This window comes from Eptesicus fuscus, chromosome 1, assembly GCF_027574615.1.
Source record: "Eptesicus fuscus isolate TK198812 chromosome 1, DD_ASM_mEF_20220401, whole genome shotgun sequence".
Classification (NCBI taxonomy): Eukaryota; Metazoa; Chordata; class Mammalia; order Chiroptera; family Vespertilionidae; genus Eptesicus; species Eptesicus fuscus.
Window position 1 is genome coordinate 123253093 of NC_072473.1, and position 141750 is coordinate 123394842.

A 141750-nucleotide genomic window follows, 5' to 3' on the forward strand; every position below is an offset into this window, starting at 1 on the left:
CAGTGCCAGCACAGGCATTAGCACCCTGGAGCCTGCCTCTCCTCATTCAGCTTGAATGCTTCACAGAGCTGAGCTGAAGGGAATTGAAGGGAAAGCAGAAGCTGCCTTGGGGGTTCACCAGAGGAATCCTCCACTGTGGTAGGCCACTGGCATGAGAACCCAGCAATGAGAAAACTGTAATGACTAGGGGCTGAAGGAATTCTCCAGGACCCAAGTTCATTGTCTGGGAATAGTCAAGCCCTACCCAGCATACTTCTGGGACCAAACTCTAGCAACCCCTCAGCCTAACCTTCCTCCTCCAATGTTTGAACTCAGTTAGGGCATATAGGCCAGCACCTTCATTGTTCAGATAAGGGGGCCAAGATTCAGGGAGAGATGAGATTATTTCAAGAAGAAAAGTCCAGCCCAGAGGTGTGGCTCAGTGGTTGAGCCAGGAGGTCACAGTTTTATTCTCAGGGCACATGCCTGGGTTGTGGGCTTGATCCTCAGTAGGGGGTATGCAGGAGGCAGCTGATGGATGATTCTCTCACATTATTGATGTTTTTATCCCTCTCCCTCCCTCTCTCTGAAATTAATAAAAACATATTTTTTTTTAAAAAAAGAAGGAAAGCCCATTCATGAAAGAAGAGCTATTACAATGACAATTCCCTCCTAGAGTCTTCTGTCCAGCTCCTTCTAGAAGCCTTTGGCCCTCTCAGTCAATCCCAGGTTTCTATGCTGAGGAAAGGAGTGAGGGAGGGAAACTCATAGGAATGAAGCACTGTTAGCCACCGGAGATCAGACGGGCAGTGTTATGGGTTTCATTGTGTCCCCCAAAAAGATACTTGTGAATGTGACCCAATTTGGAAATGGGGTCTTTGTAGATGTAATCAAGTTAAGATGAGGTAATTCAGGTGGGCCCTAATGCTATATGACGGTGCCCTATGAGAAGATAAAACAGAGACACGGGCACAGGAGAAAGCCATGGGGAGACAGAGGCACAGATTGGAGTGATGTGGCCATGAGCCAAGGGATGCCTGGGGCCATCAGAAGCTGGAAAAGGCAGGAAGGATCCTCCTTTAGAGGGTTCTGAAGGAGTGGTCCTGCTGACACCTTGATTTCAGACTCCTGGCCTCCAGAACTGGGAGAGGAGAAATGTCTGTTGTTTTAAGTCCCCCCCCCCCTCCCCGCCCCAGTGTATGGCACTTTATTGTCGCAACCCCAAGACAATCTGCAGACTCTTTCCCAAGCGTCTCCTAGTAGGCTCACAGCAAGTCAGAGGCAGAGGCCTGGCCAACTTCCCATTACAATGTCAGTGCCCCTGTGCTGCCTCTCCTGGCCAGCTGCTTCCATCCAGTCATGAATAAACAGAGTTCCTCATCTTCAAAGTACTTTGGACATACTAATTAACTCTTGGTTAATTGGATGAAATAACTTGAAGCTCTAGTGACATCATCTCCATTCTGTGCCCAGATTTAGCCACAAGTGAAGTCTGATGACTGCTGGGCTATGAGCCTCGTCTTGTGGTAACATGTTGTGCCTTTCACAACTGTTCCACAAATCACTGGTCAGGGAGGCCCCCCAGCCCCCCTCAGCTCCACAGGCTTCAGAATGGCCAGCTGTAGGGGACTCTTAACCAACCAATCACACACAATCAAAGTGGTTTCTGTGATTAAGTGTGTGTGTGTGTATGTGTGTTTGTGTGTGTGTACTACATACCTCTGCACTGTCCCACATTGCTGAAATGGTCTTACTGGCAGCTCTAAACAAAAGCCTACAAAAACTCAGATGTACCTTCAAATCTTCCATAGAATGACCCTCAGGCTCTGTGACCCTCAGGACCTACCTACCTCTTACCTTCCACAAGAAGAATTTATCTGCCCTTTATGTTCAGGACCCCAGAGGGTGAGCAAGACTTGAACTGGCAAGTAGCTGCTTAAAAGGCCTAGAGGCAGAAGGCTGTCCCAAGTCAGAGTGGGGAGGGATTCAGACCAAAGCTTGCAGGTCATGGCAGGGAGGGGCAGGGCTGGGGCTCTCCTGACTGCACCGGGCTTCCCAGTAGATAGAAATGCACAGGCTGTGGTGCACAGACTCAGGGGACCAAGGTTGGAGTTCTGCCTTTGACTCTGCCATGAGTGAACCTGGATGATAGCAGCAGCCCTGTCCCAGGTCTCCCTGATTCCTTTCAGACTCCCCTTCATCCTCTATCCAACAGCCAGGGGCTCTGAGCACCAGGAAGGTCTGCTCTTGCCCTCATCTGTGTGTCCCAACAGGTGGGCTGGAACATCATCTGTGGTGCAAAGGCCATCATTGTCCAATAACAAAGGGAGGAAGGCTGTCCCTCCATAATGCTCTTCCAATCTTTCAGATTATGAAAAACAAAACTCCGAATTTGGTGCTCTTGTGTGTGTTTGTAGTTGTAGCTCATTCTCCCTGCTGTGGAGTATTATAATACATGAAGACACCACAACTTTCTTGTTCTGTCTGACAGGCACTGTGGCTACTCTGGGCTATTATAAATAGTGCTGCTATGGCTATTGTTGTGCATGCCTTTGTTGAACATATATATGCAATTGTGTTGAGTGTGTGTACCTGTATGAGTTTGCTAGGGCTGCCGTGACAAACTACTACGGTTTGGATGGCTTAAACAATAAAAATGTATTGTCTCCCAGTTCAACTTTCACCCACCTTCGCAGGTTCACTTGTGGCAGATGTCTCCCAAACACCATTGCTTATCAGATGCATACTATAAAAGAGCTACATTTACAATGTTTAAGAAAATGAATGAGATTTCAAAAAAAAATGTCGACAGGGAACAGGACTGAAATCATATAGAGTATACCCTCTAACAAAAAAATAAAATAAGCTACAAATTGGTAACAAAAAGATAGCTGGAAAATACTGACATGTTTGGAAATTAAGCAGCATGCTTCTAAATAGCTACAGGTCAAAAATCATAATGGAAAATTAAAAATACTTTTAGTATTTTAATAAGGAAAATACTTCATATCAAAACTTGTGGGATATAGTCAAGATCATGCTTAGAGGGAAATTTTAGCCATAAATGTGTGTGGTTGAAAAAGAGAAAAGGTTAAAATTAATGAGCTAAGTATCCATCTCAAGAAATTAGAAGAAGAGGAGCAATTAACCCAAAGAAAAAATGAATTAATGAAGGTAAGGACAGAAATTAATGAAAAAGAAAAAATACAACAGAGAGGATTGACAAAACCAAAATTTATTCTTTAACAAGAACTCTTTAAAAATTAAATCAGCAATTAAAAGTCCCCCCACCCCCCGAACCTCATGATGGTCAATTTTACATGCCAACTTGACTAGGCTATAGTCCCCAGTTACTCCATCAAACACTCTTCTAGGTATTGCTGAGAAAGTATTTTATAGATGTAATTAAAGCCCATAATCAATTGAGTTTAAGGGAGATTATTCTGGATAAGCCTGGAATAGGGTGGCCCTGATTCAGTTCATTGAAAGAACTTCAGAGCAGAGCTGAGGCTTTCTTGATGAAGAAATTCCTCCTGTGGATGGAAGCTTCGGCTCCTGCCAAAGGGTTCCACAGCCAGTGCTACAGATTTCGGGCTTCCTGGCCAATCTCCACCATCATGTAGCCAATTCCTGGCAATAAATCTCTATATATCTCCTACTGATTCTGTTCCTCTGGTTGAACTCTGACTGATACACCTCCCCCCAAAACAAAATTTCCAGGCCCAGATGGTTTCAGTGGTGAATTCCACCAACCATTCAAGGAAAAGATTCCAGTCTTACAAAAAGAATACTCTGTAGAAACTAGAAAAAGAAGGAAGGTTCCCTAATAGGAACAGAACGGAAAAGGAAAATGACAGACCAATCCCACTGATGAGCATAAATGCAGAAAGCAACAAAGAAAAACAAGCAAACAAAAATATTATCCAAGTGACCATAGGCAAAGGATCTTATATCAGAACTGAGGGTATCGGTGCAGGAGTGCAATTGCAAACCAGGTCTTGGAGGGCCAATGGCCTTAAGTAAATGGTGAAATTCAATTTGAGAATAGTAGCACACAAATAGTCAAATTTTCTAATGAAATGCTTTTTTTATTTAAAAATTTTTTTATTGTTGAAAGTATTACATGTACCCTTCCCCCGCCCCCCATTGACCTCTTCTAACCCGTCCCCGTCCACCAGACCTTCACCACCCCATTGTCTGTGTCCACAGGTTATGCCTATATGCATACAAATTCTTTGGTTGATCTCTTCCCATTCACCCACCCTCCATGAAATGCATTTTAAATCAGTGTGCACAACATTCAATTACCTTCGTATCCTTGGTGCCTTTGATGCCTTTATGCCACAGGATCCAAGGCTGAGAATCTGAGTTGAGGAAGGTTCTTGGCCTCACAACTGCTTGGGCTCTACCCCTGCATTACTTCCCTGAAAATCCCCACCTCACTCGAAAGCCACAGTCCTCAATCTTTGCCACATACCTGAGTCTTCAGGGACTTTTGCTAAAGATGTGAATCGTTAGACCTCATTTCTAAGCTGAGAATTAGGAGTTCTGCGGGAGGAGCCTGGGCATGTGTATGTTTCAAAAGTTATCCCAACGTCTCGTGCTTTCTAGGGCTTTCAGAGCCAGGCAGCTGTGTCTCCTAGGCAAGCTAGTTACTTTCTTAAAAGGCTCTGGCTGCCTTGGCCTGCTATCCCAGCTCAGCCACTCCTCAGCTGTGTCGCCTTGGGCAAATGACCTCATGGTTCTGAACTCCAGTGTCCTCATCTTGACCATAATAGCATTCTGGCCTATAGGAGAGGAAAAGGTCACTGTTTTTCTGGCTTCCAGGAAGGGTCCAAAATGTGCTGAAGACCTGTGCGGAACAAGGGTGGATTCCCTTGGGCAGCCTGGGGTCCACGGGGTCAGCTCTGCCTTGCTCATTCCCAGAAATAGCAACGCTTCTGCTAGAGGGCTCAGTTGGAGCTGAGCCACCATCTCCCCCTGCCTCTTCACCGAAGACAGACCGACATGGACCATTTCCTGGAGGGGCTGGTGAGGTGTAGTCCTCATTCTCTTTGTAAGCAGTCAGATATTCAAGGTCAGGCTCCCCAAATGCAACTCCTCCCCTGATCTGTTTAGAAATATCCTGTTAAAAGCCAATCATATGCTTCTTTTTCAAATGTGGTATCTTGCACAGATATTTAAACTCTGGCATAAGCAGTAGGTTGCACCAGCCTCTCTTATAGTTAAAGCCTGCAGGATTCCAATAATTTAATTTTGACCAAAGGAAGAAAGCCTCCTTACAAAGTGGCAGAAAAAAGGGGGGATCCATGCACCCTAGAGGATTTTCTCAGGGCACCCACTAACTGAAGCACTTAGCATTGTGCCTGGCACATAATAATCCTGCAATAAATATTAGCCTCACTATTAGTATGGCTAGCACGACTCCCACAGATTCCCCCTGATTCCTGATTCTGCATGTAACCTGATAATTGAGCAGTCTGAGCTCAGTGAGGTAATAGACATGGAAGTTAGGAGTCCAGGCTCTGAAGCACAACCAGGCTCATATCTACCACTTGCTAGCTGTGTGACTGTGGGCTTCAGTCTCCTCATCTGTAAAATGGGAATAATCACAGTATTTATCTCATAGGGATGCTTTGAGGCCTGTATTGCCACCTTGGGTACATCCTGGTGGAAGGTATCTGGCCGCAACTGTTGCTGGCTGTCATTAGACTGTAAGAACATTTAATGCCTGAAGTTCTCAGCCAGGAATTCGAAAAGTACCTGGCTCTTAGTGGGAACAAATTGTTTTCGAATGGCTCCTGGTACTATTTGGGGAGCAAGCAGGTCATCCCCAGTGGATATCCCATTTCCCCTCTGCTCCCTGCTCAGGCTGGATTAGTAGGTTTCTGCTCCTTGCAACTGGATGAGTCTTTACAAATGTAACTGTTATTGCCTGATCTCTGATCCCTCCTTTGTAGGCTCTTTCCTCATGAAGCTGGGCAGGGCTCCTCCTTGGCCCTCCTTATTCTTCTATAGACACAGAACCCTTCCCATATGGCCTAAGTGAGGCCATGCCCTCTGTGGCCTTCAGGAGCCACCAAAAGCTGCCTCTGCCCTGGCACATTTGGCCTCTGCCCTGGACAGTCCTTCTGAGCCCCAGCCCCATAATATTCTGGTACTTTGGTTGTCACACGGACCCCTCAGTCTCATTATCTTTTTTTAAAATATATTTTTATTGATTTCAGAGAAGATGGGAGAGGGAGAGAGAGATAGAAACATCAATAATGAGAGAGAATCATTGATCGACTGTCTTCCACCCACCCGCACACTGCCCACAACCAGGGCATGTACCCTGACCAGGAATGGAACTGTGATCTCCTGGCTCATAAGGCGATGCTCAACCACTGAGCCACACTGGCCTGGAGAGTCTCATTATCTTCTAAACCATTTTTATTACCTGCCCCTCAAATTAGATTCCTACTCTATGCCCTTCCTCAGTTACTTCCCAAGGCTTCTCTAATTCATGCATAAAACCTTTGTGCAGGTAACTAAAGCAAACAGGCTCTCTCTCTCTCTCTCTCTCTCTCTCTCTCTCTCTCTCTCTCTCTCTCTCTCTCCCATTCCCATTCCTTGTTCTAATGCACACCAAGCATTTGTCCTTCGCTCTGTGGATGGGGCAAACATTTTAACCCCTTCAGACCAAAGGAGGAGAGGACCAGTGGGGACCTCCCTTGCCGAAGCTGGGAGTGGAGGCCAGGGAAAAGGGAGATGAAAGTATATCCCAGCCACATAGGAACATTTTTGTTGGTGCAAAAAACCTACATCAAAGTGGCCACAAGATGAGCTAATAGAAGATGGACAAATGTGACTCCACATTTACTTAGCTTGATGTGGAGTCTTGACTTCATAGGGAGGGGCCCCACCCATGCCATTTTGCTGACCTCTTCCTCTCCTTCCCAAGCTCATGGAGCAAGAGGCCCCCCATTAAGGTTGGTTTATGGCATTTGATATTCTTATCTCTATTTTAAAGCACATGCTGACCCTCTGTCCCCCTCCCTGCCTTTTCCCCTGGGGAAATATAATAAAGGAATAAAGACGTTTGTCTTGAAAAAAAGCTGTGAATCCAACTTTTACAGATAGGGATAAGCTACAAAAAGCCTTGACCTGATGGTGGCATTTCACTGACAGCAGATTTCCTCCTTCTTTCCTTCTCTCCCTCCTTTTTGTAGTCATTAACCTGTGATCCAAAGGAGCACTCAGCCACTCCAGAACAACATGATTTCACCTTCCACCTCTACCTCCTCCTTCCTTTAGACCTGAAGCTCAAGGAAGCATGGAAGTCCCCTCTAAATGGGTACAGGCTCTGCCATATCCAGGCTCCCCTCCCACCTACTCTTCCCAGGACCATCTCTTTCAATTTCCCCCCAATGTCCTTCTCCCCTCTCCCAACTGGTTCCCACCCCATGCCAGTGGCTCCTCTTCCCTCTGACAATAGTTCTTCCCTCAGGACTCAGTGACTTGTTAAGCCTTTTGGGCATTTTTTCTCCCCTACCAGACAGAACCACCTGGGACCTGGGCTTGGCACAAGCAGGCACTTGGGACATATACATGGTCTACCTGAAATCTGCCTCCAAGTGTCATTTTCCTCTGTCCTATATCACAAGGAGAGAGTAGAGTCAGGGATTCAGGGGACCCCTTCTGGGGTGACTGCATAGAATTTTATATAATTTTAATCATTTTGACTTTTAAAATGTAAATTTCAAAAGCACAATTTAACTTGTTTTTAAAGCACACCACATTACCTGCTTTTTACTTTGCCAGTTGGACTTGCACTGAGTGGCCATATTATCATGCTCTCTGAACGCATAATAATCTGGCCACTCAGTGTATGTCTTTATTGGTCATTCAAGTAGGGCAAAGGAAATATCCTTTTAAAACTCAAGCAAACTGGGTGTTTGTCTTGTATCCTGTCAGAGGAAAAAAATGGAAAAGAAAAATAAATAAAACACCACATACTTACTGGGCTCCTAATTGTGAATACATATTATTACACAAATGTTAAGAGTGGTCAAATGCAGTAATTGTGTGAGGACAGCTAAAGGCTGGCTGTCCTGCTATCCACGGTGTGATGGTGTGATTAGGGGGGCGGGGGTCGAGTCCCACCACTGGGTTTAAGTTTTTGTTTTGTGCAGCTGTTTTATTAACGAGAAAGAATATATTCAAGAGATTGTCACCTCCAAGTTACTCCTTGGGGAGGGACCCACTTGTCCACAGAGACTGCCTTGGCCTAGAATCCAGCAGTGTGAGGTGAGCCCTGTGTGCCACCTGCTTGATGGACATGCTGGGCCACTGCAGATTGGACAGTGATGCCAGGGGACACCCAGGTGTCATCCTCTACCTTGAGTTTTGAAAAGTGAGCATTTACAAAATGTCATCTCCATTTTCTTTCTATACTGGAGAGGAACCCATTCCATTGCTCCAGCATTTACTGAGTGCTTAGTGTGCGCCTGGAGGGGAGGAATGGGAGTCGGTTTCTGCCTTCTAGAGGTCACAGGCTGTGGGGGAGACAGAGAAAAACCATGATGTGTTCTGTGAAGGGAGTACATATGTTGACATGGCAGTCGCTGATAGCTCAGAGGGGCTACAGAAAGGAGAAAGCTCACCTTTGAGAAAGGTGTCCTTTGAGAAAAGACAGCTGTAGACAGTTCCATGTGCATCCAATCCCTGCTGTGTGAAGTCTCTGTTTTAGGTCAAATTAATTCTTTCTCAATTAGGGATGACCCCAGATTCTGCCATACAAGTTTGTTGTAGAAGAGTTCACGTTCACCATCTCTACGTTTTCTGATTTTGCAGAGTTATTTCTTCTTAGCACTGACCTTTACAGACTTAAAAGTGCTTTGTTAGAGACACCGGTTCATTATTGGAGTTTTCTGCCTCTGACAGTCAGTCAGCTCCTTGGCTGTGTTAATGCCTTCTCTCTGGGCCCCCTGGGGGCCTGGCCTCTCCTTCCAGCACAGAGAGTAGGGGAACCCACAGCTGCAGGCTTTGTGGGGGTAACATATTACTCTTGGCTCAATGCATCACCCAGAAGCAGGAGGAGCTCCCTCCTGGGCAGCCCAACTACTGGCCCTGGCTCCGCAGCTCCAGAGCTCCTCAGCCAGAGGAGGTCTGGCACGATTTGAGTGGGCTGCTTGTGAAGTCGGCAGGGGCCTCAGCATGGCTTGGTGGGCTGGGCTGGGCCAGTAGCAGCAGGGGCTGGCAGGGGTTGACAGGGCTGGCTTGGGTGTTAAGAATAGCTCTCTTTTCTTTTTTGTTTTCATTAGTGTTTTTTTTTATTACGAAAGTAATACTGTCATAAAAATTCAAAGAGTGGAGAATGGAATAAAGAGAAAACTCAAAGCACAAGTACCTTCCCACTCAGCCCACACAAACCCACTGCCTAGCGGCAGCTGCTCAAACCAATGTCATATGAAACCTTCCAGATACTTTCTAGCATATACAAACACAAATATAAGGGTGTACTTTTTGAAAATCACTTTCTTAAGAAAAAGAGATAAGTATATTTAAAAAAACCAAACACTTATTTTTTGAAAAAGTAAAAGTAACTCCCAATCCATCTCCTAAAGGTAACAAGTGTTAACGTTATTAAAGGTGTTTCTCAATGCCTTCGGACAATTTTAAAGAAATGAAGTAATGCTATACATGCTGTCATGTATCTTATGTAAACTGCTTTCCCCACTTGTTTAAGAACGTATTATAGGCATTTCCCAGGTCCCTAACTAGAGACCTAAAATCATCACTTGATCAGCTGCATATGAACCTGTGATAAATTTTGAACACGCCTATGGATAAAAATGTAGACTAAATGTTAGCATTTAAAAAAATATTTTTATTGATTTTTAGAGAGAAGGGAAGGGGGAGAGGGAGAGAGAGAGAGAAATATTGATATGAGAGTGAAACATTGATTGGCTGCCTCCTGCATGCCCCCTACCAGGGACCAGGGATCGAGCCTGCAACCCAAGCGTGTGCCTTGACTAGGAATGGAACCAGCAACCCTTTGGTGCACAAAATGACGCCCAACCAACTGACGCCCGACTAGGGCATTACCAGTTTTTAATATCATAAAAAATATTGCAATGAGCATACTAGTACTTGTATTTCTCACTTACCCCATGCAGTTGCCACCTGAGCATAAATTCCAATAATACAACTCAAAACTGCAATGAACTAACACTTTGCATCCACTACATTGGCAACAATAACACATCTGACAACAACAAGTGTTGGCAAGGATGTGGAGCACTGGGCATTCTCAGACATTGCTGACAGGAAAGAAAATCAATGCTCTGTTATCAGTTTGAACATGCATGTATCCTATGACCTGGCCTTTCTACTCCTGGGTATCATATACCCCTAGAGCAGTGGATCTCCAAGTGTGATTTTCCAATGAGTAGTGTCAGCATCAGCTGGGATCTAGTTAGAAATGCAAATGATTCCTAAACAAATCAGAAACTCTGGGAATGAGGGCTAGCACTATAACAAGCTCTCAAAAGGGATTCTGATGCCCATCAAAGTTTGACAACCATTTAACTAGAGAATTTCTTGCCCATGTAATCAGGAGATGTGCACAGAATGTTTAGAACAGTGTTGTTAACAGCAAAACCACTAGAAATTCACCAAGTAGTGGAGTTGGGGAAAAGTAGGGAGATTTCTGGATCTTTTGGGAAGGTGAGGCTGGAGGATTTCCTGACAGATAGGATGTGAGGAGTGAAAGAAAGTGAAGAGTCAAGGATCACACCAAGGTTTTGGGCCCCAGCCACATAGAAGGATATGTGGCTATCAATTTTGGTGGGGACAGCTGCAGGAAGAATGGATTTGGAAGGGCTGGTAAGGAGTTTGGTTTGGAACACCAAGTACAATACCTAATAGGTATACAAGTGGAGATATCGAATAGACTTTGGGATATAGGAATCTGAATTCAGGGGAAAGGCTGACTTGGAATTGTTAAGTTTAGGAGTCACCAGCCTTCAGATGGTATTTAAAGACAGGCGAAGAGGCCAAAGAAGACTTAAATGGGGCTAGTGGGATAGGAGGGAAAGTATAAGAGTAAGGAGTCCTGGAAGCCAAAGGAAAAGTGTTTCCAGAAGGAGTATTTCTTATGTCAAATGCTGTTCACATGTCTAGTAAAATGAGAACTTAAAACTGATCATTGGATTGAACAAGTTGAGGGCACTGGTGTCATTGGCAAGAGCCATTTCTGTGATATTCTGGAAGAGATAGAAAGAAGAGAAATCAGAAACAAGGAGTATAGATAATTATCTTCAGGATTGTTACTGAGAAGGGGAAAGGGAAATAAATAAATGGAAGGGAAGGTGGGATCAAGAAAAAGCTTTTGCTTTTTTTTGTTATATAAATTAACCCATTTATTATAGGCTCGCAACGTTTCAAACTGTGGAGCTTCTACTGGTCTTTCAATTCCTTCAGTCTTCTGCTGGCTGACTTTACTGTGATGGCAGAAGGGGTGTTGTAGATCCAGGCACCACCAACAACTGTTTTCATGCAGGAACCACAGTGCCAGATCCCCACGGCTCACCTCTTCATCTTGGTTTTGCCACAGAAAGAGCAAGTGTACTTGGCGTGCTGGCTGATTTCAAATTTCTTTTTTTTCTTTAACTTTATTTTATTTTTTAAAGTATTACATATAGTAGTACATATATCTCCTTTTTTTCCCCATTGACCTTCCCCCAGCCTCCCCTACCCCCTGTCACATGCCCTCATCCCACTCCCCCCTCCCCAGTGTCTTGTGTACATTGGTTCAATTTTCTTCACCATTTTCCCAAGGGAGGCGCCATAACGGTCCGTATTTACCGACGTTTCTGACCTTCATGGTGCATTTAGCAATGTCACCGGGAACTAGATCGGACACTGAGAGCAAGGTTTTTTTTTTTTTTTTTTTTTTTTTTTTTTATGGTGAGAAGAATTATAGAATGATCCAGCCAAGAGGAAATTATTGATGACTCGGAAGAAAGGGAGAAATGTTAGCCAGATGTCCCTGAATAGGTGGCAAGAGATGTGATCAAGGGCACAAGCAGAGAAATTTTCCTTTCATCTCAAGCCAGGACAGGTCATCCTGAGTATCAAGACTGAATATAGAAGGCATAGATAATGGTGCTGGCTGGTGGGTAGATGTTTATATGCATCACATTTTATATACTATACATGTATACCATTTATATATCAGATAATAAAAGTAATTTTTAAATGGAAGTATTGCTGGGTCAAAGGAAGTCCTCTTTGTTCATTTTGTTACATATTTTGCCAGCCCAGAAAGGTCACAGCAATTAATACTCCCACCCCTATGGCCCCTGGGACATGAGAGTAAACCATTTTTCCACATCCCACGCAACCCAGGTTTTGCAGATCTATTTTAACTTTTGCATATCTGATGAAGGGGTGGGAATAGTTGCATTTCCTTCATATATTAATGGACTTCAGCAAGTCTTCATTTGTGAATTGTCTGTTCCCTGTTTTGCCATCCCATTTTCCTATTGCTTGCTTTGAAAAGAGCCCTTTTTTATTTTAGGAAGATTAAGCCTTTGGCTGTCATATGTGGTACAAATAATTCTGCCTCATTTGTCATTTGTCTAACGACAGTTATGGTGGGTTTTGCCATACAGAAGTTTTTAATTTCTCTCTCTTTTCTTTTATGGTTTCTGGTTTTCATGACATACTTAGAAAGGCTGTCCCCACCCCAAGATTCCTTCTAGGACTTTCATGGTTTTGTTTTATTTTTTTACATTAAATTTCTAAGCCATCTGGAGTTTATTTCTGTGTGGAGTATGAGGTAGGAAATCCAGTCTCCCCATCCCCCCCCCCCCCAGTCAGTGCAACATCATCTATTGAATGATATACTTCTAATCCACTGATTTGAAATGTTACCTTGATTATACACTGCATTTGAAAGTAAATTTTATTCTTTCTTCTATTCATTTTGTAAATATCCCTTGTGTGTCCACTCAGTACCATACCAGGCACTTGGGGGAGCAGGCAAGCACAAGATGTGTTTCCTACATGCAGGGGGAAGGGAGGAGAGAGACAGGAGACAGTGACTGCCCGGTAATCAATGCTTGGCATAAGTGCAGCCCAGGAAGAGACACTTAACTGGGTCTTGTGCTTAGGGATGATTTCCTGCTAGATGCATGAGTATAGTAGGGGTTAACCAAGGCAAGAGGACTTCAGTCAACAGTAAGGTTTGGAGACAGACAACAAGGCTTATGTGGGAATCAGCAAGAAGTACAGTATGGTTTCATTGTGCTGGGAGCTTGGAGCTTGAGAGTTTGGAGAAGAGACAAAATCCACAGCAGGCACCATCCCTATACAGGGAGAGGGAAAGATGAGTCTCAGATGGCACCCCAGTTTCCAGCTTGGACAGCTGGGCTAATAGAGTCACCTTATTGCCCAGACAGTGAACACACAAGGGGAGATCATTCTGGCTGATTCATGGAAAATAGATGCAGCAGAGCAAGAGTGGAAAGCTGGGAGACCAGGGAGGAGCTGACAGAGGATACTGGCTTGAACTAGGATGGTGGTGGCAGTGGAAGTAGGGAGAAGTAGTAGGGTATATTTTGGAAGTAGAGCTGCAATCAGGACTTGCTGATTAATTGGATGTGAGAAATGAGGGAAAGAAAGAAAAAGAGAAGGTAGGGATCAGAAAATAGAAGGCCTGTACTAGACATTCTAGAGGTGATGACAGGATGCAGGCTCTATCTATAGGAAGAAGTGGCTGCGGTGTAGTTGACTAGGTCTTCAGAGAAGTCAAGGTCGAAGAACTGGGAGTCCTGAGGGTGAATGGGTGTTCCACAGGCATGGATACTGAAGTCACACATTCACTACTCCACCTCATTGCTATCCTGCCCCCATCCCTCCCAATCACTTCCTCACATTCAGTGAAGTATGGAGGGAAAGGAAGAATGAGCCAGGTGTGAAGATTTGCCTGAATGTTGGATGTGTTAGTTGGTTAGCCTGAGCATCAAGGAAGATGAGGTTTTCATCCAAGGGAAGATTAGTCTATCCAAGGTAGGTGGGATATGGGGAAAGGAAGACTTTCCCCGGGGGAGGCTGTAGGGGTACCTTGCTTAGTGGAGGGTATCCAACTTCAATTAAGGAAGAAGTGAAGCAGCTAGAGTGCCTCTGTCCTCCAGAACTTTCTGTGATGATGGAAATGTTCTCTATCTGAGCTGTGCCACATGGGGGTAATTGAACACTTAAAACTGGACTATTGTGACTGAGCCACTGAATTTTCCATTTTATTTAATTGTAATTAATTTAAATTTAAATAGTCACATGTGGCCAGTGGCAACTATAATGGCAAGTAGAGTTCTAGAGATATGTGCTGGTTAGGGAGCTGTGGTCCTCAAGGTGACAACAGAGCAGGTGGGGGAGAAGGGGAAAGGGAGGAGAGCACAATGCCAGAGATCATAGAGCTATTTGGTTGAGTTCATAGTCCCCAAATACAGGTTACTGGGGCCAAGAGGGATGGAGAGGGGCCAGGTGATGAGAGCCAGTCCTTCCCTCTATGCTGAGATTTGAATTTCCACCAAGGCTGGGGGACTTTGGCCAGCAGCCCCTTGTCCTGCTCAGATGGACAAGGAGGCAGCCTCCAAACACTTCTCCCCTCTACTCTCTCAAAGGCTGGAGGAAATCAAGGCAGCTGAGCACCCAGGGAGGGAGGTTTCCAGAAAAGACTAACAGAGAAGCTTACATCCTAAGAGGTAAATCACAGTAACCTGGCTCTCCTGTGTGAAGGGGTTTCAGGGATCCACTGCATTTCCCCTTCCCAGGTGGGCATTTTCCCAAGTGCAAGGGCAATGCTTAACCATAAGGAACAAATCAGCAACTCTTGGAGTTGGACAGACCCTCGGGTTTCTGTGGCCTCGGCTTCCCCAGCCAGCGGTTTTGCCAAGCTAGGCTTAGCAGGGCCCCTAAGTGAAAACTCCCTCCCTCTCCAGACAGATCTAACTGTTCAGAAGTCCATTTTCCCATGCAGACTGCATCCCCCTGCCAGGTCTTCCAACCCAGGGTCCCAGTCAGTTCTGGGGGCACTACACAAAACCCAATACTGACTCAGGCTTCCTGTTTCTTCAACAGGTGGTGGCTTCCACACCTTTTCTCTTCTGGACCTGGGCTCACAATACCTAGTGGGCATCAGAGGGTCCTGGAGCCCAGGCTGCTTCTGAGACAGGCTGCCCCCCTCCCCCGGGGGTGGAGCTTGGGCCAGACTCAGGGGGCCAGCTGATTCCCCAGCCTGCCAACAGACTAGACCCTCAGCATGGCCCCTTGGTGGGAGTGGCTGAGCTCCAGGGATGAGGGGGCGCTGGGCAGGGAGCCTACTGTCTCCTCCTCATGACTTCCCTTCCTCCTTATCCCAGGAGCCTCCGTGCCGGCCAACTGTACTAAAACTCCGGAAAACCATGGCGGGGAGGTTTTCCAATTAGAACATTCTTTTTCCGATCTGTGGATGATTCTTAAAGCAGCAAAAAGCCATTCTTCAGGGCATGTGGGGATTATCTGCCAGCGGGGCCTTGGCTCGGCTTGCGCATTCGTCCTCTAGAGGCCTGGACTGGGGCTGTTTCACAGCCAAAGACAAAAAGCAGTCTGCATTCTGGGGCATCAGGTCACACAGGCCAAGACTGATGGTGGAGCAGTTCCTGGGCTTATTCAAAGTAGTAGATTCAAAAGGCAGCGGGAAATTCAGGCTGCAGGGGTAAGAAATGTCCCAGTGGCCAGGGAGGCCTGTTTGCATGACCTCCTTGCTCCTAGTGGAACCACTGTCCACAGAGCATGGATTCATCTCCTTGGAGCTGAACTGGTCTGCCTTCTGCACCAGACTGGGAGTTATTCCAAGCCAAGACTGGGGGTGGTAGTGCGTTGGAGGAAGGAGGCTCAAAGGGGGCATTTGGTGACTGAGAGTATGTATGAGTTCCAGGGAGGGGGACCAGTCCCTTAGCCAGAAGTGCAGGCTGGTGGTGGGGCAGGGGGGCTCCAAATGCAAGACCAGGCAGGCAGGGTCTCACTCAATGTGCTGGCCCTGTAGGTTCAGGTCTCTAGGGGCCATTGTGGGTGCAGCCACACTTGGGGACCCTTGCCCCCCGGGGGATCCACCCTACTTGGAGCCTGTGGAGTCGCCCAGCAAGTGGAAACTGGTTGAAGAGCTTAGAAGGATGAGACGGCAGGGCGGGCCCTGGAAGGGAGGGAAGGAGGGGATTAGGGTGCAAACAGGAACCCAGCCCTTCCCACACATGAACCTGAGCACCCAGACTGGGTGGGGGCTCCATTCAGAACTATTGGAGCCCTGGTTTTAGTCCCAGCTATGCCTCAGGCTGGCTATGTGACCCCAGCTTGATGACATCCCTCTCTGGACTTATGTTTCTCAACTTACACAGTGGCAGAGTTTGGGTTAATTGTTCATCTCCAGTGCCTTCTGGTATGGGGAGACTGCCTGGGTTGGCGTTGAGGCCTGACAGCTTTCACTGCCCCATCCATCATCCCCCTCCTTAGCCTGGAAACTCTTCAGCTAGACTGGCATGCCTGAGTTTCATTCCCAGGCCTGGAGATCAGAGGGGCCTTCCTGGATCTTGTGAGCACTGCTGGCAAGTTCTTTCTAAATAGCCACCTATCCCTGTACTCATCTTCTTGCTTCAATCTGGCTTTCCAGAGAATCTATTTCCATTGTCTGCTCGTGGGCTATGGCCTCACTTGGCATAGGGGACCTCTCCACTCCTGCCTCAACTTTCCAGACCTCTTCCCTACCCAGGCAGTCAAGCGTAGCCCCACCCTTAAGCCCACCCTACTTAGAGGCAGCACCTAAGGGCCTTGGTGTCAGTGGGGAGACTGCCTGAGCTGCGGGCTTCAGGAGGATTCTGTCAGAGCCTGGCCAGCCTTAAAGCTGGAGATAGGGGCCAAGACACAAGAGAAGCTGAGAGTAGACAAGAATGGGGCCAAGTTCGAGCCAGGCAAGCACAGCTATAGCCCAGACTTGGGGCAGCCATCAACCACCAGGGTCTTGGCCCTCAAATTCTAGGCCAAGGAGAATTTATGAAGGAGCAAATGTTGCGACTGAGAATGGTTAGGAGGTCACCACCAACTGAACATCTTGTGAAGGGGCCTGGTGGTATGAGAGCAGTTGGTGTGTCTGGATTCAGGTGCCTGAGGGCAAGGAGTCAAAGAGGAAGCTGATAAAGTTGGCAGGGACCCTGAAGCTTGGATGAGGTGGCTAGGGGTGGCTCTGGCAGGGGTGGGGGCATTCTACTGGGGCAGTGAACAAGTGGGCAGGGCAGGGCAGGGTAGGGCAGGGCAGTGACTGTTCAAGTCAAACCCGTTTGCAAGTGAGATCAGCTGCAGGGCCTGGCAGACTAGCAGGGAGGGAGGAGTTGAGGAAAGGCTGGTCCCTTTGGCTGACACTATCGTGGTGGATCTGGCCTGGGCAGGGCTGAATCACCTGGGACATGGGAAGAGCTTGAGGCCCTGGGGAAACCCATCTGATGCCCTCCCCTCACTGACTGGCCATTGGTGGCTTGGGACACCACTCTTGATTGTGCTCTCTAGCTGGCCCACCCAGACTTAGGGCTCTAGAGCGAACTTGCCCATTCCCAGTGGTGGCATTGGGAAGGAAGGCCACCCTCTTCCTCACCCCTACATCAAATCCATCACTGTGTCCTTTACATTCTATCTCTTTAAGATATAGTCTCTTGAAGGGGAAGGGGGCCCAGAGAGGGGATGTGACACACTCTAGGTCTCATGTTTAGGAGCTAGGATGCCAAGCCAGATACATCCACAGCCACCAGCAGCTCAATGCGGGAGTGGGGCAGGAAGGCTATAGATGTTGGCCACCAAACTGGAAGCATAAAAATGGTTGTTGGCAAGAGACAGAGATGAACTGAAGTGACTTTACACTGAGTGGCCAGATTATTATGATCTCTGAATGCATAATAATCTGGTCACTCAGTGTATCCTATCTAATTAAAGGGTAATATGCAAATTGACCATCACTCCAACACACAAGATGGCCGTCCCCCTGTGGTCAAAGATGGCTGCCCCCATGTGGACACAAGATGGCCACCACAAGATAGCCTTCAGGGGAGGGCAGTTGGGGGTGATCAAGCAAGCAGGGGAAGGCAGTTAGGGGATACCCAGGCCTGCAGGGAAGGGCAGTTGCGGGGGACCAGGCCTGCAGGGGAGGGCAGTTAGGGGAGACCAGGCCTGCAGGGGAGGGCAGTTGGGGGGGAGACCAGGCCTGCAGGGGAGGGCAGTTGGAGGGGACCAGGCCTGCAGGGGAGGGCAGTTGGAGGGGACCAGGCCAGCAGGGGAGGGCAGTTAGGGGCAATTGGGTCGGCAGGGGAGCAGTTAGGCATCAATCAGGCTGGCAGGGGAGTGGTTAGGGGGTGATCAGGCTGGCAGGCAGAAGAAGTTAGGGGCAATCAGGCAGGCAGGCAGGCGAGTGGTTGGGAGCCAGCAGTCCTGGATTGTGAGAGGGATGTCTGACTGCCCATTTAGGCCCGATCCCGGTGGACAGTCGGACATTCATTAACCTTTTGCACTCGGATGTCGAGTGTGACTCGACACGGTTAGCATTAGAATAAAGGAATCGAGAAAAAAGCAAGCGAGTGCAAAGGGTTAAGGGGTCCCAGATTGGAGAGGGGGCAGGCTGAGCTGAGGGACACACCCCTCAGTGCACGATATTCGTGCAAGAATAGGCCTTCCTTCCCCTGGTTTTGCTCCCGGCTGCCCAGGAGCCGGCAAGTCCCCGCTCCTGGCCAGAGCACCGCTCCTGTAGCTCCCTCCACCCTCTCCCTCCCCCTCATAGTAGGCATCCCGCCTGGCTGGGCCGCTCAGCGCCTGCATATGCAAATTAACCTGCCATCTTTGTTGAGTTAATTTGCATACACACTCCTGATTGGCTGTGGGCATAGCAGAGGTACGGTCAATTACATGTTTGTCTATTATTAGGATATACATATATATATTAGAGGCCCTGTGCATGAATTTGTGCATGGGAGGGGGTCCATCCAGCCTGGCCAGGGCGAGGAGACATGGGCGGTTGGCCGGCCTGCCTGCTGGTCGAACTCCTGGTCGAGGGGACAATTTGCATATTAGCCTTTTATTATATAGCATATACACTGAGTGGCCAGATTATTATGTGTTCAGAGATCATAATAATCTGGCCACTCAGTGTATATACAATCCCCCCACCTTTACACCCCACACAGATTCACGCAGACACAGGGTCACCTCCTCCAGGAAGAGAAAAATGAAGGCAGCTTCCAGAATCTCAACATCGCTCGGTCTTCTGCAAATCCTCTCTGAGACCCTGTGCTGGTCTCCATACCCCAGTGATGACTCAGACAGGGCCCTGCCCGCCCAGAGTTCACCATCTAGAACAAGAAAGGATGGTGGCCACTATGCTAAATGGATACTATCAGAGGAAACTAGGGGAGCACACAGAAGGAAGTGATCAACTTGACTGAGTGGCCTGTGCAGTCAGGGAAGGATTATGGACACTGGAAATAAGTTTTGTGGGATGACTGAGTTCACTAGTCAGACAAGTGGACAAAAGACATAAAGGGAGTCTGAGTGCCAGGAGCAAATGCCCCAAGGAGATGGGACTTGTGATGCATTACAAAGGTAGAAGGAGGCCAGCGTGGCTGGAATGTAATGAATCCAGGGGGAGATTGGCTGTGCCTGCAGAGAGGTTGGTGCAGCAGACACCTTGGGCCCCTGCAAGAGTTTGGCTTTTATCTTGAGAGTGATGGGAAGCCATCAAACAGTTGCAAATGTGGAGCAACGTGTAACTGTTACAGAGATTTCTGTATGGAGACTGCATAGGAAGGAAGGTTAGATCAGAGGCAGAGAGACCAGTGAGGATGGTGGCAGTGGGCGTGGAGAGAAATGCATGGATTGGAGGGCCATCTGGGATATAGACTTGTTAGGGCTGGATGAAGAACCTGTTGGTCCATCCTTTTGATTCTGTCATTCTGATAGGGCATCTCTTGACCAACTCTACTGTCTCTTAGACTGACTTAACTATCCCTTGCCTGGAAAACCTCCCCCACCTCCCTACAGGTAGGGTTAGCGGCTTCTTTTGATGCTCCCTCCATCCTGCCCCCCCCCCAACCACACCCCACGCCCAGTGCCTTGCACATTGCAAGTACTCAGTAAGCTTGATTGAATGATACACATGCTCAAAAAGCACGAATGGATGACACTGATCAAACTGCACTAGCCCTCGGTGTTTTTATGTGTCTCCCTGCCCAGCCTGTGCCATGGCCCTGCTTGCTGACGGGGTGCTCCCTGCTGCTGTGCCTTGGGAGCTCCAAGTCCCCCCAGGATGGCCTTCCAGGATAACTTCCCCAGTGTGGCCTCACTTTCTTCTCCTTCTTCCCAGCCTCTGGGACTTCCTGCATGATCTCAACCGCCAGCCACTGTTCCCCCCCAACCCCCCCTTGCCCCTCTCCCCGCCCCTGTCTGGGATCTCCATCTGTAAAATGGATCTAGGAACAGTAGTTCTCGACAGAATTAACCCGCAGCATCTGTGGAAGTCATTGGCCTCGAGCGGGGGCCAGATCACATCAGGAGCGGGTAGGGGCGCAACTAGGCAGCCGGGGCCCTTCACGTGGCGGAGGCCTCCCAGTCCGGGGCCGCGAGCCTGGAGGAATTTGCCTGGAAGTTTTCCACAGGGGCAAAGCCTTCTGGAGCTCGCCCTGGGCTCGGTGCGGGGAGCCCCGGCCTTGATTTCTCCTGCAGCCCCGCAGGGCGGGTCCGGGAAGGGGCGGGCGGGCCAGGACACTGGCAGGAGAATGTGCGGAATGTGCCAGGCCCATCTACCTACCCCAGGAGAGGGCAGAGGAAGGGGGCCGGCCGAGGGGAGGGGCGAGGGGCGAGGCTCCGGGCGCCGGAGAAAACCTGTTTGTTCTCCTGCGGGCGGAGCCCAGTCCGTGTCTCCTCGCCGCCCTGCGCGCTCCCCGCCGCGCCCCGCGCCCCGCGCTCGCCGCCTGGCCTGGCCAAGGGAGCCCGCGCCCCGCCTCCGCCAGACCCTCCGCCCGCCACGCGAGCTGGGCACCTGTGCCAGGTAGGGCTGTCGAGTCGCCGTCGGGGCAGCCCGACAGAGAGGAAGCAGGGGGCACCGGGCCCCTGCTCAGTCTGGTGACAGCAAGGCTGGTGACAGGGACAACTCCGGGCTTCAGTTTCCCTATCCATAATCTTCACGAGCTCGAAGCATCCCCCCTGGGCTTCCGCTGGGGAGGCAGTGCACCTGGTTTTCTGCTTTTCACTGTGAGCAAAGACTGAGAGAGGCAAAGAAGGCTGGCTTGATTCCTCTGCCCTCTCGCTCTTTCTGTAAGAGGGTTTGATTGTTGGTGAGTGGCCTGGGGCCAGGGAGCTCTGAGAATTAATTGCAGGCCTAAGAATCAGGGAGTCTCAGATTGACTAGTTCACCCTGTGTCCATTTTATAGATGAGAAAACTGAGACCCAGAGTAGGAGGCTCGCAGGTTGCTTGTGAGCCCCCAGTAGATTCCTGGAGGGCCATGGGGAAGGTAGCTGCTCAGACAGAAGGCGCCGAATCAAGTGTCACTGGGTGTTATCAACGGGATCTGCAGCCAGCGTGACTCTGTGGCTGGATTGTTTTGATGGGGGCAGGGGGAGCCAAGAGTCTGTCCTCTTTGGAAGGACAGAGTGAAATCTCAACTCAAAAAAGAGACTGAAAGCTCAGCTTCTCCCTCTGTCCATCTTCCCTGCTACTTCCAAGCTGGGGGCATCTGGGCCGCTCCATCAGTCTAAGGGGGTGACTCGCCAGATGACCTGCCACCCAGGGCTGCTGGGGGCTCAGATTCAGTCAGAGGTGGGTGTGCCTGAGCTCTGGGACATCCAAAGTTCAGTAGAAACTGTCTGTGTTCTCACTCAGCCATTTACACTCAGCCTTGACACTGTGGAAGGTTGTGCAGCTGCATCTCAGGACCACAGTCTGTGAACCCCAAGAAAGAGCCCTCACACCCCACCCAGCAGTGGTCGAGGCCTCTGGCACCCAGACCCATTCTTGCCTTGGTTTCATGGTTCTTTGGACTTATAATTTTGATATTTGGCTGGGGACAGGGAGCAGGGTCCCATAGGCTGATAGGCCTGGAGAGTGGGGAGGGGCTCTGGGTTCCCACTTCCTCCTCACCAGCTCACATAAAGCTGTGGAGGAAGGCTGGGGAGGGAGGGTCCTACCTCCCTGGGACCTCCACTGCCTCATCTGAAAAATCAGGGACAGCTCAGAGGCCTAGCTTGCCACTTAGAAGCAAGTGGCCAGGACAGATGCACAGACCTTGGGCCAGCTTACCAGCTGTTAGTGCATGTGCTGTTTGCCTCATCACCTCTGGGCCACTCCAGTGTGGAAAGAAGCAGATGATACCTCTTTCTGAGGTGAGGTGTTACCTGCTCTACCCACTCCTTTCATCAATTCCCAGCCCCAGCCCTTACGCCTTCCTGGTATGGCCTTCAGAAGCCCTGGCCTGGCTGGGGGTTCCATACTCAGCTGCAGTGAGCTTATGGAAGACACCCAGCCCAGGGTCAGGCACACAGCCGCTGCTCCAGATCTATTCATTTCAACCCTCGGGACACTCACAAGTCAGCTACAGAGATGGCCAATGACCACATTGGATGCTGCGGCTCTGAGTGGCATAAGCACAAGGGGCCGTGGGTTCCAGGAGCAAGGGAGCAACTCTGACTGTGAGGATCAGGGAAGGCTTCCTAGAGAAGGAGGGCTTGGAAGTAGGAGAAGGAGCTCAGCAGCTACCAGGTCAAGGTCCTCACATCCTTTGGGGCTGCTTGAGTCTGACCTCCTCCTTGTGACCAAAAGAACAAACCCAGTTTTTTCTTAAGCTTCTGTATGTTCCACCCAGTTCTTTCTAAGTTCCTGTATGTTCCACCCAGTTCTTTCTAAGTTCCTGTATGTTCCACCCAGAGCTGAGCAGAGGGAACCTGGGAAGAAATTGTGAATGATAGTCCAGTTTGGGAGACAGAGAGGCCACTCAGTAAGGAGCTACCAGCTGCACTGTGTACCTCAGTTCCTCCTTAACTTGAGGGCAGTGACCCCAGGGGCAGGGAAAAGACTCTGGATCTTCAGCGGTGAGCCTGGGACCTGGCCACCCTAAGCATTGTCACCCCATCCCTGAACTGTCCTCAGTCGCATGCCGAGGGAAGTCCCCAATCTGGCTCAGTGCTGGGAGCCCTCCTCCCTTCTCCACTCAGCCTCCATGGGTGACTTATCTCTTAGGTCTGGAACTTGCTTCAAGCCACAGCCCACAGGGTGCCAGCTCATGTGAAATACCAGCTTGCTTTCTGAGCTGAGCCCTGAGGCTGCCCGCATTGCCAGGCCTTCGTGGCATGGGACAGGACCGTGGCCCAGGAAGAGGAGAGCTGCAGCTCACGTGGCGCCCTGGGCCTTTGGGTTCTTGTGGTTGGGATCCATCAGGGACTCTGAATGCATTTCCACTGTGCCTGCTGATGCCAGGACAAGGGCAGCGCACCCAGGGAGCCCACACGCCGGAGAGCGATGTTCAAGAGAGGTTGGCATCATTGCTTCCAAGGGTCAGAGAGCTGGCAGAAGGCTCCTGAAGTGCAACAGGGAAGTGAATGGTGGGACAGGGCGGCACCTTTACAGCCTCCGGGGTAAGAGAGTGGCTGGGAGGTCAGGCTGGGTTCAAACCCCAGCTCAGCCACCATCTAGTTGTGCAAACCTGAGCACATCACACAGCCTTTGGAGGCCTGGATTTTGTCACCTGTACAGAAGGGAGGCTGAAGCCAGGAGCACCTGCTACATAGCGGCAAGCAGCTGGCACCCGGCACAGAGGCAGTGCTGTCAGGAATGTCCTTTGAGACAGGACCACAGTGTGGTCCTCTAGGAGCTGTGGTGGCCAGGGGTGAGGTTGGGGCAGGTTGGGAGGAATGTAGTCTCCCCACCTAAGGAAAAACGGTTGTTTAAAAATCACTGCTAGTCTGTGCCGGTGATGCACGTGGTATCAAACTCCCAGTTAAATGATTTGCCACAGAAAACTTCATTCTTAGGTAATTTCTGGATGCCTATTAAAATCGGATTCACTTTCTTTTTAAATTTTCATTGTTTTTATTTTTAACTGTTTGTCTTGGATCAATTCAAAACTCACAGCAAAGTTGTGGGAGTGGTACAAAGAACTCCCTTGGAGCCTTATCTGGATTCCCCACGGTTAACATTCCTGGTGGTTTTCTTCAGGAAGGGAAAAATTGACATGGAGGCACTTGTGTGACACTAACCATCCACTGAGGAATGGCTATGGATGGGTCAAGAGGTGGGCAGAGCTAGTGTCAGTCATTTTTCCAAAGGGAAACTGAGGCACAGAGAGAAACTCAATCAAGACTCATTTGAGGATTAAGAATAGAGCCAGGTTATCGTATCTCACATACACACGCGGATGTATTTGGCCAGTGTCTTCTGATCCCTTGCCCGTGTTAGGCACTGAGGCACAGGGAAGACTGAGAACTGAGAAGACCAGGGATAAGGGAAGCGGGAGGGGCAGGCCTGGGTGGAGAAGGGACTGGAAAATGAAAGGACAGGAGGCTCTGTGGGTGTCATTCTCAAACTCTGATGTGGGGAGACAGGAATCTGCAGCCTAAGCACGTGTCCCAGAGGGACCCAGGGCCACTTGCAGAAACATTGTCTATGCTTTTCCCATGGGGAGTGTGCTTGCTTCCCATTTCAAGAGGGAGTGGAGAACTGGGGTCGCTGGTGGCGACCGATGAGGTGGCTGTGGAGCTCTGTGGCCACACCCTGGGTCAGAGAGGTCATCTGGCCACTGGGATCAGTGGTGGGCAGTCCCCACGCTGCTGCGGGTTGTGCAAGGTGGTCCCTGGCCTTGGCCCCATCTGTGGCCACACCTCAGGCACGCATCCAGCCCCTTTGGTCTGGTACCTGTGATCGTTGGCTCAGAACGCCACTTTCTGATGACTAGGTCAGTTTCCCAGAGAGCGTGATGTGGCCAACGGTTGCTATGGAGAGAGGCTCAAGAATTCCAATCACAAGAACGGGTGTCCCTGGTGAACATTTTCAGTGCCTGGGTTAGACTGAAAATAAAAACAAAAACAAAAACAAAAACCCAAAAACTAGGACTTGCCTCACTACTTCTGCCCAAGGAACTCCTACTCACTCTTTCATTCTTTTGGGGGCACCCGAGCCCAGGGCACCTCCTTGAGTAATGCAGCACTCTGGCAGTGCCCTCACCAGGCTTCTCTAAGCTGCCTATCTGTCTGACCAGCACCCAACCAGCACTGACTTTCCATAAATGCTTTTTGAATAAATGAATAGGTGGCCTTCGGCAAATGTTTTCTCCTCTCTGGGTCTCCATGTTTTTATCCAAAAAATGAGGACAGTGATAAGAGGTGAGAGTGGAGCTCAGGGGACTCGGGGACTTGGGTGGAGGGAAAGGTGAGAAAGGAGGGCACCGGGAGGGAGCTGGGTAGGAGAGAGCTGCCAGGAGGAGGAGGAGGAGGAGGAAGAGGCCCGCCCAAGGTCAGCTGAAGTGGGAGATGCTGTGGGTGGGGAGAGGGGGCTGGCACTGCTTTTTCTCTTGAGCCTCATTTGTGATCACCTGTAACTAGGACAAAAGGAATTAGCTTTTGCCCATGGCAGTCAGGTGTAAATGTGGGGGGACTTCCCTGTCACTGGGCCTGCCCTGGCAAAGGCCGAATGGGTGGTAGCAGTGACGGTACAGGGACATTCCTGGAGAGGGGGAGTTGGTTGGGGTGAGGGTGGGCTCCATGACAATTGAGTCCCTTTGAACTCCCTTGGCTGTCTGTGTGCAGATGGGGATTGCATCTCTGTCCCACTGGGCCAGGCTTAAAACTGCCTTGGTTCCCAGGCTGCAGAGACAACTGGGGTGTTGGGGGTGGAGGACATAGCCAGACCAGACCCCATAGGTGCGCTCCCAGGGTTCCTCAGTGCCCCATCTCATGGTACACCAGGGGAGGAGGAGGCTGTAGGAACAATGAGAATAGCTCATATAGGTTGCTGTGCCAAGGGGTTCTGTTTGGGGTGAGGGCTCCTGGGTCCTGCTGTGTCCAGCACATTGACCCTGCCCAGTCCTGGGTATCCACAGAGATATCTCAGATGGCTCTTCCCTTTACTGGCCCAGGCAGACAAGACACGTCTGAAATGGCCCAGTCACCCCCAGCAGTCACTTGTGTTCAGCCTGCCCAGAGCTAGAAAATGGGTACAGGAGAGCCAGAAGGAATCCCAGCTCCTCAAGGGTGACAGTGGCCAGGTGGCCATGGCTCCCTTTGTCCCCTCAGGGCTCAAGCTCCCCACTGCTTTGGGAGGGAGCTAATCCACCTCAGACATCTGCCTCCAAGCGGCCCTCCAGCGCTGACGCCGAGAAGTCTAGATTCTGGGATACTGGGGGTGGGATGGGAGGAGGTAAAATTCCAGACTTTCATGCAGAAGTCATTTACCTGTAAAGCACATTTACAAATACTCCCCCCATGCGTTCTTTTTCCATATTACATTTTCCCCTCTGCAACCCAAGTCTCCTCCTGCTCTTTTTTCCATGTGGTGCATCTCCTTCCTGCCGCCCCATTGGTTAGCCTCCAGGCAGGAACCCCCGGGACTGGAGCATCAGGGGCAGGTCAAGGTTCTTTGCTCAGCCCCTCACACTGGCCCCTGGGAGCTGAGTGCTGAGCAGCAGACTGCGGGTCTTGCAGACCCAGCTGCTCAGTCATCACTCTGGCAGGCCTCTGAAGGACCCCTTCCACCCCACTACTGCAGAGACCCTCTGGATCCCAGGAATCCCTGGAGCAGCAGCAGCGCCCACTCCAACCTTTTCCGGAGGAAAGCAACCTGCTGCCGCCTGTCCTCTTGTCAGCTGCTGAGACCAGGAATTGGGGTACCCTCATTCACGAGACCTTCATAAAATGAGACATTTGGTCATTCCAACCCTGTTGGCCTGGGGAATCGGGTCAGCTGCCTGAGTGCTGGCTTAGGTCTGCCTGGGTCAAAACTGAAACAGTTTGCCAAGTGCCCGCCTTGAGAAAGGACTGAGGGAAAGGGAGCAAGGGCACCTGAGGAGGGGGTGGAGGCCACTCTCCCTGACTTTTAGCATTCCCAGCCCCTTCACACTCCATGCCATGTCCTGCCTGAGGCCTCGGCACTGTTCATCTTTGTATTCAGGTGTTTCTCAGCCTGGCTTGTGGTAATTCCTGCCGCAGCCTTCATGGGACCCTTGCCCCTCAGCCTGGGCTCTCCCTATGATGCTGGACCTTTGACATCCAGGGGATGTTCCAGAGGGAAGACAAGACAGGGATGGAGGCTCTGAAAGACAGCACTGAATATCATCCTGTGTCACTGGTGAGGAGCAGAGGGCTGCACTGAAGCCCATGCCTTCCCACCAGGACCAGGTGCCAGGGTCAGGGAGCACTTTGAGAAAAGGGCTTCATCTTCAGCCAGAGAGGGTAAGTGAAATTTCCAGTGACTCGTTCTGACAGAACCAGGACTTGGACTCCTTTCTAGTGCTCTTTCCTTTGCACCTGAGTTGGACGACAGTCTGGATGTGTGGCTTTGCAACCTTGACCAAGTTCTTCCACATCTCTGATGGCACCAGTGTGCCCCTCCTATGAAATAGCAGTTGATGGACCCAGCTGGTTAGTCTCTGAGGCCTTCTGAACAAGAAGTGTCCCCACCACCGACTCAGCTTGTGTTACTGCTGCCCCCTTCAGGCTTGGCAGCTGCCAGGCCGGCTACAGAGGGGAGCTAAGGAAGGCCAGTCTGAGAGAAGACACCTGCGCCCCTTGGTTGGCAGGTAGGGCTCTCTAGTAGGTGGGCTTTGACTACCTCAGTGTCATCCTTTCCTTGGTAACACAGACCACCCCAATCCTGAGACAGCTCATTTCCCTGAAAGAACTTAAGAAGGGCCTCCCAGGGGCACTTATGCACAAGGGAGGACCCTGACCTTGAAGCTCAAATGCATTTCATTGAAACACACCCAAAGAGGACCTGAGTGTCTATTCTGGAAGGTAGCTCTAAGGCATGGGACTTTTCTTTGAGTCCTTTCCCCAATGCTGGGGCCACTGGAGGCTCTTTGTTCAAAGGGAACATTTACAGTGCAAATGGGCAGGCGTCTCCCCCATGCTGAGAATCCCCCATCACCAGGGCAGGTCCCAGCAAGTCAGACTGTCACACAGGTGAGGAGGGGCACAGCCTTGGAGGGTGGCTTTGGCAGATTGGAGCCTTTGGATTGTAGAGACCAACTCAGGCTCTCAGAGGAGACCCAGAGGGGAACAGGTGTGACAGCTGGGGTCCCCCTTGCAGGCTTTGGTTTTCCATTATTTAATCATTGACACTCTTATGCAATGGTAGGGAGCCAAGGCCCCATGAGAGAAAGGAGTCTCTTTCCACTAGGCCACCTGTCTACTCTGAGACCCCTGGTAGCGACCAGCTGAACAATCAGAACTGGCTGGTCCACTCATCTTAGGAACAAGTTGCTGGGCAACAAGGACTTGTCATCACTTTACCTTTCCCCTCATGACCCAGATGGAAGCACTTAGGTTTCTGTTGAGGTGGCAGAGGAGGCCTTATTCTGGGGCTCTGCCTCTGTGAGAGCTCCATACCCCAAAGCCCCATGAAACTGCTCATTAAAACGTGGTCTGGGGTTGGTCCAGCAACCAGCCCCTGCACTGGGCGGCCCAAGGCCTTGATGGCTTCATCCAGATGTCATTTGCCACATTCATGTTTGGTCACCGGGCTTGGCTGCATGGGCTGTGTTCTGAGCTGCATACTCTCACCCTGTCCCACTGGGGCCCCACATGCTGTGCCCATACCTAAGAGGTCCACCCAGAGCTGAGCAGCTGGCTTTGGTTCAAAGAGACAGAACTGTGTGGATCCCTGCCAGTCAGGAAAGGGGTCCCTTGGAAAGCTGATACATGTGGGCATATGCAGTTGGGCTTCCGCTCAGCCCCCTGGGTGCAGAGTGTCACAGCTCACCTCTGGGGAAGCCCTGCCCCTTGCTCTTCTGCCTAGGATGTGCCCACTCATGCTCCCTCATGGTAGCCAGCACCCAGCACACACACATTCAGACAAGCCCCAACACCCATGCCCCCTGGGTGTGTCTCCTTCATGTGCAACGATATTCCATGCTCCTGGGAGGCAAACTAAAGGTGTTTTGCTCCTCTTCCCTCCCAGTTTAGCTAGGTCTCTGCCTGACATCCAATAGCCCCTATTACCCTGCCACCCAGGGTGAGAGAAGGGAGGTCGCTCAGCCTGCTATCTCCTTTCACACCCTTGCCATAAAGATCCCAGGCCAGGGGTCCAGGGGCTCAGGGGGACCAGGATGCCTGTATTGGCAGTTCCAGCTACCTTGCCACGTCCTCGGTGTGCATCCAGTTGTCTGGAAGAAGCCAGCCCTTTCCATCTGTGCAGGGGAAGCAGAGAGGACATTTTAATCCTGGAATGGGCTAGCATGAGGGGGCCAGAGAGAGCCACCATGTCGATGGTCCTCGACATCCACATCTATGCCCCCGGCTGCTGCAGTCTCTCCCGGAGGTGGGCTCTGCACCTCTATACCTCCCTCTCTCCTATGGATCTTTTTTCCTTCCAGGCTAGTGGGAAATGCAGATGTAGTGTGACCAAGAATGGGACTGGGCTGTGTCCCTGAGCCAGGGGGCTGTGGGACTTGAAGGCTTCTCTGGGAAATGCCTCCTGGGCTGAAGCTCAAAACCATTTGGCAAGGGCAAAGACACAGAAGCCTGCTTGGAAAAGGTGTGCACAATTTGGGGAGTCAAGAAGGGAGGCTATTCTAGAAAACATTCTCCAGGTTAGTCTTGCAGAGCACGTCCTTGTGGGCTGCGGGGTGCCCCCTCCTCCTGCTGTTTCTCTCTCCATCTTTGTCTCCTCACGCATCAGCCAAGCATTTGCGTCACTGTTTGCGACTCCCCCCGCTCTGTCTCCTGGGCTCCCACCCTCCTGCTAATCTGCCAGCATTAGCTGCTGCATCAGCTCTGACTCCACTGACAACACCGAGCTCACTGTGGCTCCTTGGACCCCCTCATTGGCTCCTCGCTTCTGTCTGTCCAATCAGAGCTGGAGGCCCCTTTTCTGGGAGGTTGCTGGGCAGCCTTGACAGACTGCTCAGCAGGGAAGAAGGTGCAGGAGGAGCAAGCCTATTGGCCTTCTGAGGCCATCTGCATCAGAGAGGACCTGTCCCCATCTCCCCCTGCCTGCCTCAAGAGACATCTGCAGGCTAATCAGAGAGGGATAAAAAGGGGATAAAGGTCCAGGAAGGTGGGCTAAGGGCACCCACCTGGTGTCTAAGGTGGCCTGGTTTGCTCTGGAGTGTTTGGACTTCGTTCTGAACTGGGAGAGGCTGTAAGGTCTTGCTCAGAGTTGGCACAGAAAGAGGTACTGCCTAGTGGGGCTGTGTCTAGTGAGGCTCCAGATATGCACCGTGAGGGAGAGCTGGGGTAGAAGGTGGAAGATGAGCCATCCACCCCTTTGATGGCCCAGGACAGGCCCCTAAGCAGGGCGATATGGCAAGTCCTAAGGAACCAGAAGACTTCTCATCAAGGTATAGACAGGGTGCATGGAGTGGCTGTCCTGACCAGTGATATGCTCACATAGGCCATTTGGGAGATGAGGATATCCACCAGCATCAAAACATCCAAATTCTCAGAAGTGGCACATGCTCTGGCTTGGGGGTGCCTTGAAAGAGACCTAGACAACAGGTCCACAAGCTTGGTAGCTCAGCACCACTTTACAGATGAGAAGACCAAGGCTTAGTGAGTGGGACGGCATCATAGCCAAGTGAGCCCTCTTAGAGATGAGGAGCAGAGATGTCTTTGCTCTCAGGTCAGGTGACCCTTCTGAATGGCAGGGTTCATGGGCCAAGGGAAGTGTAAGACTGGAAGGCCCAAGGCAAGCAGGAGGTCTCCGGTTCTGCTTTCAAAGGTGGCTGGGAATGTAACAATCCAGCGATCCAGCGTTCATTCATCTTGCTTCGCTCTCCACCTTCTCATTGGGGTGAGTGGGGAGGTTCAGGGGCTCCAGTCAGAGCAGCTTATCTCTTCTGTGTCTTCTTGAACTTGGCTGGTATCTTGCATGTCAGGCGCACAGTGGAAGTAGAGCCCACAGGGGAGTGGGCTGCCCTCCATGGAGGGGATTCTGGAGCCCAGTGCATGGAATTGGTAGTGGCTGGACCAGGATGAGCAGTTAGATGGATACTGTGTGTGTGACTGGCCCAAGTCCAAGAGTTTCCTCCCTCCAGCAGGTGCAAATCAGCTGCCGAGGCCATGTGTTCGGCTTTGGGAGAAGTGCACAGATGTCAGTTGAGGGGGTGCCTGGGCCACCTGCACCCTGACATTTTGCTCCAAGGAGCACTCCCAACCATGAAGCATGGGAGCAAGGCTATTGCATGGCTGCAGCTAATTCCAGCTGCACCCCCCACCTTCTGGAAGTGTTGAAAGTGTGGCCAGGGACCAGTTGCCCAATCACTCCAGCTCCTTTGCTCATGGTAAAGCGTGGATGACAGTAAACTTACTGCTGTCTAGTTGCAGACCTGCTGCTGGGCATATCTGTCCTGACCCCTGGACTGGGTGCCTGTCTTATTAGCATGCTTGCAACCCACATCACAGGACCCCATGGAAAGGCAGGGCCAAGGGTCCCATCCTGGTACTCAAGTCTTCTTGCACCATCACTGCCAACATCCAGGCTTTGAGCATTCCCTCTTCCATGGTCTCCTTTCCCTGGGAACAGTGCCAGACATCCTGGGTGTGGGGGTGAGGGAAAGGGGGTGGCTTGAGGAGGGTGGGAGGGGAGAGGCCTGAGGATGGGGAGTTGTGTTCAGCACCTGCAAAATGCAGTCGTTCTGTCCTCCTTTGCCCCTTGCCTTTGTGAGGGAAGCTGGCCTCCTGTTTCCTGGGGTATTTCTGCATTGTGCTGCTGGGGCAGCTTCTGCTGTGACCTCCTAACTGAGGACTGAGATCAGACTCTAAGTGCACCATCTGCTCTCCTCCCACCCTGATCTGGTGGGCAAATAGGATGGAGGCTCCTGGAAGAGGCCATGTGTACCAGAGGCAAGACACTGCACAGTGCAGCACAGCACAGCACAGCACAGCACAGCACAGGGGGTTCCCCTCCCTAAACCCACCCCTGGGATGTCCACCTGACAGGAGGGAGAGAATTCCCGAGGCCACTGTAGCTGTATCCATACACTCTCCTCACCATCTAGACCCCACCTTTGTACTGCTCCCCTGGTATCAGTTTTGAGACCCATCATTTGTTTAAACCACTTTTGTTTAGTCTTTATCACATAGGCAATACACATTCATGATAAGAAAATTAGCAATACAGAGGAGCAAAAAATAGAAATTAAAATAATCTTTAATTCCACCATCTAAAAAATTATTCTTAGAAGATTTTGGTACATTAACTGATTGTTATACATTTTAGTGTATAGCATTTAAGAATGTTCCCTTTGCTTTTTTTTTTTTTTTACATAAATGGGATCATACTATCGATACTGTTTTAGAAGTTATTTTTCATTTAATTGTACATTATAAACATGTTTTTATTGATAAATATATGAGATCCTAATCAAATGTATACACAAGTTAGTAATATTTTAATTGAGATATGACATAATGTTATAGTAGCCTGCTGCATTTGTACACTCTCCTCACATCTCATCTTTTTAGTAGCTTTTGAGACCCATTCTTTGCTATCCAAGCAGCCCCAACTCCCATTTCATTTGCTTAAACCACTGTTTTAGTTCTTATCATGCAAGCAATACACATTTGTGATAGAAAAATTAGAACTACAGAAGAGCCAAATATTTTGGTATATATCCTTTCAGGTGTTTTTTCCCATGTGCATTTTTATGTAAATACTAGAGGCCTGATGCACGAAATTTATGCAGAGGGGTGGTCCCTCAGCCTGGCCTGCACCCTCTCACAATTCAGAACCCCACGGGGGTTGTCCGACTGCCTGTTTAGGCCCAAATGGACATCCCTCTCACAATCCAGGATCCCTCCCTCCTAACCATCCACCTGCTTGCTCCTTACTGCTTGGTTCGCAGCTCCTTAGTGCTGCCGTGGAGGCAGGAGAGGCCCCCATCACCACTGCTGTGCTCGTCAGCCATGAGCCCGGCTTCTGGCTGAGCAGCGCTCCAGCTGTGGGAGTGCACTGACCACCAGGGGCAGTTCCTGCATTGAGCATCTTCCCCCTGGTGGTCAATGCATGTCATAGCAACTGGTCGTAATGGTCACTGAGCTTCTATTATATAGACTAGGGGCCCAGTGAACAAATTTGTGCACCTTGAAAGGAACTGTGGTCTGCGAGGTTACAGTGGGCACAGGGGTGGGTCTTGGCCCATCCTCCATGCCTCCACCCAGCCCCTCCTGCTGTGGCCCCCTGGTTCCTTCTCTGCCGGCAGCCCCACTCTCACTGCCACCACTCCCACATGCTGATGGCCCCAGCCCCACTCATACCCGCTGACGGCACAGAGCCATTGGGGCTAGCGCCAGCAGCAGGTGCAAGCAGTGGCTCCGGCTCCAGCAGCAGGTGTGAGCGGGGTCGTCACCGCCAGCAGGTGCGAGAGGCGGCTCTGGTGCCAGCAGCGGGTGCGAATGGGCCCTCACTGGCAGCGGGTGTGAGAGGCAGCTGTCGTCCCAGATCGCCCCTCAGGAGCAGGGGGAGGTGGGGAAACCTGGAGGGGCTCTGGTGCCAGCAGCGGGTGTGAGTGGGGCTGGAGCTGGCAGGAGCAAAGAATTTTCAGTAACCACCAGAGGCTCACCCTGATGACAGCGACCGGCACCCCACCTTGGTCTGGTGCCCCCACTCACCTGCCCCACCATCCCACTGTGACCGATGCCCACAATGTTTTGCACACGCCCCCTGGTGGTCAGCACATGTCATAGCAACTGGTTGTTCGGTTGTTCCAGTTGGTCCGCTGTTCGGTCTATTTGCATATTAGCCTTTTATTATATAGGATATTTTTAAGTCAATAGCACCATCCTACACATCTTGTTTTAAAAGCTGCCTTTCACATAATGATATATGAAAACCATACACATGAAGGCTTAAGTATCATATATGCCAATATCATTTGTAATGGCTTCATAGTGTGTGCTTGAATGATGGATCATTATATATTTTTAAATGACGTGGGAATTTAGATTATTGCCAAATGTTCACCATCACACTAAATGCTGGGATGACACCCTCTTGTATACTTGGTTCACTTATGCAGTTGTCTCCTTAGGAGATATGGCAGTGAGGGGAACTGCTGGATCAACAGGCTTGCCCTTTCTAAGGTTTTCAAAACATATGGAGATTTGTACTCCAAAAAGATGCCCCTATTGATCTGCCCACCCACAGTGTGTGAGAGCTGCCCAGGAAACAACCTCCTGAGTGGTCAGCTCCCCATTCTCCAAAGCTGCTCCTGTCTGCAGAGGATTTTCCCAGCTGCCTCGTAATTGGGTTGCTGCTCTGCTTTGCTCTCTAAGAGGGGAGGGGCTGGTGGGTCTGAATGGAGACCTTTGCCTGGGAGTCCCCAATGGCCCCTCTGCTTCTGTCATTCTGTATGTGTGTGAGTCCCTCCTGATTTGGGACGTGTTTTATTTGGTTCTAATTAGTCAGAAAATTTCTAGACAATGTGGCCAACAGGTTTATCAGGAGAAGATTGATGAGTTTCTGAAGGAACCTAAAGACTGAGTAGTAGGAGTTCCAGAGCTGAGGCCCATAGGGAGTGAGGGACTCGCTCAAGGTCTCACAGTCAGTCAGCAGCATCAGGAGACCAAGGAACCAAGATCTCAGGAGGCGATTCTGTGTGCCCTGCCCAGTCGGGTCACTTCATGGGTTGCTGGGATGAGACAGTTGGGTGTGTGAGAATCACCTATGGTATGTGTTCTGCTCAGTAGAACTGTGACGTGGCTGCCTTGGTGCAGGGGCTGGGCACGCAGGGTGCCCATGCATGATGATGAGGTGCTGTTCCTGGCACACAGCAGGCTCAGGCCTCCTGGGCTGCTCATTTGGTGCAGTTTATGGGAAAGCCAGCTCTTGCTGACATGGCAAATTTGGTTTGTTCTTGGCCCCCTGCCCTGCCCATTTTAGTGTACCCCTGACCTCCATGGAAACATGTCCAGGCCTTGCCAGCTGGCAGCAGGGCCCAGCTGCTCAAGCCTGGCCTTGGAGGGGCCCAGAGGGTGGCAGACCCCTTAGAGGAAGACTGCCCTGCCCCAGGACTGTGTAGACAGGGCCAGGGCTCCTGCTTCTCATCATGCCCATTTGTCTGAGCTTCCAATTCCTCTCTTGAGACCCAAGAGGCCAGCTGTGACAGGTCAGGGGCTTGATCCATGACGTGGGCTTTCCATCTCCCTGCAGCACCAGGCCTCCCATTTCCCTGCAGCACCAGGCCAGTCCCAACCTGGAGAACTGGTTTCCTCACTCCAGGCCCTCAGGCGACAAACAGCCTTCATGGGCAGTGAAGGCCTCAGAGGCCACCACAGCCCTTCACTGGCCACAGGAGGGCAACACCTGGCTGAGGTGCAGAGAGGAGACAAGGAGTGAGAGCAGGGTTAGAAGATGAGAGAGGAAGAGAAAGCAGAGCATAGGACATCGCCTGCTTCCCAGACACAGCAGCAAGCCCTTACTAGATCTCCACCCTTGCCTGGTCACCAAGGGCCACAAGTAGTTGGCAGTGGGGCCCTGGACTTTCCTCACTGGAGATAGAGCCAACTCCTGAACCACACAGGGCTGCACCCCCCAGGCCATGTTTGTGCTGATTGAGGACCACCCACAGTCCCCTCTCCCAGGGAGGGCAGGTTGAGAATTACTGCTCCTGTTCAACACCCTTTGATCTTGGCTGTGCCAGGGGGTGCCAGCCGCTTGCAAGACATTAATGCATTCTGTCCTCGCAGCAATCAGGAAGGGTAGACTCTTAAAATTTTTATAATATTTTAAAATATATATATTTTTTATTGATTTCAGAGAGGAAGGGAGAGGGAAAGAGAGATGGAAACATCAATGATGATAGAGAATCATTGATTGGCTGCCTTCGGCATGACCCCCACTGGGGATGGAGCCCACAACCCGGGCATGTGCCCTGATCAGGAATCAAACTGTGACCTCCTGGTTCATAGGTTCACAACTACTGAGCCACACTGGCTGGGCAAGGGTAGACTTTTAAAACTCTCATTTTACAAATAAGAACACTGAGGCAGCCCCAAGAAGTTAGTTGACCTGCCCAAGGTCTCTCAGACAGCTAGTAAGTACTGAGAGATGGTCCAACTTCAAAACTACTGCTGACCACAGCCCCCGCCCTTCCCCCAGTCTCTCCTTCTGAGTCTATGGGTGTCGGCCTCCAGAGAGCCTGCCCTCTGTGTGGCACTGTGAAGGTTCCCTCGCTGCCACTCTCTCCCCCACACATTCTGGGGCCTGGATTCTGGCCATTAGAGCTCTAGGAGGGCTTGCACTGTTCCCTCATCAGCCATCTCTCAGACAGATCCTGGTAGTCTGTGCCTTGTTCCCCAGGTGAATGACCTTGGGAAGATATGTGGCTGTTCCACCTGGTGTTGGCAGATCCAGGAAGTGTTCGCTCTTGGGGACTGTGGATGCTCCTCAACGTACCTGTCACCCAGGACTCCACGAGTTTTTGCTTCCCAATGCCCAAAAGACAGGCTGGGTGGTCTTGGTGTGCCAGGAGGCACATGGTGACCTGCAAGCCATTATAAATGCATGAAGTGACAGCCATGTGCTTGCCTTTGCCCCAGGAGCCCTGTTGAATCAACTGAGAAGTGACTGGTAGAGCAGACACCATGAGCATCTCAGCTCTCGGAAGCAGCACCAAAGGTGAGGTCCAGGTTCCCTCTTGTTGCAGTCCCGGGCACAGTATGTGGCTGCTTTTTCCCAGGCTGGCCCTGCCAGGGCCATGAGCGCTGCCTGGGTAGCAGAGTGAGAGAGACATGTTGGGAGGGCTGAAAAGGAAGCCCAGGGTCCTGGGGCTGGGCTCCCCTTCTGAAGCTGTGTAACCTTGCCCCTGCCAGGGAAGCCTCTCTCAGCAGGCGAGGAGGAACGCAGTAACGTCCTCAGGCAGATGAAGGTGCGGACCACTCTGAAGGGGGACAAGAGCTGGATCACCAAGCAGGATGAATCAGAGGGCCACACCCTGTAAGTCCAGGAGGTCATGAGGGCAAACAGCAATGGGTGGGGCTGGGGTTGTGATCCACGAGTCTTGTCCCGACCTGGAGATGCTGAGGGGCTTCCCCCATTCAGAGCTCAGCCAGGCAATGTGGCCATAGGTCAGCCGGGGAGGTTGGATCAGGGGAAAGCAATGCAGCTGAGGGAAAGACTCAATCAGAGTCACAGGGCAGGAAAGCCCTGGGTGCTGGGGTGTACATGTGTGAGTGCCTGTGGAATGTGGAGGCAATCCAGGGAAGGAGAAGGTGAAATGGGAATGGTGGGCTAAGTTCTTGGGGTGCATGTACTGCACCTCCCTCAGCTGCCTTGGGGCCCAGTAGGCAGTCTCTAGTAGGGAGTCCATAGGGTGGATGACCGTTCAGGGCCTGGGAGCCACTCTTTTGGGAACTCTCTTTCCCCAGGGAGCTGCCCTCTGGTCGGAGTCGTGCCACATCCTTTTCATCACCTGGGGAGGTCCCGAAGGCCAGGTAAGAAATGGTACCCAGATGGCTGGTGGGTGGGACCCATGCTGCAGTCCTCAGGAGACAGGGATGGAGCCTGAGCTGAGAAGGGACATTAGGGTCTGCAGCCTGACATTTGAAACCCACAAGAAGCATGAGTTTTCCCGCTCTGCTCTCCCTTGGGAAAGGGAAAGAAGGAGTCACTGGGTCCAGTTTCCGGGCCTTGCTATATGGTCTTTGGGCCAGCTGCCTCCCCTTCTGGGCCTCCATGGTTCCACCTGCCAACTGTGATCAAAACTTTGTCATTAAGAACCCCCTGCTGGGAGTAAGACAATGTCTGGGAGGTGTTTTAAGTTGCACATGACTCCCTCCCTAGGTAGCCCTGATTGCTGAGTGCACCTGGTAATTGGCACGCCAGGGGAGACTCACACATTTGCAACAACTGTCTCCCACGTTCAGGATGACACATTTTGACAGTTGTCCAAAGGGAATAATCCCCTCTCTATTTCAAAGACTTTTGCAAAGAGGTATCCAGGGAGGCTCTGAAGCGTGGGAACATCTGCCCAGATCTACAGGAACTGCTCCTGACAAGTAAGGGGGTACGGAGCCAAAATTCAGGCTTGATCCTTGCTCTAAACAGTTGGCAATTGGCCGTGAATACATTGCCAGGTCCTTTCTCAGGTGGTGGTAGAGACAGGCAGCAGCTGGAAGGAAGGGGTCCAAATTCACTGCTAGCCCCAGAGGCTGCCTTTGGTAACTGTGGCCTTGTCCATCATCTCTCAATGACTGAGTGCCTGCTACCCACCGGGTCCTATGCTGAGCACAGAGGAGACAGCCCTCTCCTCAGGGAACTGACATCCTAGCAGGAACCACAGGTACAACCCAAGTAGAGAGATGAACATACAATGGTGAGGTTGGCAAGGACCTGCGGACAGTTCAAAGATAGTCTACTCATTGGTGAAGCTTGTTTACTTTGGGGGTACAGTTCTCATCATGGGCTTTAGTTTGGGGGTGCATTTGGAAAGCACGTCCTGGGGTACTGTGACTCAGGGCCCAGAGCAAGGGAGCCCAGAAGTCTACATAAACCTGGGCTCTCATTCTTTCTCAGGGGGGTCCAGGGCCAGCAATGGGCCATGGCCTAGCCTCCCCAGCACACAGGTATTTCAGCCATAAATGCTCATTGTGGCTAGAAGGGGTGCAAGTGACCTTTCTTTCTCTGGTGCCTCCCTAAGTGATCCTGGATCTTGGTCACCTCCAGGAGGCTGTCCTCAGTCAAGTACAGTGTCTGTTGAGATGGAGAGCACTTGGGCTTTGTGCTGCCCTGCCTGCCTGCTTGCACGAAGTCCCCTTAGACCCAACCCTGCTGCTCAGTCCCAAGCTCCTCTGTTCATGGACAGAGTCCTTATCTCCTGTCCTCACTGTTAGCCTTTGGCTCCCACCTCCAACCCCCTGAGATCTGAGTGCCCTCGGTTTCTCCCAATTAGAAAGTGCTCAGCACATGGAGCTTAATGCTTTCCAGCCACTGACTTAGCCTTCACCTTGCCCTCAGGTCCCCAAATTCCATAAAGATGTGTGTTGTGGGTGTCCCAGGGGCTGGAGGAGGGCAAGCTCCAGAGGAGGGCAAGGGACAATCAACTGGCCTTGGCTGACTCATGCCTAGGCTCTGCCCCTTAGGCCCTCATGAACTTTCCTAGAAAAGGCAGGGTGGTGGGGGAGATGTGGAGTGGAGAATAGATCAGGAGCCATGGCTTCTGCCTGCCATGTCCTCAGCCCCACCCTCTGGCCACAGAGCGTACAGCCTGAGCTGGGTGAGCTTCGAAAACAGCGGGTGGTTGCCCGGACGACATGGCTCAGTGGTTGAGCATCGACCTATGAACCAGGAGGTCATGGTTCAATACCCAGTCAGGGCACATGCCCGGGTTGCAGGCTCGATCCCCAGTGGGGGGTGTGAAGGAGGCAGCCAATCAATGATTCTCTCTCATCATTGATGTTTCTATTTCTCTCTCCCTCTCCGTTCCTCTCTGAAATCAATAAAAATATATTTTTTAAAAGAAAGAAAGAAAACAGAGGGTGGGAGGGCTGTCAGCAATCCCAGAAAAGCTCTCACTCAGGAGATAGATGGGGTCTGGTAAGCCAGGGAGAAGCCAGAATTTTAAGGGAACACCTCTGCAGCAAATGCCCAGCCAGGGACACCTACCTTCCTAGGCACTTACTGTGAGTCAGAACTATGCTGGGCTAGGCCTGGAACAATCAGCCACAGGTACTTTTCTTGGGGAGCATGAGAGATACTGGCAGAGCAGAGCAGGGACCAGGCTAGAGGTGCATAGTGGCTGGCTTTCTTGGGAAGCTCCTGGCCACCCCTGCTCCTGTTGTTCTGACTGCACTGGGATACTTACCAGCCAATCCAACTTGCTGTCCTTGGGGACAGGAAAAATTAGGGCCTTCCAGCAGGGCATCAATTCACTTCATGCCTTCTTTTTCCTTGGCAGGTCTTCAAGCACAAGGGCTTCCACTGGCTATATCATCCGGTAGGTGATGGCAGGACCCTGCCCACCTCCCCACACCCGCCTGCACTGCCCCCTGGCTTCTCCCTGGATGCTTAATGGGCTTCTTCTTCTGGGCTCTCTTTTAGGGGCGTGTTCACCAAGCCCATCGACAGCTCGTCCCAGCCCCAGCAGCACTTTCCTAAGGCCAACGGAGCTCCAAAAAGGTGTGTCCATGGGGTGCTGGCCAGCCTGCCAGTGAGGAGTTGTGAGGGCCTTGGCCAGGCTCATGGCAGAGAGAGTACTCTGCCTGTCACTGAGGGGGTGAGAGGTAGCAGCTCTGTCCTTGTGTAGGGTAAGGCCTTGGAGAGCAACACAGGAGTGACCAGAGGAGATGGGTTGGGGGGTGATGCAGTTGCACCTGAGACTGGAAGCCCCCAGGTGGGTGCATGGCCCGTTTGGGCCCTCTGGTCTCTGAGAATCCCTGGGCCACTAATGGTGACCTTGACCTTGAGCCAGTCCTGATTTTCAGGGAGCTTTGACCAAAGTGAGCTGTGTGTTTTCAGCCACCTTCCCAGCAGGCTGAGATGGCACCTTGCTGTCAGGCTGAACTCAGATTCCATCAGAAAGGCAGGGTCAAGGGAATTGGGTTGCTCTTGGCAGGAGGGATTCCCTGCTCAGGGTGCTGCAAAGGTTCTAGGTAAATGGCAGGACTTGGAGCATAGAAGAAAGGCCACCAGCATTCTCTCATCCACCTCCCATGTGCCTGCTAGGCTGTGTGGGCAAATCTGGAGGCAAGAGGGGCCTGGGGTGGGCACATGAAAACTCCTTGCTTCTGCAGCATGGCCAGTCTGGTGAGAGCAGCTCCCTCTGGGTCTCTCCGCCCCTCCTCCTCTGGCTACAAGATGACCACTGAGGACTACAAGAAGCTGTGAGTATACAATCGCAGACCCAGCTCAGTTCCCTCCTCCAAGGGATAGGCCCAAGGGATGAGCCCAAATACCGGCCCTCTGAGGGCAGCGGGCTGCTTGCCTCTGAGCACACAGTCTAAGAGTGCTAGTCCTGCTGGCCTGACTTCCCTGCCAGTTGATGCTATGACCTGGAGCCCACCAGAGGGTGACAAGTCCCAGAAAGTTGGATGTCTGTGCACACTGCACTTCTGATTTGAGGCAAATCAGGATGTGTAGGAAGTTTGTAGAAGGGGGCGGTGGGTCTGGGGAAAGGGTAACATGGCCCTAGGACTGCTTCTGGCTGACTGTGTTTCCTGGACATGCCTCTGTACTCTGGGCTGGGCTTTCAGCCCAGGCTGGGCCAGGCCGGGCCAGGCTGGGCTAGGGCCTGATTATCCTAAGCATGCTTCTGGCCATGGCAATCTATCAGTTATGGGCATTTTGTGCTTAAATCTGAGCTGCTTTTGAATATAAATCTTTGGGGTTCCCTCTAGGGTTCCACTTATGGCTCATACCGAAGGCCCTCTCCTGTGTGCCCAGGGATGGGGGCTCTGGACTGAATTGTAGGCTGTGCCCATGGTTCCCAACCCCGCCCACCCCCACCCCCAGTCTTTATATTGTTTGTTCCTTGTCATCATAGTCCAGTGACATGGAGCAGCTAGGGCAGTGGTCGGCAAGCTCATTAGTCAACAGAGCCAAATATCAACAGTACAATGATTGAAATTTCTTTGGAGAGCCAAATTTTTTAAACTTAAACATCTTCTAACGCCACTTCTTCAAAATAGACTCGCCCAGGCCGTGGTATTCTGTGGAAGAGCCACACTCAAGGGGCCAAAGAGCCACATGTGGTTCGCGAGCCGCAGTTTGCCGACCACGGAGCTAGGGTATCTTTCTGGAGAAGGGGTGAGGCTTGAACTGGGTCTTAGAGGACAGTTAGGGTTGGAACAGGGAGAGGAGGGCTGGCTCTCAAGGAGGAAGAGTGGCATGAGCAAAATCCCAGAGGCAGTTGTTGGAAGCCAGGAAGCCAAGCTGCTGAGAGTGGCAGCCTATGACAGGGTGCAGGGGTGGAGGAAGGAGGAGCCATAACTGCTAGCATCCTCAACCCCTCCCACTCCCCATCCCCCAGGGCACCCTACAACATCAGGCGCAGCTCAACCTCGGGGGCAGATGAAGAGGAGGATGTGCCCTTCTCTTCTGATGAGCAGAAGCGGAGGTAACAGTACCCGCTGGGCATCCCATGGGCAGGGCTGGGCCCAAGTCTGCACAGTCTGGTGAAATAGGAATTGTGCCAGTTGGGGTGATGAAATGCACAACACTTAGGACACCGTTGCTGGCCTGTGGGCTGAAGGTGGCTGCTAGCAACAGGTGTCATCCCTTGAGTCCCAGAATCATCCAAGTAGCTGGGCCAGCTCAGGGGAACCTCTTATGAACATTTTATGAGGCAGCACCTAGGTTACAAGTGATGGGGGAAAGCCTCATCTGCGGACAGAGGGTGGAAAGGGATGTGCTTCAGGACTTTATATCAGTTTGTTTAAAAAGGGTTCTGAGCAAATTAGACCAAAGTAGGCAGCAAAGGGACCTTCAGAAGAGCCCTCTATGTATGTGCTGTGTGTGTAGAGTCAGGATAGGGCCTGCATGCCTGGGGCACAGGGCCAGGCTCCAGAGGTTCAATGTCCCTCATCCCAAAGTGAGGCTGGGTGCTTGGGCAGTTGCTAGGACCCAAGGAAATAAAGCTCCCCAGGTTCAGTCTACCTCCCTCCCAATCCCAATGTGTTCTGTCCCCTCTGTGGCTCAGGAAAAAGAGCAAAGCCCCTTCTGAGGGCCTGGCAGCTGGGCAATCATAAGGGCAAGTTCACAGTGGCAGGGGTCCCTAGCCTGGAAGGTATTTGGGGAAGAGCCAGGCCACCTGGCATCGACTGTCCACTCTGCCACCAGCTAAATGTGTGATCTTGGGCAAGCCAGTGCAACTCCCCATACCTCAGTTTCCTCATCCGTAAATCATGGGTGATACTAGCACCCAACTTCCTGGGGTGTAAGGAATGATCCAATGTGGATTGGTAGCATCCATTGCTTGATAAACAAGGGTTTCCCTTCCCTTGGTCTTTACTTTCCACTGAGTGGTCCTCAGAGCAGGTGCTAAGCTGGCTTTGATCCCTTGCCTTGCTGTGGTGGTCCAAGCCATCCTGAGTACCTGTCTACCAGATGCCCCCTTGCCACTGCAGGTCAGAAGCTGCAAGTAGTGTGGTGAGGAAGACAGCTCCCCGGGAGCGCTCCTACGTCCTGTCAGCGGCCAAGAAGAGTACAGGGTGAGTTGCACAGTAAGAGACACAACTCAGCCACCATCAAGCTCCATGCTTTAGAACAGTTTCTGTCCCTTCAGGGCTTTGCTATTCCTCTGCCTAGTGAAGGGTGGGATGAGTGGGCCCTCTTAGCTGGACCTTCTGAGATTCTCAGATGTACTTTCTGGAAAACTGAGGGATCTGGCTGCTTCCATCAGGACAGACAAGGTGCTAGGAATGGGAGAGAAGCCCAGGACACTCTGGGGCAGAGTGGTCATGATGTCACCTGTCTACTCCAGGATTCTTCCCAACACATAACCTTTCTATCTCCTTTCCAGAAGCCCTGTTCAAGAATTGCAGGCCCCATTCATTGCGAAGAGGTAAGTGTAAGCAAGGGAAGCCTTAGAGGTCTGTCGCTGGCCATGGAGGAGGCTTCCTTTTAGCAACAGTGTAGTGTGGGGAGAGGGTCATTGGATACAGCGAGGCCACTGTCCCTGAGCAGGGGTTGTTGTAACGGGCTGGTGGCTTCTGTCTGGAGGCCAGGTGAGCACCTGAATGGCTGTGGTGGCACATATGGCCCTGGCATCCAGTTCTGTGTGGCTGGACACTCCCATTTGCCAGTAGCTAATAGGGCTGGGCCTCTGACCCATAGTATTTCAAGGGCCTCTGGGGTTTTGAAGCATAAGTAGCTATGGGAGTACATAGGATTTGTTCGCTGGTCCTCCAATCTGACCAGGGACAGGCTGGACAATGCCCACACAGGAGCCATCACAGGGAAGGAGTCCAGAGGCTTGTTATTGGGAATCCCTACCTGGTTGGTCAGGCCTTTGGAAGTGACCATAACATTGGAGATAGGCCCTAAAGGGTGAAAACGGTTTAACAAGGAATGATCAGGATACTCCAGCTGAGTGAGGGAGGGGTGTCACCATTAGGTGAAAAGGACATCTTCTGAGAGAGGAGAATATTTGGGGAGGCCAAGGAAGAAACTTCTGGAAAGTTGAATTTTAGGGATATTCTATTGGGTAGACACGGAAGACCTTCATAATAAGCTGAGGAATAAAAAAATAAAAACAAAGAGAAGCCAGCACACCAAGTGTTCCAGGTAGAAGTCCAGAGGTGGAAACATTTTGCTATGTTGGAAGACCAGAAAGGCTGATGGGAATGCAGCCAGCCAAGGGTGATGTGCTCTTGATGGCTGTATTAGGTTCCTGGGGCTGCTGTAACAAAGTACCACAAGCTGTGTGGCATAAACACCAGAAATGTTTTGTTTCCTAGTTCTGGAGGCTAGAAGCTCAAGATGAAGTTGTTAGCAAGGTTGGTTCCTTCTGGAGGCTCTGAGGGAGAAACTGTCCCAGGCCTCTTTGCTTCTGAAGCTAAAGCAACACTTGGTGCATCCTTGGTTTGTGGATGCATCACTCCAGTCTCTGCTGTGTCTGTATGCAAATTCACCTCTTCTAATAAGGACACCAACTATTGGGTTTAGGGAGCACTCTACTCCAGCATGACCTAATCTAACCATGATTACATCTGCAAAGAGCCTATTTCCAAATGATGTCACATTCACAGGTTCCAGGCAGACGAATTTTGGAGGGACACTGTTCCACATAGTATGCTGTTCTTATCCCAAGGTGGAGTCGCTGAGCCCCCAGCTTGAGCCACCTTATGGCCATTGACTCCACTGAAAGAAAGCATGTCCTTCAGGTGCAGCTGAGCAGGTGGTGCATCTGTTTCTCTTCTTGCCCAAAGGGTGGAGGTGGTGGAGGAGGACGGGCCTTCTGAGAAGAGGCAGGACCCACGTGCTCTGACAAGATCTCCTCCTGGCTCCAGCAGGTAATCAATCACTCACCCATCTCTGCCTGGGGCTGGTGGCTGCCAGGCCTGCCTGCCACTCAGTCACTGTGGAACCTCTGCCAGGTCACCTCCATGCCGAGCTTCAGAGTCAGTGTCCTCACGTGCCCAGTGACAGGATGGGGCACGGAAATCAGTGAGAGCCTATCTGGCTAGATGTCCTAGGGCTGAAAGAGGCAAAACAGCCTGGCCTCCAGGAAGAGAGCACTGAACTCTTGTCTGTTTAGTGGTTATCTGTGTCACGGGGTTGGAGCGGGTCCGCCACCGGGGCGCCAACCCTGCCATTCTCAGGTTTGTTCCCGGCTCTCCTAAAAGTTGGCCAAGTTCAACCTGCCAACCCTGTCCTCCCGCTCCTGCTGGGGAAGGAGGCTCCACAGTCCCCAGCACCGCTCACAGATGCCTTTTTTGCCAGTGCGGATGGAGGCCGAGCCAAAGTGTCTCGGGCAATTTGGATTGAGCGCATGCCAAGTCTGCCAAGCCCTGCCGGGAGCCTGGAGCCCAGGTGGGTGTTGTGAGCTGGCTCTGGCCTGTAAGCTGGTCAGATGGGAGGATCTGGCAGTGGGGTGACAAGGCAGGAGCAGGCCGAGCATTGGTGATCTCACTCTAGGCAGGGCCCTGATTTGCCCTGATTTCTGAGCCCTGAGTGTCCAAGCAGATAATGGTTCTCTCTTGTCTGCGGATGAAGAGCATTCAATACCTCCTTGTACTTTGTGCTAAATCCTGCGAAGTCCTGTTGAGAGCGCCCTATTGTTGCTGCTGTTTAAAGCATCTGCCTGGATTGGCAGCTCTGCCCAAATCCAGGTCTGCTAAAAGCTGTGCCTCTGTGGCACCCCTGGAAGACCCTGAGGCCAGAGGGGCAGAGCACCTATCCCTACAGGTCATTTTTGGGGACTCCAGGGACTGTTCCAGCTCTCATAATGCCACTTCAAGCCCCACTCCCCTCCCCAACTCAAGCCCCTCAACCATTTGTTTGTGTCCACAATCCTCAGGGTCATCTCCTCAGTGCCAGGAGAAAGACAGATCACCTGCCACAGCACTGGTGGTGGAGAGCAATGCTGCAGACCTTCTCTGCTGGGCTGGGGCTGGAAGGGGAGGGGAGGAGGTGGCCACAGGGGCTTCTCTGCCAGAAAGCCTCTTCTCTTCATTCAGTCCCTCTTTTGATCTTCCCTGTTTGTCTGAACTTTTGTCCATAGGAACTTTTGAACAAGTGGAAATATTTGGGAATTCTTCAAAAAGTAGCAATCAATAATGGAACTTGGTGACTGATAGGATATGGGAGCTGTCTTAGGTTGCTAGAGCTGCTATAACCAAGTACCACAAACTGGGCAAATCAAATAACTATATTGTCTCCCAATTCTGGAGGTGGGGAGTCTGAGATCCAGGTGTTGACAGGGTTGGATCCTTCTGAGGGCTTTCTCCTTGGCTTTTATTTTTATTTATCTTTATTTATATTTTTGTTATTTCTCACCCAAGGGTATTTTCCCATTGATTTTTAGAGAGAGAGGGAGGGACAGACGGACGGAGGGAAAGAGAGAGAGCGAGAGCGAGAGCGAGAGAGAGAGAGAGAGAGAGAGAGAGAGAGAGAGAGATTGACGTGAGAGAAACACATCCATTGGTTGCCTCCCACATGCACCCTGACCAGGGTCTGGGATCAAGCCTGCAACTGAACTATGTGCCTTTGACCAGAATCAAAACTGGGACCCTTTGGTCTGTGGGCTGGCCAACACTCTATCCACTGAGCCAAACCAGCTAGGGCTGTCTTCTCACTGTATCCTCACATAGTCATCCCTCTGTGCATGTCTGTGTCCTGATCTCCTCTTATTATAAGGACACCAGACAGGTTGGATTACAGCCCACCTCAATGACCTTATTTTACCTTAATCACCTCTTAAAAGATCTTATCTCCAAATACAGGCACATTCTGAGGTCCTGGGGATTAGGACTTCAACATACAAATTTAAAAGGGCACACAATTCAGCCCAAAGCAGTGCATAGCTCTGATTTTCCTTATTTCTATCTTTTTAAAAAAAGCAATGAATGGTTTTATATGCTTTTAAAAACAGAATAGAGGAGGAGAATTCAGTTGTACTATATTATAGATTTGAAAGATATTTTGACATCTATTCCAGAAAATTCCTTTAGATGTCTAATATCCATTATCTGGCTGTCATAGCAAGGTAGCTGCCATAACAAACTACCCCAGGTTGTGGCTCAAACAACAGAAGTGTATTGTCTCCCAGTTCTGGAGGTGGGCTATCTCAGATAAAACTTGCCTGTAAAGCCCCAGGATACAGAACTAGAACCAGATTATGGAATGTTCCAGACACCAGAGGTATCTCAAGACAAGTCACCCTCCTCCTGGAAGGATGACTGGTCAGGCAGGCATGATGGTTCTCATGGTGCTGCTTTCCTCAGATTCTGCCATCATCAAATATCTAGTCCCTACCAGGCAGCATCCAGGTGAGCTGCTGGCCAGTCCTAGGCAGCCTTCCTCTCTGACCTGACCCAGTCAGGCCCTGAACTGGCCCAGGCAGCCATCATCAGTCTCTCAAGCCCAGCTCCTATCTGCCTGGCTATTCCCTTCAAGAATCCTAGCCCTGTCTGGCCGGTGTGGCTCAGTGGTTGAGCATTGACCCATGAACCAAGAGGTCACTGATTCAATTCCCATTCAGGGCTTGTGCCCGGGTTGCAGCCTCAATCCCCAGTAGGGGATGTGCAGAAGGCAGCCGATCAATGATTCTCTCTCATCATTGATGTTTCTCTCTCTCTCTTCCTCTCCCTTCCTCTCTCTGAAATCAATAAAAAAACACACACATATTTTAAAAAAAGAATGAAAACGAAAAGAATCCCAAGTCCCATGGGGAACAGTGACTCACCATACCCTGGGTCCTGCAGCACCTCAGAAGAAGCTGGTGTATGGCAGAGTGGGGTAGAAGAATATCACAGCCTTATTCCCAGGCATGGTCCTCTTGAGGCCGCCCCCTTCACAAGCCTAACCCTGTTCTGTCCCCTTTGGCTGAAGTCTGAAGGTCAGCTCCTCATCTCATGCATCAGGCCAACCAGGAGGAGTGCCCCTATCTTAGGTGTCAAACCCTTTCCTGTCTTCAAGGAGGTCTGAAAGTTTGGGATGGGAATTGCCACACAAAGATGCCCACAGGCTGTGTCCTCAGGGCTCTCCAGCTGTCTCTTTCCTTCCATTGGAATTCCAATCTTGCTCCAGACCCCAGACCTGCCTGGATGTCCCAAAGGCCCCTCAGCTCCAGTGTCTACATCCACCTCCCCAACACACACGCTGCTCACACATTGAAGGGGCCCTCCCTCCATGCACCCCGGGCCTAGTTTCTTGAGTTAATCTAGTTTTTCTTGCTGTCGGATAATTCCTGCCCACATTATAAACTGAGCTCATTTGGATACCTTCTCCCAGAGACACTGACTGGCCTGAGGGCTGCCAGGCCTGGCTGCTGCCCTGTTATAGCACACTGTTCAAGCTTCCTTGGCATTATGCCTCACCTAACCAGGGCAGAGCCTGCAGTCTGTGCCCCAGCATGCTGCCTGGTAGAGTAGCTGGGAAGCAGTGAGTAAGAGCACAGCCTCCAGTATAAGGCAAAACCCTGGCATTGCCCCTTCCTAGCTGTGTGACCTTGAGTGACTTTACCTCTCTGTGCCTCAGCTTCTTCATGTGTAAAATAGGAAGCTGTGAAAGCTACCCCCCCAATGCTGTCCCAAGTACTAAATAGGATAAAGCTTGTAAAGTCCTTTGTGTAGTGCCTGGGTGCTGGTATTGTCAGACGCTCCCACTAGAGACTTGCTAATTTGCAAGGCCCTTCTTCAAATAACGAAAGATGCTAATATCGCCACCTACTGGCCCCTGAGGAAAATGCGGCTGTGGGCTCTGGAGAAGGAGGTACAGGTATCTCAGGGTTTTCCAAAGTTTGCCTTCTGCCACTTTGCTTTGCAAAAGAGCCAAAAGACCTACATTAGTATCTGTTTCGCTAACCAAAAGAAATCTGAAGAGGATTTTTGCTTTTATGAAGAAAAAAAAAGGCAAAAAGAAAAAATAGCATTCAGCTCATTGCCTCTTCCCTTTACACCATTTCAGCTTCTGAAAGGTTTTACAGGAACACTGTATTTTCTTTCTTTTTTTTTTAAGTATATTTTATTGATTTTTCACAGAGAGGAAGGGAGAGGGATAGAGAGCTAGAAACATCGATGAGAGAGAAACATCGACCAGCTGCCTCCTGCACACCCCCCACCGGGGATGTGCCCGCAACCAATGTACATGCCCCTGACCGGAATCGAACCTGGGACCTTTCAGTCCGCAGGCCGACGCTCTATCCACTGAGCCAAACCAGTTTCAGCAAGAACACTATATTTTCGATAGCTGGCGAAACCTGTACTCCCTCCTCCCTCCCCTGCCCTTCTCCATCTTTTAGCTGATGAGTTGCACACTCTTTGGCACAGGCCACTGTCAGTCGTGTTCCCATGGGCAGCTGGGGCTGCACTGGGTGAGTGTTCCTGACCTTCAGCAGCTCTTAGCCTAACTGAGAACTTCAGATTGGACTAGAGCCATCTGTGGTTGAGTGTCTGAGGAGGTGGCGGGGCTTGTCTAGTGCTGCAGGCGAGGAGAGGTTGGAAGGCTCTTGTATGAATTTGCTCCAGCTGCCATGACAAGGTGTTAGAAAGTGAGTGGATTGAACAACAGAGATTTATCCTCACAATTCGAGAGACTTGAAATACCAATACAAGATGTGGGCAGGTCTGTATGCTCCCTCCAGAGGTGCTGGGGGAGAATTGTTCTAGAATATTCTCTTAGGGTGTTGTCAGCAATCCTTGGTGCTTCCTAGCATGCAGGTGCATCACCCCAATCTCTGCCTCTGCCTTTACGTGGCTATCTTTCCTGTGTGTTCTTGTGTCTAAATGTCCCCTTTTTATAAAGACACCAGTCATATTGAGTTAGGACCCACCATATGGGAGCATGAATTTATCTTAACTAATTACATCTGCAATGACCCATTTCCAAACTGGGTCACAGATACCAAGGGTTAGGACTTCAATACATCTCTTGGGGGCATGCAATGCAACCCATAACAGCCCCTCTAGAAGGGCTCCCATTTGACCTAGGTCTTTAAAAAGCAATTGCTCAGGGGGATGACGAAGGAAAAAGGTGTTGAGGGAGAGATGCCAGCTTGGGCAGGCTCAGGCAACACTTTCTTTCTATTCCCTCTCTGGCATAACAAGAAATACCAGTGAGAAAGTATTTTTTACTTGCCTGTGACATTCCCAAGTGGAACGTGTCCCTGCTCCCTGGCACCATGTGCCTTAGATGGGGCAAAGTAGGGCAGCGGTCAGGGTCTTTATGCTGTCATCATCATTGTCATGGGAGGAGACAGGCAGAGATCAGAGCTGTCTTCTCCTGGGCCCCTCCTGGTTTTCATGCGGGGAGAGGCCCTGTCCTTGGCAGCCCTGCCATTTCACTCTGGTCATCTCCATTGTCCCCAGGAAGGACAGAGATGAACAACCCACTGACCCTGAGCTGGCCCTCCATGAACTCTCAGTCTAGGTTGGAGCCAGATGTCAGGGTCAACACCCAGGGTCACCCTCTTTCCTGACTCCTCCGATCCCTCATCCTCCTGGAGACCCTGGAGTGGCCTCTCTAAAGTGGCAGTCTGATCATGTCAAACCTCTCACTCCCCTCATTTCCTTTGCTGCACCATATGTGACCTCAGAATTTAAGGTATTTGCCAGCTTCCACCTCCCTCTTCCACATCTCCCTCCTGCTGGACTGGGGGCTTCATCAGGGCAGGCATGGGGCTCACCCCCATCTGTACCCCAGTGTCCAGGGGCAACCAAAGGAAGGAATGGATGTGAATAGGTGTGATTCGGGGTGAAGGGTACCCCCACAAAGGCAGGGAGTTCTAGGTTCTCTCCAGCCCTGGCCATCACTATGGCCTGAGGCTGCTGGGTGTCAGGCCCTGCAATGGGCCCCCCAAAATACATTGGACTTGAAGGGATGTGTGCCTTTGGTTGCCCCTGGCTCTGAGCACAGGAACCCTCAAAGGGAACCAGTGAGCACTGAGAATGTTAGATCCTCTGTGGATTCACAGGCCTGGTCACTTCCCTTCATCTCTCAGTCTCCACTATCCCTCCCCAACTGGCTCTCACTTTAAATTTGGTTTGTAGGTTTCCTGGGCATCTTATTAATCATCAGTCCACATTAGCTCATGAACTCAGAATTCCTACTGGCCTCACAAACAGCCTCTTTGGACACTCTAGTCAGGCCATAGGCCGGATTCATTGTGGCAGCTACAGATGGGGTGTTGAGACTGGGTGCTTCTATTTCCACCCAAATGGCCCCTCTCTGTGCCTGAAGGGGGTTGGACTTGAGGGTAGAAGACTGGTGAAGGGGTCCTTCACTTCCCTTCCTCTGGGGCCTGGATATCAGTGGACCAAGCTCAGTTGCAGCACCAAGAAGATTCAAGGCAAAACAGGAGCCAAGGGGTGGGGGTTGACAATGGGTCTGGGTGTCCAACTGCACTAGCCAGGAGGCTGCCGAGGGAGAATGCCCTTGGATGCCCAGAACAGATGGGGAGACTTTTCTTACCAGCAACTCTATGGCTCTCTCCTTTGGCTACAGTGCAAGAGGTGAGGAAATTGTCCGTCTGCAGATCATGACACCCGGGGCAGGACTCCGCCTGGTGGCCCCAGACCTGGAAGGAATGAGGTACGGGGACCCTGCTGTTGTCCGGGCTCCTTCCACACCATTTTAGAGATGGGGCCAGAAGAACCAGCAGGCAAATGATGAGGCCTGGAGTCTGGTTGGTGGGAGACATGGTCGACCTGGGTTCTCTGCCCCCATCTCATTCTTTTACTCCACAACTATTGAGGAGCAAGTACTTTGTCTGTGGGAGGCCAGGCTCCACTCTGGGGACCCAGCAGAGTCCCAGCAGAAGCCCTGGACGAAGGTGCTGACTGTTTGCCTGGTGGGGGAAGCAGATGTAGACATGAACCAGCTGTGGTGTCTCTGCCCTGCTGAGCCCTGAACACGAGACAGGCCAGGTGTGCTTGGTGGGGACACGGGGTCTGCGAAGTGCCATGAGATCACTGGAGCAGTTGAACTGCCTGTGTGAGTGGAGCCACCGGGAATCGGGTGGAGTTCCTGGCTCAGCTTTGACAGCCCATGATGCCACCATGTCCAGTGCTGGGGAGGACAAGGAACAGGGGCCACAACCAGAAGAGAGCATAGCAGGCCCAGCCCCTGCCCTGGGGGAGTGGGCAAATGGACAGTTAACAGGCAGGCAGGATTTCAGGGGTTGGGGGCTGGGCAAGAGGAGATCTGATCAGGCCTCTTTTCAGCTCTCTCTCTCTCTCTCTCTCTCTCTCTCTCTCTCTCTCTCTCTCTCCCTCCTCTTATTCATTTAGCTATTTACCCAACTAGTGATTATTGAGCCCATGCTGAACATCTGACCCAATGCCAGGGCCTGAGAGGCAGCCATGATGCTTAAGAGAGGGACCCTGCCTTATAAAGCCTGGAGTTTGGGGAGGGAAGCCAGAGTGTGTGCCCAAGATAATCCCTGAGGCACTGTGAGCTCTGGGCAGGGGCATCTCACCAGCATGGGTATGGGGGTGGTTAGAAAAGGCTTCCAGGAGGAAGTGACATCAAAGATGAGTCCTGATGAATCTCTAGGTCCCTTTACTCTCCTCCTTAACTCCTCCTCTACAGCTCTGCCCCAGTCAGTAACTGAGTCCTGTCCATTCTATTTTTTAAAAATATGTATTTGTATTGATTTCAGAGAGGAAGAGTTAGGGAGACAGGGATAGAAACATCACTGATGAGAGAGAGTCATTAATTGGCTGCCTCCTGCACACCCCCCACCAGGGATCAAGCCCACAACCCAGGCATATACCATGACTAGGAATGAAACCATGACCTCCTGGTTCATAGGTGGACGCTCAACCACTGAGCCATGCCAGCGGAGCCTGTACATTCTATTTTAGAGATATTCCTGTCCTTACTGCCCTCCCCTGGGTGCAGGACACCATCACTCACCCAGCTATCTGTAACCGTCTTTTAGGGCCTTGTTTTCAGATCCTCCTCCACATCTCTAACTAAGCAACATTCCTAAAGGCAGTAATAGTCATGCCAGCCCATTGGGGAAAACTGTACAATGGGTTCCCCATTTAGGCTCTGCAGCCTGAATTCGATACCTTGCCTGGCCTTCCCTTCACCCTCTTCCCAAGCTCCCCTCATAGTCTCCCTCCCTGGGCCATCCACTTCAGTCTCCCAGGCCTCCATGTGTCCCCCCACTATTCCTCTTTGCAGACTGTAGGCTCTGACTGGGATGCCCTTTCTCCTCTGCATTCTTCAGTCCCATCTTAGATGCCCTCCCTGCTCGGGGAACCTCACTCCTAGAATTTCTTTCTGAGGCAGTGTCTAAGAGGGGCTTTCCCCACTGAGCTCTCACAGTGCTGTGTTCATACCTCCACCAGAGAATCATCCACAGAGTTGTCCTCTCATGGATCAGTTTGCCCAAGAGCCCTGAGTACCTGGAGGGCAGCAACTTCATTTTCTTTGAGCCCCAGCACAGGGCATGGTCCAGGACAGGAATGCATACCTGTTTGTTACTGGAATGATGGAGAATCACCCACTGTGACAATGTCTTTAATAAGGCAACTCTGGAAGCTACTTCATTGGTTTTTCGAAGGTGACCAGTCTCTGAGAAACAGGAGCAAAGTGACCCCTAGAAATGCAGGAGGGAGCCAGGCTGCCTCCAAAGAATCCATAAGGCCTCTGACACCTGGTCTGGGAGTGGCCAAGCTACAACAGCCCATTAAGAGCTCCTCTCCCACTTTCCAGCAGGAGAATCAAGTTAGAAAAAGGAAAGCTAGAATTCTCCAAGCCCTGCCTTGCCCCAAGTAGGTACAGTCACTATGTCCACTTTACAGGTCAGGAAACAGATCCTGAAGGGTCACCACACAGTGAAGGACACCCACCCAGGCTACCTGACTCCCAGCCTGCACCTTTTGATCCACAACTCACTACATTAGTGAGAACCAAGGGGAAGGGTGATATAAATGCTTAGTATTTTTTTGAGTGAGATTATTTGTAGGCATCCAAATGCATATTACTAGGAGGAATTTGAGGGTTTGTGGCTGAGGTTCTGGAGAGAAGTTAGGGCTCAAGATATTTCCATATTATATGCAGACAGATGAGAGTTAATATAATGGGGCTCAATGTTGATGTCTACATGGGTTACAATATCAAAGGAATCCAGGAGAGAGGGGCTGGCAAGATGAGCACAGACCATAGTGTGGAGGAGGCAGCTGCCTGGTCATCCCTCCTGAGGGCAGCAGCTGGGGGACAGTAGTCAGATCTGGCCGGGTTCAGTGTTAGCTTCTGGAGGTCCAGTGGGGGTATGGGTTAGGAGCACAGAGGACAGGTGGGAACAAGCAAAGAGAGGCAGAGGAGGTGGCCAAGGAGGTGAACAGTGGAAACACCAATGTTTAAGGGTCCAAAAAGAAAAAGGAAAAGGAGACTTGGAAGGTGTGGCAAAAGAGATAGAATGTCACAGAATCATGATGGATGGACAGAGGAGAGAAAGTGAAAATGTCCCACTGGGTCAGTAGTCCTGAATGGAGTATCTCTATTGGGTGTGACACCATGGGGCTCCCTGATGACCTCAGAGAGAACAGAAGGAGGTTGAATTAGAAGGTTAGGATTAGTCTTACACCACAGATGATTATAATCTAGGACTCTGAAGTCATACTGCTTGGGTTCAATTCCTGGCTCTTCCCCTTATTACCTGTGGAACTTGGGACAATTCACCCAGGCTCTCTGTGCCTCATTTTTCTCATTTGGAAAGTGGACATGGATAATAACAGTGCCTCTCTCCTGGGGTAAATGTGGAGAGTTAATGCATGCAAAGTCATGGTCTAGCCCTCAATCAAAAGTAGTTATTAGTAACTAGAGGCCCGGTGCGTGAAATTCGTGCACTTGGGGGGGGTCCCCTCAGCCTGGCTTGTGCCCTCTCACAGTCCGGGAGCCCTGGGGAGATGTCCCACTGATGGCTTAGTGGGCCTAAGCTGTCAGCCAGACATCCTTAGCATTGCCAGTGACGTGGGAGAGGCTCCCACCACTGCCCCTATGCTCGCCAACCATGAGCCTGGCTTCTGGCTGAGTGGCGCTCCCCCTGTGGGAACACACTGACCACCAGGGGGCAGCGCCTGTGTTGAGTGTCTGCCCCCTGGTGGTCAGCACGCATCATAGTGACTGGTCATTCCACCATTCGGTCATTTGCATATTAGCCTTTTATTATGTAGGATACGCTGTAGATGAGGCCCCCTAGAACCATAAGAAATGCAAAAAATTCACTGTTAACTCATTCTCGAATTGCCCCCACTTAAAATCAAATTGTCCCCCCCCCCCCGCCGTGGGGCATGTGCTGCACCTTGGGAACCAGTGGGCTTGACACTTTTCCTCTCTGAGCTTCATTTCTGAATACATACGCATATACCATGGTAATTGTAATCTCTTCTCCGCCTACCTCACTGGGTTTTCATGAGGAGGTTCTGAGCTAATAAACCTAGAAATGTTTCATCATGTAAGTGATGTCTAAATGGGAAGGGATTATTATTTTTAAGCTCATGAGTACCTTCACAGGTAGCAGGTGCTGATCAGGGGAGGAGGGCATGACTGTTTCCTGGGACTGTAGCTATGGAAGCTTTGCAGAGGGTTCCGCAGGCCTCAGAGGGGTGGGCTCTGGCCAGCAGACCTATAGCGGTGGTCGTCCCTGGAGGCACTAGTGGGGGGTGGGGTGTTAGGGGGGCCCTAGGGGGGCAGCAAGGCTGAAAGGGGAGTAACTGTCAAACCTTCCCACTTGGTGCCACTCTTTAAATTGTACTTGGCTGTTTCGAAGCTGTACCTGCTCAGGGTGGGGCTCCAATCTCCTGGAGTGGGGTGGGGGCTGGGCCAGGGTGGAGCCAGGTGGGCTAGGAGGGTGAGCCCCCAGCAAAGTTCAGCACACTTCCTCTGCGGAGACAGCACTGCTGCTGTTGGGAGGAAGGGTCTGACCCTGGGGGGCCGCTCAGGCCTGCCTCCACCTGGGTCTGGAGTTGTAGGGAGGAGAGGAGTGCCTGGCCCCAGTAGAGGGGGCCCGGCAGTGATGGGCTGTGGGCCCCAGGTGCCTCTGGGGTGCTGATGGGTGGTCGCCAGCTTGCTATTATTGTGGGCGCCTCTGGTGGGGGTGGTGGGGGAAGAGATCAGGAGTCGGAGGTGTGGGCTGCAGCTACCCCCAAGGCTGGGTCTTCTCCCCATCCAGTCAGGCTCCCCATCCCCTGGGAGTACAATTGGCTGGGGTAGGGTGTTCATCCATCCCCCCGGGGGTGCGGGGGCTGGGATAGGGTGTCCGTGCAGGGGGATTGGAAGAGCTCCCTGTGGCCGCTTCCTCTTCCTTCTTTGCAGTCCAGGCTCCTGTCAGTCAATCTCCTCAGACTCCCAGGAACTTGGCTCCGACTGCCCACCCCCTGCTGCATGTGCAACCTCCTGCTGGTCTGTCATTATGCAAATTGGTCATTACTGGGACACCGTAATGGACAATTAGCATATTACCTCTTTATATGTATAGATGAGATTTTGAGAATTGGCCAATCCTACAATATCAGGTTTTAAGCTCCTTGGAGACAGCTGGCATTTGGAGATGAGGTAACTGCCTCCACTTGAGTGTGGGTGGCTTCTGGGTGGTTAACTTATGTTTCTTTCCTCTATAGGTCTTCCCCAGATTCCAAAGACAGGGACGCCCTCAGTCCCAGAGAACCCAAGAGAGATTTGGCTGGTGAGGAGGCCTTTAAGGGCCCCAATCCAGACTCTGAAAGGTAACTTAGTGGAGGGACATAGAGACCACATGAGCCCCAGTCCAAGGTCCATGGTTGGAGCTGGGACTAGAACTGTCCTACTCACTGCGTTCACTGTTACTATCTGTGGGAAGAATGAATGAAGGAATACATGAGGCTTGGAGAGGGGAAAGCTCCTCAGGAAACCAGTTGCACAGGAAGACAAACTTCAAGCCAGGCCACCCCCACTCCACACTTGGCCCAACCTCACTGTGCTTTTACTCCACTGAAAGCATCCCTGCCAATTGCCAGGGCAAGCAAGGCCGCCAGGCTGTCAGTATGGGATAGTCAGTGACCAAAGGATGTATGGGCCCAAGCAAAGCATCTAGAAGGGACTTCCAGAATGACCTGTGCACAAAGGAGGCAAGGATGGGAGGTGGAGGCATGATGAGGCATGATGAGTAATGATGAGTCCAGAAGGGATGAGTCCAGAGGGGATAGTTTTACTACCATCCCACTAATCAGGGGAAGCCAGTGTTGATGTACTGAGAGTTGGGCATATACTCAGCAGGCAGCTGGTGGCTACTAGTGGATAAGAGCCCACCATCTTCTCAGTATGGAGGCCCACACCGTTAGCTGGGACTTAGCCATGGGAATGAGGGAAGGGGACCCAGAATGGGTGGGGGAGATTTGTCTCTGACTTGGGATCTATGGTTTTAATTATAAGTGGCTCCAAATTTCTATGCCTTGTTCTGTTAGCCATTGTCCAACCCCCACCCTCCCACATGCATTGTGCCACCCTCCTCCTGAGTTTCTTGGCTCCACTCCTCCTCCTAGCCAAAAGGTTTGGAAGAAAAGCAGAAATACTTGCTGATATTGATTTGATTTAAGTTGGAGCTGTGCAGGATGGCAGCCCAGGGCCCAAGGTTCTGGTCCCTGAGACCCACTTCTCAGGACATCTGAGTTAGATTAGATCAAAATCCAATCAAGAGTCAGCAAATGCTTCTCTTTCCACAACAGGTCAAGTGCACAGTCAAGGGATGGCAACGTGGGATCCAGAGCCACAGGCTCCCCACCTGAAGGCTTGGCTGGAGCAGACATCAGCTCTGGGAGAGGAGGGTGAGCTACCCAGGGGAGGCAGGTGGCCCAGAGTTGTTGATTCTCTCATGTCCCTGGTGACAGGCCAGGGTCAAGCAGCTAAAACTTATTGGGGGTGGAACACTGGTCATTTCCCTACTGCATCTCCCATCTCCAACACTTCAGCCACCACCACATCCTTTGTCCCTGGGATTTCCACTTCTGGGAATCCCTGTGCTTGAAAATTCCTCCTCTTCATCCCCTCTGCTACTGGCTCTCAAGCTCCTCCAAAGCACACACAAGAGCCCACTTACAACGGGAGGTCTAGCACTGCCTGAGTGGGCACTGGGTGGATAGAATGAACGTGAAGAGAATGAGTGAAGGGACAAACTGACAAATGACCAAATGATGGATGAATTGGTACCTTCTTGCTTATTGGCTAAGCTCTAAGAACAAACTAGAAGCTGCTTTCTCCCTTCCCTACCAAAAGACCCCAAACCTCCTTTTCCTGCCCTACTCTCATCCCTTGGCCAGCTCTGCACTGAGCTTCAATTAGAGGAAAAAACAGCTTCCACAGTGAGACTAGCTAGGAGACAAGCATGTCCAACTGGGCCCTAAGTTGTTGGACCTGGGGAGGGTCAGGGACCACTTTCTCAGGTGATTTGGGGAGTAACAAGGTCCCATCTGTTCCCAGGTAGGTCCAAATCAAGTGTGAGTCATCCTAGTTGACAAAGGTTAGGTATGCAGATGTTGGCACCAATCATTCAGCTCCAAGCTGTGCTAGAACCTTTATGGTTCAGGAGATGGCCAGAGAGGATTGGCAAAGCCAGTGTCTGCAGAGAGCCTGACTGCACGCTGCTCACTAGCACCCTGCCTAGGGCAGTCAGGCCTTGGAAGGCATCCCAAGGGGGAGATTCTGCCTACTGCTTTCTCCAGTGCTTTCTCAGATGCCCCTGTTTCCCTGAACCCATTGGGGGCCCTCTGCCTTCACTAACTTGAATAGTTTGCAACTGATGTTTGGACCCAGAGTCCCGGCTTCCAAGTCCAGGAGCCCTAGCCAACATGGGAAGGGGACAGTCTGACCACTGTGCCTCAGCAAGTGCCAGGAAAGGCCGCTGGGCTGGGGCCTCAGTTCTCTGAGCCGCCACTTGTGGGGACTGTGCAAAGAGCCAACACCTGCAGCCTGCATCACTGTGTGCTGGCCAGCAAGTCATGCAGATTGACTCAATTGGCCAGTGGCTGTCATGGAAGATTTCCGGGCCAATGTGATTGTGTCTGGTTCTTAGCTGCTTCATTTTTGAATGTTCATCCATATCATCCTTCTTGCTTCCACACCCTCACAAAATGAAGATTTTGCTTTCTGCTTTCAGTTTCATTAAAATGAAGCCAAACCTCAAGGTACCTTTCAAAATAAGCTGGAGAATCTTCTAGATTTCCATTATTTTTAACCCAGTCTTTTTACATTGTCTTGCCTATATTGATTTTTAAGAAACTTGCCTTTACTGTCTTTCTAAAGAAAAGATTGTTTCTCATTAGTTTACTTACTAATTTAGTGATTATGGTTGCAAATACAACTGGCATGAGCAGGTTTAGGAACAAATACCAGGAACTCTTAGTAAGTGTGCTACATAAATGAAGGGTGCAATCTTGCATAGGTGATAAGATGCCCTGTGAGCTGTGACTGCTTGGTGTGCTGTGAGAGTCAGTTTGCCTGAAAGACAGAGAATGTGGCCAACCTGTGGGAAGGCCGGGTTATAGAGCACCCACTCAATCTGTATCAAGTTTATGGATACAGATGGAATGTAAATGGCCACAGAGCTCAGTATTAATAATAGGATCACTTTAGCACATGCTAGGGCCCAGGCATTATTCTAAGTACCTGGCATGTATTAACTCATTTACTCTTCTCAGAAAATTTGTGAGGCAGACACAATTATTATCCGCATTTCATTGAAGATAAAACTAAGGCCCAAAGAGGTCAGATGATATATCCAAGGTCATATAGCTGGGAGGTAACAAAGCTGTTATTTGAATTTGGGCAAGGTGCCTCCAAGGACACGTAACCACTAGGCTTCACTGCCCTGGTGGCAGGCAGCTGTGAGATATGAGTATTGTTCCCTGAACATCCATTTGAGCAGCTTCTTAGTTCATCTGTCAGGGTCAGAAGCCACCCTCTCAGGAGAGAGTAGACATACAGACACAAAGTCCTGAACCCAGACTGAGCTTGACCTCCTTCCACAGGGTATGCTCAGCTGCTGGCTTCACGCCTCTCCTGGATGATGATGATATGCATGGTGCCAACTCTCATGCTCGCAAACCTGGACTAGTGGTCACCAGGTAAGGGTGGGTGACTATCTGGTGACCATTCCCATTGCCAGACATAGCCTTCAGGGTTCAGCCTCAACTCCAGTGCCCCAGAGTACCCCTCACACTTCTTAGCTCCATGCTACCCTCCTATCAGGTGATCACCACAGGAGATGGAAGGTTGGGAGGGTCCCTGACATGCAGCTCAACACAGGTACCAGGGACAGTGGGGGCAGGAGGACAAATGATAAGTCAGGAGACCCAGACAGCCCAGCACCTACCCATAGGGGCTTAAGGTGAGGTAGTAGAAGGGGTGCATCAGGAGGCAGAGCTTAGGAAGAGACCCTAATAGGAAGTCTCAGTGGACCTCTCCTGTAGGTACTGCAGCCTGGACCAGCAAGGAGGGCTAGGGGGAGGAATCCCAGGGAGCATATGGAAGGAGGCAGCTGTGGAGGGCACCATGGCCCCAGGGACATGAAAGTACAATGGGAAGAGGCTGTGTCTTGCCAGGCTGTAAGCTTCTACACTATTTCATCTACCAATCTACCAGTGGGAGTAGCCATTTTTCTGTGGGTGTGTGGAGCACTTAGCAAGGGACAATCTTTCTGGACTCCCAAGAGGTATAGGTCAGACAAGGACATGGGAATCCCAAATCAGGAGACTTCCTCAGGGACTCCCACACTAGTCAGGGGTAGTGCTTTGTCTTGAACTCAGGTGCTAAGGCGACAGCCAGGGCTCACAGTGGCATCTGTGCCACACTAATGGCAGGATTGAGAGGCCACCCATGACTGACAAATACAGGCATCACCTTTCCTGTGAGAAGGCAGCTGGGAAGGGAAAGGCCTGGGCCCCCATTCTCCTTTGGTCTGAGGCCTCAGTGGGCCTGTGTGCTTCCTCCCTCAGCTCCGATGCTACTTTGGCTTCTGCTGTACCAACTAACAGGAAGAGCAACAGCCCAGCAGACCTGGAGGACATGAAGGCAAATTTGAAGGGGTAAGGCACCAGCCAACAGAGCTGAGCTTTTGTGGTGGAGAGAGATAGCTCAGGTTTGCATTAGCCTTTGGATGGAAAGTGAGGCCAGCAAGGTCTATGAGCTGGCCCAAGGCACATGGCAGAGGCTGAAGCCCCAGCTGAAACCCCCTGGCCTCTGCCTCTGGGTCTGTGAAGCCTTCTGCTACACTGCATTGTCTTTAGCCAGGAAGTCCTCCATAATCAGAAAGTCACCCACTCTTTCAGTCGGCAACCACTTGGACAACAACTGCCCTGCGCTGGAGGCTGAAGCGCACAGACAAATCAGACATGGATGATGGAGGGCAAAGCCTGGTCCAGACAGGAACATCTCATGCTGGAGCAGGGGAAGGGGAGCAGGCATGGTGGCTTCATGGGGAAAGCAGCATTTGAGCTGAATCTTAAAAGATGAATAGGAGTCCTCTGAGCCAAGGGAACAGTGTGTACAAAGGACTCCAATCAACCCGGTGTTTCCTGGACACTGTATGTAGCTGAGTATGACTGGCACTGAGAGCTCTGGAAGGGGAATGGTGAAACAGGATATTTTTTGAGGTAGGCCTGGGATGATTAGCCTTCAATACCAGATATTGTAAAAGATTGCAACACTTACTTAACTTTTGGGCATATACTTGGTACACAGCCCACTGCTCACAGTGTCACGTACAGTCCTCCCCACAATCCTGTGAGATTTCCCCCTAATTATAATGAAGAACAAAGGCTTGGAACCCAGTTCTCTGTGCCTCCTAGGAAGAACAGTGCTCTCCAAGAATTATCCAGGGTGCTGAGATAGAGTGATGGCAATGAGGAGGGCTACTGCTTAGATGGGCAGAGAGATAGAGGTAACTCAGGGGAGCTCCTCTGAGGAGGAGAAGGAACTAACTGTAGGAAGAGAAAGGACAAAAGAGCTGTATATAGAGAACTACAAACCTGAAAACCCTGTAGTGGGAACGTGCTCAGCATGATCCAAAGCATAGAGTGGCTGGATCCTGACCAGTGAGGGGTCCATAAATGGAGCAGGGCCTTAGTAAGCCATGATGAAGAGGTTGGATCTTATTTCAAGTTTAAGCCAAAGAGGAACATGGTCTAATTTAGGTGTTTTAAAAGGCGAATGCATATTTGTACTCTCACGCCACATTGCATTACTTCTTTACTTTTGTGACCTCCAGTGAAACTGGGATTCTGGGGGTGGGCTAGGCAAGGGATCTCTAAGGTATGAGGCCTTATTAGGTGACTTTTTTTGTTGCAAATTGCACTGACGATTAATAGGGTGAAAACAGTAACTGACACCTATAGTGTGCTTTGCTAGTTGCTTTACAATATTCCCAGCAACCCTGTGAAATGGATAAGATGGGGAAACAGAGGCATAGAGAGTTTGTGATTTGTCCAAGGGCTTGCAAGTGGCAGAGCTGAGTCCCAATGTAAGAGGCTCTAAGAAAAACCTCGGGGGGCGGGGGGACTTTAAAAATATAGTTTTTAAAATATTTTCTTGGGAGTCAAAGCCCAGAACCAGTAATTCTTAGCTGGTTAACATGTAAATCATTCTGTATACATGATCTCACCTACAATTTCCCAAACCTGGGTAAGGATCTGGCTTCTGATGTAGTTTAATAGTGGAAGAAACAGAGAGCTCCTGTGAGGAGCAGAGTAGGAACAGAGCTCAGATATGGCTAACTCTAGAGTCCAGTCTGAGAACTACTTTCTTCTGATGTATAAAACTTTGCAAAGTCAATACAAACTTTCTTGAATACAGTGTTTCACAATTCTGGCTGCAATTGAGAATCACTCAGGCAGTATTTTATATTTACTTATTTATTTATCCTCACCTGAGGATATTTTTGGAAGAGAGAGGGAAAGACAGAGAGAAATATCGATGTGACAAACACATGGATTGGTTGCCTCCTACACAAGCCCTGACCAGGGCCCAGGCCGGGAAGGAGCCTGCAACTGAGGTACATGCCCTTGACCAGAATCGAACCCGGGACCCTTCGGTCCGCAGGCCGATGCTCTATCCACTAAGCCAAACCGGCTAGGGCTCACTAAGGATGTGTTTTTAAAACATAAATCTTCCTGAGCTCTACACAGAGATTAGATTTAATTGTTCTGAGGTGGGACTCCATCATCAATCTTTTTAAAAGCTCCCAGTTTTTTTCTCTCATGTTCAGTCTAGATGAGAACCATTGTTGTAGGGCAGTGGTTATGAACCTGGGGAATCTCCCCATACCTCCCTACCCGCTAGGGGTCACTTGGCAGCTTCTGCAGATTCTGTGGATTCTCACAGCTGGCAAGAGGGTGATACTGGCAAATAGTGGGTGGAGACCAGGGATGCTGTTTAAAGTCCTACAATGCACAGAGCAGCCCACACACGGTTATTCAATACAAACCGTTAATAGTGGTGAAGTTGACAACGGTTCTAGAGCTTTCACGATCTCTATGGGGAGCCAGGAGATTCTGAATTGGGAAGAAAAAAAGAGTGGACACAGAGGGAAGCTAACACTCTTCCAAGGGTCTGGGCAGGGAGTGCAGAAGATGTGAGCATGGGTGTGCTTTTGCATTTTGCGTTTAGTCATGCATGAGACCTTCCTGTGTGAGCCTGCACCTGTGCCACACAACCCCCCCACCGCGTGCGAGCCTGCGCCTGTGGGCCCCGCCCCTCCACCCACGTAGGAGCCTGCGTTTGCACCTGCGCCCAGTCTGCCTACATGCGCCTGCTCCTTCACCCCAGCAACCATGCCTGCACCTGCTCCTGGAGTGCACACCTACCCTAGCCGTGCATTCCCTTGCGCCTGCGCCTGCGGATCTTCCCCCCCCCCCCCCCCCCCAGCCCCCAGCCCCCAGCCCCCAGCCCCTCCGTGACAGGCCTGCGTTTGCGCGTGCGCCGCGCCCCCCCCCCCAGCCCCCAGCTTGCTTGTCTGCTCTGGAGCCTGGCGTGCGTGCGTGCGTGCGTGCGTGCGTGCGGTGCGTGCGGTGCGTGCGTGCGTGCGGTGCGTGCGTGCGTGCGGTGCGTGCGTGCGTGCGTGCGTGCGTGCGGTGCGTGCGTGCGGTGCGTGCGTGCGGTGCGTGCGTGCGCCTGCGCTCCTCCTCCCCCAGCTTGCACGTCTGCGCCTGAGCTTGGCGTGCGTGCGTGCGTGCGTGCAGTGCGTGAGTGCGGTGCGTGCGTGCGCCTGCGCCCAGAGAGCAAGCGCCTGTGCCCCAGCGTGAGACCATCCAATGTGCGCATGTGTGTGCATACCCTGAGCTCCAGCGTACACTGAGCGTCTGCGTGCGTGCGCGCGCATGTGCCTGGCGTGTGCACCACCTCCCAGCGTTTGTAAGCCTGCGCGGGCCGCCATTTCCTGCAGTGGCAAGTTCTGGTCTCAGTGCATATTGGGAAATGCGATTGTCCACAAAGCGAAATGGTTGCCCGGGGCTAGAGTGGCCTCCGGGGTGCTTCTCTCTTGCGGCTGTGCCCGCGCTGACCGCCAGATGGCGCGCGAGGATCATAGATGGGTCTAGTCTTCCGGGTCTCCCACTGCCCTTTCCCCGCTGGCCTGGTGAACCCAGCTTCCCAATGTCCTTAGAGTTGAAGCCCCTTCTACTGCCGCAGTCCATATGGAGGCGGGAGAGAGGAAGGGAGGTGGGTGCCCGCGAGGAGCCAAAAGGGGCTCCTGCGGCCTGATCCTATTTGGCAGGGTGCCCTGGAGTCAGTCATCCGTGACACTGGACCCTAGTCTTCAGAGCTGTCGGTGGACAGGGACTGTGGACATGTGGGGAGGGCAGCTGGACCATTGACCCTGCAAGGGATCCCCCGGCGGACCTACCTGCTTTGGGATTCCTTAGGGAGGGCCTTAGTTTCCAAGAGTTTGGTGAGGAAGGCTGATGGGGTGGGGTGGGCGGGGAGATTCTGCAGGGCAATGGAATTGTCCAAAACTTGAGGAATTCTGCTCTATTCTAACTTTGGCCCTACTTCATCACAGGTACAGGAAGAGGTGATAGGGCACAGTGATTAAGAGCAATCTAAGCTCTGTCACTTTGTGGCCTTGGGTATCTTGCTCATCAACGCTGTGCTCCAGTTTCCTCACCTGCAGAATAGACATAATAATAGTTCCTATCACACAGGGTTGTTGTGAGGGTTAAATGGATTTGAATGTATAAAGCATTTCCTGCCACAAAGTTTATAAAAACTTAAAGCTAAATAAATCAACCTCAGAAGAATACTTCCTTCCATTGTAATAAAGAACACTCAGAAAGTTGGCCTCTGCTGCCCTTTACCAGCTTTATTGGCATGATTTAACTTAATACAGAGTAGCTCATATTCCCCCTACTGAGTTTTTAAAAAGTATTTTATTGGTTTTTTAGAAAGGAGGGGGGGGGGAGAGAGATAGAGGGAAACAGCAATGATGAAAGAATCATCAATCAGCTGCTTCCTGCATGCCTCACATTGGGAATTAAGCCTGCAACCGGGCATGTGCCCTGACAGGGAATCCAACTGGCAACCTTTTGTTGCATGGGATGATGTCCATCCAACTGAGTGACACTGGCCAGGGCCCCACTAAACTTTTATTTTTAGGCTTTACATCTAAAACATAAGCTATTTTCCTCTTTGTTATATTGCAATCTGGGCATTGCAGGTTTATGATATTTCTGCATGAAGAACAGGTGAACTTTAAGCTAAGCACAATTATTCACTATGGACAATGGTTGTTAACCAGTGGCAGAGTCTATTGGAGGTGGTACAATAGGGGAAAGGGGCGTTCTCTTCTATGCAGAGTGTTACTGTGTCAAAAATTGGCAGTATCTGTATTAGACTACTAGATCTTTGATCTAGTTACAACCAGAAGTATTACCTTGCCTATTTCTAAACGCTTGACTTGCAGATAATTCATTATGGGCCTGGAAGACCTCTAGGCTATTACATTGCTCAGCAAGGCTTCCTGTGACATTTTTACTAAGATTTTCTTTTTATGGGCCAGATGGGTTATACCTCCTATAACTGTAGTGACTCCTCTCTGAGGCTAAGGGTGAAGGAGACTTATTCACCCACTTGTCCCTGTATTACAGCAGACCCTCAAATTGCTCTTTGCAGAGAATCTTGGCTTTATTCACAAACTTGGTGAGGACATCTATTACCATGATTCTATAGAGGATGTGGGATGGAACAAGACTGATTAAATCCATGGTAAAGCTAGGTCAGGGCTCCCAGAGTTAGGAGATAAACTCTTTAGGCCTTCCAAGTTTATCTTTGGCTCAAGCATGTATGTCACAGACAAAAGTGAAGTGGATGTATCATGGAATACTGCTGGCTAAAAGATTAGTATTATGTAAGCAGACCATTTTTGGTATCTGGCTGGGCTACAACAGACCATTGGTAGAAGCAGCATAGAAAGGCACAGTACTCACTTGCCTACAGATCTTCCAGGTACAGATGGAGGTGGTATTTGGTTTGTTCCTGATGGGGTACTTTGGTTCCCTCCACCTGAGGCTGAATAGTCCTTTGCTTTCAGGGCATACTCTTCAAAAAGTATGGTCATTGCTCCCTGTCATTCTAGCTTGAAGGTAGGGACCCTGCCTACTATGGGATTAACTTTCATAAGAGTCCTAGGGCTGTAGGTAGCTAGTGGTATTGTCCTCTTGTCCTCAGGTAACCCCACCATCAATTGAAGGCAGACTGCTAATTTTGGGAGGTTTGGGTTCAGAGTGAGCCAGAATCAAGGTGATAGTGAACTACGTTTTCATTTTATGGAATGCTGGGCTCATGCTCTCAATAACCTGACTTAGTCTTTGCCTTTGGCCTAGTGGGCATATGACACTTTTGGCACTGGAGGCCACCAGGTAGCAGCGCCATCACTCAGGATAGAGGTTCTGGAGGAGGTACCAGCTGAGAAAACAAAGCCCGTGGAAGCACCTTAGGATGGGGATGGTGATGGAAGGTGCAAGTGTTGGTGTGATGTGAGGCAAGAGAAGAAGGAAGACCTCCCAAAGAGCTCAATGCCTGGGACAGTTGAATTCGGGGTGTGGCAAAAGCATAAAAGGCTCAGGCTAGTACATGTGGGGATGGCCTTTGTAGAAAGGGAGTAGTAGTGCTGGGGTCCTCCTGAGGAGGATACAGGCTTCTCCCCAATATGGAGGCCATGCTGGGCTCCCCTCTGCCCCACTTTCAAGGAGAGAAGCCTGCTATGTCCACAGAAGGTGACATCAGTGTGCATTGGGTGAGCAAGGACTAGTCCCACAATATTTACTCCATAAGGGCACTCATTTTTTTTCAGCTCCTTGGCTGGTTTTGAGGAGAAGAATGTGGTCATCAAGCTGGGAGAGTCCTGGCAGGAGAAGCCTGCAGCCCCCAGAGGTGGCCATGGAGACCCAGCTGCACCTACCCAGCAGCCTGAAGACCCCAATACTCCAGAGCATCAGAGCAGCCCCAGAAGACCCCAGCAGTTAATGGACTTGAAGACCCAGGCCAGCAGGTAAGGGTAACGCTATGCTGGTCTTCCTGCCCAAGCTGGAATTTTGTCAGGCTCCATGACCCAGGTGTAGCCTGCTTTCACCCCACATTCATGCCAGTGCCTGGTATATCACACGCTCAGATGCTCATCCTTGTGCCCAGTGTGGAGTTAGAATGGTGACTCCCTGGGCATGGAGCAGTGTAAGGGGGCTTCCTGTGGTGCAAGGAGCTAGGATGAGGCCTGTTGTGGGAGGGGTATCTGTCCTCAGAGATAAGAAGCCCTGGCTAATACTTAAAGTGTGAACTATCGGTAGAAGCAGCATAGAGAGGTACAGTATACATGCACTTCATGTTGGAGGTCCAAAGTAGGGTGAAGGCTATTTGTGTGTTGACAGGGGGATGGTAGTGAGTGAGAGAAAGTAACAGGATGAAGCAGTGAGAGTGCAAGAAAGAGCATGAGTAAGCAGGCATTAGAGAGGGTGACAGTGGCATTGAGGGTGGCAGTGGTATTGTGATTGGCAATGTGTTGGTGTGTCAGTGAGAGGACAAGTATGACTGTGACTGGAGGTGACCATGTGGTATGGGTTGAAGTGTTCAAATCAGTGATCTCCTGACAGCATCTGAAATGCTGGCCCCTACACCTCATAACCTATACAGCTTACAAAAATGTTGACAGATTGTTAAGATGCAGTGAGTTTATATTGCTTAGAGATTTCAGAAAGAGCAATTGAAAGCTCTTACCACTTCCAAACCAAGTGAATGGTTTCTCACACAAGACAGAAATGGGGAGAGCTGAGACTCTTACAACCCCAGGAGACAGTAGATGGTACTTGTGGCTTCTCTTGTAGGGATAAAATAAAAATTTTCATCCATCCTCATGGTACTGAGGTTCTTATACTGTAGAGATTCCATAGTTAGTGTGATATGAGGCTTTTTTTTTTTTTTACGGCCAGACTGTTCTATTAAATAAAAGGTTTTCTTATTTAAGAATATCCAACTTGTTTTTGACTCCTTTTCTTGTCTTTGGCCCCAAGCCCTGTAGGAGCCTAGACCAAAATTACTGCTCAAACACCTTTGAACTTCCTGCCATATCATTTGGCTTCCTACACCATTTAGTGTTCCAATTAGTGAGAGGGGATGCAAAAAGTGCAAGCTTTAGATGAAGGAAGAGACAATTGGGTTTCATCTTTGGTTGGGTGGGGGATTGTCAGGAGAGGTTTTTTTTGCAGGTGGCATGAGGTTGGAGCTAGAAGATTTTGCCAGATATGCATGCTGTGAAGGAAAGACAGAGTCAGGGTGGCGGCAGTGGAGGAAGGGTTAATTGGTGGCTTGGTGGGAAGTGCTGAGGGGGGCTGAGAAGGCACCTATTCCTGGGCTAAGAAGTGTGACTCACCTTCTGATGCCCCAGGGGCCACTGATAGCTTTCAGGAGAGTGAAATTACTAAGATGACAGACCAGAGCAGCCGTGACTTGTAGGAAGATTCCTTCCACCTGCCATGTATAGGATCAGGCCCCAGGGTATAAAGCAAGATGATTCAGGAGACCAGTTAGGAGACATCTGCTCAGCCAATGGAGAGGTTATGAGGCCACAAATTTTGTTGCTCTGTTAAGGGGAAAGGTGAGAGAAAGTAGTAGCCAAGGCTGTTCCAAAATTTTCAGAGTTTGGCAACTTGGTGGATGGTGTGGGCACCCAAACCATGACAGGAACTAGCTAAGGGCCTATGGTGAGATTGTGAGGGTGTTGTGCAAATGGCATTTGAGCTATGTTGAATGTCAACTGCCTGTAGAATCCAGACAACGATGTCCAATAGGCTATGAGTAAACAGGCCTGAAGTTGAGCGAAGATTAGATCTGGGGCTAGACAGTGAATGATGTTACCTGGAAAATGAAATGAGATCACCTGGAGCCGGGTAGAATGCCATTTTTCTGGCATTTTGTTTATTCTACTGGTCTCGCTTCCTCCTGTTCTCTTGGGAAGGAGTGGCTTATTTGGTTGTCAAGTTGGGGATTTCAGGGACCAAGCTTGGCCCCAAATTCTCCCTGTCTTTGGAAGGAGATGACTTTGTATGTACAGCCCAGAAGGTGCCCCTTGAATTCTCTGCTTTTCTCCACAAGTGTCTGGGGCAGTGGTCTTGCCAGGCCCTTGGCTAGATGAGTAAGTCCCTGTGGTTCAGGAATGCAAGGGGAGTCATCCTTTTTGGCTCTATTTGTAAAGCCATTTGTTTTACCAGCTGACATGTATCTCCATTTTCTGCTTTTCTTTTGTCTCAAAAAGAAAAAAAGGGGGAATAATAATTATTGGCCTTCTAAAACTCTAATCGAATATATAAAAAGAAGAAAGGTAAAAAAAAAGAGAGAGAGAGAAACAAAGGCAGATGGATCAAAATTCTTGAAAATAATATTGAAGGGTCTTCTAGAGGAAGAGGAGCTGAGGAAAAAGACAATTTTGGATAAATGGAAGAAACTAGAAAGAGTATAGTCATGAAAACCAAGCAAGGCGCCGAAACCGGTTTGGCTCAGTAGATAGAGCGTCGGCCTGCGGACTCAAGGGTCCCAGGTTCGATTCCGGTCAAGGGCATGTGCCTTGGTTGCGGGCACATCCCCGGTAGGGGGTGTGCAGGCAGCTGATCAATGTTTCTCCCTCATCGATGTTTCTGGCTCTCTATCCCTCTACCTTCCTCTCTGTAAAAAATCAATAATAATAATAAAAAAAAAAAAGCAAGGCTGAGCTAACTTTCCTGTGTGCTGTGGACCTTAGATAGGCCCATCAGGTTTAGCAACATAGAATTTATAATTGCCTTGAGGAGGACATGTTGGGAGAGTAAAAGGTTATGGTTGGATTATGGTCGATTGAGGAGGGATTGGTCAGTGAGGAGATGGGGTGCAGTTGATACAGGTGTACAACTCTCTAAAATGTTGGTCATGGTCTGGCCAGTGTGGTTCAGTGATTATGCATTGACCTGTGAACCAAGAGGTCACCAGTTCAATTCCTGGTCAGGGCACATGCCCAGGTTGTGGGCTCAGTCCCTAGTGTGGGGTGTGCAGGAGGCAGCTGATCAATGATTCTCATCATTGATGTTTCTATCTCTCCCTCTCCCTTCCTCTCTGAAATCAATACAAATATATTTTAAAACGTATTTTAAAAATAAAAATAAAATATTGGCCATGAAGTGATGGATGTGGAAAGGGTGAGCAAATAAACAGCTACAGAATGAAGCTTATGTGCCCAGGGGAGGAAATACCTGCGAGATGAGGTGAGTTTGCAGTTCAAAGAGGGATGAGCAGACTTGAAGGTGAAGGGTCACTGAGGTCAGGGTGTGGCAGGTTCTAGAGCCTTGAGCAGGAAAGAGAGGGCTGTGTCTCTGAGACAGGAGGGAAGGTTGAGTGCAGATGTAGGTTGGAAGGCAGGGGAAGGAATGAGCAGAGCAATGTGAGCAACTTGATTTGTTCTGTGAATTCATGAACCACACATTCCACAATTAAATCAAATTTTACTTAGTTACTAGCTCCTGCCAAGCCATATACTGCACTAGGGATACAGACAAAAGAGACTTGGTCACTGCCCTTTAGGAGGTCAATGGTAAGTGTTTACCTGTGGGTATGGATACGGTACTATGGCAGCATACTAGAAGGACCATGTGACTTAGCTGGTCTCACAGAATCAGAGAAGGCTTCACAGAGGTGATGGTAGATGTTCTTCTTGAAAACGTTGTCAAGGAGTTGAAGGGAAGGGTCCAGGAGTAGGAAGAATCTCCTATGCTAGAGGGAAGACAGGTAACAGTGTGACATGTTTGGGGAGTGCCCTGTGGTTTGATATGGCTGCAGTTTATGATGAGAAAGCAGTGGAGGAGGTGATGTTAGCTGGATAGTGTGCAGACAAGAGTTAACCTAGGAAGCCTTAGACTGCTCTCCTTAGAAAGGCCTGCTTGCAAGGTGACCCATTGGCTGACCTCTGGGAACTTGAAAAGGTAGACAGTTCTTTACACGCATATGAACCTTTTCCTAAATGACAAGAGACTGGGCTAATGACGTAGATCACCTGTACAAACAATGTGCTTTATGGTGAATCTCTGATTGCCTTTTGGGAGTTGGGAATTTGGGTAGGTGCCAGGCAGAAAGTGCCTATGTGACCAGCCCTTAATAAAAACCTTCGGCTGTGACTAACAACACTGGCTTTTCATTTTGCTAATTATGTTTGGTATCCTTTTGTAGTACTACATCTTAGTCTTGAGGACAACTATATGCTGAGTTCTAGAGTCCTCCTGGAGAATCATTGACCCTGGGGGTAGTCTTAGGGAAACGAACACAGCATATCAATCTAATAAACAACAAAGACCATATGATCACAGACAGATGGGCAAGGTCATATACTTATGCCATAACAAGGACTTAGACTTTCTCCAAAGGACAAAGAGGAGCCAGTAAGTTGGTCTTTTTAAATTGTAAAATACATGTAACAAAATTTACCATATTAACCATTTTAAGTGTACAGTTCAATGGCATTAAAATTTAATTTAGGAAAGACTCAGCATTATTTGGAGGGATGTGTGACTGGACAGTGCATTCCATGCAATTTATAGAATATTAAACAAACCTATTATTTTTAACACCTCTCATTACAAGGCGAAAGAACAAATAAACCCTTTGGGTATTCTGGGAAATCCCACTGTCAGTTTTAGCGAGAAGAGAATAAGAAAGATATCTCACATTTAGTATAGGGAATGCAAAATGTCAAATGTTATCAGGAGGTCTGGACATTTGATTAAATAAGATTATGGGATAGTGAGAAATAATAATTATCTATTGAATCAAAGTGACAAAAATTTTCAAGTAAACATAGGCAGTAACATGACTTTAAAGATTCTTATTTCTTTTAAAATTAAAAGGCCTTTTAAAAATAATTGAAGACATAGTATAGTCAGTATACAGAATAGGGCATTTGTTTGGCAAAACATAAAAACTTTGCCTTTTAGACAGATTACTCAGAAGGAAATAAAGGTCTTTTGTTAAGAGCAGACCAGCAATCCAAGAAAGTTTTGGAGAGAAAGCCAGATTTTAGTTATGCATCAGTATAAGATTTGATACTAGAGCTCTTTTGAGAAAATCTTATAGTCTTATTAAGTTTTAGTTCCTTTTGACCATGACAATTAAAATTTCTTTTCTGTGAACCTTTTGAAATTATAAAAATATCCATTTATATTTTGTCTTACATAGTTTTTGGAACTACTAGTTATTTTAATTTAGGACAAAACTATTCTATTTTTCCTTAACAAAAACGTATTTGCTTTTCTTGCATACAGAGTTGTTCCTCTTTGCCATTATTACTTTTAGTAGTCTCATTTCTACATATTGACTATAATATTTAACAATAGTTACTTCTATTTTATAGGAAAAAAAGGGGATAGATCATTTTGAACTTTCTGTTATATACATTTCTTAGCAGACTAGTAAAGCTTATGAATATCCCATAAAATTTATAGTTACATACATTTTATAGTATAGCTTTCAGCGTGGACAAATGAACACATTTATTAATAGATCTAAATACAACCTCTCTGTGCTTCAAAAAATAAGCAAAAAGTATGTAAGCTTAAAAATAGGGTTAGTGTCGGTATTTTATGTTACTTAAAAGTGATTTAGGTATTTGATGAATATTAATTCATTTAATTTAGCATATGCCTAGGGTTTTAAATTACCAAAAAGATCTTGAAAACTGTCTTAAAAGTGATGTATTATAAAACATAATTACTGTTTAAATAAAGTTTTCAAAATAATGAGTTTGGTTAAAAGCAAATTTATATTTTTATAATCTTAAACATCTAGTAGATGTAATACTAGCTTATTCAAACAGTAAACCTGTTTTGTGTTTAGGAAGAATATACTCAAGTAGAATAAAAATATATGCTTGTATTAGCTGTAACATTTATAACTCACAAGACATAGCTGTTTTTTAAATTACACTACCATATATTCTGGCATATAAGACAACTTTTTAACCCAGGAAAATCTCAAAAGTCGGGGGTCTTATATGCAGGAAAATACGGTATTTGGGTTTTAAGCAATCTGATATACATTGTCAGAGATTTTTCTAACCTACCGTATTTTCCAGCGTATAAGACCCCAGACTTTTGAGAAGATTTTCCTGGGTTAAAAAGTCGTCTTATACGCCGGAAAGTACGGTAACAATATTAAACTCGTCTTGTTTGGCAGAGATTTATCTAATCTTTGAACTTTAACTTTTTAAACATTTGGGATAGTTTTTATAAGAATGCTTTTTTTTTTCATTCCAAGTATTTAGAAATTGTTTCTGTAATTTATGGGAGTTTTAGGAATATTTAATTTATATAAGTGCTTATTTATCCCTAAGTCATTTGGAGTAAAGCATAAGGGATTTTCTTAAGCTAATTTAGTAATAATATATAGAGTCAAAAATATTACACATATATAACATACATATATACAGAAACACACAGACAAAAAGGAATAGAGATCTTATGGTTTTAATTCTAAATTTCCCAGCCAGGAGACAGGTATAAACACAGAAATACAAAATGCACTGGTTTATATAAGCGTTGGTTCTTGTCTTTGTCTGTTTATATTTTTATCATAATTGTGTTTCTGGGAGATGGTACAAGTTGAGGTTACCTGCTCAATATGAATAGTAAAGCTTCCTACTAATATTTGTAGAGGAGGCTTTTAAGATTTTTTGTTGCCCTGAAATGTAATCTTATGAAGACTGTAGACTAAATTTGTGGTGAGAGACCAAGGATAAAGCAAATATAAGTCGGGGTGTCTCCAAAGCTCATCTACCTGGATAAAATATCCAGATCCTTTCCAATTAGATTTTTCAGCCTCAGATGGTTGATTTTGGGGTCCCTGAAATCCTGAGGAACCTCCAATGGAGGCAGGGACCTTAAAGGGTAGCATATTGGTATAGACACACTGGGATAAGGAGGACAGATAGTTTGGGATATTGGGAAGCAATGGTAGTTTGGTGGAAGGTTAACAGGGAGAAGAGAATGAGGAAGTATCAAAACAGTGCAGAAAACCCTTTCAAGAAGTTTGGCTGTTGGAAAAGAAAGCAGCTGAGAGGGAAGGGGGGTTGATGAGCTTGAGAAAGGCAGTTTTGTGTGTTTTGAACCAGATGCTTAAAGTGATGAGCCCTCGCTCCTGCTTCCACCCCACCTTTAATCCTCAGATTAGAGATGAGACGTGTACAGGCAGGTACGTGATCAGATTGAGCCACGGGGAGCAGGTTAAAGTTCCGTTGTGACTGCCATTTATGAGCGGCAACAGGATCCTCACCCCAGCTTTTTCGTCTGCCAAAAAGGGGAAGAAAATAGGCTATTTTTTATTATGCCCCGGAATAATAGCAGTGACTGTTTACCAATAAAGAAGACAGAGAAGTAGTGGCTTCTAAAACAAAGCAGCCACAATACCTGTGCACCTGCCTGCGCAAGTGCCTTCCTCCTAAGCGCTTAGCTTCCTGGTCGGTGAGTGCGCGCCTGTGCGCTCTGCCATTTCTTGCAGCCCTGAGCTGGGACCATGGTGCCCGCCAGGAAATGCGACCTTCAATAAAGAAAATGGCTGCCCCTCTGAGCCACATCATCTTTGGCAAGGCTTATTCTGCGGCTTTGCCCACCCAGGCCACCAGATGGCGATCGAGGATCACCAATGGGCTTGGCAGTCTATCTCAGGTGCCTGGGAGCCTTTTAGCTTATATGGCTCTTCCCCCTATTGTGGAGTCACCCTCTTGAGACTCTAGCGTGAGTGACAGCTCTGTTCCCTCTCCTATCCCCATCTAGCCCTCCAGGGAAGCCTGGGGACAAGTTCCTTCCCAGAGAGCTGGGGGAGGAGGGAGCTTGCAGGGCCTGGCTGCATACACCTGTCTGAGCACCTGAGCCTGGGAATAAAATATGGCTTGGGACCTTTTAAGTAAGACAGATGGACTGGAACAGGGAAGTTCTTAGAGCAGTGGTTCTCAACCTTTCTAATGCCGTGACCCTTTAATACAGTTCCCCATGTTGTGGTGACCCCCAACCATAAAATTATTTTGGTTGCCACTTCATAACTAATTTTGCTACTGTTAATGAATCGTAATGTAAATATCTGTGTTTTCCGATGGTCTTAGGCTCTACAGCAGTTCTCAACCTGTGGGTTTCGACCCACAGGTTGAGAACCGCTAGCAGGGTCACATAAGACCAGGTCTTAGGCTCTACAGCAGTTCTCAACCTGTGGGTTTCGACCCACAGGTTGAGAACCGCTAGCAGGGTCACATAAGACCATCGGAAAACACAGATATTTACATTACGATTCATTAACAGTAGCAAAATTACAGTTATGAAGTGGCAACCAAAATAATTTTATGGTTGGGAGTCACCACAACATGGGGAACTGTATTAAAGGGTCATGGCATTAGAAAGGTTGAGAACCACTGGCTTAGAGGAAAGGGGCATCACAGTGGGAGGAGGGGTAAAGGAATACCACTGTTCCTAACTAGGAGAAGACTTTGTCTTTTAAAACCTCATTAAAGCCCGTTGCTAGGTGTTCTTGGTGATGCTGCCTTTGTCAGTGGGAAGGGAGTAGCAGCACTGGGGTCCTCCTAGGAGGAGACAGACTGCTTTCTGATATGGGGGCAGTTTTGGGCTCCTTTCTGCTCCGTCCTCCAGGAGAGGAGCTGCTCTACTCACAGGAAGTGACATCAGCTTGCAGTGGGTGAGCAAGGACTAGTCCCACAACACTCGCTCCTCAGCTCATTCTTCCTCAGCTCCTTGGCTGGTTTTGAGGAGAAGAATGTGGTCACCGAGCTGGGAGAGACCTGGCAGGAGAAGCTCGGAGCCCCGAGAGGTGGCCAGGGAGACCCGGCTGCACCTACCCAGCAGCCTGAAGACCCCAACACTCCAGAGCATCAGAGCAGCCCCAGAAGACTCCAGCAGCTCATGGAATTGGAGAGCCAGGCCAGCAGGTAAGAACTATACTGTGCTGGGCTCCTGCTCCTATTGCCAGAGTTTTGCCAAGTTCCACATCCCAGAACAAACCCTGACACACTGAGCAGGCCAGTTACCTTTTGCAGGTGTGACTGCTTAGGAGCCAGTGGGAAGCTGACCGGCAAAGAGCATCCGAGGGGCCGGTCTACATGGGCTTCATTTTGAAGCCATGACATCAAATCTGTTAGACCAAGCCCGGCACACAGAACCATATTATCTGGCAGCCATTTGTGCCATGAATACCTGGGTTGGAAAAGGCATAAGGGTTGCCTTTGCCATTCATGGAGACGAAAGTTCTCAGAGGAAGGTGTGCTCTGGTGTGGATGGGACTCCCTGCCAGAGAACAAAAGTTCAATGAAGTCTTCCACTGCCACCACCACCAGTTTGGCCTTGAATGACAGCATTTGGATGTTCCCTTTGCTCCCTAGAGATCTTTTCCAATAGTGGCCATGAGTAGGGAATAGCCTCATGTGAGCCAGCTATACTGGCCATATACACATTGAACAAGATGTACAGGACCCTGCCTGCCTGCCCTCAGGGAGCACACAGCATACTGTTACTGGACAGAGGACCTGGCCCTCAGCAGGCCTGTCTATGGCCAGCTTGACTTTGTGCGGGGAAAATTTCACAACACAAGTCCAGGCATTGTTTATTAACGCTGGGGCCAGTGAAACAAGGAAGAGCTTAGCATGGAAGAAGCAACAGGAGAGCTTAGCTCTCTGGGAAGTCAGAGAAAAGGGGTCCTTAGGAATAGATTCAGGGGGTAAGCCTGGAACAAGCTGCTGTTGCCCATTGCTCCCCTGGTTGCAAGTCTCCTGGGGACCCTTAGAGTTTAGGAAAGTCACGCCTGTGGGGTAAGAAGAGGGGGAAGAAGATGGAAAAGTGAATGGCACAGGCTGCTCCCAAGAGGGAGAGCATGTGCCAGGTTCTTTGTATTGAGGCTTTTATCTTTCTCTGGCTCTGTATTTTTCCCCCTATCTGTCTTTCCAGGTTCCCATGGGGCTTTCTCTCTCAGCCAGTCTACCTCCTTCAGTTTTGATGGTGCATTCCTGTGTCATAGGGTGATGTAGGAATATGCACAGAGTGACTGGGCACATTGAGGCCTGGGATGAAAGGGCAGGTATCCCGGAAGGGCTTCCTGAAAGAGAAGGTGGTGTTAAGTGCAAAGGTACGAGAGAGGTCCTTCAGTATGGCTAGAGCTTCAGGTACACATGACATCATTTGGGACGATGTGGCTGGGGAGCCAGGCAGGTGCTAGATCATGATTGTTTTTCCCCCTCCCCACTCTTAAACTAGTTGAGGTCTTGGGCACTGGATTCTCTGGCAAGGGAGTGATGCCCCAGAGCCTAGGCCAGGCGGAGGCAAACCACATCCAGAGCATGATCTGGAGCCGCATGTTGGAGAGAAACCAAAATCAGTCCAGGGCAGTGTGTACCCATAGAGCTGGCCTGAGGCTGCTGGAGAATGGGCAGATGTGATACAGATGGCACATATGGGCCAGTGGTGTCAGTGGTGGTGCCAAACAGGATGCCCTGACTTGCAATAGGTAGCTACGACAGCTTTAGTATCCGATTGGTGACCTGAGAGCAGGCAGAGTGAGAGTAAGAGCCTGCCCAGAGAAACGCCTTGTGAACTGGTTAGGAGGTCAGATTCCAAGCCAAGGGCTGTGTGTTGCAGCTGAAAGATGGCGGCTCAGAAAAATCATTCTACCTGTCAGTTTCCTGCCTCTGCTCGTGGGCAGTGCCTTCCAGAATTAACTGCATCCAAGTCTCTTCCTTGGTGATGCTTAAACTCATGTGTCTCTCTCCCTCAGCCTTGTGAACTCACTGGAAAGTTCACTGGAGGGTATGGGGAGGGGAAGCTGATCCTAGGAAGGGGCTTTCCAATCCAATGAGTGGGTGAATTGAGTGCCAAGTCTCTAGTACCCCCATGATGTGCCCTAACCAAGTAAGCCACAGGCCAAGGCACTTGGCTACAGTAGAATTTTGTGTGGGTACTAGAAGATTAGGATCTTGCCACTGATTCACGGTGTGACCTGGGTCACCTTGCCTGGGTTTTCTCATCTGTAAAGTTAGTGATACCACCTATTGACCTCAGGAGTCTGGAAGAGCAAAAGCTCAGTGATTTGCAAGGGTTATTTTAAAAACATCAAGTTTTCAAAAAAAAACTTGAGGTGGCAGTCTGGGGACTGGGGTTCAAAAACTCTTTTTGAGCCTGTTTGATATCAGCTCTCAGAATGGACACACTCATCTTTCCTCTATTTCTTTCAGGGTGAGAAACCCCTCGAGCTGTATGGTCACTGTCACAGTCACTGCTGCCGCCGAGCAGCCTCATGTTTACATCCCAGCCTCCCCAAGTGAATTGGACTCCAGCTCAACCAGGTAAGAAGGGACACCTTGGAACATGTTCTCTGGGCTGTTTCCTCCATGGAGCTAAAGGACTGGACTTTTATCCCATGTCACTTCTCTCACATTAGCTCTAGTGCCTCCCCCAACTCCTAGTGGCCATTGGTTAAGGGGCCACATAGCGCAGCCCCAGTACCCATCCCAGTGAAAGGCTGAGGTGGTACTTCCTAGGGCTCTGCCATCCATAGAATCTTGCTAATGGCTCTTGAGGGACATTCATGGAAAGGCCAAAGAAAGCCCATTGAAGCCAGGGTGTATGTCTGTCTCCCTCACATCATCCATCATAAGGAGAGGCGCACACTCACTGCCTCGTGTGCATTTCTGGCTACATCTACAAGCTTGAGAGTGTAGGAAGGGAACCATTGCAGGGAGTCTGAGTGAGGTTTGTGTGTGGGGGTGGGATCAGAGGGACCTCTGCTAACATCAGACACAGAAATGGGACTACATTGGAAACCATGGTGAGCCCAGCATGAGGCAGACCTTGTTTCCAATGTCGCCAGGGGCCTAGCCAACATGAGGTGACTTCTGGGCCTCTGGAGCTCCGTGAGTGACAAGAGAGAGGTTAGATTGCTGATGTCGATTCACAGAGAGTGGAGAGGACCAAGTCTAGGATTGTGGCTTGGAGACTCTCCTGGTCCCAGTAGAAGAGGAAGAAAGTGCAGTCAGAGAGGAGAGATGGGCAGGCCACTGCACTGAAGTCTGCAGGGAGCGGTGCAGGGCGGGGGGCGGGGGGTGGCTCTGGTAGTATTGAGATCTGTATGAAGTAGGACAACATACCACGACTGGCTGCAGGGATCTTCTTTCTAGGGCTCTCACATCCACACACAGAAAGCCGAACCCATGGGCTATGATCTCAGCCTGAGTTCCCAGTAGGCTCAGCACTCCAGCAGCTCCTGTTTGCCACTTCCTTGCCCAGTGGCAGCTGGGGCACACCTGCACCTCTGCCCCCAGGCCTTCCCATTATCCTTCGCTTTCTTCAAACCAGCTGGAAGTCCTCCTAGCCCTGAACCTCTCCTTGGGACCAGGCCTAGTCCCCTGCAATCTTTCAGTATACCCCTTTCTTTTATTTTTTTTTCTTAAATTTTAAATTGATTTTTAGAGAGAGAGAGAGACATTGATTTGTTGTTCCACTTATTTATGCATTGATTGGTTGACTCTTGTATGTGCCCTGACTGGAGATTGAACCCATAACCTTGGTGTATTGGGACGATGCTCTAGCCAACTGAGCTACCTAGCCAGAGCCCAGTATACCTCTTTCTGTTCTGCTGTGCTCCTTCTACAGCAAAGGGATTCTCTTTGTGAAGGAGTACATGAATGCTAGTGAGGTATCTTCCGGGAAGCTGGTGTCTTCACGTTATAGCAGGTAAGAGCAAGTTCCTGAATCGTTCATGCCATGGCTTTCTCCTGCGGGGCCCTGTGTCGTCCTCATTCCTGCATCCCCAGTACCTCATCCAGGACTTGGCCCAGAGTAACTTCTGTGTAATCATGTATTGAATGGATAAATGGTGTAATTGCCTATGGACATGATTTATGCATTTCCAGCTGTTCTTTCTACCTCAGTGCCTTTGTGTTCCCCCTTTATCATTAATTCATCTTACACCCCACTTCCAGTGCCATCCATTTCTCCCTGTCTTTGTTTCTTGGTAGACTACAAGCTTTCTTTTGTGAAATACTGAGAGTATCACTCTTTATAGAAGTGGTGGGGCCCTTATAAGACAATGTAGTGAATTTCATCTTGCTCCAGAACATAGGGATTCTCTCTTCAGTTCCCACAATCTTTCCAGCATGCCAAGTTGTCTCATTTGAACACACATTTGACTGTAGGTCCTTATATGTGTGTAACTTTTTACTCGTCATCTCTTCATCTTCTTGTTTCCTGAAGCCATGTGAGGGTTTCCCCTGTGCCACATCAATGAAAACAACCTACACTGAGACAGCTTCCCCCCATGGGAATGTTTTTTTATGACACACCATCTCACTGCTAGGGTGAGGATTTTAGAAACAGAGAAGCATCCTGGTCTTATTTGAGGATTGGGCCTCTAGGGATTCTGAACTAGTTTTCACTGGTGCTATGAAATGATGACCATGGGCATGGAGGTCATGTTCAAGCCCCACCTCAACCCCCAGTGGCTAAATTATTTTGGACAAGATACTCAACTTTCTGAGCCTCAGTTTCTTCATCTGCAACGCCTTAGGGTGGTTTTTCTCACCAGCTTTATTGAGGTATAACTTACATATCATAAATTTCACTTTTTAAAATGCACAGTCCAGTGGTGCTTTAGTACATTTACAATGTTGTGCAAGCATTAGCACTATCCAGTTCCCCATGACCATTTTCATTACCCCAGAAGGAAATCCTGTACCCGTTAGCAACTCTCCACACCACCAGCCACACAGCCCCTAGCCACCACTGATCTATTTTCTATCTCTATAGCTTTGTTCAGAGAGGCTTTGAGTTTAGAAATAATGTATATAAAACCTCAAGCACCCCCAAGGGAACTGCCCTGGCCATCTGGCATCTGCCTCTGTGAGTGTCATGTGACCGAACTTTGTCCCTTCTTTTGGTTTTTCTTCTCCCAGTCCCACCACTCTGTTAAATTTATTTCTTACACTCTGACAATTAAATTAATTTTAAAATGAAATTTAACATCCAGTCAAAATGGTAGATCTTACGACAAGCCAGTGGATTTCTTGATTGGATAGTGAGAATTGTCCAGTCCATTGTGTTTTCCCCTTTTGCCTCAGGAGCTCTGAGATAAGCTTAATTCTCAGAAGAAATTAGAGCCTGGGCTGAAACTCTAGCTCACCCCTTCCTTTGGGTGTGACCTTAGCCAGGTCATTTACCCTCTGAGTCAGTTTTCCTAACTACCTCAGGGGGTCATTATATGGCTCCTGTGAGAATAGCAGCTACACTAAGCATCCCGCAGGGCTTGTAGTTAGTAGTCCTTCCCTGGCAATGGTTTTATCTTTTAACCATTAGTTTGTATTATAAAAAGTCTTGTTATTGAAAAATGATGATAGAAAAAGGGGGAAAAAATCTCACTTCCTATAACCCAAGCACAGGTGTATGTCGGAATGTTTTCTTTGTTCCCATCTGTAGTGTCTAATTTCTGCTGTGAGTGGGCTCCTGGTGACTGTCGCATTACAACTCACACACATATGTGGGGAGAAAAGCCCTGCTCTTTTCCCACTGGTCAGTGAAATGGGGGGCCCTCATGGTATACACAGCCTCAAGAATCAGAGCCATGCTTCACCATGGCAGATCCTCTTTGCCCCCCCATGCAAGAGCTTTTCTCCAAGAGAACTATGCCTGCTTGGCGCCAAGTTTAAAGCTTCTTGTGACATTTTGCATAACAGATGATAGCTGGCCATGCAGAGTCATGTCTCAACTGTGTTAATGAGAAAAGCATCCCCACTCATGACTGTGGTAGTTACCTGGCTCTCATTTTCTGCTGTCCTCTTCCCCTACCACCCCCTGCAGCATCAGCAATACTGAGGACTCCTTCAACATGGAGAAGAAACCCACATATGACAGCACGCCATACTCTGAGAGGTGAGTCTGCTGTCTAACCAGGGAGCTCGCAGGTCTACAGAGAAGAAACAGTTGAGGGAGATTTCCACACTAAGTCTACTTGCTTTTGTCTCCTGTTTTACTGCTTCTGATCCACTTTCAGATCTTTCATATCACTGTGCATCCCTTATAGGGATGTCACACTAGTGTCAACTAAAGCCTTCAACCCAGCTAAGACTGGAGGGTGTTACACAAAGGGCTTCTGAGAAAGGACATAGTGGTGTTTGAAAGCCCAAGGGGCTCCTGTCAGCAGGAGAGGACCTTGGGATTAGAACCTAATTGATCACTTCATGAACTTGCAAATCTGACTAGAACCGTGGTCGGCAAACTGCGGCTCACAAGCCACATGCGGCTCTTTGGCCCCTTGAGTGTGGCTCTTCCACAAAATACCATGGCCTGGGCGAGTCTATTTTGAAGAAGTGGCGTTAGAAGAAGTTTAAGTTTAAAAAAATTAGCTCTCAAAAGAAATGTCAATCGTTGTACTGTTGATATTTGGCTCTGCTGACTAATGAGTTTGCCGACCACTGGACTAGAAGGAAAAGAACTATAAATGAGAGTGGTGAGTGGGAAATGAAGAAATGTGGGTTGCTCTCATCAAGAATCCAGAAAAGAGAAAGAACCATTCATTTGAAATGAATGAAGGTGCAGAGAGCATCTTATTTAGCATTTTCAAAAGCTGTCACTAGATGACAGCAGTCTTGGAATGGTCTTAATGAAAAAATAGTACTACTGTTTTTCTTTTTTTAATATTTATTATTGATTTTGGAGAGAGAGGGAAGGAGAGAGAGAAAAACATCTATGAGAGAGAGAGAAATATTGATTGGTTGCCTTCCATACACACCCCGACTGGGGATTGAACCCACAACCTAGGAATGTGTCCTGGCCGGGAATCAAACCTGCAACCTTTAGGTGTGTGGGACAATACTTAACCAGTTGAACCACCTTGCCAGAGCAAGAAGTCTTATTTTTCAATTCTTGGCATAGGGGAGCAAGGAATCTTAGAGATGCAGTTTACTCAGGTCACAGTGAAGAAAACAGGTCTGGAAAGAATAAATAATGTGTTGTAAATCACACAGTAAGTATTACATGGGTCCAAAAGTGTATGGTCTGAGAGGCAGGGCTCAGTGGTCCCAGGCATGAACAGAAGTGCCATCAAGACAGGTGGCTTGGTAGGGCATACAGCAAGCATGTCAAACTCAAAGGCTAACACGGGCCACATAAACAAGGTTTAAGTTTATGTGGGCCACAAAAAAAAAAATGCTTCAATTTTCGTAGAAACGTAGGTTTATTTCGATAGAGACATGCTGAATATTAAGGGCTGAAATAAATGAGTTATCGTTAACATAATATAATAGAACATTTTACTAAAAATTAATATTTTTTCTTGAACATTAACTTACCAGACACTGAATAACTCTACAAATCAATAAGCATAACACAAATAAACCTATTTTTCTTGTTCTCCGAAAGCGAAATATTTCCTGTTGCGCACACCAAACAAGTCAGTCCAAGACTAATGATGTGGCCATCGGCTGCTAAAATATTCGCTGCTGGTATGAGTGGAGAGAAATGGTGCGCCTGTGCATAAGGCGCATAAGGGAAATGAATGCAACATGATTACAGTCATCAGTCATTAGCGAACGTTGTAGTTCGTTATTAATAATTACGTATAACAGGATATTATAAAAATGAAGTTATGGGATTTTTATTAAAATGTTTCTTACATGCCATTATATTGGCTGGGCTGCAAAAATATTCATTGTGGGCTGCATGCAGCCTGCGGGCCGTGAGTTTGACATGCTTGGCATACAGGTACATGTCTCCTGTAGGAGAAGACATGGGTCTTCCTGTTCTAGAGGGGAGCAGTTAAGCTAGGCAAAGGTCAGGGAGAGGAAAGCTGACTGGAATAAGAATCACATCGGGGTGTCTACACATTTGATAGTGAGTATGAAGATGCATGACCACTTTCTGGAAATAATGTGAGGATCCACAGTGGCCTAGGCTGGCCCAGGGCTGTGTGGCCAATTGCACACCACAGAAAAAGTTGGCAGGCTGAGAACACTGGCAGAAAACCTAGGCCTGGCTATATCAAACGAGAGGGTGTAACTGTATCACATTAGTAGTCTGCATGCCAGACTGACCACCAGGTTCTTGTTTTTCATCTCACAGAACAACCGGAGGAATCTGTACTTATTGCAACCGAGAGATCAGAGACTGTCCAAAGATCACCCTCGAACACCTTGGCATCTGCTGCCATGACTATTGCTTTAAGGTAAGGAAGAGGGTGTAGCTGCTGAGATCATTGTCTTGAGTTAAGGAGTGTTAAGGGTTCAGAAGGCTTAATCTCAGTATGATTGCACTCCATCGGCTTTGCAGAACTGGGAGCTGAAAGAGCTTCCAAGTCCAAGGGAGTGAATAAGTGTTGGGGACCAAAGCCTGACTAGAGTGGGCTAATGAGAGAACAGGACATGACATGTGGAAATGGAAAAAGTGAGTCTGGAAGATCTCTTGTGTGGTTGGTTTTGTAGGGGAGCAGTGCAAGAAGACGGCAGATCTTTGCAATAAGAAGGGGACAAGGGAGATCATTTGAGGGCCGGTTGTGTTCTGTGGACTCCAAGTAGGATTACATTTTTCAACATGTTGTTACATGTGGTTTGACAAAGAACATTTCATTCCCTGATTCCTGGACTTATGTGAAAATTCCTAGAAGATGCTGTCAACTTTTGGTTATACACTTAATTCCAGAGCACTCCTGTTAAATAGCAAAATTCCAGGAGCCTGAGAAATAAGTAGCTCTCAATGCATTTAGTCTCACAGCGCTAGTGTTAGGGGAAGGCTCAGCCAGAGTAGGTGGGAGTCCCCAGAAAGGCTTTGTGAGAGAGGTGGGTCCGGATTCTGGAGTGAAGGGGCCCACAGAGGTATTTTCCAGGTGGCTGAACATGAGCAAAGGCAGCTGCCTCCTGGCCCGTCGCACAGAGGGAATAGGAAGAAGGAAGAGGTCCACAGGCGAGGGAGGAGGTGCGGGGAAGTAGACATGGAGGAGCAGTGATTTTAAACTTGACTGACTGGCGCTCACATAAGAGCTGGGGAAGTTGGAGGTGTGGCAAAATGGTGAGGCCTGATATTTTTGGGGGATTCTGGGAAGGTAGGTCAGGTGCCATGAGCACAGGGTGGAAAGGGAGTTATTTTTCTAGGATCACAGAGCTCCTCAGAACCAAGGGTTAGCAATCCTGGTTCCGACATCAGAACCAACATTATCCCACTACATTCTGCTGCCTCTCAGGAAAGGTCACCCCATTGCTCAAGCTCATTTGTATATACTAGTCTGTCAGTATCCTTAATTGTAGGTTTTTCTTACCTTTAACAGGTTGATATGACATTTTAAAATACAAGCTGGTATTGTTACATTTAGAAAAAAAGGGAGGACACTTATGGCTGAAGCATCATAATAACTCTTCAGTGTCCCTGTTCTTCACAGTGTGAAGCACGTTGCAAGCCAGATTGTTGATTTTTTCTGTGTTCCTGGAGGTGACCCCCACAATGATCAGCACCATCAGTTGGCTAAGTTGAGGTTCAAGTGTTGGTCCGCGATAACTAAAATGACAGAAACAGTGATAATACATTGAGTCCTCACTTAATGTTGTCAATAGGTTCTGCGACTTTAAGCATATAACGTTAAATTCTTAAACCAATTTTAATGTATAACCAAACCAAGCCTGGCTGTTGTGGCTCAGTGGTTGAGCATCTGCCTGTGGGCCAGGAGGTCACAGTCCAATTCCAGGTCGGCCCAGATTGCGGGCTTGATCCCCAGTGGGAGGCTTGCGGGAGGTGGACAAATGATGATTCTCTCTCATCATTGATGTTTTTGTCTTTCTCCCTCTCCCTTCCTCTCTGAAATCAATGAAAATATTGAGAAATTTAAAAAAACACACACAATTCTACCATAGGCTAATCACTAGAAACAAGAATTAAGTTCCTACAGCATCTCATCAATGTAGAAATAAAACCATGTTATTTGAGGACCTGCTTAGTGGATTTAGGGCTCAAACCCAGGCCTAGTTCTAAAACCAGGGCTCCTACCCACTATGTAATCATCCTGCTTGCTAGTTTCTGTGGGGTTTTGTTTTGTTGTTTCATTTCTAGTTTGGTTTTGTATCTGTTTTCTGCCATTTTTCAATTGTTTGCTTCAAAGTCCAGAGTGTGCCTTCTGCTCAGTGTCTGCCTGCCTACCTTGGTCAGGTGCTCCCTCCCCACCGCACTCATTTATGTTGTTTCACTTGTATGCTGACCTCTGGCTTGCTTTCTCTTCCAGTGTGGGATTTGTAATAAACCGATGGGTGAGCTCCTGGATCAGATCTTCATTCACCGTGACACCATCCACTGTGGGAAATGCTATGATAAGCTCTTCTAGGTATGTGTTGGCACCCCAGAGGCCAAGCAGCCAGGGTTATTAGAGGGAAGAAATGTGCCCTGATCTCTCTCTGAGTCTCAACCCTGTATGTTCAGGAGGCCCCAAGTCCTCTGTACCTATGCCCTGTGGTACTTTGAAGTCTTAGGTGGAAAGACCCTCCCCAGGAACATTTCCAATTTGCAGGGGTTATAATCTCTTCCTCTCAAGAAGCACCTTCGATGCAGCACCTCAGTTGAGCCCTCTAGCTGCCCTGAGAGGCCAGCCAGGCATATGTTGTTAGCCTTGTTGCAGGAGCGAGGAAATGAAGACCTAGGAAGAAAACAGGCCTGGGGAAACACCTCGCTGGTGTATGACAACATCAGGACCTCAACCCCAGACTTCAGATTCAGGTTCAGGGCTCTCTGGTATAGGCCCTTGGGCCGCTTCACCATTGCTTGTGTAGCATAAAATCAGAACGCAATAGCCAAGGACAGTGGTCGGCAAACTGTGGCCCGTGAGCCACATGCGGCTCTTTGGCCCCTTGAGTGTGGCTCTTCCACAAAATACCACGGCCTGGGCGAGTCTATTTTGAAGAAGTGGCGTTAGAAGAAGTTTAAGTTTAAAAAATTTGGCTCTCAAAAGAAATTTCAATCGTTGTACTGTTGATATTTGGCTCTGTTGACTAATGAGTTTGCCGACCACTGGCCAAGGGGTTCATTAAAACAAGATACAGCTGGGGGCAGCAGTAGGTAAAGGCCAGGATAAGTAGGCATCTGTGGGAGAGGATGGTGCCATCTTGGGGCTGGCCTGACCAGGAAGGGCTGCTTGGACTGTCTCTCGGCCACCTTGTCAACACTGCCTGCAGATAGATTTGCACGCTACAAGCCAGCAGAATCCACCCGTGTCTGAGCCACATGAGATCCAGTGTCATAGGACACTGCCTTTCCAGATCCTGGTGGCCCTTCATCTTTAGCACCTCCTCAGCTAGAAGCGCAGACCAGAATATCTCCCTTGAAGGCACTGGAAATGGGTTGCACCCAGGTGTTCCACCAGCTACAAGCCCGTTTGCCGTCTCTCCAGAAGGCACATTGGCCTGCACTGTTACTTGTGATACCTGACGCAGTCACCCACCCCAGAAGCCTCTGACTGGTCATTAGATGGGATGTGTATTTCTAATCTCATGGCTGCTTCTATTTTTTTTAGCTCCTGAAGCTGATGACTCCTGAACAAGTTTGGCCATCCTCAGTTGTCCCAAGTTGCTGGCTCTTCTTCCCTCACCATTTGATTTCTTCATGCTTTTGCCCTTCTCAAGTTGAATTTGCTTACATCTAGTAGCATATGTTAATGATGCTATGATAATTACTTGTGTGTGTAGCTTTTTATAGGTCAGAAAGTGCTTCACATCCATGATCTTATATCAGGCGTAAGCAAAGAGGATTGAACAAGAATTCCATCTTTGCTTCCCTAAGGCAGGTCGGCTTCCTGACGAGTTTAGGTGGCCTGGTATGATAGGCAGAGGCAGGAGCATTGGGTTTGGTGTGTACTGACTTGGGACAGAGAGCAAATCACATTTTGGTTCGCATCTCTGAGTGTACCTTTGGGGCTTTAGAATACAAGAAGACGGCTGATGCTTCTGAGGGACCAGGTTAAAGACTGATGACGATCCCTGGTGGGTAAATCACAGGCATTGAATGCTAGAGATTGGCATAGGCCAATGTTTAGCTTGTCTATTGGCCATATATACATGTTTAAACTTTCCATATACTTTTAAAAGTAGCTAGTTGCTTTTGATTGAAGTATATAGCAGTTTTTAATTATCTCCTTCTACCCACCTTTCACTATATAGTTGAGGTTATTTTTCCTGCAGGCATGTATTAGAAAGTTTACATAATTTTGTTTAAATTCTATAGGATGTGATTCTTAGGAGGCTACAGACCAAAGGAACATCTATGTCTGAACCTTGATAGCTGATTAATACATTTGCCCTCAATTCCCAGTCCTTAAACTTGACACAGAAATCTTCTAAAGTAGGTTTTAGAGTGTACACACTCCAGCAGGATTAGGAAGGGAGAAAGGCAACTAACATTTCTTCAGGCCTTACTACATTCCAGACATCACAAAGTAATGGCATCAATCCCCATACTAATTCTGTGCAGAGGGCATTCTTGTCCCCAGTTTACAGATGAGGGAATTGAGCCTCAGAAAAGTGGTCATTGAATTATGCAGAACCATTGCTGTCTCTCTCCAGTACAGTAACCACAACAGCCAGCATTAATTTAGTGTTGAGTATGTGCCAAGCACTGTGCAGAGTTTACTTAATCCTGCCAGGTAACACAACCCCCCAGACCTCTCCTGAGGCATGTTCTTACAAAGAGGGGAAGGTGAGAAATTGCACTGCTCCTCTGGGCATCCTGAGTCCCGCCCTGCCCCCATGAAGTACCAAACTGCCCATCTGCCTATCCTCTTTCTATGAAAACACCTCTGAACTAAGATGCTCTCATCCGGGAAGAGATTTGCTCAGAGACCTTCCCAAAGAAGTATTTGTCAACCCAGGGAAAACTCCAGTGGGCTAGCCAATCTGAGCACAGGGCCTTCAGTGACCTCCTATTTTCCGGTCCAGACTCTGTCTCATGCTAGTGGAAACCCATTGGCTGGCTGGACAGATGCAGGCCAGTGATGCTCCACTCAGGTTCAATTGTGCTCCTCTGCCTTTGGGACCAGCATCACTGTGTAAGCTCCTCGAGAGGAGGAACAACCTCACAGTGTTTCTAATGAAAAATGAGGGCCTGTTCTCTTGATTTAATTAGAAAATGCCTCCCATCTCTCTCTAGTTTCTGAGCCCTATGCACATTGGCTGGTGGACTTGTTCTTCCTGCCAAATGATTAGAGTGGAACATTCCAGTTGTTTGCATAGATGTGCATCAGATTTTCTCTGAAGGGAATAAGTGGCACGATTACCAACACTAAATATAAGCTGGTCTTTCTGAAGTCTAGCCTGCAGCATGGGATTTGGCACATGGTAGGCACTGACACAGATGCTAAGTGAATGAGTGAAAGGGAAAGAAAGGTCACTCCTTTGGGTGGGAGGTGCCATCTCTGAGTCTTGGTACAGGCCCAGCTGATAGAGTGCAGAATAAAGAGGTCCAAGATAGGCTGGTTTCCCCACCTTCAAGATACACTCTGCCTTTAAGGGAGTTTTAGAACCAACATGCAAGATATTGACAGAAAGTTTGTAAGACCAATATTGATTTCAGGCCAAAACAACCTCTTTCAATTCTAAAAAGGCATGGAATTCTGCAGACTCGAAGAGGGGTGGTTGCATTACACTTTTGCTTTTTAATTGCCTAATGTTTTTAATCACTTGCTTAACCCACATTAATGTACACACTTATAATAAATGTTAAGGTATTACAGTGTCAATATTAAGGCTTCCTTTTTTAAGTGTAATAACGTGGTATATTTGGCTGTGTGATTTATTTTCTCCTGTTACCTAAAGCCATTTTCTCTACAAAAGCTGGTAAATACTTTTAAAGGCATAAAATCTAAAGAGAAAAAAAAATAGCAAGCTCTTGAAACTATGCATGCACAAAAAGTGAGAATTCTTGACTTGTCAGATCTTAATGAAGAATAAGTTATCCTTGGGGGGGCCATCCTCCTCTTCATTACAATTGCAGACAAATGGCCACATAGTCCTTATTGCATACTTGCAATGACCAGGAGCACAGTCTCTGTAAACCCATTACAGGACCAGTTTTATAAAATACATTCTTCAATTGAATTCTGTTTCCTTTAACTATCACCCTCTGATAATCTATAATCCCTTTCTAATGTGCCGGCCTCTAAAATAGATGAAGATGCTTATTAAGTTCTTCTTTTAACTCTTCTCCCATTTGAACACCCCTAGTCCCATCAACTCTTCTTAGGCAGTAATCATGAATATGCATCTTCAAACACCTTCCTCAGAGGTGTCCTCCCACACACATTGAACCCATCCTTCCAGCTGTGTACCAATGGGCAAGAGTTTCATCTTGCCCTAACCGGTTTGGCTCAGTGGATAGAGTGTTGGTCTGCGGACTCAAGGGTCCCAGGTTCGATTTTGGCCGAGGTGCGGGCACATACCCAGTGTGCAGGAGGCAGCTGATCGATGTTTCTAACTCTCTATCCCTCTCCCTTCCTCTCTGTAAAAATTCAATAAAATATATTTTATTTTAAAAAAAAGGAAGTTTCATTTTGCTCATTAAGGCCAGTGCCCATGGCTATCAGAATCCTGTTGAATCAGACCGACCGACATGGCTCAGTGGTTGAGTGTCAACCTCTGAACCAGGAGGTCACGGTTTGATTACTGATAAGGGCACATGCTCCAATAGCAGGCTCGATCCCAAGTCAGGGATGTACAGGGGGCAGCCTATCAATGATTCTCATCATTGATGTTTCTATCTCTCTCTCCCTCTCCTTTCCTCTCTGAAATACTATATATACATGTATATATATATATATATATATATATATATATATATATACACACACACACACACACACATACATACCATATTTTCTGGCGTATAAGACCCCCAACTTTTGAGAAGATTTTCCTGGGTTAAAAAATCGTCTTATACACCAGAAAATACGGGGTATATATGCATACATACATACTAGAGGCCTGGTGCACAAAATTCATGCATGGGTAGGGTCCCTAGGCCTGGCCTGCGATTAGGGCCTCCCAGGGCCTTCCTTCCCCCGGGTGCTGGCTGCTGGCCAGGGCCTTCATAAATTCCACACTGCCCCCTGGTGGTCAGCACACATCATAGCAAGCAGTTGAATCCCTGAGGGGACAATTTGCATATTAAACTTTTATTATATAGGATATATATATATACTCAGAAGCTTGGATCACTTGATAAACAATGATGATTCAACAGGATTTTATATATATAAAAATATCCAAAAATACAATTTGCATGCCATCTATGTCTTGATGCAGCCCAAGCACCAAAAAAGGGGATTAGCCTGGCCAGCATGGCTTAGTTGTTGTGTATCAACCTATGAACCAAGAGATCACTAGTTTGATTCCCAGTTAGGGCACATGCCCAGGTTGCAGGCTCCATACCACATGCAGGAGGAAGCCAACCAATGATTCTCTCTCATCACTGACATTTCTATTTCTCTCTCCCTCTACCTTTCTCTCTGAAATCAATAAAAAAATTCTAAAGGATGATTAAGAAAGTCCAAAGATAGAAACATGACAAAGAAATTCTTTCACCAATGAGCACCTTGAGACCCAGTGTTCAATAGCTACTGAACTAGTGCCCCTATAGCTACTTTCTCACCTCAACCTCAGACACCTTCTAGGCTATGTGAGTACAATTGGAAAAGGAAAAAGAGGTTTTACTACTTCAAAAGAGAAGGACTACAACTGTAGCTCCTAACCAGATATTTCTAGGACTTGGTGGCAGTATGTCCCCCCCGCCAAAAAACACACACACATAAAGAAACAAAAAACAAAACACACACCTAAAACCTAAAAAAAAATAATAGGGTAGTGTTAGTTACTTTAAATTATCAGGTCATATCTGATTCTATGAGCATCTTTCTCAAATATGACATTTCAGTCAGAGCCTTGGTTATCTTTCCAATTACATCCTGTTAAGAAGGAGGGCAGGTTCTTATTGAACCTAGGCAAATAATTGTATAACCATGAAAATAAAAAGATAAAAAAGAAGGAACTTTTACCATTTGCAACAGCATGGATGGACCTGGAGAGCATTATGCTAAGTGAAATAAGCCAGTCAGAGAAAGGTAAATATCACATGATCTCACTCATTTGTGGGATATAATGAACAACAAAACTGAAGAACAAAAACAGATCCAGAGACAAAGAAACACTGAACAGACCATCCTACCTCAGAGAGAAGTCAGGGGAGGGGGGGTAAGAGATCAACCAAAGGACTTGTATGCATGCATATTAGCATAACCAATGGACACGGACACTGGGGCGGTGGGGGCTTGTCCTGGGGGGGGGGGGGACAAGGGGAGGTGTCAATCAGGGAAAAAGGAGACATATGTAAAAGTTTAAACAATAAAAAAAGAAAGTAATAAAAATAAAAATAAATTACAAATTCTGGAGGGATTGGTCAGAGAAAAAAATGTAAGTGTTTTATTCCTGTTTATAAAAGTAACTGAGACCCAATGTATGAAATTTGTGCAAGGGCCTTGGCCTATGCCCCCGCCCACTGCCCCCACAGCCGGGGGCCTCTGCCACCTCTACCTAGGCTCCCACCCACTGCAGCTTTGTCTGGAAGGAAGGACATCTGGAAGGATGTCTGGTCTAATTAGCATATTATGCTTTTATTATTATAGACTAGAGGCCTGGTGCACAAAATTCATGCATGGGGGTTGTGTGTGGGGTCCCTCAGCCCGGCCTGCAATGACGCCAGCATCCCATGCCCCAGCCTCTGGCCAGAGGCCCTTCTCTCCCTCTATGCGACTGGGGCATGGGACACTGGGCTTGTGTCGCTGGGGTGACGCTGCCAGCGTCCTGCCCTGGCTGCTATGGGCACCGCCATCTTTGTGACAGAGTGATGGTTAATTTGCATATTACCCTTTTATTGGATAGGATAATCTACTAAAATTGTTATGAGTTATGGATAGCTTAAGAGAAATGAGAAAGGAATTCATTATATCCAGAAAATAGCACATTAAACATCAGCAATATTCCAAGCAAAACCCATAATCATCCTTCACGAGTTCATTCAATCTTATGTGATTAATTCTTGTTCTGCTCAGTCTTGGACTAGCAGTCTCATGAAGCCATCAGCTTCTTCACTAGAATTCTGGAAATTCTGAGTCCAGTGGTAGGATCTCAAAACTATGTAGCAATGTCATCAGAAGCCAGTGCCCCCAGATCACCTGCCATAGTCCTTTTCCCTGGGGGTCTGAGGCAGTGCCTTTTTCTTAAAAATTAAGCATTCTAGCCTGAAGCTGATTACAATCACTTTCAGAAAAGCCACAGTATGAAATACAAAACTATCTGTGCATACAAAAGACTTACAAAAACCATGCAGTTAACAAAGAAATTTGGTTGTTTCTTTGGCATGCAGCGTTTTCAAAGATAACTAGAATTATGGCTGATAACTCTATACTGTTGTTTAATATCAGGCAAAGCAGAACCAGGACATGTATGGACAGTGAGGGCATTGACCAATCTCCAGGAAAGGAACTTCATACAATTTCTGAAATATTTATATTAATAATAATTTGCCTACACAAATTTAACTTAAGGAAGGTTAGGTATCTCTTCTGATTGATTGGAAAAGCCTCCCAACTCCATATCCTACCTTATAATAGATAAACATGCAAATTGACTGCACCTCCGCTATGCCCACAGCCAATCAGAGCAAACAAGATGGCGGTTAATTTGCATATGCGGGTGCTGAGCGGCCTGGGTCCAGGAAACATCCTCCGGACCCAGGCCGCTCCTAGCCTGTAGGCCCGTGCTTAGGTCCTGAGCGGCAGGGGTCCCAGAACGCCCCCTGGCCACTCAGAGCCTATGGGTGTAGGTGCCAAACAACCTGGCAGGCGGGAACATCCCCAAGTTGCTATAGTGATGTGAGGATGTTCCGCCCCACCCCCAGCGGCTTGCAAAGGCTCCTGCACAAAGCGGCGGTTTGGGGCCATGCCCCCAGCCAGGCGCTGCCGCTTGCCTCTGGGGTGTGCTGAGACTCTGGCGGCTACTGCTGCGTGCTGCCCAGGGTCCCTGCAAGCCCTGAGCCTGAGGCCCATGGTCAGGCTGGCTGCTGGCCTCCCCAAGCCGCTTGCAAAGGCTCCTGCACAAAGCGGCGGTTTGGGACCACGCCCCCAGCCAGGCGCCCAGGACCAGGGGCTGCTGCTGGCCTCCTGGGTTTGCCGAGACCCTGGCAGCCACCGTTGCGTGCTGCCCAGGGTCCCTGCAAGCCTCGAGCCTGGGGCCCATGGTGGGGCTGGCTGCTGGCCTTGGGGCGTTTGGAGACGGGGATGTTCCCGCCCCACCCCAGAGGCTTTCCAAGCTCCAGCACCAAGTGGCAGATTGTGTCCATGCCCCAAGCCTAGCGCCCTCCACAGGGGGATGGCTGCTGGCCTCTGGGGTGTGCAGAGACCCCGGCAGCCACCACCAGGTGGCAGGGACATGCCCCTAGCCCAGTGGACACAACCCAGGGGCTGCATGAGCTGCAGAGGATACACCTTTTAAAAAATTTTTTTAATGATTGATTTATTGATTTATTTTACAGAGAAGAGGGGAGAAGGATAGACAGTCGGAAATATCAATGAGAGAGAAACATCCATTAGCTGCCTCCTGCACACTCCCCACTGGGGTATGCCTCCAACCAAGGTACATACCCTTAACAGGAATCAAACCTGGGACCCTTCAGTCTGCAGGCCCACAATCTATCCACTGAGCCAAACCATTTTGAGAGTAAATACCTTTTCTGACAACTCATTGGCAAAGCTCCCTGTAGGCCACCAATTGCAGTGTTCTTGGTAATTTGGGTTATAAGAATCCAAGAAGGTAATCTAGGGTTTTTCCACCACACTCTTGAAGGAAAAAATGAAGGTCCCTTGAGGGGTCCCAGATTGGAGAGACTGCAGGCTGGGCTGAGGGACAACACCCCCCGCTACTCCCCCTCCCTGCCGTGCACGAATTTCGTGCACCGGGCCTCTAGTCCTATATAATAAAAGCCTAATATGCAAATTGTCCTCTCAGGCAGCCGTTGGACCAGGAGTTTGACCAGGAGGCCAGGAGTTTGACAGCTCGTTATGATGTGCGCTGACCACCAGGGGGCAGCATGGAACATGGCAGGTGTCGAAGATGTGGCACTGGCAGTGAGCAGCAGTGGAGGCACTGCCAGCCCCGATGGGCCCTGACAAGAGCGGACAGCAGTGGGATGGTGGATAAGGTGAGCAGATGGCACCAGGCCAAGGTGGGTGTGAGCGGGGGCCTGATCGCCCTGCAGACAGCAACGAGCGTCGGTGGTGGGGGACAGGGCTACCATCCAGGTTCCAGGTACTGAGGGAGCCAGGCAGGGGGCCCGGCCCAGACTGATCACCCCGCAGATGGCGACCAATGGCAGTGGCAGGGCAGTGGGGCCACTGCCAGGCTCCCAGGTACTGAGGGAGCCAGTTGGGGGCCCAGCCCCAATCAATTGCCCTTTCAGGTGGGATGGTGAAACAGGTGAGAGGGTGGTGCCAGGCCAAGGCAGGGTGTAAGGTGGGGTTTCGGGCCTGCAAGGCTGGGGCCCGATCTCTGTAGGCCACCCTGAGGGACCACACCCATGCAAGAATTTGTGCACCAGGCCTCTAGTATCAAATAAGCCTAATTCTTTCTAACACCTCTGTTTTTACAAGGTAAAAGGGCACTTGTGATTTTCCAGAGTCTGTCAAAAAAGATTGAGATCAAGAATATATCACTGAGGATTGAGTTTAGGAAGGAAAAATATCAAAGTTGTCAGGATATTTGAATACTTGGTTAAATAAGATCACGTGTTAATGAGACATACTACATGGGCTTTCCATTTAAAGTGACAAAATATTTTAAAATCAATATAGGAAGTAACGCAATTGTAAAGAACCTTAGTTCTCTCAGCCCAGCCAGGGTGCCTCAGTGGTTGAGCATCGACCCATTTTCCAGGAAGTCAAGGTTCGATTCCCGGTCAGGGCACACGTCTGGGTTGCAGGCTCGATCCCCAGTGTGCAGGAGGCAGCTGATCAATGATTCTCTCTCATCATTGATGTTTTTATTTCTCTCCCTCTTCATTCCTCTCTGAAATCAATAAAAAAATATTTTTTAAAAAGTGAGAAGGCTTGGTTCTCAAGTAAAGTTTTGTCAGAATAAGTTCACTTAAAAATATTATGCTTATGTGCTCTGGCCAGGTAGCTGTTGGTTAAAGGCTTGTCCTGATACACCATCACAGGTCAGAGCACACAGAAGAATCAAAGTGGATAAACGAATCTCTCTCTCAATTTTGAACTCTCTCTCTCAATTTCTCTCTCTCCCTTCCTCTCTCTCAATATAATAAATTTTTAAAATATTTTTATTGATTTCAGAGAGGAAGGGAGAGGGAGAGAGAGATAGAAACATAAATTATGAGAGAGAATTATTGATCGGCTGCCTTCTTCATGCCCCCCACTGGGGATTGAGCCCCCAACCCAGGCATGTGCCCTTGATCAGAATCAAACCCTTGACCCTTCAGTCCACAGGCCAATGCTCTATCCATTGAGCAAAGCCAGCTAGGGCAAATATAATAATTTTTTTAAAAAATTTAAATATTACACACACACACACACACACACACACACACACACACACACAAAATAAGTAAATCCAGGAGATGTAATTTACAGCATGGTGACTATAGTTAGCAACACTGTATAGCATGAAATTTCTCTTTACAAAAACAAAAATTGCAACTATGGGTGGTGATGGATGTTTACTAGCCTTATTATGACAAGCATTTTGCAATATATAAAGATATGGAATCATCATGTAGTACACCTGAAACTAATATAACGTTATATGTTTTCAGGGATATTTCTTTTTTTTCTTTTTCTTTTTTTTTCTTTTTTAGAGAGAGAGAGAGTGAAAGGGAGGGGAGAGACAGAGAGACAGAGAAAAGAAACATCTATGTGAAAGACACATTGATTGGTTCCTCCCGCACGCACCCCAACCAGAGTTAGAGCCTACAGCCGAGTTATGTGCCCTTGACCGGAATCAAACCCAGGACCCTTCAATCCGCAGTCTGACGCTCTATCCACTGAGCCAAACCAGCTAGGGCAGGGGGTATTTCTTAAACTTCACTATTTTCCAGAATCACAGGGCCAGAATACCTCTTTCCATGGCATCACCCTGTGTGACACCTTATAATGCCTGTACCAGTAATACCAGGTGTTTGTGTGGTGGCTTCCTGGAGCCACAGTGGCTCGGTGTTATGAAAACCCTCAGGTAAAATGTCCCACCTGAGGTCTTGGACTCACTGACAGCACCAGGTAACTGACTTTTCTCGGCATGGGAAATAGATTGATTTAACACACTCTTAATAGTGTATTCTTATTAAGTGAAGCCTATTAAGGTCTGGGCTCCCCTTCTCAGACATAGCAAACGCCTGTAGTTGAAGGGGAATGAGGTGATGCCTGCAAGTATTTTGCTCAGCAACCTTTGGTTTAAAAGGGGTTTTTTTTGCACTTCTTCATCTCTTCACCTTTTTAAACCAGCCCCACAATATCCTCCCCACCTCCCATCTGGCAACCATCAGTTTGTTCTCTGTATCAATGAGGCTGTTTCTGTTTTGTTCATTTATTTATTTTTTTTTTTAATTCCACAGATGAGTGATATCATATTGTAATTATCTTTCTCTGAGTTATTTCAGTTAGGTACAAACCAGTACTTACAGAATAGTCACAGGGATATAAAGTACAGCATAGGGAATATAGTCAGTAATATTGTAATAATGATGTATGGTGCCAGGTGGGTACTAGACTTATATGGGGGGCGGGGAGAGGATCATTTCATAAATTATATAAATGTATAACTATCATGCTAAACACCTGAAACTAATACACTAATATAACGTTGAATGTCAACTGTAATTGCAAAATAAAAATAGATAAACTTTTGTTTTTAAAATTTTTAAAAATTAAAACATTATAGAAAAGCCTGTTCTTTTGCATCCCTAACAAGGGAAGAGAAATCTATTCTGTCACCAAAGGCCCCAATTTCTGGTCCTGAAAAGTAGTTACAGGTTTCAGAGCCTTGGTACTCAAAGCCCCGTCAGGGATCGGCAGCGCTGGAGTCGCCCCGCTTTGGAGAAGCTTGCAGATTCTTAGTCCCACCCCATCGTCTGGAGTGGGATCTGCATTTTTATCAAGATCTGCCGGAGATTTGTACACACTTTCCATCGCGCCACCTGTACCCCACTCACGCCCATTTCGGACCAGAGCGTTTGGGTCCTGTGGAAGAAACTGGTCATTCCAGTCTGCCCGCAGTGGAAGAAATCTCCTTCCAAAAAGGGCGGGAAGCAGTTCGGATACTAGGCGGGTAATACTCGCTCTCGAAGTCAAGAGAATAATGGCAGAATGGAATCCATGATCATTTCCTGTCTCTTGGCGAACACTAAAAATGTTCATGCCCTCGTAAAAGGCAGGTAGCGGCTGTATTTTTGCCACGCTCGCTTAGAACACTGCACAAGAACAAATAAGCAGGGATAGGGACTTTTCTTTAGAAAGCACGATCTGGGGCTTTACTTTTGCACCCGGCCCTGAGCCGACTGATTGCGTCATTCAACTAAGGGGAGCCAATGGGAGACTGCCATACTTCAACTTCCGTTCCAATGGCTACAGTGCAACAGGATCCCCAAATGATTCCTGGGCCTGGTGTGCATGTGGCCGGCCTGGTGGTCAGCTTGTAGCTAACCCAAGGCTGGATGCAGTCCAGTTCTGCAGTACACTGCCCGGAGCTTGATTTGAACTCTGTACCCCCAGGCACAGCAGGGACAGGAGCAGGGACAAGGAGCCCCTGCGCCCCTCCTCCCACCCCCCGCTTTCAAGGTGCCCCGCCTTTCGAGGTGTCCAGGTTGCTAGGGCGCAGCCGCGAGCGTGCCGTGTGCACTCTATAACTTCTTCCCACCTTCTGCCCCCTGCCCAGTGTGCATTGCGGCGGCGGCAGCAGCAGTCGCAGCAGCAGGTGCGCATCGTCGTGGCTGTGGAGCTCCGGCACTCCGGCCTGCACGGATCTCCAGCAGGTAAGGAGTGAGGCCCTGGACACCGAGAGCAACCCAAACTGCAGGGCTTCTCCTCCTCCCAACCAATGACTCTTGCAGTCGGACTTGGCATTCCACGGGCCTGTGGCTATAGGGTTCCCCTGAAGAGGGATACCATGAGATTAGGCCTGGCACCCCACCGGCTCCTTGCATTTCGAGGCATAGTGACTAGCCTGAGAACTGCAGAACCTAACCCTTCCCAGAGCCATAGCAGCCTGCACAACCAGGACAAATGGCTCCGGGCCTTCCCCTGAAGGGAAAGTGGCTTTGGCCCTTCTTCACCTGGCCTCACCCAAAATCCGCTGACCAGAATGGGGGTGTTTGAAGTACGGGGTGTGTAAGGGGTGAGGGGCATCCTCGGGTGGGGGTGGGGAGCATAGGGGAATGGGAATGGGAGGCTTGGGAATACAAGTTGGGCTTATGTGGGGGCAGGGCTTGGGTGGGGGTGCAGTTTAAGTGAGGGTAGGGTTTGGGATGGTTGCAACATGAGTGGCAGGAGGAGGACTTGGGTGGGGGTAGGGATTGAACTCTTGGGGTGGAGCTTAGCGTCAGGGCATTTGCGTGGGGCGGGGCTTGGGAGGGGTGGGGCTTGGCGTCAGGAGTTACGCATGCGTGGGGTGGGGCTTGGTGGGGCGTGGCTTGGGAGGGGTGGGGATTGGCGTCAGGAGTTACGCATGCGTGGGGTGGGGCTTGGGGCGTGGCTTGGGAGGGGTGGGGCTTGGCATCAGTAGTTACGCATGCGTGGGGTGGGGCTTGGTGGGGCGTGGCGTCAGGAGTTACGCACGCGTGGGGTGGGGCTTGGCATCAGTATTTACGCATGCGTGGGGTGGGGCTTGGTGGGGCGTGGCTTGGGAGGGGTGGGGATTGGCGTCAGGAGTTACGCATGCGTGGGGTGGGGCTTGGGGCGTGGCTTGGGAGGGGTGGGGCTTGGCATCAGTAGTTACGCATGCGTGGGGTGGGGCTTGGTGGGGCGTGGCATCAGGAGTTACGCATGCGTGGGGTGGGGCTTGGCATCAGTAGTTACGCATGCGTGGGGTGGGGCTTGGTGGGGCGTGGCGTCAGGAGTTACGCATGCGTGGGGTGGGGCTTGGTGGGGCTTGGCGTCAGGAGTTACGCATGCGTGGGGTGGGGCTTGGCATCAGTATTTACGCATGCGTGGGGTGGGGCTTGGTGGGGCGTGGCTTGGGAGGGGTGGGGCTTGGCATCAGTAATTACGCATGCGTGTGGTGGGGCTTGGTGGGGCGTGGCTTTGGAGGGGTGGGGCTTGGCGTCAGGAGTTACGCATGCTTGGGGTGGGGCTTAGCGTCAAGGCTTTTCTGAGGGGTGGGATTTGGTAAGGCATGGCTTGGGAAGGGATGGGCTTGGCGTCAGGAATTGCGCATGTGTGGGGTGGGGCTTAGTGGGGCATGGTGTCAGGAATTACGCATGCATGGGGTGGGGCTTAGCACCAAGGCTTTTGCATGGGGTGAGATTTGGTAGGGCGTGGCTTGGCGTCAGGAATTGCGCATGTGGGGTGGGGCTTGGTGGGGCGTGGCTTGGGAGGGGGGTGGGGCTTGGCGTCAGGGCTTGTGAGTGCATGGTGAGCTTATCGGCAGGTCTTTTGCATGGGGTGGCGCTTGGTGGAATGTGGCTTGGGAGGAGGTGGAGCTTGGCATCAGGGTTTGCACTTGCATGGGATGGGGCTTAACATCAAGGGTTTTGCATCCCGTGGGGCTTGGTTGGGCGTGGCTTGGGAAAGGGGTGGAGCTTGGCGACAGGGCTTGCCTTTGCATGGGGTGGGGTTTGGTGGGGTGTGGCTTGGGGATAGGTGGAGCTTGATGTTAGGGCTTGCACATGCGTGGGGTGGGGCCTAGCGGCAGGCTTTTGCGTGGGATGGGCAGGGTTTGGGAGGGTAGGAACATGAATGGCAGGAGGACGACTTGGGTGGGGGCAAGGATTAAACTTACGTTGCCATGGAGCTTAGTGACAGGGCTTTTGCTTGGGTGGGGCTTCGTGGGTTGGGGCTTGGGAAGGGGTGGGACTTGGTGTGAGTAGGGTTGGGGGGTGGAACATGAGTGACAGGAGGAGGACGGGATGGGGCTTGGTGTCAGGGCTTGTGCATGGGTGGGGGAGAGCTTGGTGGTGCTGGATTTAGGAAGGAGTGGAACATGAGTGGCAGGGGTAGGAGTTGTGTGGGGACAGGGAATTGAGCTTCTGTGGGGCTGGAGCTGAGTATCGGGTTGGGTGGGTATGGGACTTGATGACGGCAAGGCGTGAGAGGGGTGGAAAGTGAGTTGCAGGAGTAGGATTTGGGTGGGGGCGGGGGATGCTTGAACTGTGGAGATGGAGCTTGGTGTCAGGGCGTGGGCTTGGTGGAGGCGGGGATTGCTGGGTGGGCCTTGGGTTAGAGGCTGAGCTTCGTTAGGGGTGGGGCATGACAGTGGGTGGGTATGTGGGAGGAGTGGGGGCGGACTTGAGGGTGGGGCAATAATCTTAAAGTAGGATTACTTCTGCTGAAGGCAGTGGACCCGAGGGAGCAGTTTCTTGTATCCCTGCAGCAGGGTACTTAATGGACAGCTCGGCAGACTCAGAATGGGTACAGCCTGAGCAGGGACACATGGCTCAGAACCCTAGCAAAATACCTCTGCCTTTTCTTGGGACAGATCCAGTGGAGCAGTACCCTCTGCCCTCGGGCCAGGAACTGCCTGACTGGACAGAACTGGAGAGCTGAACGTTGATTGTGGGTGGAATCCCCGCATCTGCACTGCCAGAGGACCCTACTCTGACTGGTGAGCAACTGACGTGGGCCTATGTTGGGAAGAGTTTCTGTAACCCTGGCAAGGAGCAAGAGGGGGCGGGGCTGCCTGTCAATGTGTACAGATTCTTCGGTGTAGGGTCACAACTAGAGGGACAGTTGTCTGTCTCCTGCAGTGTGGCACTGAAGACCTTTTCTGGGTCCCTTTTCTGTCTCTGATTCCAGCTCCTATGCAGTTTAAAGTCATAAGCTCTTGATTTTTGAGCACTGAATCCTTGCTGCCCCCCCCCCCCCCCGCCAACTCATTTCCCCCAACCCCCTTTGTTGCTAGAAATTTAATTGGTTGGAGGCCAGTGATATCACCTGTTGCTCATAGAGGGTCTTAACCTTACCATATGACACCTGTCTGTGATTGAAACCCACCCATGGTCCCCACTGTTCTTGGTATCCATGACAACACTGCACCTCTCCAGGGCTCTCCACACCCAGCAGTTCAATTGCATTGTGTAGAACTCCAGCCATCTTTCTGAGCTGTTGGGCATTTACTGAAAAGAGGAGAACTCTCCACCTCCCTCCTCCCACCTTTGCCCTGGCAAAGAGGGTGCCAGGTGCCCCGGGCCTTCGCAGCCTTGTGCCAGGGAGTGGGATATTCTCCTGGTCTCCCGCTTGGGGGTCTTTGTCAGGGTCCTCAGGCGTCAGGCCCTGCCTCCTAATGTTGCCTTTTCACCGCAGGCATCTGCAGCTCCTGTGGCAGAGTCCTTAGACTTTGAGGAAGAACCCACAGCAGGAGGTCAGTAGGGAAGTGATGAGGTCGACTGGGGAGACCCCTCTATACTCTTCACACCACCAAATGATTAGGGGGGCCTGGGAGGCAGGGACTGAATCCCTGTGAGTGGAGGTTGGGGCAGAAGAGGGGCTGCTGGTGAGGGTGGGAGTGGGCAATAATGATGCTTTCACCCCATTTGCATTACAGGTTGTGGAATCCTGGGACTCTTCTGCTTTTGTACTTGCCATTGACTCAGAACTGACCAAGTCTGGGTCAAACTCTGTAGCAGATTACTACCCCTAGTATTAGATCAGTCCATAGAAAGTTAGAGCAATGGCCTTGACACTGTTAGAGGATTGGTGCAAGGGGATGGACCTGGACCCCAGGAAGGCCCTGCTGATTGTGGGGATCCCCGTGGAGTGTACTGAGAATGAAATTAGAGAGACTATTAGGGCAGGCTTACAGCCCGTGTGCCCATACAGGGTGCTGGGAAGAATGTTCAGAAGGGAAGACAATGCTAAGGCAGTCTTCATCGAATTGGGAGACACTGTCAATTACGCTAAGACACCCCATCAGATACCAGGAAAAGGAGGTGCCTGGGAAGTGGTGGTAAAACCCCGTAACCCAGATGATGAATTCATCAATAGACTGAGCTACTTCCTGAAGGGTGAGGGCCGGAAAATGGCAGATGTGGCCAGTGCCCTGGGGTATGCCCCTCTCACTGAGGATCAGGAGCCAGGCAATGCTCCCCTAGACAAACCCACAGATTTGCAGCTTCAGAAAGAAAGCATGTGGTACCGAAAAATCAAAATGTTTTCAGGAAACGTCTTTGCAGGCCCAGGCGAAGAGAACTTTGAAGCCTGGCTGGAGCAGGTCACTGAGGTGATGCAGGTCTGGCAAGTGTGTGAGGCAGAGAAGATACGGCGTTTGCTGGAGAGCCTCCGTGGCCCTGCCCTGTCCATCATGCGGGTGCTCCGGGCCAACAATGACTCTATGACTGTAGAACAATGCCTGGACACCCTGAAGCAGATCTTTGGGAGCAAAGAGGACTCTAGAACCTCGCAGTTTAAGTTCCTCCAGACCGTTCAGAAGATTGGAGAGAAAATCTCGGCGTTTTTGGTGCGCCTGGAGCCGCTGCTGCAGAAAGCCTTGCAGCACAGCCCCACATCAGCGCGAAGCACAGATATGATTCGCCTGAAACACGTCCTGTCTCGTACCAACCTGAGCGGCACCCTCCGAGGAAAGCTCGAGCTCCTGGATCAGAGAGGCTGTCCTCCCACTTTCCTAGAGTTAATGAAGCTCGTTCGAGATGAAGAGGAGTGGGAAGTCACCACGGCCGTGCTGAAGCAGAAGCAAAAGCCTGCAGGAAGGGGCCGCAGGCCTTCCAGCAGACAGGTGCTCGAGGAAGTCAGTGATTCTGCACCTCAGGTCCCCCAGCAGAGAGTGCAGTATTGTGATAGCAGCACTCAGACCACCCAGGAAGGGACTGGCACTGTGTCATTTAGGCACAGGAAAGTGCCCCGCTACAGTAGCGAAGAGGAGAGCCAGAGCCTGATCACATGCATTAAGGCCGAACCGAAGTCACCAGAAAGGGAGAGGCCTCAGCTTGAAGGAGAGTCGGGAAACGAGGTGGGGGCTGGGGGCATGAGCCACCCCGAGCCCTAGGCAGCAAAGGCTCAGAGAATCCAGGTACCCTTTCCCCTAGCAGGCAGCAGGGAAATTTTAACAAGGGGAAGGGGCATTCCATGCAAACAGAGTATTTGCGTGGGGCAGAGGGGCAGGGCAGTCAGGCACAGGCTAAGCCCCCTCATCCTCCAGCAGCTGAAAGGGACCCCACCCATGAGGCCAACCTCCCCTCAGGGAGAGACAAGCATAGAGTCCTGAAGAGTTACCAGCGACACAAGCAAGCGGCCACCACACCCGGCACACGGGGTGCTCGAGCCATGAGCAGGGGCCCCACCATGGCAGAAGCTGAAGGCGTTGCAGCTGAGGACTCAGGCATGGGCCCCGTCATCTGGCCTCCCCCAAACGCCCACCCTGTGGACTCAGAGCTAAGAATGCCGACAGGCCCATGGGCCCCCTGGGGCCCAGAAGAACCTTCCCCGGGGCCACCCCTGCCAGAAGAAGCCAGCACCAGTGATGAGGAAGAGCTGCATGGTGGAGATGGGGTGACCCCCCGGAAGGGAGGCCGCAGAGTCCAGCCCGTCTTCAGGATTATCTACACTGCTCTAGGGAAGCCCCACGAAGGCACCACCCTTGAGCCCCTGCGCAAGTGAGGCCAGGACAGCCCGGCCCCAGCCTGCAGGCATTTCCTCCCCCTGCAGCCTGGAAAGGCTATGGGGGGCAGGAGGGCAAAGACAGAGGAGAGCCCCAGGCCACAGCCTGGGCTCAGCCTGCAGGGGGATGGGGACTTGGGCTAGTACCACAGCTGGTTTGGGTGGGAGGGGAGAGGATGGGAATTTGTTCTAAAGCAGGAGGAGAAGGGGGGAGCATGAGGAGAGGAGAATGGGGGAGGGGGGAGGAGGAAAACTAGGAGGAGAATAACCAGGAGCTGAACAGGAGAGGAGGAGGAGGAGGAGAACAGGTGAGGAGGAGGAGGATAACAGGTGAGGAGGAGGAGGATAACAGGTGAGGAGGAAGAGGAGGAGGATAACAGGTGAGGAGGAGGAGGATAACAGGTGGGGAGGAGGAGGATAACAGGAGGTGAGCAGGAGAGGAGGAGGAGGAGGATAACAGGTGAGGAGGAGGAGGATAACAGGTGGGGAGGAGGAGGATAACAGGAGGTGAGCAGTAGAGGAGGAGGAGGAGGATAACAGGAGGTGAGCAGGAGAGGAGGAGGAGGAGGAATACAACAGGTGAGGAGGAGGAGGATAACAGGTGGGGAGGAGGAGGGTAACAGGAGGTGAGCAGGAGAGGAGGAGGAGGAGGATAACAGGAGGTGAGCAGGAGAGGAAGAGGAGGAATATAACAGGTGAGGAGGAGGAGGATAACAGGTGAGGAGGAGGAGGATAACAGGTGGGGAGGAGGAGGATAACAGGAGGTGAGCAGTAGAGGAGGAGGAGGAGGATAACAGGAGGTGAGCAGGAGAGGAGGAGGAGGAGGAATACAACAGGTGAGGAGGAGGAGGATAACAGGTGGGGAGGAGGAGGGTAACAGGAGGTGAGCAGGAGAGGAGGAGGAGGAGGATAACAGGAGGTGAGCAGGAGAGGAGGAGGAGGAAGATAACAGGAGGTGAGCAGGAGAGGAAGAGGAGGAATATAACAGGTGAGGAGGAGGAGGATAACAGGTGAGGAGGAGGAGGGTAACAGGAGGTGAGCAGGAGAGGAGGAGGAGGAGGGTAACAGGAGGTGAGCAGGAGAGGAGGAGGAGGAATATAACAGGTGAGGAGGAGGATAACGAGGTGAGCAGGAGAGGAGGAGGAGGATAACAGGTGAGGAGGAGGAGGGTAACAGGAGGTGAGCAGGAGAGGAGGAGGAGGGTAACAGGAGGTGAGGAGGAGGAGGAGGAGGGGGAGTTATTGGGAGGGGCAGTTTTTTGTTCTGTTTGTTTATGCAGGGCCACTGGAGGTATGGAGCGAGCAGGCAGGAGAACGGGAACTGGCCTGGCGAACCACCACTCAGCAGCCACCAATGCCAAGGCCAGCCTCAGCACCAAACCTTGCCACCTTGGGCAGCCGGCCTGGGAGCACCCCTGAGCAGCCTTCCCTGGCCTAAATGACGGGCACCTGAAGACATCTGCCACCTGAACAGACCTAGGGCAGGGCCAGGCCCCATCATGCTGTCCAGAGGTGGAGGGAGCCCTGCAGTGAGTGGACATCACCAGCGTCCATAGTCCTGCAAAGACCAATCGTGGGGCCCTCAGGAAGGGAGACTGTGGTGGGAGGGTCGTGGTGTGGTGGGAAGCTGAGGCACCTCTTTAGGGACCCCAGGACGGCATGTGAACTATGTACTCTAGTGGCTGTTAGAAGTTCTTTTTTTGTTGTTAATTCCCTTTTTTTCCCCCAGTAGATTCAGTAAATGTTTTTCTTCAATAAATTTCCTTAATTGTTACATCAGAGATTTGCTTCTGCTTCGCGCATTTGAGAAAAGGGTCTGCTGGGCGCGGGTTTGGGGAGCAATGATGGTCTGGGATTCCAAATTAGCATTGGGGTGTGGTAGGGGCAGGGTCCATGAGGATTGTGAAGTCCTCTGGGCTGGATGGTGTAGGTGGCAGGAACTTGTGAGCACAGGAGAGTATCTGTTTGCATCCCCAGGAAGCTCTGGGATCCATCAGGAATAAGTGGGTTAGACTTTGAAGGGAAGGGAAAGGACAGCAGGCAGGCCAGAGGCCACAGGATTCCTGGCAGAGGTGTGGGGACTCAGGGTGCCCATATGGGTCAGAGGTCAGATGTACAGTTCCAGAGACCAGCTGGCCACAGAAGGGCCCTGGAGGTTGGACACCCCTGCCAGCTGCTGGACTCCAGGGTGGGGCTGGGTGCCTGCCTACCCTTCCGTGATCAGCCTACTCCTGTCAGCTAACAAGTGGCCAGCATTGGTATAGCCACGGAGGGATGTTTGCGGGCTTGCGGGTGCATGATGGCTGAAGAGAAAAGAATGGTGAACAGGTGTGAGGGTGTGTGTGTGTTGGGCAATTGGTGTGTTTGGCATCCTTTTAGGACTGTGTGTTGGTAGCCACTTTCCCACCCCTCCCATGGAGAGTTGACAGGAGGAGGGCTAGCTCCTGGGTCCTGGGTTTCAGCTCGCTTCTGGGCTGGCACAGAAAAGAGAAGTCCCTGCCTGCCACCTGGCCCCTAGAGGCACCCTTCCAGCCTTTTTTCCTCTTCCCCCAGAGGGAGAGTATTTACAAAGAGATTAGTGTGAGTTTTTCTCCCAGTTGTCTTTTCTCCCTATTGCCCCTGGCTCCTTCACCTGGAGCCCAAAGTGCAAGGTTCGAAGCCCAGGTAATTGCCAGCCAGTTCCTCAGACCTGGGGTACAAGTCCAGGTCTCCTGCTGCTCTGCACCCCACATTCCCCCATAGCCGGGATTTGCCAGTGCCTGGGATCCCCCTCTGCCCAATGAGCTTTTCCCTACCCAAAGCCCATCATTTGGGGGCCGCTTCTCAAGGCCACAATCCCCCTCTAGATGCCACCTCCTCCTGGAGCCCAGAGCAAATCCTTCCTTGGAGCACTTCAGCAGCAAGCACCTCCAGGCTACCCTGCTCCTTCCTCAGTGGCCTGCTGACAATGTTGAACTCCCTTGAATCCTGTGACCCTGGGAAAAAGCAATGGTTAAGAAATCTACCCCGACCAGCATGGCTCAGTGATTGTCAACCTATGAACTAGGAGGTCACAATTCAATTCCTGGTCTGGGCACATGCCCAGATCGTGGGCTCCATCCCCAGTGTGGCGCATGAAGTAGGCAGCCCACCAGTGATTCTCATCCATGTTTCTATCTCTCTCTCCCTCTCCCCTTCTCTCTGAAATCAAGAAAAATATTTTTTAAATTAATTCATTAAATCTATCCTTTTATGTCCTGAAAAATAACTTATTGCAAGGAACTGCTATGGCTGAATTGCATTCTTACCAAAATTTGTATGTTGAAGTCCTAACCCCCCAGTGCCTCAGAATGTGCCTGGTTTGGAGGCAGGGTCTTTAGAGATGGAATTAAAGTAAAGTGAGGTTATTAGTGGACCCTAATCCAATACAACTGGTATCCTTATAAAAAGGGGACATTTGGGTGCAAAGATAAATAGACACACCTAAAGGAAAGATGATGTGAAGAGCCACAGGGAGAGGTGGCCATCAGCAAGCCAATGAGAGAGCCCTGAACCCCCTTCCACCCCCTTCCCCGGCCCTCAGAAGGAAGCAACCAAATCTTAATCTCTCCAACCTCTGGTCTCAAAAATTATGAGACAACACATTTCCAGTGTTGAGCCACCCAGTCTTGTTATGGCAGACTGTGCAAACTCACACAACCCCCTTTTTCCCATATGACTCAGGAAGGCCCCTGTTGTTTATGTCTGACAAGACTAGACAAGGACCCTCCAAATTTCCCTTCATTTCCACTAATCAATAAGTAGGAACAGAGTAGAGTGCTTATTACCAAAATTTGGTTTAGCTCCTCTGCTTCCCACAGACCCCTGAACTTTGGCCCAACGCCAGCCTGAGGCAGCAGTGACCTGATAGTTGTTACTTGTGACATGGTAATAAGGGGTTACTTTGATTCTTCTGTCAAAAATACTTTGCTTTGACCCTTCTGTGAGGCCTCTTTTTTTTTTCCCCCCTCTGACTCCAGATATGGCCCGCGTGGGGGAAGGGTTCCCTGGCGTTCCTTCCCAGGAGGCTGAGTAGGACTTTCTTTGGTTTTCAAACCCAGAAGTTGGGAGAGGGCCTAGGGAGGGGGAGGTCTTTTGAATCCAGAAACTGCATAGGAGGTTATATCAGCTCTCCCATCTGGGAGATTTGGGGAAGGTTTCCTTGGTTCTCTGGCTGCAGAAACTGCAGGGAGGGCTCTTTGGCTCTATGAACTGGGAGACTGAGGGAGGTCCCCTCACACTCTTTCCCAGAGATTGCTCTCATGGTGGGAGTTGGGGTTGGGCAGTTCTCTCTGCTCTTTGATCTCAGAGTTCCCATGGAAGGGTTGCATTGGCTCAAGGATGGAGGTCCTTAGGCTTCTGAACCTGGAGATTGAGTGGGGTGTTCTTGGCCCTCAGACCCAGGGAGTATGGGAACTTAAAACAAATAGCGTTTTTTCTGGCATATAAGACGACTGGGCATATAGAAGATTTTCCTGGGTTAAAAAGTCGTCTTATACGCCGGAAAATACGGTAAGAGTATTTCCTGGCCCTGTGAAATTTTTTTTCTCTTTGGTTTAACTATCTGCTAATACCCTCTTTCTCCTTCCTGCTCACTACATGCTTCAGTATTATAGAACTAACTCAGTTCAATATCTCCAAAATTGGCAAAATTTTAACTTTCATGGCCTCTTTGGAAAAAAGGAGCTCTCCCCAAACTGGCTCATCTAAGATTTCTCCCTTCCTCTCATCCCTGGTCCTTCCTCCTTTTTACCACCTCTTAGACCTTCCCTTCAACTCCCCTGAATCCTTTTCTCTGTCTCCCTTTCACACCCCTACTCCCCTCATCGTTCTATGCACCCCTCCAGACCTTTCCCTTCCAACTTCAGCTTCTCAACTGCCCATAGTCACTAGATATTTTTGCCCCTGCCCCCTTTGGGTGCTCTCCAGGGACTCAGGAACCCCAAAGCAAAAAACTGAGGGTGAATATTCTAATTAGAAACACTCTGGATATTTTATTTACTCAGCTTTGGAGAAACCCTGATGGCTGTTTGATGTTTCTCTGTCCCTCACCCAAAATTTAGTTCACAGCCTCCATAAGATTACACAGGGCTAAAATGCCCCCTTTACAAACATGGGTGGTATGCTTTAGCCCTCCTATTGAGCAACTAACCACAACTTATTCCATCTGCCACAGATGTAATTCTAGTAAAAATGTAAAGGTGGGGCAAAAAGCCAACTTAAAAACACATGAAACAGCAAGATTTGCGTTTCTGTGTTTAAACCTGACTCATGGCTAAAAATTTTAGAATTAAAGCCACAAGATCTCTTTTTAAATCTGTTTGTGTGTTGATGTGCATTTATGTAATAGCTTTCTATCTCCAGATGGTATTGCCAAACTAACTTTTATCTTAAAGGAGCTCTATCTTAAATGGCTTAGAGATAATTAGGTGCTTATATAAATTAAATATTCTTAAAACTCCTAGGAATGTAGAAACCCAAGTGTTTTAATAATTCACATTTTATAATTAAGGTAACGTTTTGGAAAAGAATAGTTTAATATTGTTCGTTTAATAAAACTATCTTTGTCCCTCAGTTATCAGCATTAAGCATATACGAGCATTCCTTTTTATTTTACCTGGATATATTCTTCCTAAATTTATACAGGTTTACTAGTCAAATAAATTAATATTACATTTACTAGATGTTTTAGATTACAAAAAATAAATCTGAATTTATTCAAATTGACTCATTATTATTTCAACAATAATTGTGCATTATAATATGTTTGGTTAAAAATAGTTTCCAATATTTTTGGTAACTTACAAGCTTAGACTTATGGTAAACTAAGTCAAGTAATAGATATTCTTTAAATACCTAGATCATTTCTCAAAAAGAAAAAATGTTGAAAAATTTATTACTAGGCATAAGTTTAAATTTATAGACATTTTCCTTCTTATTTTTATATGGCACAGAGAGGCTAATTATATTAGGATCTGTTAATAAAAATGCTCTTTTTTGGCACACTGAGAAAGTGTACTATAAGGATGTATATACCTATAATATTCTCAAATGTATATTCAGAATATTTGCTAGTTTGCCACAAAATGCTGTCACATGACAGATAGTTCACAATGATATACTCCCTAGTTTTCTCTGAAAACTAAAAGTTACTGGAGGTTAAAAATTATAATTGATATGTGTAAACAAAACTATTTGCAGCAATAATGGCAAAGTGGGACAACTTTGCATGCAAGGTATGCAAAATATGTTTTTGTTAAGGAAAATGTGAGTAATTTTGTCCTAAAATAAAGTGACTGCTTGTTCAAAAATGAGAATGAGGAAACTGTAGGACAAAACCTGAATAGATACAGGAAGTTATAGAGTATTCATGAAAAAGGAATTTCATTACTCATGGCCAAAATTCAATGAGATTTTTATAATATTTTTTAAAAACAGCTTTAACATCAAATATTATTCAGGTACAAAACTAGAATTTGGTTATCTCTCTGTTAAAATGTCAAAATTTTCTTGGATTATTGGTTTGCTCTTCATAGATCTTAAAAGCTTTTCCCTTACTTTCTTAGTAATCTGCCTTAAAAAGCACAGATTGTGTGTTTTATCAGAATAATTTCCTGTGTTTTAAGTGTACTTTATCACGTTCTTAAAGATTTAGGAGAATCAAGTCTTCTTCTAAAAGAGCTCAGTACCTTTTTTTTTTTTTTACAACCATATTATCTCATGTTTACTTTGAAAATCTTTTATTGTCACTTTGGTTTAATAGGTAGCCAAGGAGTGTTTCTCACTGACAAATGATTCATTTAACCAAGTGTTCAAATTTCCTGACAACTTTTGGCATTTTGCTTTCCTAAAATCAAATTCTAACTGATATCTTCTTAATCTAAGAGTTTGGGGATATTCCAGAGGGTGCCTGGCAAATCACGTAGGATTTGTTCTTTGAGAGGGGTCAAAATGACTAGGTTTATTTAATATCATAAAACTGCAGGGAAGAGTCAAAACTTTAAAAATGCTTAGCCTTCCCTATATTAAATTTGTATGGGTAAAATATTACTAATATACATATTGTTTAAAGGGCAACCTATGCTTCCACTGTAACATAACCAAGGTCTTTTTTATGGGCTTAAATATTTGCAATCATATTTTCACTGCCACCAATGCAAATTAGGACTGGAGTACCATAGGTGGCAAGAGTACAAATGTGCACCCCCCATCTGAGCCCACCGCCTGTGCCCCTGGGAACTTCCACCTGGCACCCATGACAGTCTGTCTAAAAACCAGCCCGCTGGTGGGGGCAGACCCAAGAACCTGGCATTCACCTCTGCCAGAGGAAGGCCTCTGGGTCCGGTCTGACTCACAGCTCTGTATCCCCACCACTGGCTACCTTGTGGGAATAAAACATACAAATTGAGAAAAAAAAAAAACACTTTCTGCTCCCAAAGATGAACATCTGCCAGTCAACTTGTTTTGAGAATCAGCTGACCCTAGACAGAAACTTTTCCTGTCAGGCCTGTTGTTCATATCTTCTTGCTTTTCCAGAATCTTTCTTTGAAAGATTATGCTCATCTCTTCTTGCTCCTCTTTACTCTATAAAAGAAAAGCCTTTTTCTCTTTGGTTTTGAGCTGTTTGCAGATTTCTGAGATCAAAGCATTCTCCCTTTCACATTAAAGTCTCTGCTTAAGTCCAGATTTGTTTTTATTTGACATACCCAAGGTTTTCAATGGAATGTCATATTTGATAATGATGTTCATAGAACCATATGTGACCAGATATTTTTAAGGAGTTAAGATTGACTTTATGAAGCCAATGCTTACTTCCAAAGCCCTCTTAAAAAAACAACAAAACACACACACACAGAGCCTGATAACTGACTCACACAGTTCCCAGCCTTCCAAGTGGGTAAGAAATGTCACTTCTCAGAAGGCCCTGGAACCTTAGGATATTTAGGGGACCTAAAGAAGAGAGGACTCATTCAAATCTACAGGTATTGGAGGCGAAATCTGATGGTGACTCTTGGCTTAGCTTCCTAACCTTGAGAGGCTTTTTAATGTCCAGTCTGAGAATCCTTATAAAATATTCCAGCTAAGCAACCTTTAAAACACCTATCTGACACAACCCTGTGAATGTAGTTAATTCCACTGGATCATACACTTAAAAATGTCAAAATGCCATTGTCAAAATGGCAAATGTTGTGTTATATACATTTTATCATAATTAAAAAAATAACAATATAATATACCAAGACCTTTTTAATTGTATGCTTTAAATGGGTTAATTTTAAAGGCCTATATTACCACTTTAAAGGAAAATTGCCATTCTTGCTGCACCTTCAGCAAATATTCAGGCCAAATATAATGAGATCATACTTATTTTGTTATTAAAATAATCCTTAATTGAAAGGAGGGCAGTTTTACAGATAGATTTAATGGTTCAATAGAAAGCTATAGCACTCTATTGTACTTTGTCAGATTCTGTCCATTTACTGTCATCTAGCTGTTTTGCACCTCCTTGTAAATTGTAAGTAACTGATGGTTTTCTTACCTACCTATGAATTGTCCTATATCCTGTCACTTTGCACAAACCTTACCAATTTTTCAATTCTTCTGGTCTCCTTCAAGATCTGGTTACAACCATCCAAAATAATGCTTCCAAGTCCCACCACCAACACCCGCTTATCTCACCTGGCATCACTGGGCCCTAAAACCTGACTGCCTAGATCCTTATCTGGACTCTAGGTTGCCTTAAAGCTGGCATTATGCTCTTCCTCCGTCCCTAGCCCAGAATTTGAAGCTTTGCAAGGTAAATCTGAAGATTTGACATAAATCTTAGGACTCCTCACCAGAATGGACCCTACATGGGCTGGGTGGGTTTCTCTCTGGCCAAGCCACTCTCTAGGTCACCGGGGAAATCTGGCAAAATGCTCAGATCATGCATGTCTCTTATGAGAGGTAACCAAGACTGTGGACAATGCCACAAATAACATAAAATAATTCAACAAACAATGCTATATAATTAAAAAATTTTCATCCACTGTCCTCTTAGATTTGAATACAAACATTTACATTACGATTTCTCTCTTCATTTTAGCATTCCTCTTTTAAGGTGCCTGTTCTTTAGGACCCTAAAACTACTGACATTTACCACTATCTCTCAGAGGATGGTTCAAATGATTTTGCAAGAGCAACATCACAACTCGCCAGGAGACTATTTTTTAAACCCTGCCTTGTCCCATTCAGGAGATCTATAATCATCTGAAGTTCAGTGATGATACATATTCATCTTGAACAAAATTGTGGACTGAAATTTTTTGTTTTACCTGAGCCTTGTGATTCTGGTAAACAACAAAGGTTAAGCTATCTTCCCTCTTTGTGTTCTGAGTAAGGACTGATTTCAAATAACCTTCCTTCCCCAAAGGATTCAGGTAAGACTCAGCGATGCCGCTCTTGTTTATCTATGACAAGGCCAGACACAGACTCTCCAAATTCTTTTCTTTGTCTCATAAATTATTCACTAAATTGTTTTGTTCCCAATTATGAACTGAAACAAAAATGCTTAGGCAAAATTTGGGTCAGTTTCTCTTCTTCCCCCAAGCTCCTGAACTTTGGTCTATTCTAAGCCCCATTTAACATATAATAGCCCTTCCTTAAAACAGGCTGGCCTCAGGGTAAAATATTTTTTGTTCTACTATTCTATCATGCTATACTTTCATCCCACGTCTCCCTCTCCCAGTTCATTTCAACCTTGTTTATTTCTACCTATAAGAAAAAGTCTTTATTTATTTTTATTTGATTTTTTGAGATCCTGACTATGTGCCAGTCTCATGAATGGAGACATTTAGCTGCAAACTGGAAATAAAAAAAAAAATCCAAAATCCAAACCAGCCCAGCCGGCATGGCTCAGTCGTTGCACATCGACCTATGAACCTGGAGGTCACGGTTTAATTCCCAGTCAGGGCACATGCGTGGGTTGTGGGCTTAATCCCCAGCTTGGGGCATGCAGGAGGTAGCTGATCAATGATTCTCTCTCATTGTTGATGTTTCTATCTCTCTTTCCCTCTCCCTTATTCTCTGAAATAAGAAAAAGCCAAATCAAGCAGTCATCACTCTCAATATTTGGAGAGCTGGAGAATGAGAATGGACTCTGGAAAGCTGTGCAGGAAAGCCTCCAGTTTCCATGATCTTGAGTGTCATCAGAAAGAGAAATAAATGGCATGGAGATGTTTGCTAAAGCGGTGAAGTAAGGACCTACCATTCACGAAAGCCAAGAGAAAACTGGGAAAAATTGTCAGAATTAACTTTTTCAGAACTCTGGAAATTAAGCAAAGTCTTGCTTGTACCAACCCAAGTTATATTTATTTTTTAAAAATGGTTGAATCTCAATAGCAAGAGTGAGCGTTGTGGTGTTTAAATTCGCCTTATTCTCATCCCCCACGCTCTACCTAAGCAGATGCCTTGAAAAATAACAACTCACATTGCTGGTACCAGAGGGAAAAGAATGGAGGTAGATCTTTTAAAAATCTCAGCCCAAAAGAACTGTCATTATTTGACCTGTCAGGGGTAGCTTCCTGGAAGAACCCACTCAAGATTTGTGTTTTTTGACCTTAGAGGTCACCAGTGCTAAAAATCTTTCAACTGGAGTATCTGTTAGAATCATCTGTTTGCAAGTGTTTTAACATAGCTGACTCAGGCAATAGATAATAAATAGGGCAAACAGTAGATCCACCCAAAAGCTTAAAAGAAAAATCTGAGGAATGAGATGTTAAGAGGTTGTTTCTCCCCCACCTCCTCTGGGCACCAACCGATTTGGACTCCAAATAAGTGTCCTATAATTCAGTCAATTCTGACACTTCCTGGAGCTACCATCAGACTCCACAGGTTTAAGGGTTTCATCCCACAAGATTGTCTGAAGATCAAACACCAATAGCAAATATTGGGACCTTGGGTTATCCACATTTCTGTCCCACTTGACTATAAAATTGGGAGTTTCTACAACCTCCCTTTCAGGTTTAATGATTTTCTAGAATGGCTCACGAAACTCAGAGAAACCGTTAACTTATATTTATCAGTTTAGAGTAAAGTATACAAATGAATAGCCAGATGACCACATACATAGGGCAAGTTCCAGAAGGGTCCTGAGTGCTGACGCCTCTAGTCCATGGAGTGCCTCCCTCCAAGGATATAGATGTGTTTGTCAGCCCAGGATATCTCTGAACTCCATGATTTCGGTTTATTTATTTATTAAGGTTTCACCACGTAGGCATGATTAATGATTAACTCAATATGCAGCCCTTCTTCCCCCACCCTGGGGTTTGGGAGGTGGGACTGAAACTTGTAGGCTTCTAATCAAGGCTTAGTCTCTCTGGTGACCAGCCTCCTCTTGAAACTATCCAGGAGTCTACCAAGAATCACCTTATTTGAAGAAAAAACCCCACTCTTATCATTCAGGAAATTTCAAGAGATTTAGGAACTCTATGCTATGAACCAAGGACAAAGACTACATATTAGAACAAAACATGTTCCTATTACTCCTATCTTTTAGGGAAATTACCAGGATTTTAGAAGTGCTGTGCTAGGTACTGGGGAAAGAGACTAAATATACATTTCTTATTACACCACAGATTTCCATAGAAGCTGTGGAAAGATCTGACATATTCCTGGGAGTCTAGGAAACCATGTGCATTTGCTGGGATGTATGCATGCTCAAGAAACAGCTCAGAAGGCCCAAAGTTCTCACCTCTGCCTGATTTTAAGGCTCTAAGCAAGTAGGAAGTGAAGTTAAGTTGGTATTGTAAACTGCCTGGTTGAGTGTTGAAGACTATTCACACAGAGCTCTTCATAAAAAAACCCCACAAAACTAGGAGATTTATTGGTTCCAGGCATTGAAGAAAATATCCGTCCAATCATTAGCCAATCACCAAGCTAGTCGAACAGATGACAAAGAATACAGATTTTACACAATTAGTTCAGAAAACTCACTAAACAACTACTACAATGAGAGCAGCAACAATAAACCCTGGTGAGGGGAGAGCTAAAGGAACCATGTCTAGAAAACTAAAGGAAGTACAAGAATAATATATCAACAAATAATATATCAACATGCCCTAACCGGTTTGGCTCAGTGGATAGAGTGTCGGCCTGCGAACTGAAAGGTTCCAGGTTCGATTCCGGTCAATGGCATGTACCTTGGTTGCGGGCACATCCCCAGTAGGGGGTGTGCAGGAAGCAGCTGATCTGATCGATGTTTCTCTCTCATCGTTGTTTCTAACTTTCTATCTCTCTCCCTTCCTCTCTGTAAAAAAAATCAATAAGATATATTTTTAAAAAATAAAAGCTATGACATATTTAAAAAAATATATCAACAAACACAGAATATAAAAAATAATCAAAGTTATGAAAAAGAATCAGATAGAAATTTTGCAGTTGGAAATTATAATCCTAATATATATAAAGAGCTAGGTGGTGTCGTGACCGAATGGGTGACCTGTCACCATGAAGTGCATGGAGCACCTCTCTGTAACCCCTCTCCCCCAGCTTCTCACCATGAGGGGGTGCTGGCCTCGGGACTGGGGACAGTTGAGTGGCGGTGGCGGGCTGCTTCACAGGGTGGCCGTGAGCTTAGTGGAGCAGTCACCCAGGTGGCAGTGAGTTTCACTAATGGGAACCTCTCGGAGCAGTGAGCAGTGGCGCGGCAGGGGGAGTTTCACCGAGCGTCCATCGGTGAGCTTCACAGGGTGGCAGCAAGCTTCTCTGAGAAGTTGAGGGGCAGGGGCAGGCGGGCAGGGGGGCTCGCAGAGCAGTCAAGGGGCCACAAGCATTCCGGAGCATCCTGGGGTGGGGAGCTTCAGGTAGCATCGCAGGGTGGCAGAGGCCATGCGACGGAGGCTAGGCTAGGCCTAGGGACCCTAAACCGGCACGATTTCATGCGTGCTGGGCCTCTAGTAACTGAATAAAAATTTTTACTAAATGGTTTCAAAAACAGATTTGAGTAGGCAGAAGAAAAGTCAGCAAATGAAGATAGGTCAGATGAGATTATCCGGTTTGATAAACAAACAACAAAAAGAATGAAGAAAAATGAACAGAGCCTTAGAGACCCATGGAATGCTGTCTTGGTCAATCCAGGCTGCTATAACAGAATACCACAAACTTTTTTTTATAACTTTTTAAAAAATATATATTTTATTGATTTTTTACAGAGAGGAAGAGAGAGGGATAGAGAGTCAGAAACATCGATGAGAGAGAAGCATCAATCAGCTGCCTCTTGCACACCTCCCTACTGGGGATGTGCCCGCAACTAAGGTACATGCCCTTGACCGGAATCGAACCTGGGACCCTTCAGTCCGCAGGCCGACGTTCTATCCACTGAGCCAAACCGGTTTCGGCGGAATACCACAAACTTAATGGCTTCAACAACAGATATTTCTCACAGTTATGAAGGTTTGGAAGTCTAAGATCAGGGTGCCAGCAAGGTCAGGTTCTGGTGAGGATTTTCTTTTTGATTTGCAAATGGCCTTCCTCTGGCTGTGACATCACATGGGACACAGGGAGGAGCAAAAGAGAATGGGAACACAAAAGAGTATACTATAATGTTCTGGTGTTTAGATCCCAGAGTCCTGCTTGACTCTAGCAACTAGAGGGAGCAGTATGTAATACACATAGGACACAAGGCATAGGAACCAGATACTAAACTGATACTAATTAAAATTGCACCAAAGCCACGATTCAGCTCAAATCCTGATTGGATTGAGGCTATATACCTCAGGGAAATCATAGTACCTGAGTGAGGAAAGAATATCCCCTCTTTGGGAGAAAATATTTATTTCAATCTCTGTGGCTCTTTTAAACATAATTCTAGGCATACAATTTTTAAAAATGCCAAAACATGTGAAGTAACAGAAAAATGTGACCCATGATCAACAGCAATTGGCACCTCTGTCACTTACTTCTCTCATATTCTGTTTTCCAAAGCAAGTCACCAGACCAGACTAGATATCAGAGGTGTGGGAATCAACTCTATTTGGTGAACAGGAGAGTTCTTTGCAAAGGGTGATAATAAAAGGAGTGGTGGAGAATTTGGGACATTAAAAAAAAAATCAATCTACCAGAAGAGTTCATTAGTAGGATCCTCACCCACATGTCACACAAAACACCAGATGTATTCCTCTGCTGCTCCTGCCCCCACTGGCTTTGCACCATAAAGAGCTGTGATGAGGCTCTTGAGTAGGGAACAACCACCGTCTCTGTTGTTGAGGTTCCTGGCATGGTGACGTTGACCTGTGAGCAGAGAGAGGCACTACGGATGTAGCACCCAGCTGTCCGCTGACTCCAGTCTGCCATCCCCCATTCCAAACAATGAGTTTTCTCTTTGCTATCTTTTCCTCCTCACCTCCCCACACCCCCACTAGGTCATTTTGTGGCTGTAGGGCCAATAGGTGTAGGGTCCAGGCCTTGCTTGCCTCATGAATCCCTCACCAAGCGCACTCCATTGCCAGGGCAACACTGGCGCCTCCTCACGTGCTCTCCGGATCCAGTCATTTGCCCTGCACCCAGACGCAGAGATCAGTCTGCCTCATCTACCTGGGGCCCAGGGAAGCCCACTTGGCCTTAACTCCGAGGGGGTTACCCGGGAGACCCCTGGACTGCGCAGCCCTAGGCCACGATCTTCTGACTCTCTGGCTTCACGGCTCTGCGAAAGTCTCTAAGAGTTGGCTCTGCAGCCTGCAGGCAGCATTGTGGAGAGAGTCAGCAGGCGACTAGTGGCTTCACTAGGGCCAGCGCCCTGGGTAAGGGCTGGATCTCTGTCCAGGCAGGAGGACAGTGGAAGCAGACGGGGGTCTGAAGTGGGTGCTGGTGGGGAGGGGGGGTGGGGTACTGGGCTGCAAAGGTCTGGGCAGGAGAAAGCTCCTGGCTGCTGAGGGTCAGGTTCTGGTGGGTGGAGGAGGGCCCAGGTCACCCCAGCCTATGAAGATGGTACCAAGGTCATCAAAGCCCATTAAGATGCTGCTGAAGCCACCCCATTAAAGACACTTCTGAGACCACTCCTGCCATTGAAGATACTTCCCCCATCAGTGAAGAGTTTGCTGAGGCCTGCCTAGCCAGAGAACTTTCCACTGAGACCTCCGCTGAAGATGATGCTGAGAGTGCATCAAGGAAACGGACCACCAAGGACTCCCAGTCACTCAGGAAGATGAAAATCCTCCCACCTTTACAGGCCTAGGTCAGGCAGGACCATCAGAAGGCCCTGGGAGCCCCCTGCCTATCCACATGGGCAGAGCTTCTGGGGCAGGTCCAGGAGGTCCTGGCGGTGAGCCAGAGGGCCTGGCCCAGGCAGGAGAGGCCAAGGAGCACCTTAAAGTGGTGCTCAAGCCCATCCCAGAGGAGTTGGGAAACAGGGACAGAATTGGGTAGATGAGACCCCCTATGTCCTCTGAAGGCCGGCGCTCATCCAGTGATCCTGGGAAGAACTGAACTAGGACAGAAGGCAGCTTCTAGAGGCTCCACGGGGACTGTGCTCTGATGTGCCACCCTGTTGTACCCTGTGACTCAGTTTCCTCAGCACGGTGGAGCGTCTCTTACTATGCTTTCTAGCATCCTTGACTATCCTGTGCGGGCCATAAGCCAGGCCCCAGCATTTTGGCCACAAGGGAAGGGGAACCTGCAGCGAGTGGACATTGTTAGTGTCCATTTTACTGGTAAAGGCTGAACATGGGGCCCTCAGGAAGGGGGACTGGTGGGAGGGCTGTGGAGAATGGGGGCAGCTAAGGCAGGTGTCGAGACCTATGGGCCCTAGGGGCCATTTGAACTTCCTCTATGTTGTCATTCTCTTTCTTCAATGTTTTCAGTAAATATTTCTCTTCAATAAATGTCATTGACTGTTTCAGGTGTGTTTCCTCTGTTGTGGGCAATTGAAGGAAGGGTCTGCTGGGGATGATGTTGGGGGGCAACAGCAACCTGGGACTCCCAGTTGGCATTGGGGGTGTTTGGTTCTTTAATTGCAAAAGGGAGCAGTGACTTTGAACCCAAGTAAAGGAACTGAGTTGAGTGTCTGGAGAGCACTTTATTATTATTATTTTTTATTTTTTTAATATATTTTATTGATTTTTTACAGAGAGGAAGAGAGAGGAATAGAGAGTTAGAAACATCGATGAGAGAGAAACATCAATCAGCTGCCTCCTGCACACCCCCTACTGGGGATGTGCCCGCAACCAAGGTACATGCCCTTGACTGGAATCAAACCTGGGACCTTTCAGTCCGCAGGCCGACGCTCTATCCACTGAGCCAAACCGGTTTCGGTATGGAGAGCACTTTAATAGGACTTTGGTGGGTGGGCTCACTGGCTTGGTTGTTCCTGCAGGGCATACACCAAAACCTCTGAAAATAAGTGGGCTAAAAGGAGGGAAAGTGACACTAGGCAGGATGGAGTTCTGGGTTGATGCAAAGTATAGGTATCTTTTTAATAGCTCACCAATTTATTCTAATGTCTATTCAGTGTCTGGAGCTACTGTGCATGCACTTTCGCAATCTCTGTGGGAAGCCAGGACATTCTAGATTGGGAAGAAAAAAAAGGTGGATGCAGAAAGAACCCACTAGTCTTCCAGGGGTCTGGGCAGCCAGCGCATAAGATGTGCACATTAGTACTTAGTCCAGTGTGAGACCTTCCTGTGTACTCCTGCGTGTGCGTGCCCTGGCTTCTGCGCCCTTGAGTCTGGCTTGTGTGCGCCCGCACACGCCGCCATTTCCTGCAGCACAGAGTTAGGGTCGCAGTGCCTACAGAGAAATATGACAGTCCACAAAGTGAAATGGGTGCTTGGGTCAAATGAGGCTTCTGCAGCGCTTCTCTTGCTGCAGTGCCCGCACTGGTCACCAGATGGCGCACAAGGATCACAGATGGGCCAGTATGCGCCTCTGGAGCCGCCTTAGGCTCCTACTGTCCCTTTCTGCTGGCCTGATGGGCCCAAGTGTCCCACTGTCCTTGGTGTTGAAGCCCCTTCTACTGCCGTAGTCCATGCGGAGGTGGGAGGAAGGGATCTGGGTGCCCGCTTGAGGAGCCAAAAGGGGCTCCTGTGATCCCATCCTTTTCGACAGGGTGCCCTGGTGTAGGTTGTCCCTAGATTTTGGTCTTCAGAGCTGTCTGGGGTCAGGGGCTATGAACATGTGGGTAGGGCAGCTGGACCATCTTCCAACAAGGGACCTCCCTGGTAGACCTACCTGCTCTGGACCCTGGGGCTCTCTATGGGGGGACTTAGTTTCCAAGAGTTTGGAGAGGAAGGCTGATGGGGTGGGCGGGGAGATCCTGCAGGGCAGTGGAACCTTACTGTTTCTAGCCCCAGAGATCATGAAACCTTTCCTGGTTCAATGGTAAAAACTGAGTACAAGAGAGATGACAGGATTGCCCTGGTCACAGAGTTGTAAAGTTAAGCTTTAAAAAAAAAAAAAAGATTGATTGATCGATCGATTGATTTTAGAGAGGGTGGGGGGAGAGAAAGGGGAACATGGATTTGTTGTTCCACTTATTTATGCATTCATTGGTTGCTTCTTGTATGTGCCCTGACTGGGAACCGTACCTGCAACCTTGGTGTATTGGGAGGATGCTCTAACCCAGTGGTCACCAACCTTTTGGACCTCACAGACCACTAGTGGTCCACGGACCACTGGTTGGCCACCACTGCTCTAACCAACTGAGATACTCAGCAAGGGCAAAGCTAAGCTTTTTAAAATTTGGGACCTGTGCTCCTTTCATTACACTATACTGCTTCTAGTGCATGGGTAGTTCCTGCCACCAAGCCCTTGGGGAGCCTGGTGGACATGGTGATCTTACAGTCTGTCCAAACATAAGGGAGGGGTGGGCTAAGACTGGGTGATTCTAGAAGTGTCTCCTGAACTGTCCTATTTGTAATCTCTCCTCTTGCCTCCCAGATGCTTATGATAGTGCTCCAACACTTATATCTAGAAATTTAATATTACTATTCAGACAGACCCTCTGTATCATTTAAGTAAAGCTCAGCTATTGCACTTGGGATGACATCATGGTTGTGACTCTCCTGCTGTCTTTGCCTCCACCGTATCTTCCTGGTCTGTTGATACTACCAAGCAACTGGGCAGTATAGCCTAGCCAAGTTGACACATAAAATTAAACACGATACTCCATGATTATAATTTCATAGTAAAAAATTCAAACAATAGGAGATATATAGAAGAAATATTGAAAGTCACACTTTTATCTTTGTGTCCTTCCCTCCATAGAGGTAAACACTGTCAGCCTCTCAATGAGCATCTTTCCAGAATTTTGCCTATTCCTTTAACATTCATATATGTAAACATATACATCTATAATTTGGTTTTATTTTATTTAACCGGGATCGTTGTGTAAGTATTGCTCAGTGTATTGTTTTCCTTCGTGAATTCTAAATTATATAATTACTAGAGGCCCAGTGCATGAAATTCATGCACAGGGGGGAGGGTGTCCCTCAGCCCTGCCTGAGTGAGCTGGCCTAAACTGGCAGTCAAACATCCCTCTCACAATCCAGGATGCTGCATGCACCAGTGACCATACTTTTCATTCAGGTGAAAGGCATCTTGCTGTTGTATGGGCAGCTACATTTTTTTGCCCTGATTATAAAAAGTAGTACATAACATGATCCTTGTGAGGCAGCAGTACCATTTTTCCCATCTTATGGGTGGAAAACTGAAGCAGAGAGAAGTTAAGTAATTGGCTTTGTCACACAGTTATAAGTGTCAGAATCAGGGCTGACCACAAAAGGCGCAAGCCAGAGTCCATGCATGTCATCGCTGCATCATCCTGTTTTTTCAATGGTAGAGTAGCCTTGCCAGGTTTTAATTTTTAAATCTAAGAGACTGTTCCCAATATATAGGGTAGGGTCCCTAGGCCCGGCTGGCAATCAGGGCCATCTGTGGAGTGACTGGTGGGCGGGATGATAAGGGGGCCCCCACTGGCACCCACCTTGGCTAGCAGCCTGGTGCTGTCCTCTAGCCGGCCCTGCCCCACACTGCCACCACCAGTCGCCTCCCTTTGCAGGGTGACCAGCAGGTGGGGCGATTGGGGTGGGGGTGCCCTGCTGGCACCCGCCTTGGCTGGCGGCCTGGTGCCTCCACTGGCCAGCCCCGCCCCCCAATTGCCGCTGCTGGTTGCCTCCCTCTCGGGGTGGGGGGGGGGGAGGGGAAGAGGGGGGAAAGACACTCAACACAGGAGCTGCCTCCCCCCACACCAGTGCAGCTCCTGCATTGAGCGTCTGCCCCCTGGTGGTCAGTGTGCATCATAATGACCAGTTGTTTCACCTGTCATTCCACTGTTTGGTTGACTTGCATATTAGGGTTTTATTATATAGGATATATTTTTTATATTTTTTTTTACTTAGACAAATAAAACATTTATTTAATGTTGACAGTAAATGATTCAATTGAGTAAAAGCCAGAAGTCCCTCTTGGACCCCTTTCTGAAACTTTCTCTCTTCCTTAGAGGTAAATAGTGTTATAATTAGATGTGTATCTACGTAAACTTCAAACAGAATATTACATAAAGAGGTGAAGATGACAGGGTGTGACTCAGTGTCCCCTTCACAAGCTGTCTTCCTTTTCCTGCATAAATTATGTCAAGAATGACATGTTAGCCCTGGTCAGTGTGACACTGACCTATGAATCAGGAGGTCTCTTTTTGATTCCTGGTCAGGGAACATGCCCGGGTTGTGAGCTCGATCCCCAATGTGGGGCATGAAGGAGGCAGCTGATCAATGATTGTCTCTCATAATTGATGTTTCTATCTCTCTCCCCCTCTTCATTCCTCTTGGAAATCAATAAAAAATATATATATATATTTTTTTTAAAAAGAATGAATGTTAGCCCTGGCCAGTGTAGCTCAGTTGGTTGAGCGTCATCCAGTACATCAAAAGGTGACAGGTTCAATCCCCAGTCAGGATGCATACAGAAGGCAACCAATCTCTCTCTCTCTCTCTACACACACACACACACACACACACACACACACACACACACACTAGAGGTATACTAGAGGCCCAGTGCATGAAAATTCATGCACTGGAGGGGGGTCTCTCAGCCCGGCCTGCCCCCTCTCACAGTCTGAGAGCCCTCAGGGGCAGGAGGCGACCCGCGATCAGGGGAAGGTGACGCCCCATCACACCTCTGTTGCTGCCACTGCCGGCAGTGCAAGCCTCGGCTGACCCTGGTTACCTGAGCCTCAGGCAGCCCTGGCCAGCTGGGCAGCCACCATCCAAGGCTTGCTTGTGCCTTGGGCCAGCCTTGGGCAGCTGGGCAGCCACTATCGAGGCTTGCCTGCACCTCGGGCTGGCTCTGGGCGGCTGGGGGGCTGAGGGGACTGGGGGACTCTGGAGGCAGGCATGTGGAGCGGACGGACCTGCCTGGAGGCAGGCCGAGCCATGCCACACACCTGCCACCCTGGCAGGGCTGAGAGGACTGGGCACCGCCATCTTGTGGCTGTGGGCACCACCATCTTTGAGGGCATGACAGTCAATTAGCATATTCTCTCCTTATTGGCTGTGGGGGCCACCATCTTTGTGAGGGTATGACAGTCAATTAGCATATTCCCTCTTTATTAGATAGGATATATACACTGAGTGGCCAGATTATTATGATCTCTGAACACATAATAATCTGGCCACTCAGTGTATATCCTATATAATAAAAGGTTAATATGCAAATTGTCCCCTTGACCAGGAGTTCGACCAGCAGGCAGGCCGGCCAACTGCCCATGTCCCCTCCTCCTGGCCAGGCTAGCCGAACCCCACCCATGCATGAATTCATGCACTGGGCCTCTAATACACACACACACACACACACACACACACACACACACACACACTGAGTGGCCAGATTATTATGCATTCAGAGATCATAATAATCGGGCCACGCAGTGTAACGCATATATATATATATATCTCCCTTCCTCTCTCTAAAATCAATTTTAAAGAATTAAAAAAGGAATGGCATGTTATGACATTGAGATTATGTCATGTGGCATGATGTAAATATAAGAAAGTAGCTTGTTTATCTTGCACATATACCACTATGAAGCATGTGTAAAACCTAAGCCTATTACTATGAGGGCCTGTCAGCAACTTACAGCTGTAAGAATAACCCTTTACCTCCCAAGCCAGAGCCAGGAACTATTAGCTTCCAGGTAGGGGAAGTATATAAAGGTCAAGAATAATTTTTAAAACAGAAAGCCAAAACTTTGTTTTACTGTGTTGATTTACTAGATAATTATCTGCAGGAACTTTCCAAAAGAACATATCAGTAGAAAGGAGGGGTAGGCCCAGTAGGTTGGGCTAAAGCAGGGGCACAAATTGGGACTTATAGTAGGTAGGATAAAGGTCCCCAAATATAATAGATTCTAATCCCTGACCTAAGTATCACCTTATTTGGGAAAAAAGAATTTGCAGATATGATTAAGCTAAGGATTTTGAGATGGGGAGATTATCCTAGGTTATCCAGTTGGGCCTTAAATCTAATCACACTATCCTTATAAGAGAGGCAAAGGAAATCACACACACACACACACACACACACACACACACACACACCCATACATGCAGAGGAGGAGAAGAAGGAATATGAAGGAACAGAGAGACATTGGAAAATTCTGACTTTGAAGATTGGAGTGATGTGGACACCACCAAAGAATGCTGGCAGCCAACAGAAGCTGGAAAAGGCAAGGAAGTTTCCTCCTCTGGAGTCTCCAGAGGGAGTTCAGTCCTGCCAAAGTTGTTCTTGACTAGTGATACTAATTTTGGACGTCTGGCCTCCAGAGCTGTGATAGAATAAATTTCTGTTGTTTTAAACCACCGGTTTGTAGCAATTTGTGACAACAGCCATAGAAAACTCATACAGGACCAAATCTCACTCATGAAGTATCAGCCACAACTTCCACACAAGCCTAGTGAGCCAAAGCTAAAGATCTGATGGTCACAGAGGAGCTATGGAGAGGCAACTACCAACATGCTTGCATACAAAGACTGCAGGAGGTGGGGCAGTGGAATTAGCATAAAAGTTTGGACCTTGGGGATCTTCCTGTGACTGCAAAGTGGAAAGAGAAATAGAAGGAAAGCTGAGGGCTTGGATCCGTGTTACTCCCCTATGAGTGGTTTTTGAGCTAGGCGAAGGAGGGAAAACGTGAATAGAGTTACAGGGCTCTCAGCTTTTTAAGGAGCACTCTGGGGGAAAGGCTTGGTCATAGGCCAGTGATACCAGGAACCATCTTAATGAATTCTCAGCTAATGGCCCTCGAGCTGAAATTTGGCACTGGAATACATCTGCCATCACAGTGGTACCCAAGATATCCAGGGGAGCCTGGCTGGTGTTGCTCAGTGGTTGAGTATCGACCTATGAACCAGGAAGTCACTGTTTGATTCCCGGTCAGGGCACATGCCCAGGTTGCGGGCTTGATTTCCAGTAGGGGGTGCGCAGGAGGCAACTGATCAATAATTCTCTCTCATCATTGATGTTTCTATCTCTCTCTCCCTCTCCTTCCTCTCTAAAATCTATAAAAATATATATATATTTTTAAAGAAAATCAGGGGACATGGGATGGCTGTGTATGGCAGGATGTTGGATAAATGGAGATAGAGACTGGTTGGAGGTCAGGATGCCCTTGGCCACCTTAGAGACCACCCATGGTTGTGTGTAAGGCTCAGGAGAATTGGGTAAGGCATAGAGAAAAATATTGACTGATATTTCTACTTCGTTTAATGCCTTTTTATCAGTCTTATGAAGTTGAAAGCAACTAATTAATTTTTAAAAGGCAAATGACCAGGATTCTTCTGAATGAATATTCCCTTGTTACTTATGGATTTAACAAAGTAACTTTCCACAAACTTTTAAATATTGGAGACAAAACTAATCAAACACTTCTAAACATTTAATGAAAATTACCTTCCTGCTATATCAGACTGTCCTTAGTGTTTCAAATGCCTTTAAAAGCAGGTGGGAGCCTGGATGAGGATTTAACTGTTAGGATCCCAGTGGCCCAGGCTGGATTCCAGGGCTGTGACCGCACGGGACCTCCCACTAGCACCAACAGTGGTCCAGAAAGAGCAGTCTCTGGACTCAGGAAGAGAGGAGGGCTCTGAGAGGTGTTGGAGAAATCACCGTGCCTTTTGCAACCTCTCACAAGCCTGGATGGCTTGATATATGGTCTCCCCACAGGATGCTGGGAAACTTCTTCCCGATTCATGCAAGGAGTATGTGCATGAGGTACATATACCATCCAAACGCAGGTGAATCATAACCTGGTTGAATGTCTCAACTAGAGTTCAAGTTGATTTGCCTCGGCAGCTCTGAGCAATTGCTCTGGGGGGCTGTGCATTCAACCAGGTTACAATCCTCTGGAACAACCTTTCCCACCCGAGAACACACAGGGAGAAAGACAAGATTCTATAAAGCTGTGTGGCTGGGAGGTGCATAGGAGAGACAGAGACCCGCAGGACAGGAAGCTCTCCACATCCAAATGGAAGAAGTTGTTTTCCTTTTCCCTTTGTTTCACTTTTGGGAAATCCAGATAATGCTCTTTCTTTCATGGCTTCCACTTTTATGTCTTCCTGGGAGAGTTACGCAACATTAGCTTCCAGCTCTCTAATTTAGTCATCAACAGTTTCATCAGCCTGCTGATGGTTTTTTTGTTTTGCTTATTTTGTGCAACATAATTTAAAATTTTCAAGAATTCCCATTGCTTTTATTTAATCAAATTAGCCTCTAGTATTCTTCAGGTTGACTAGATATGTCCCTATCTGTTCTTAGTGGTAACAAAGACACTGCTATCAAAAAAGTTTCTGATGTGAACATTGAACCCTTGCTGTCAACCCAGGGGAATCTCCCTGATTCGATATTGGATCCCATGCCGAGACAGGGCACTGAAGTTGCCACTGCAGAGGACTGGCAGCTAATGGTGCTGGTGCATTTAAGATTTTATCTCTTTGACCAGTCTGTCCAGACAGAGAAGCTATCTGGGCTGGCTCCCTGTTACCTTCAGGGACCTGAGTGCGTGTGGCCATAGAAGCTCAAGGCTTAATTTGAAAAATTAACACACACATACTCAAAGTAAAGTCTCTTAGAGGCCAACTAGATTTAGTATTTCCAGACCCAGCTCAGGAAATACTCTTTGTGGCAAAGGCAACCACACCCTGGATAATCTCTGAGCCATCATTCCGTCACCCAGAAAATACTCCCTTGCTTCCAATCCTCTCCTATTCATTCCCTTGGGGCTGAGGTTTTAGATGTAATTAATGTATGTTCCTTATTAGGGAGAAAGACACTTAAGACTCCCTTTATAAAATGGTGATTACAAAAGCTATTTTCATTTTCTTTAAGAGATATTGGTTTAAGTTTATGCTATCACTGAAGTATGGAGTTTAGGTTTTGTGACTCATTTGGTTATGGGAGCAAGGGGAACTTTTTGTATACTGAAAATTATGTTGTGGCAATCAAGAACATGCATGCATGCGGGAATAGCTAAACATACTGTGTGTGTTTCTACCTCCATTCCCTTGGTTACTAAGAAATACTGGTGATGTTTGAAGTGAAAAACTGAAAAGTTTATAGTAGAAATGGTAAGCCCCAAATGGAGTATTTGGATAGGGAACTATCCTGGTCTATGAATTCAGCACCCTTTGAGACCTGACCCTCCCCCACACACCTCCATACAGATCAAATGAGAAACTGAAGGCCTTCCCTAAGGACCAACAGAAAACCTGGCATTTCTGGAACTAGAAATGTAAAGTCTAGAACCAGTTACTGACATGTCACCACTCATACATACATAAGCTCATTGCCCAGGACTAGAACTTACGACAGCACCAGATAGGCATGAACCAAACTTTATCTTTCTGAGTTGATCAAGGTTTCCAGTATAGTGATTAACTACATCAACCATTGGTCAAGATAAGGACACTCCAGTTGGTTCAAATTCAGATTTAAACACTATTGATTTCAAGTGGGCAATATCAACATTTTATCACCACACACCTATCCTTCTTTGCCACCCCAAAGGCAGACTAGGCAGCACTCTCTAGCCTAAAGCATAACTTTTCCCTCTGTATCTTCTCCAGAAGTGTCAAGTTCAACCACATTCATGGAAGCCTCCAGTCATCATGTACTCTAGAGTGGCAATCATGGTGATTTAACTGGCCAAGTCAAGTAAATGTGACAGCAAAGCCCAGACTGAAATGAGGGGAAAAAACCCACCTTTCCCCAGGACAACCACCAAGGGTCCCCAAAGTCCAAAGCAAAAATTATATGAAACATAATGATACACATGAAGTATACAAAATCTCCAATTTGTGTTCTTCATTGTCTGAATGAACCAATGTGCTCTTCATCCATGACACTATTACCCATCTTCCTCCTACCTAGAAACAAGCAGTTCTTTGCCTAGTCTTATTTTCCACTATTTCTCTCTGTAACATCATTATATTTTTCCAAAAGGATCTCTGTTCAAAGCTTCAATCCAGGCCCCAGTTCCCAGCACTATAATATCATAGGTTATGTGTTTTTCCCAGTTAAGTGGGGAAATGATCCAAAACAAATAATACAAAAAAATAGGAGGACTCCATATTGTCAAGATATCAGTTCTTCCCAACTTGATCTATAGATTCAAAGCAGTCCCAATAAAAATCCCAGCAAGTTATTTTGTGGTTATCAACAAACTTATTCTAAAATTTATATGGATCCCTGGCTGGTGTGGTTCAGTTGGCTGAGCACAGCCCCGTGCACCAAAAGGTTGCTATTTTGATTCCAAGTCAGGGCACATCTGTATGGGATCCTTCTCTCTCTCTCTCTCTCTCTCTCTCTCTCTCTCTCTCTCTCTCTCTCTCCCTCTACTTATTCCTTCCTCTCTATATCTAAAATAAATAAAAACATAAAGTTAAAAAAATTTGCCAGCCCGGTGTTGCTCAGTGGTTGAGTGTGGACCTATGAACCAGGAGGTCAGGATTTGATTCCTGGCCAGGGCACATGCTAGGGTTGCAGGCTTGATCCCCAGTGTGGGGCATGCTGGAGGCAGCTGATCAATGAATCTCTATCATCATTGATGTTTCTCTCCCTTCCTCTCTGAAATCAATAAAACTATATTTAAAAAAATGATAAAATATATATGGAGAGGCAAAAGATTCAGAAAGGCCAACTCAATATTAAAGGAGAAGAACAAAGTTGGAGGACTGACACTACCCTATTTCAGACGAGATCGGGTGCGTTCAGGGTAGTATGGCCGTAGATGACACTACCCTATTTCAAGACTTACTATAAAGCCACAGTAATCAAGACTGTGGTATTGGTGAAAGAATAGACAAATATATCAATGGAACAGAATAGAGAGCCTATAAATAGACCAGCATAAATACAATCAACTGATCTTATACAAAGGAGCAAAGATGGTGCTTTAGACCTGTGATTTTTAACTGGTATGCTGCAGCACACTAGTGTGCTGCAAGAATTTTTAGAACATGCAATACCTGACTATATAGTCAAGGCACTGACTTCTTTTTCCTTAGATTGTCAAATAAAAGATGAAAACAGCCAACACAATAGCCATCAATGTGGATGAATAAAAATTATAACTATTTTTGACCGATCCGCAATATATATATATATTGCAGTGCTGCAGAATTTTAGTAATTAGTTTGTGTGTGCCATGAGATGAAAAGGGTTGAAAATAGCTATTTTAGACAAATGGTGCTGGTATAACTGAACATCAACATGCAAAAAATGAACTTAGACAAATACCCTAACCATTCACAAAAAATTAACTCACAATGACTATAGGCCTAAAATAAAACACAAAACTATGAAACTCCTAGAAGAAAATATAGATGACCTTGTGTATAGTGATGACTTTTTAAACACAACACCAAAGGCACAATCCATGAAAGAAATAATTGATAAGCTACATGTCATTAAAATTGAAAACTTCTATGAAAGACATTATCGAGAGAATGAAAATGTAAGCCACACATTGGGAGAAAATATTTGCAAAAGACACATCTGATAGAAGACTGGTATCCAAAATATACAAAAAGTGAGCAAAAGACCTGAAAAGGCATAGCACCAAAGAAGATATACAGATGGCAACTAAACATATGCCACAATGCATCATATGTCATCAAGGCAATGTAAATTAAAACAGTGATATACCACTACCCACTTCTTAGAATGGCCAAAATTTGAAACCCTGACAACACCAAATGCTGGTTAGGATATTGAACAACAGGAGCTCTCATTCATTGCTGGTGGGAATGCAAAATAGTACAGCCACTTTGGAAAACAGTTTAGCAGGTCTAACAAAGCTAAACATAGTCTCACTATACAATTTAGCAATAGTGTTCCTTGGTATTTGCCTGAAGGAACTTTAAACTTATGTTCATACAAAACCCTGTACAAGGATGTTTATAACAAATGGAGTGGATCCAGAGACATGGAAGCATGGAACAGAGTGCGGAACCTTGGAGGGAAGGTGGGGAGGGTGGGTGGGTGGGAAAAAATCAACCAAAGACCTTGTATGCATATATACATAACCCATGAACACAGACAATAAGGTGGTGAAGGTTTAGGGTGGGGGGCAGGGATGGGCTGGAGGGGATCAATTGGGGGGAAAAGGAACATATGTAATACTTTCAACAATAAAGATTAATAAAAATTTTTAAAGGATCTTTATTACAGCTTTATTAATAACTAGAGGCCTGGTACATGAAATTTGTGCATGGAGGAGGTGTGTTTGTATGTGTGTCTCTCAGCCCAGCCTGCACCCTCTCCAATCTGGGACCCCTGGAGGAATGTCTGACTGCCCATTTAGGCCCGATCTCACCGGGATCTGGCCTAAATGGGCAGTCGGACAACCCTCTCACAATCCAGGACTGCTGGCTCCAAACTGCTCACTTGCCTGCCTGCCTGATGCTCCTAACTGCTTCTGCCTGCCAGCCTGATCACCCCCTAACTGCCCTCCCCTGCTGGCCTGATTGACACTTAACGGCTTCCCTGCTGGCCCAGTTGCCCCCAACTGCCCTCCCCTGCTGGCCTGGTCACCCCTAACTGCCCTCCCTTGCCAGCCTGGTCACCCCTAACTGTCCTCCCCTGCTGGCTTGATCGCCCACAACTGCCCTCCCCTGCGGGCCATCTTATGTCCACATGGGGGCTGCCATCTTTAACTACACGGGGGAGGCCATCTTGTGTGTTGGAGTGATGGTCTTTTTGCATATTATCTCTTTATTATATAGGATTGCAAAAACTTGGAAGCAACCAAGATGTCCTTCAGTAAGTGAATGAATGAATAACCTGTGGTACATCCAGAAAATTAAATACTATTTAGTGTTAAAAAGAAATGAGCTATCAAGCCATGAAAAGACATGGAGGAAACTTAATGCATATTAATAACTGAAAGAAGTTGATCTGACAAGGCTACATACTGTGTGATTCCAAGTACATGACATTCTGGGAAAAGCAAAACTATGGAGACAGTAAAAAGACCAGTGGTTTCCAGAATTTAGTGGGGAAGAAGAGATGAATCGGCAGAGCACAGGGGCTTTTTAAGGGTAATAAAACTATTCTGTATGATACTGTAATGACGGATACATGTCATTATACATTTGTCAAAACTCAGAGAATGTACAATACCAAGCGTGAACCCTAATGTAAATGTAAAGTATGGACTTTGGATGATGATGATGTGTGAGGGTTGGTTCACTGATTGATTGTAACATATGTACCACTCTGGTGCCGGATGCCAATAGTGCAGGAGGCTGTGCATGTGTGAAGGACAGGGAGTATGTTGGAAAACTCTGTACTTTCCACTCAATTTTGCTGTGAACTTAAAATTGCTCTAAAAATACAAGTTTATTAATTAAAATTAACACATTTGTACTGGCTTCGAAGATCTTCTATTTGAGCAGAGGAGACACTATTCTTCACTGTCCTTTGGGCACAGAGTGGAGGATCCCATACACCAGGATAAAGGTTAACTCCAATTATAAAAGGGTCCAAAAGCTGAACATATTAAAACTATCACCTTGACTCTGGTGTCCCCAAATTCTTTCCAGACATCCAGGGCATCTTCACATTTGCTTCACTGAGCCTGGCTGGGACCTTTACATTGCTCTTTCCAGAAAAATTCCAGATGCTTCTTTGCCTTGGCTATACTGAACATCTCTCCTTGAGGTCTCATAACTTTGCCATTCACTCAGGGTGCAACTTTGGGCTAGTCACATCCCTTCTCTTGGCTGCACTTTCTGCTTCTGTAAGTTGAGTAGAAAATTGAGCCCTCAGAGTGGCAAAACTCAGATCAGGATGAGGTCTTTTACTTCAGCATACTATTTCATTGCTTTTTAGGATCACAAAAAGCTGATTTAGAAATTGGCAACCAAGCATTTTATGAGAGATGGATGCTGAGTACCCTCTGAGATATTTTTAGGGGAAAAAGATACACATGGTAGACTTTCAAAGATCCAGACAAGGTCCCATTCCATATGCCATAGAAAGGAAATCATTACTTTTGGAGGAAGACAATTTTAGAAAAGTTTGCCATCTTCATACATGATTGAGCAGAAGGAAACCTGCAAATCCGAAGTTGAGCCAATTTCCTCTATTGTAAATGTGATAGGGAATGTGAGTGGACAGAAACAATGGAAGGAAGTTCTAATGTGGATATAGCCCTCAGGGGAGAAATGTCTACTGAATGGGCTGTGGGAAAGAATTTAGGATCCAATTTCAGCTCTACCTGAAATAAGGTACATTTAACGTGTGCCTTAGCACATTTGAGCCTAATGAGTACAATAAGGATAATGTTAGTACCTATCTGCCTGGGTTCTGGTGAGAGGTGATGAAATAACTCCTATGAAGATTTTCAGGAAGGTTGATCAGGGAAAACCCATTAAGGGACATTGCTACTAGGCCCCTCCCTGACAAGTAGTAGGCAGACAAGGGGAATAAACTATCTCATGTGGGGTCCAAGGGCATGTGGACAGTTCTGTGTCATACCCAGTACTACCCAGGGCTACCCAGACCTAGCTGGGTAGATGAGCCACATAGGGGCAACAACCACAAGCCCCTCCTTGTGTGAGTGAAGAAAGGCCTGCCAAGAGGAGGCCAGGAGCACACAGACCACTGGGCCATCTGCCTGCAGGGCAGTCACTCCCTCTCTTTTTCCTATGCCTCCTGGGATCCAAAGGATACTGCAAAACCCACAGCCCATCACTAACAGGGAAAGGCAGGTCGAAGGGGATAGGCTCCAAATGGAGAAAGCAGGTTCTCCAGACACCGGATTTGTGGTGCACAGATTGTGAAAAGACCCAGCCAACCTAGACACTGGGTCACCCACTTTGAGGAAGGCCCTTGTCCAGGGCAGCTAATCACGTTGGTCCACCCTGCACCCTCAGTGGCAGACACCTTCAGCACTCAGCCACCCAGTGAGGTGTGGACAGCGTCCTGCGTGGTGTGCATGAGCACGCATGTGTGCCTGTGGCTTCTAGCCCACAGAATCCCACCAGGTGCCCCTCTAGACCACATGCTCCTTGCCCCGCCTTGGGACAGGACCAGCCCTGGGAGGAGAGAGGGAGGGGAAGGGGAAAAGCAGGCGAAGAAGCCTCAGAGGCTCCCCACCCCTGGCCTGAAGGCAGCCCTAGCAGGCGCACCATGGGCCCTCCAACCACTCCAGGGCTGGCATCCCAGGGTGTGGGCACCTCACAACTCTGGCGCCCCCAAGGATCATTTCTGGGAGGGGTGGGAGCCAGGATGGGAACCCAGAGGGGCACATCAACTCTCTGACCCGAACCCACCCCTCTTGTGCCCACACCCCCTCCTGGGCTTGGGGAGGAGCCAGTGACTTCACCAGAGGTTCCAGGGCTCCAGCAGCTCTGGAAACAGCCCCGTCACGTGACCCGCGCGAACCAATGGCCCTGCCGTCTCCCAGGCAACACAGAGGGTCCCAGTTCCTCCTCCACCCTGCCCCTGCTCCTGGTCCGCACTGCAGACAGCCCTGGCAAGCTGACAGGCGCTGACGCGCAGGCCCACATGCAGCCCTGAGACAGGGACAGGGAAAGGAAGAGGGAGAGACAGCCAGAGAGCCTGGGAAAGAGGGGCGACCCTCCTGCTGGGACCTGCATCAGAAAGGACCACCCCCAGGACAAGGTAGGAGACTCAGGGAGGGTGAGCTGGGCCCCTGCAGACGCAGCCACCCTCCGCCCACTCCAGCAGCACTGCAGCTGTCCCGCCAGGGCTGGGAGCAGTGTGGGGAGGAAGAGAATGGCAGTCCAGGCTGGGCTGCAGAGGCGCTGCCAGGGGAAGGAAGGCAGCCCGGGGTGGGAGGAGGGGGTCTGCATTAACCTCTCTCTCGCCCCTTCCCTATTCACAGGCAGTGCACACCTGGGGAGTTCTCTCTGAGTCCTAGGCTCCCCCCCGCCCCCAATTCATTTCCCACCCAGTGCCGCCCTGGTCTGCACCCGAACTGGTTCCCGCCCCTAGTAGCAGCCCCCACGCTGGCGCTGGCAGACACCGAGGCCATGGAGGTGACGATGCTGCAGGACTGGTGCAGGTGGATGGGCATCAGCGCCCGCAGGGGTCTGCTCATCCTGGGCATCCCGGAGGACTGTGACGAAGACCAGCTGCACGAGTGTCTGGAGGCCTCCCTGTGGCAAATGGGCCACTTTGAGGTGCTGGGCAAAGTGTTTCGAGAGGAGGACAATGCCAGTGCGGCCCTGGTGGAGCTGGACCGGGAAGTCAACTATGCTGTGGTTCCCAGGGAGATCCCAGGCATCGGGCGTCCCTGGAACGTGGTCTTTGTGCCCCGATGCTCAGGCGAGGACTTTCTGGGTCGCGTGTTCCACTTCCTGGAGCAACAGGGGCAGACTGTGGAGAGCGTGGCCGGAGCCCTGGGGCTGGGGCTGCGCAAGGTGTGCTGGCTGAGGTCTGTCAGTCAGGCCATCCAGCCCTGGGTGGAGACAGTGCGGTACCAGCCCCTGGGGTTGTTCTCAGGGAGGGACCAGCCCGCCCCGGGGGAGGAGTCCTTTGAGGCCTGGCTGGACCACACCACTGACATGCTGCTTGTGTGGCAAGGGGTCTCAGAAAGGGAGAGGAGGAGGAGGCTGATAGAAGCCCTCCGAGGGACGGCCCTGCAGCTGGTGCACGAGTTCCTGGCGGAGAACCCTGCCAGGACGGCCCAGGACTGCCTGGACGCCCTGATCCAGGTGTTTGGAGACCAGGAGTCCCAGGCCACCCTGCGGCTCAAGTGTCTGACCGCTCAGCGACAGTCAGGCGAGACTCTCTCCGCTTTTGTGTTGCGGCTGGAAGTCCTGCTACAGAGAGCCATGCAGGAGGAGGTCCTGGACAAGGCCTCAGCCGACCACTTGCGCGTGAGGCAGGTGCTCACCAAGGCCAACATTATTGAGCCGCTGCGAGTGGCCCTGAGGAAGCTGGGCACGGCAGGGAAGCGTCCAACTTTCCTGCAGATGCTGGGTCTGGTTCATGAGACTGAGGCATGGGAGGCCAAAATAGCCAGCAGCCTGAGAGCCCAGCCAGCACAAGGGGCTGCTGCCACGGCCAGTGCCCAGGCGGATGCCAGAGCCAAAGCTCAGGCCGAGGGTGGCAAGGTGGAGGAGAAGCAGCAAGAGAGTAGTGACAACCATGCCTTTGCCCCTGCAGGCCTGGGTCAGACAGGGCTCTCAGAGGCCCCTGGGGGCCCCCTGCCTGCCCACATGGGCAGTGCTTCCAGGGCAGGCCCAGGAGGTCCTGGCGCTGTGCCATGGGGCCTGACCCAGGTGGGAGACCAGGAGGCCGAGGAGCACTTCCACGAGGGGCTCAAGCCCATCCCGGAGGAGTCGGAAAGTGAGGACGGGGCTGGGGAGCTGAGCCCCCCCATGTCCTCCCCTGGCAAATAGGCTCACGAGCCCGGCGCCCTCCTCTCCTCTCGGGCAGCAGAGCCCTGGAGGCGGGGGGAGGCCAGGCCAGGGCAACCTCCTCACCCCACATGGGGAGCAGGGCCCAGGGAAGGGCCCACCCAGCCCACACCAAATTCCTTATTCCCCCACCATCCTACGGGGCCCTGACCACCACCATCAGCCCTTCCAAGTCACCAAGATGACCATGTTTGACACCCAATGGGGTGGGGGGAGGTGCCCACACATGGTAGTGCCACAGCTGGCCCCAGCCCCAGCCCCTGCCAACTTGGGCAGCTGGCCTGGGAGCACCGCTGAGCAGCCCATCTCAGCCTAGGAGAGGGGCACCTGAAGACATCTGCCACCCGCGTGGAACTGAGAGACTTTAGAGCCCATCACAGGGGTGCCATTCTTGGGGACCCCCATCCTCCATCCCCTGGGGAGCCCCAACTCATTTCTCTATAGCCCCATAGTGATCCACGTGTCAAGTGATTACCCCCCCCACACACACACACACTCACAGGCCACGGTGTCTGTGCAGTACCACCTGGTGTGTGTGAACCCAGGTGGGTGTCCTGGCCTCCCCCCCGGGGCAGCCACCTCTCAGCCCCAGCACGTGCTGTGAGTCCCACTGCCAGCCAAGGCTCTGCCAGCTCTCGTCCAGTGTCGTGAGCTCAGCCTCTGCTTTCTCGGTGTAGATTTAGGCCAACTGCTGCTTGTGCTTGTGGAGATGTGTGTGAGCAGTTCCCCAGCACCACTCCCACCCCAGACGGAGACCCCGAGCCCGGGCCCAGAAGAACGGATGAGAAGGGCGGACCAGGGCGCGTCTGGCGCTCACCCAGTGACCTCTGGCAGAAAAAATAGACCAGGGACAGAAGGCGGCCGCTGGAGGCTCCACGGGGACTGTGCTCTGATATGCCACCCTGTTGTTCCCTGTGACTCAGTTTCCACAGCATGCTGGAGTGTCCCCTGCTGTGTTTTCCAGTATCTTGTGTCTGTTCAGTGCAGGCCACAGGGCAGGGCCAGGTCCCAACATGTCATCCGGGGGAGGGGGGAGCCCTGCAGTGAGTGGACATCACCTGTGTCCATGGTCCTACAAAGTCCAATCAAAGGGCCCTCAGGGAGGGGGACTCTGGAGGGAGGGCCACAGTGTGGGGGACTTTTAAGGCACCTCGTTAGGGACCCCAGGAGCAGGGGGTGTGACCTATGGGCTCTAGTGGCCGTTAGAAGTTCCTCTCTGTGTTGTCATTCCCTTTCTTCAATGTATTCAGTAAATGTTTCTCTTCAATAAACATCATTGAATGATTCAGCTGAGTTTCGCCTCTGCTGTGGGCAATTGAGGGAAGGGTCTGCTGGGGGTGGGGCTGGAGGGGCAATAGAAATCTGGTACTCAGGATCATTTTTGGGCTATGTTTTGGACAGGGTCCAAGTAGGTCTGTCAGTTCCCCTGGGCTGAAAGCACTGGTAGCAGGAATTGGTAGGAATGGGCAGTGGCTATTTAGGTCCCTAGGAGGCCCAGGAATAAGTGGCTTAGAGGTTGGAGAGAGGGGAGAAACAGCAGGTAGGACTAGAGATCCTATGATCCTTGACAGGGGTGTGGGTGCCCAGGGTCTCATTAGGTTAGGGAGGTCACGTGTGCAGTCCAGAGACCAGAGGGCCATAGAAGGGCCCTGAAGTGAGGTCAGATGCCCTTGCAAGTAGCTCTGTGCAGGACTCTGGGGTGTAGTGAGGTGACTGCCTACACATCCCTGATCAGCCTACCCCTGCCAGCTGACAAGTGGCCAGCCTTGGTGTTCACAATGAGGGATGTCTGGGGGACAGGAGTGTGTGATGGGTGAAGAATGGAGAGCGGGCCAGGTGGGGTTTCACAGTGCTTATGCAATGCCAGTGGGGAGGAAAGGCTGGGACAGCCATCCAAGGCATCCCACGGAGGGCTACTTCTACTCCACCGAACTTGCCACAGTGTTGCATACCCTGAGAAATCAAAACCAAACTACAGTAGTGTCTAGTGAAGGCTGAGTTCAGAAATGTTCAGGTCACATGCAGAGAAGGAAAGCACCCTAGAACAGCAACAATCTTTGCAACCATAGTAGCAGCCAGCACAGTAAAACCCACAAATGGGAGCAGCCAAGCTATTTAGGGCCTAGGAGGCTGTAGACATGGCCATTAGTATGTCCTGAAGAAGTCTCTTATGGGTGCTGGGCATAAATCCTTTCCTGGCCCCCCAATACCACCCCCAGCAGACCCTTCCCTCAATTGCCCACAGCAGAGGCGAAACTCAGCTGAATCATTCAATGATGTTTATTGAAGAGAAACATTTACTGAATACATTGAAGAAAGGGAATGACAACACAGAGAGGAACTTCTAACGGCCACTAGAGCCCATAAGTCACACCCCCTGCTCCTGGGGTCCCTAACGAGGTGCCTTAAAAGTCCCCCACACTGTGGCCCTCCCTCCAGAGTCCCCCTCCCTGAGGGCCCTTTGATTGGACTTTGTAGGACCATGGACACAGGTGATGTCCACTCACTGCAGGGCTCCCCCCTCCCCCGGATGACATGTTGGGACCTGGCCCTGCCCTGTGGCCTGCACTGAACAGACACAAGATACTGGAAAACACAGCAGGGGACACTCCAGCATGCTGTGGAAACTGAGTCACAGGGAACAACAGGGTGGCATATCAGAGCACAGTCCCCGTGGGGCTTCCAGCGGCCGCCTTCTGTCCCTGGTCTATTTTTTCTGCCAGAGGTCACTGGGTGAGCGCCAGACGCGCCCTGGTCCGCCCTTCTCATCCGTTCTTCTGGGCCCGGGCTCGGGGTCTCCGTCTGGGGTGGGAGTGGTGCTGGGGAACTGCTCACACACATCTCCACAAGCACAAGCAGCAGTTGGCCTAAATCTACACCGAGAAAGCAGAGGCTGAGCTCACGACACTGGACGAGAGCTGGCAGAGCCTTGGCTGGCAGTGGGACTCACAGCACGTGCTGGGGCTGAGAGGTGGCTGCCCCGGGGGGGAGGCCAGGACACCCACCTGGGTTCACACACACCAGGTGGTACTGCACAGACACCGTGGCCTGTGAGTGTGTGTGTGT

The 141750-nt window shown here is 48.9% G+C and overlaps 3 protein-coding genes, 1 long non-coding RNA gene, 1 other non-coding gene and 1 pseudogene across 5 annotated transcripts; 4 read left to right on the plus strand and 2 right to left on the minus strand.

The window, feature by feature from the left end:
• Window positions 1-7820: 7820 nt before the first annotated feature.
• On the plus strand, window positions 7821-7946 carry LOC114229400 (small nucleolar RNA SNORA27). Its single transcript, XR_003615482.2, has one exon. It is a non-coding gene; the product is annotated as a small nucleolar RNA SNORA27 (small nucleolar RNA).
• A 3417-nt stretch (window positions 7947-11363) lies between these two features.
• LOC129149959 (60S ribosomal protein L37a-like) lies at window positions 11364-29061 on the minus strand (annotated as a pseudogene).
• A 7716-nt stretch (window positions 29062-36777) lies between these two features.
• On the plus strand, window positions 36778-90613 carry ZNF185 (zinc finger protein 185 with LIM domain). The gene is made up of 24 exons (XM_028138174.2): window positions 36778-36857; window positions 37052-37175; window positions 37607-37672; window positions 40135-40173; window positions 40278-40355; window positions 40970-41059; window positions 42205-42291; window positions 43301-43384; window positions 43696-43737; window positions 45104-45187; window positions 45618-45707; window positions 51840-51926; window positions 56969-57073; window positions 58052-58150; window positions 60350-60445; window positions 61316-61405; window positions 67663-67860; window positions 76606-76803; window positions 79096-79206; window positions 80513-80593; window positions 82712-82783; window positions 84971-85073; window positions 87114-87212; window positions 88395-90613. The coding sequence occupies exons 1-23, from the start codon at window positions 36824-36826 to the stop codon at window positions 87210-87212; spliced, it is 2157 nt and encodes a 718-aa protein (XP_027993975.2). The 5' UTR covers window positions 36778-36823; the 3' UTR covers window positions 88395-90613.
• Window positions 71541-75395, minus strand: LOC129147803 (uncharacterized). Its single transcript, XR_008555013.1, has 3 exons — window positions 75278-75395; window positions 75024-75157; window positions 71541-71597 (listed from the first exon to the last, which is right to left on the minus strand). It is a non-coding gene; the product is annotated as an uncharacterized LOC129147803 (long non-coding RNA).
• Window positions 90614-103809: 13196 nt separating the features above from the next.
• Window positions 103810-105141, plus strand: PNMA5 (PNMA family member 5). Its single transcript, XM_008160940.3, has one exon. It carries the CDS (start codon window positions 103810-103812, stop codon window positions 105139-105141), a length of 1332 nt encoding a protein of 443 aa, XP_008159162.1.
• Window positions 105142-137292: 32151 nt separating this feature from the next.
• Window positions 137293-138666, plus strand: LOC103303963 (PNMA family member 6A). The gene is made up of 2 exons (XM_054719898.1): window positions 137293-138373; window positions 138506-138666. The coding sequence occupies exons 1-2, from the start codon at window positions 137293-137295 to the stop codon at window positions 138664-138666; spliced, it is 1242 nt and encodes a 413-aa protein (XP_054575873.1).
• Window positions 138667-141750: the final 3084 nt, after the last annotated feature.

Coding starts and splice junctions, on each gene's coding strand:
- LOC103303963 (XM_054719898.1), top strand. CDS start 137,293: ATGGAGGTGACGATGCTGCAGGACTGGTGCAGGTGGATGGGCATCAGC. Junction 138,374..138,505: donor CAAAGCTCAGGCCGAGGGTG/GCAAGGTGGAGG, acceptor CTTCCAGGGCAG/GCCCAGGAGGTCCTGGCGCT.
- ZNF185 (XM_028138174.2), top strand. CDS start 36,824: ATGAGCATCTCAGCTCTCGGAAGCAGCACCAAAG. Junction 36,858..37,051: donor TCTCGGAAGCAGCACCAAAG/GTGAGGTCCAGG, acceptor TGCCCCTGCCAG/GGAAGCCTCTCTCAGCAGGC. Junction 40,356..40,969: donor GCCAACGGAGCTCCAAAAAG/GTGTGTCCATGG, acceptor TTGCTTCTGCAG/CATGGCCAGTCTGGTGAGAG.
- PNMA5 (XM_008160940.3), top strand. CDS start 103,810: ATGGCCTTGACACTGTTAGAGGATTGGTGCAAGGGGATGGACCTGGAC.